A 133,964-nucleotide genomic window follows, 5' to 3' on the forward strand; every position below is an offset into this window, starting at 1 on the left:
AACCCATGCCCCCTGCATTGCAAGGTGGATTGTTTACCACTGATCCACCAGGACTTTCCTTACATTCCTTTTTTTTTTTTTTTTTAAAGTAAGTCCAGTTTATCAGCATTTTTTGAGACCTTTTTTGTGTCTGAAGAAATCATTGCACCTAATCCAAAGTCATAGATTTTCTTTTATAGTTTTTCCTAGAAGCTTTTTACATTTTCTTATGTTCAGATCTATGATTAAATTGTGTTATGTTACATAAGGGTTGAAGGTCCTTTTCCCATTGAATTAACTTGGCATGTGTCAAAAATCAACTAAGCATACAAGTGTGGGTCTACTTCTGGACTCCCTATTCTGTTTTATTGCTCTTATGTGACTAGTCCAGCATCAACTGCTTGGTTGATACCACTCTTGGTTACTGCAGTGTTCTTTGCACAAAGTTTTGAAATCAGGTTCAATCCCTGAGTCGGGAAGATCCCCTGGAGTAGGAAATGGCACCCCACTGCAGTATTCTTGCCTGGAAAATGCGATGGGCAGAGGAACCTGGTAGGCTGTCGTCCATGGGGGCCACAGAGTCAGACATGACTGAGCACATATACACGTATAAGTCCCATTACAAAATTGTTTTGGCTATTCTAGGTCCTTTGCATTTCCATACAAACTTTATCAATTTGTCACTGTCTATAAAAAAGCATGCTAGGGGATATTCTTTCCAATGCTTAGAAGTTTTCACTCATTTTCCTAGTGAGAGAAACTCACCACGACAGCCTGTGCAGCAGGCCAGCACCTTGTGAGCCCCACCTCACCACTGGCCCTTTCCTCAGTGACCATCAACCACACTCTTCCAGACTCTCCACTCCTTAGAGAAGTTTCCTCTATCACCTTTGTCTAAACCAGGCACTGGTTCCAATCGCCTCACTTCGTTCGCCTTTCCTTCAACGGCACTGAGTAGTTTCTAATGTATTTGGTTCCTGTGCTTATTTGTTTACTTGAAAGTAGGAACCCTAACTTCGTTTGTTTGTGATGCTCAGTGCAGTGCCTGGCATGGAAACAGCACTTGGTATTTATTGTGAACCCAAAAGTCTCCCCCAACTTTTTGACTCCCTGTATGAATTCCTCTCAGGCTTCCCAAGTGGCTCGGTGGTAAAGAATCTGCCTGCCAGTACAGGCAATGTGGGTTCGATCCCTGAGTCAGGAAGATCCCTGGAGAAGGGAATGGCAACCCACTCCAATATTCTTGCCTGGGAAATCCCATGGACAGAGGAACTTGGTGGGCTGCAGTCTATGGAGCTGCAAAGAGCCGGACGCGACTGAGCGACACACCGCGCAGTGCCTGGCGTGGAAACAGTACTCAGTATTTATTGGCTGAATGAATAAAGGCAGATACAGCTTTTCGAGTATTTTATTGGAGCAAAACAATGTATTTGCATGGGATGATTCTTAAGTCATCTCAAGTAGTTCCCCTTCAGCTCTTAACATACACTCTCAGAATGGATACACCTCCCCCAAAACCATTATTTATAGCTCAACCATCATCCAACAAATTAAAAACAAAACAAAAAAATCATTCAGCAAAGAAGGGAGACAGGGTGACATTTTAACACAATACTAAATCTTAAAAAAAGTAATTTATATATTTCCCTTCTCTTTCTCAGATTATATGAGCATTACAGGACTGGAGAAGGGTTATCACAGCACCTCTTGCAAATTCCAGTTTTTCAGGAATGAAAAATATATAGGCCAACAAAATAAAGAGCTCAGCTCCCCATAAGCTATGTCTCTATTCTTCATTTATCTTTCCCCCTTCTCTTAATGGTAGCTGCCTTTATCCAGAGAGGGATCATTAAGACTGCGTCTGCATGCTGGCTGACTTGGTGACCTCACTAGTCTCCTCTGAAGAACCACTGAGGATGCGTTTTACTGTTCCAACCCTTAACAACTGAGGGAACAAGACCTAATGCTAAGGGTGAAAACATTCCACCCTAGTCAGGGATATGTCCCACACTTCTTAGGAAGACCTGGGCCAAGCGACAAAGCTGTGCACAAGGAACTCCGGAACTGTGGTGGAAAGAGCAGACACTGAGTGGGCTCCAGGCTCCTCGTCTATGGGAGGATCCACTATCCATGCAGACAGCAACAAGGCAGGACGCCTGGCACAATATCAGGGTGCTGAACTAACTTTTACCTTTCATTCAACCTCCCCAAAACTGCTCCAGAAGAACAGAGCTTTGGGTATGCTTCATTAAAAACATAGTAACGGCAGTTTAAGATAACCACTGAATTCTTTACGGTCAGTTGAATAAACTCATCATACCACAAAGAATTTCAGTTTATAAGGCCATTTATCATGTGTACTCCATAGTAAACAAGACCTTGACCAAAGCTCCCCCAAGTCCTTCCCAAGAATGACTGGGAATGTGACAATTCCAGACTCAGCAGAGACTAGAAAAACATTTCCAATGAGGGCTTGGGCTAGCCCCTTCAGTCTCCTCCCTAGAAAAGGCTCTATCTATAGGAAAAGGTGCTTAGAAGTACTGGAAATGACTAAAGGGGCAATGACATTTTTACACATTAAGAGCAAAGGGATTATTGGCAAGTCCTGACAGTTCTTCTGTACGATAAGGCAGGAAGCCAGCTGTCTAACTTAGCTATCTGGGCACATGGCAACTGGCTAGGAGTCTGAACACCATGTTTCATGGAGGTAATGCTGAGGAGAGAATGGAAGATATTTTGATTAACTGGCTTCACGGATTAAGATGCCTACTGGGCACTGAGCTTCCATGTTAGGCCGGTAGCAGCGTATCAATCTACAGGCTGAGGGTGCACTGAAGCAGACAGCTGCTCAATGGCCAAGACGAATCTTGTGATTTTCATAACTCCTCCTTCATTACCCCTTGGGGCTACACTGATTTTACCTGTGTGAAGTGCTCAACAATTCTTGACGTTCCTGACAGTGGACAGAGGAAAAGAACTCTTTCGTCTTTTCTAACCACACACGTTAGAGCAAGTAGAGATTAAAACCTATTCTGGCTTACCTAGAATATCAAGAGACATCCTGGGAATGAGGTCACAGCAACTCTGTATTATTACACAAGAACCAGGAGGGACTTTCCTAGCAGTCCAGTGGGTAAGACTCCACGCTTCCACTGCAGGAGGCACGGGTCTGATCCCTGACTGTGGAACTAGACCTCTGCATGCCATGCAGAGTGGCCAAAAAAAGAGAAAACTGGGCAACAGTCAATTATATTCAACCTTCTGAAGGTGGTTTTGCCACAAATTCATACAAAAGAAGAACCCGAATTCTCTTTCTTCACATGACTAGCAGTTCTGTGCTGCTGCCTAACCCAGTATGACAAGTTGCCAGAGATCTTCATCAATTTGGAAAGGGAGGTGAGAGGGAATAAACACAGCTTTGGCTTCTGAAAAGGCACCAGGCAAACACACAGCCTTCAGAAGCTGTGTCCCTTACTTCTGTTCACCTTCAATGACTACATAAGGAAGAAGCCTGTTTGACCAACTGAAATACCCTATCACCAAAGTTTAAGACAGTGATGAAAAGACTAAAGGTGCCGAGTTCTTCAAACGAGCGAGCAGTACTCTGGGCTCCGGAGACCAGAATGTTTTTTAAAGGGAAAAAATGTTCCAAGGCAAAGTGAAAAGTTTGGTGCTCCGAAGACCTTAACCCTGAACCTTCCCTTTCAATATGTCCTTGTTCCAAAACACACACCATATTCTAGGCCAAAGCTTTTAATAAAGATGGGAGGAGAATCTGACACTGCCACTTGATCCATTCTTTGGATGTGATTTTGATGTCCCCTAGTTATACACTTCCTGGTTTCTGATGCGATCTGCACAAAACGGTCATATAAACCTGAAATGGATGAAGACAATGCTACATGAAAAGAGGGATGAGAAAAAGTAGTAAGGTTTAGTCACACCTCTATCAACTAACTCTGATGGATCAGCTTTGGTAGGAATGGTTAGCAGACACCTGTTTGAATCCCATCAGATTTCTGAAGCAGGCTGTGTTAAACCATGTACTAAACAACACTTATTTGTTTGGGGTTTGTTTCTACTCATTCCCAATGACTTCATTTATATACACTTGTATTTTCCCAAGTATGTGGTTAAATAATGGTGTCTGTGATATGACTGGACCCTAGATTTACATTACAGTTTCAGGAAGAGACAATCAGTGTGCATAATGTTTTGTCCTCTAGAAACTAGAGTGCTTGGTGAGATCACAGTTTTTTCACTTCAAAATAAACCTATAACTTAACTGCATTTATCCTGAAATAACTGCATAGCAAAGTGACATATATATATATTTAAATGCCCATATAACTGACATTTTAAGTTGCAGAGACTTCATGCAAGTCAAAATAAAAGACTGGCCATTAAGTTCATTGCTTAAAGTTTGTGACTTTTGCAAACTCTATACCAGCAAAAGCTCTCTGGTATTCTAATGGGGTTCTATGGTGAGGACCTAGATGTGCAAGGATTGTTAGTAATGTATTTTATTTTACATGACTAATTACTTAGTTTACCACAGTCTTTTTCACTCCAACTTGTACATGCTAAATGCAGTGTCTGCATCTCTACCTGGTTCATTTTTTTTTTTAAATTCTTTAAAAAAGTATAATAAAACCTCAGACTATTTCAAGGGCTTAAGGTTCTCAGATGCTGAGAGTGACCTAAGATAACTTAAGACATGAAAACAAAACTTCACCAGCAATAGCATCGTTTATGCCCTTCACTAAACGTGTCAGCACAAAATATCACATCTGATGACAAGATGTCTAGAGAGAACTGGGACTGAGAATTTTCTTTGCCGATAAAAGGAGTGATTTCAAAAATGTACAAAACTGCTTTCACACAAAGTTCTTCCATTCTGTTTCCACTCCTTCCCCTGTAATACTTGATGGCTACTAAAAGACAGCTGATCCTGGGTACAAAAAAGTCCAAAGTTCTCTTCACTTAAGCTTTGGTCAATGGAAAAACAAGTAAGAACTTTAACATGGTGATTTTCGGATTTGTTCTTTGGTCAAGCAGTATAAAGCTCACTGAAAGATGTTCCCTTGCCTGGTATGAAAACAGAGTCAAAAGAGGATCTCAGGTCAGCGAAAGTGTGTTCAGAATTTCTCAGGGAGAAACAAGGAGTAACGGAAGGAGACGGAGCCCCTGAGGCCCAGATGGCAGCTGAGAACTGCACTAGGCCACTGAGGACGAAAGAGCAACATCACTCAGAGAGTGCTGCTTACATAGACCATCCTCTAGAAAGGGTGAGCTAACAAACTCAGGGAACTGACAAAAGCTTTCAGAGCCCTCCGGGGGGTTCACCCACATTTTCCTTTATCAGTTTCAATCCTAATCCGGACCCAGACCCAGGCAGAGGCTGTCATAATTTTGAAAAGTAGAAAGCAGTAATAACCAACCCAGACATTCTGTGGATACAAGGAGCCACCACCTCTTTCCACACTGCCCCTGCCCTCTCGTGCTGGCAGGAGGAAGGATCACCGAGGGGCCACTCTGCACACAGAGCAGGGAGCTTGGGCATCAGCTTCAGCACCGAGGTCTGACCAGGGTGGTCTGTGGCTGCAATCTCCGTGTCTTAAAGAGGGAATGGGAGTGTCAGATTACAGCTTGGGAAACACCCAGCAACTGGACATAACCTTCAGAGGGTGACCATTATGGAGAAACCTTTGACGGTGAAGGAGAATTATCCTCTGGTGGCCAGAACAAAACGGACGAAGACCAAGCCTCAGAGGCTCCTGGCCAGAGAGAGTTCCAAGCGGAGGGGGGCAGTTTCGGCAACGTTAGTCTTGACTGCCTTTCTCACACGGCTAGACTTCAGTCACCTTTAAAACACTGGTGGATTGTGTCGTGACTGGCTCAGTTGGGAGTCCAAGGCTGGCAGCCTCTGAGACCTTGACTGGAGGTGAGTGGGAGGCACCTGCTCCCCAGGAAGGAGGGCCAGGGATGGCAGGAGCTCTGGCTGGGCGCAGGAGTGGGAGGGGCTGCGAGAGCGAAACAGCCTGCGTGGTCAGCGTGATTTCACAAGTAGAATAGTTATAAAATAAAACATTTTTTTTTAATAGACAAAAAAGCAAAGTTAGTCACCCTCTTTTTTTTTTCTAAAGGTGAAATGTAGCGAAGGAAGGATGTGCAGCAGTTTCTCACTATTTATAAAACGCCGCTGAGTGGAGGTGGCCGCCGTCAGTAGCTGAGGAAACGTCTTGCACGTGAGATGGCCACGGAAGTGTGGATCCTGCCGCTGGCTGAAAGAGGCCACACGCAGCTCCTGGGTGAGCGAGAGAGTTCCTGCAGCGGAGCACCAAAAAGGCTCAGTCTTCCGTTTCCTCATATGTCATCTCATCAAAGGGCCTGTCCAGGAGGGGCACTGACCGACGGCGGGAGTACTTCAGGTGCAGCAGGTCCCCAACTTCACCTATCTCCTTTAAAGCCTGGTACACAAGACACAGCAGGAGTTACTACACAAGACACAGCAGGAGTGAGTCAGAGCCAGGAGAAGGAGGCACATCTGCTGCTTTGCCTTTCTAAAAACAATCATGGCACGGTTATCCTGTGGTGGGACCGTGCCCAGTGCATTTACTCTGAGCAGACTAGAGTCTGGAAGTGGAAAGAGCTGGTTTTTGAGCAAGGACATCAGGCTGACCATGAAGAACAGGCTGTGAAGAGCAGGGATTCAGGATGAAGGGTATAATTAATCAACATATGACATGCTTGCTATAAGAAAAAGTGTGTACCCTGAATTGGCCAGGATGGCTACAACTTGTCACCTCTCCTTTTATCCTCCAGTACGTGTTCTTTCTGGTGTCACACTACCAGAAAAGCAGGAAGAAGCTGGCATTGGGATGCTTCCTAGATGAGAGACGAAGAAAGTCCCCAAATGCACTGCTGTGCAGACTCAGTAAGAAAAAAGAAAGAACAGAGTCAGCATTTAAACTCAAGTTTGATTTTACACCCCCAAATCCTAACATGGACAGACTATCTTGTCTTTCCATCAAAACTCTCAGTATAACTTTGTCTGTAAGGTTTGCTCTTTTATTTTTCAAAGATAATATGTTTCTTATAAAAATTAAAACACTAAGACAAGTGATGAAGTGAAAAACCTCTTCCTGATTGCTACACTAGTCTTACCTCATAACTCCTGGTTGAAGTATACATACATACAGCAAAGTACACAAATCATAGTTCACACAGTTAACTTTCCAAAAAGCAGCACACAGAGAGTCAGAATAGAGAATCACAATGTAAGAAAGGGATGGGTGACATATGTGATCAGAATGTCTCAGAGCAATCCAATGAAGACAGCCAAAATTCTGAAATCCTAGATTCTAAGGCTTTCTAATAAAAGCACCTGGCACAGGTCACAGACTGCATTTTCAGTTCCAGGCAGCTCTCCAGCACTGGCGTTCACTCCACAGGCATCTGGGGATGTGTCTAATAGGCTCGGCTTTGGTGAGAATGGCTCTATCTGGGACACCACCTCATTAGACTAAGAAAAGGTAGAAGCCTGGCTGCCTGACTGTGGCTCTCCAAATCTCCATCACATCACATAAATCATCAGTCCACTCAGGGTTATAATTACACGGGAGAATGTATACCATCTAGCTCAGAAAAGAAAATCAGTTGATTATTAGTTAATAGACACATTCAACTGTTCTTAAGTTTAGCCTTTAAGAAATCAGTGTTTGGGGAGGGGGACACTAATAAAAAGTATTGCATATTTACTCTAACATAAGAAAAATACTCTTCACTCCAAATGTGAAAAATATAAAAAGCAAGTAAAAGTCGGACTTCAATATGCTATCAGAACAGTGGTAAACCTTGAGGAGAGGTTTAATTAAAAGTTCCATATGGAAACAATTTAAGATTGAATTTTAGCTGTGAGAATCTCTTAAACCATTTATTCTCCCAACCTCTGATACAGGACTTACTAATTTAAAACAATACGTGACTTACTAAATCACAAAGTAAAGGATATTCAGAAGAACATGATATTGTTCATCAATTAAAAAAGAAAATGAGCAAGAAAGCCACTGCAGCCCAAAGGGATGTAGACTGATACTATAACAAATATCTCAGATGGACAGGTTTCACTGACATAAAAGAGAAAACTGTAACTACAAACTGCTGGCCATGTTGTGAGGTTACCTGGTTAGATTAGGAATAAGGAACCATTACAAGTATCACAGTTTGTTAACAAATAGTCTACACTGAACTTCTGGATGACAGGGTAAGATGAGTTCTTAGGGAAAAAACATGTTAATTATAGGGTTGAATATGGTCTTTAAATGAGAGAATATTCTAGAATAGCTGCACATCCCTGAGCTGACAATTTTGCTCTTCTCCTTTCTAAAAACAGTAGCTTTACTGAGATATAATTCATAAAATTCACCTCTTAGAAGTTCATAATTCACTGCTTCTGGGCATATTCAGAGTTGTACAACTTCCATCACAATCTAATTTTAAAACATTATCACTTCAAAAAATAAACTCCATACTCAAATCCTCATTCCTCCTTTCCCTAGGCCCTGACAACCACAGTCTATTTTCTGCCCGGGGATGTGCCTGGTTTAGACACTGTGTATGGATGGTCTTCTGCGTCTTCTTTCACTTGGCATGCTGTTTTCAAGGCTCAGCCATGTTGTAAGGGTATAACTTCATTCTCTGGCATGTGGTTATCCAGCTGTTCAGTACCATTAATTGAAGAGACTGTACCTTCTCCATTAACCAGTCCTGGGCTTCTGTGTTGAAAATCAATTAGCCATAGATGTCAGGGTTTATCTCTTGACTCTCGATTCTACTCCACTGGTCTAAAAGCCTATCTTTATGCTAGTACTCCACTGTTCCAATTACTGTAGCACTGCAGTAAGTTTTGCAATCGGCAAGTCTCCAACTTCTATTTTCCTTCTCAATATTGTTTTGCTGATCTGGGGCCTCCTATGGTTCCATACGAATTTAAGGATCAGCTTTCCTATTTCTGCAAAAATAGCCATTGTCATTTTGATAGGGATGGCAGTGGGTCTACAGATCTTGCTGAACTGACATTTTAATAAACTTAAATCTTCCAGTCCATGGATATGGGCTATCTTTACATTTACGTAAGTCTTCCTTCATTTCTTCCAGCAATGTTTGACAGCTTAATATGTAAGTCTTCCACCTCCCTGGTTAAATTTATTTCCAGGTATTTTATTCTTTTGAATGCTATCATAAATGAAACATTAATCTCCTTTTCATGTGTTCACTGCCAGTGTATAGAAATACACTAATTTTTGTGTTTTTTACTCGGCAACTTTGCTGAATATATTTATTAGCTATAGCAGGTTAGTTTTTTAGTGTGAATTATAGCACATTTCCTATATATAGAATCATGTCTCAGGGCCTATTAATAAATAAAACTTCATTTATATCTCATAATGTTCATGTTTACTTCCATAAAAAATCATTAAGACAAAATGACTTTAACAAACCTGCAGTTTCAAAAAAAAATACTTCATGCTTAAAAAACCTATATGGAAGGCAAAGTCAAATAATCCTTCAAGTGGATATTATGAGAAAAAGATCAGAACTGTCAACTGGTAAACACACTATTGGCAATAGAAATCTACCAAGATACCTGATTACAGCTAAGTTATTTCATGAATGTGTTTAGTTACCAGGAGTAAAAACTTTTAGAAGACATAGTGAATAACTTTAGTCATTGCTTTTAATGATAGTTATTTTTTAAAAGGTGTGTTGAAACTCTTAAATACCCAAGCAGGATGGAAGAGAAGCTGGTATCATTGGGTTAAAAAATAATCAAAGAAGAAATTCATCAGTAAAATTTTTGAGTAAAGGGAAAATCTATCGGAAAAATCTCAAAAGGTATAATAAAAATAAAGAAGAAGAAAAAGATACAATATCAATAAATTGAATCCAATTTAAGTGTCAGATGATTAGAATATACCATATTTGTAGATTTGCTATAAAGAAATAGGGACAAAAAAACCAAAATCTTTAGCAGTTAAGAAAATTAAAATGTCAATTAAGCCGTTTTTAAAAATTAGGCTTTTGAAAACATGCATTCATAATATTAAGGTTAGTAGCTCTCCAATGAATTAATATTCTGATATTTCTATCACCTAAATTTTTTTTCTATCAACCAATTTTATGCAAATATCATGTTCTAGAGCTCTATAAACTCCTAGAAAGTAGTATTTATTTAAAGTCTGAAATCCTTTTTTTTTTTAGAAGTCTGAAATCTTTGAGAGGCTGGAGACAGGACAGTGGAGCACAGGGACTTGAGTTTACCTTCTCTCTAAATCACAACCATCTGCTGAACAACCACTGACAAAAAAGACTGGAATCTATCATAAAAGAGACTACATCCAAAGACAAAGAAGGAGCCACAACAAGATGGCAGGAAGTGCACATTCACAATACACTCAAATCTCATACCCAATGGGTGGGCAACCCACTGACTGGAAAATAATTAACATTGCAGAGTTTCTCCTACAGGAAGGAGAGTTCTGAGCCCAGTGTCAGGCATCCCAGCTTGGGGTGGGGGGGGGTCTGGCAATGGGAGGAGCAGCATCTGGCTTTAAAGGCCACTGGGGCTTGATTACAGTCCTCCACAGGACTGGGGGAAACGGAAACTCCATTTTGGAAGATGCACGCAACGTCTTGTATGCACCAGGACCCTGGGGAAAAGCCGTGACATAGAAGCCTGGGCCAGACCTACATGCTGGTCTTGGAAGGGTCCCCAAGGGAAGGAAGGGGTGACTGTGGCTCACACTGGCGGTGGAGGTATGGGGGAATACTCATTAGGAGTCTGGAGACTGCTACTTTGACACCAAGACCCTGCCCCACCTCACAGCCTGTGCACCTAGTGTTTGGATGCGGCAGCCCAAACAGCCAACACTGCGGGAACGCAGGCCCACTCATCACCAGACAGGCTGCCTAAAGACTTCCTGAGCCCACAGCTGCCTCTAAACACTCCCCCTCATACGGCCCTGCCCACTAGAGGGACAAGACCCAGCTCTACCCTCCAGTGGGCAGGCACCAATCCCTCCCACCAGGAAGCCTGCACAAGCCACTACACCAGCCTCAGCCCCCAGGGGCCAGATAAGAGAAGGATGAGGAACTTCAACCCTGCAGCCTGCGTAATGGAGACTGCAAACACAGAAAGTTAAGACAAAATGAGATAGCAGAGGAATATATTCCAGACAAAGGATCAAGATAAAACCCCAGAAAACAAATCAGTGAGGTGGAGACAGGAATCTACCTGAAAAAGTATTCACAGTAACGATAATAAAGATGACCCAAGATCTCAGGGAAAAAAAAAAATGGAGGCACAGACCAAGAAGGTACAAGAAATGTGTAACAAAGAGCTAGAAAGAATAAACAGAGTTCAACAGCACAATAACTGAAATGAAAAATAGAAGGAATATTTTTATTATTAGTGATTCTACTAGCAGGAATCAACAGAATACATGAATAAGGACAAATAAGGGATTTGAAGATAATATGGTGGAAATCACTGGAGTGGAACAGAATGAGGAAAACAGAGTTAAAAGAAATGCAGACAGTTTTAGAGACCTTTAGGACAACATTAAACACACCAACATTCACATGACAGGAGTCCCAGAAGGAGAAGAGAGAGAGAGAAAAAGGCCTAAGAAAACATAGGGAGATAATAGCGGAAAACTTCCCTAACATAGGAAAGGAAACAGCCACCCAAGTCCAGGAAGTGCAGAGTCCCATACAGCAGAAACCCAAGCAGCAACACACCAAGACACATGTTAATCAAACAAACAAAAATCAAAGACAAAGATAAACTATTAAAAGCAGCAAGGGAAAAGGGAATCCCCGTAAGGTTACCAGTTGATTGTTCAAGCAGAAACTATGCAGGTCAAAAGGGAAAGGCATGATACATTTAAAGCGATGAGAGCAAAAATCCTACAACCAAGAGTACTCTACCCAGCGAGGCTCTCATTCAGATTTGATGGAGAAATCAAAAGCTTCACCAACAAGCAGAGGATGAGAGAATTCAGCACCACTAAACCAGCTTTACAACAATTATTAAAGGAACTTCTCTAGGCTGAAAAGTAAAGATTAGAAACAAGAGAAACACAATTAGAAACAAGAAAACTACAAATGGGAAAGCTCCTGGTAAAGGCAAACATACAGTTAACAAAACGGCAATAAGAACATACATATAGGTAATTACCTTAAACATAAATGGGTTAAATGCTTCAACCAAAAGACAGACTGGCTGAATGGATACAAAAACAAGGTCCATATATATGCTGCCTGTAAGAGACCCACTGCAGATGTGGAATACATATAGACTGAAAGCGAGGGGATAGAAAACGGTATCCATGTAAATGGAATTCAAAAGAAAGCTGAAGCAGTACTCGTGTCAGACAAAACAGACTTTAAAATAAAGACTGTTACTAGAGACAAAGAAGGATACTATATAATGATCAAGGGATCAAGCAAAGAAGACGATGTAACGATTTGACTGTGTGGATCACAACAAACTGTGGAAAATTCTTAAAGAGATGGGAATACCAGACCACCTGACCTGCCCCTTGAGAAATCTGTATGCAGGTCAGGAAGCAATAGTTAGTTCCAAGTCTGGAAAGGAGTACATCAAGCCTGTATATTGTCACCCTGCTTATTTAACTTATATGCAGAGTACATCATGAGAAATGCTGGGCTGAATGAAGGACAAAGTGGAGTCAAAATTGCTGGGAGAAGTATCAATAACCTCAGATATGCAGATGACACCACTTTAATGACAGAAAACAAAGAAGAACTAAAGAGCCTCTTGATGAAAGTGAAAGTGGAGAGTGAAACAGTTGGCTTAAAACTCAACATTCAGAAAACTAAGATCACAGCATCTGGCCCCATCACTTCATGGGAAATAGATGGGGAAACAATGGAAACAGTGACAGACTTCATTTTTTGGGGCTCCAAAATCACTGCAGATGGGTGACTTCAACCATGAAATTAAAAGACACTTCCTCCTTGGAAGAAAAGTTATGACCAACCTAGACAGCATATTTAAAAGCAGAGACACTGCCAACAAAGGTCCATCTAGTCAAAGCTGTGGTTTTTCCAGTAGCCATGTATGGATGTGAGAGTTGGACTATAAAGAAAGCTGAGTGCTGAAGAATTGATGCTTTTGAACTGTGGTGTTGGAGAAGACTCTTGAGAGTTCCTTGGACTGCAAGGAGATCCAACCAGTCCATCTTAAAGGAAATCAGTCCTGAATATTCATTGGCAGGACTGATGCTGAAGCTGAAAATCTAATACTTGAGCCACCTGATGCAAAGAAGTAGCTCACTGGAAAAGACTAATGCTGGGGAAGATTGAAGCAGGGAGGAGAAGGGGACGGCAGAGGATGAGATCGATGGATGGTATCATCAATTCAATGGACATGAGTTTGAGTAGACTCCTGGAGTTGGTGATGGACAGGAGGCCTGGTGTGCTGCAGTCCATGGAATCGCAGAGAGTCGGACACGACTGAGTGACTGAACTAAACTGAACTGAACTAAATGCACCCAACACAGGAACACCTTAATGCTTTAAAAAGTCTGAAGTCTTATGTGTGAGGTAATAAAATGCCAAGAGACGAGAACATATTAAGAGACCATAAATTTTTATAGTCAGTAATAATTATGGGTTCCTGTTGTATGCCTGGCACACAGAATGAAAAAAATAGACTTAGTTCCTGCTTAAGACTTACCTAATGGAAAAGACTGCCATTAAATAGCTACAGGTGTAAAGAATTTTCTAGACAAGAGTCTTAGGATTTCAGAAACATCTAGCAAGAAGGTTTGGGAAAACCCTTGAGCAAGTCTATGTGGAGATGTGACGAATGAGTAACAGTCAGCCAGACAAAGGGGAGAGAAGGGTCAAGAGATAAACTCCCACACACAGAAAAACAGGTGGGAAAGCTTATAAGAGAAAGCTAGAATAGAAAGAGAATAAAGAGTTGTAGAGACTATAATGAGGGAGAGAGTGAAACAAGATGAAGCCAGAAATTTCCCAAGAGCCCTGATCACACAGGATCTGGTGGGTGATGCTAACAGCTTTGCAATTTTTTGTTAACAGCCATGTATTAAACAGCACCGTGTGCTCCCTCCTCTACCAGTGACTATCTATCTCAGGTCATCAATGACCACGAGGACCAACAGATGATTGATTTCACCTGATACACAGGCCTTCTTAGTATAAGGTATATTTATATCAAAATGACGGAGAAGGCACTGGCGAACCACTCCAGTACTCTCGCCTGGAAAATCCCATGGACGGATGAGCCTGGAAGGCTGCAGTCCATGGGGTAGCTGCGAGCTGGACACGACTGAGTGACTTCACTTTCACGCACTGGAGAAGGAAATGGCAACCCACTCCAGTGTTCTTGCCTGGAGAATCCCAGGGACGGGGGAGCCTGGTGGGCTGCCGTCTATGGGGTTGCACAGAGTCAGACACAACTGAAGCGACTTAGCAGCAGCAGCAGCAGCTATCAAAGTGAAAGCGTCTACTTACAGTGTCAAGCATTTCTCTGGTATGAGCTGCAGACAGGCAAAATCTGGCTCTGGACTCAATGATGGGGGTAGCAGGAAATCCTACCACAACTACACCAATATTTCGCTTCAGCATCTCCCGTCCAAAGGCACTGCAAATGGAAAACAAGAAACCAGGAAGAATAATAAAGCACACAGTACAAAGGTCTTGCCGTACTGAGTGATTTAAATTCTTAAAGGCACCAGAGATTTCTATTAGGAATTTCTTCTAACTTCTGTGAAAGTTAAAACTGACAGTTTACAAAGACTCTATTCAATCCTAAAGTGGTCTTCTCCCAAATGGTTTCCTTCAGAAAGGTGAAAGGATAAGTGCTGGCAGAGACCAGTTTTAAATAAGGCTTGTCAAAGTAATTTGCAGTTGTAGCTTTAAGGTGTCCCTGACATGTAACAGTGGCTCAGAGGTTTCAAAATGAACTTGAGTTTAAGCCTGGTCCTTGAAATGTTAGGCTTGGCAGTATAAAAAAACTTTTAAGATTAAGGATGTGGAGGATCTGCTATAATATGGACGTTTTTCTGCTGGTAGAAAGACCAAGCATTAGCCTTCCAGACCATGCATTTTCTGGATCGATTTAGGTGCTGAGCTGCCACTGGCATTCAGGGTTTCCTTAGGTGTGTGTGAGGCCAGCTCATCCCGCCTTCAGATGACCACCCAGACCACCATACTCCCAGGTTTCCTGATTTAATTTCCCCTCCTATAATAGTTCTGGGCTCCCTTGGTGGCTCAGACGGTAAAGTGTCTGCCTGCAATGCGGGAGACCCAGGTTCGATTCCTGGAGAAGGAAATGGCAATCCACTCCAGCACTCTTGCCTGGAAAATCCCATGGACGGAGGAGCCTGACAGGCTACAGTCCATGGGGTCGCAAAGAGTTGGACACGATTGAGCGACTTCACTTTCACTTTCCTATAATAATCCACTTTAATAAACATTTGCTGAGTGCCAGGAGCTATGTGGGCACTGGACATTCAAAGGTGAAGAAAAAAAAACTTGCTCCTCTGATGAGTTCACTTAAACCTGAGAAATGATCCTTACTCAAATTTATATTTAAGACCTAGTCAAACTCACAACTCTGAAAAGATGTGCCTTTTTTTACTAAGCAGATGACTCCTTTATCCACTTCATATCGGCTTTTCAAATATATTTTGGTTTTGTTACACATCTGTGCTTCTCAAACACACCAAAAGCTATTTCAGGGCAAAGATTTCCATTATACATGCCTTGCACAAGCCAAAGGGGCTGGTGCACTGTGCACATCTGGTAACTGTGCAGTTACACGGCTGACCTCACGGCTCACTGCTCCCCTTGGGCACTGCAGTTCAGCCCACTCACCTCCTGCTAGTCTTCCACTGGCTAACTATAACTACGTTCCTATATTATGGCCTTTGGACAGAAGCTTCATTCTCCAAGTGGCTAACTTGCTCAGCTATGAGTTCCAGCTCGTATATCATCTTTCCTTCCCACTGAGGCTCACCCAGGGGTGACCATCCCATTTAATTCTGTAATCTGCCCACCCACAAGGCACTCTCTCTCACCCCCTATCCTACCCTGTTTTTTCCCATGGCACTTAAAACCTTTTAACATACATATTACAAATTTCCTTATTTATTCTGTTTGTCTGACTCATGCCCCAATAGAGCATAAACTCCACAAGGACAGGGATTTTTATTTCTGTGGTTTGTTAACTGATCTATCTTAAGCCCCTAGAAGAGTACATTTAACTCAAATGTTTGTTTAATGAATGTTAATGCATTTTACAAACTGGAATTCACTGTTTACTCTATGGCACATCCAGTAAATGAAGGTTAACATAATGTGACCAAGACAATTTTACCTAACAGAACATATAGCCCTGGTCTCACATCATGGGAGAGCTTGAGTCTAATAAGAGGCTCATCTGTCATTTGCAAAAAAGTAACCAATTTTGGAGACTTAATGGTTAAGAATCCACCTGCCAATACAGGGGACATGGGCTCGATCCCTGGTCCAGGAAGATCCCTCATGCAGCAGAGCAGGTAAGCCTGTGCAACCCAACTATGGAGCCTGAGCTCTGGAGCCTGCGAGCCAAAACCACGGGGTCTGTGTGCCACAACTGCTGAAGCCTGCATACTCTAGAACCCTTGCTCCGCAACAAGAGGACCCACTGCGGTGAAAAGCCCAAGGACCACAACCAGAGCGTAGTTCTGCTTGCTGCCACTAGAGAAAGCCCACGCACACAGCTAAAATTAAAAAAAAAAAAGGTACCCGATTTTGGCTGGCATGTAGAGCATCAGAGGCACCACTGGAGAATCTTCATTCCCATAGATGATGAAGCCCATGCTTTTCAGACGTCTCCTGAAATACCGGACGTTTTCGGCTAACTGCTGAATACACTCTTTGCCTGGAAAATCATGGGAGGGAAACAAAATAATTTTTGCACAATAAACTGTATGGAATATAAAAAGACACAAATGTATCTTGCTTTGGTAAATTCTGTCATGGTAAGTGCTGAGTGTAAATTTCACAGTAATGTACAAAACAAAGTTTATGAGTAGTATTTCCACTACTACCAGTGGCACACGAGCATCCTCCAGCATGGTCACTGACACCGCCTCATTTCACACCCTGCCACCCTGCACAGCGGGTAAGATACTTACCATCATTTCATTTATATAAATATTTATATAATATATGATATATAAATACATATATTTATATTAGGAGACTCACAAGGTTGTGACTGGCTCACAGTCATATAATAAGTAGCACAGCTGACTAGAATTAAGGTCTCTCAACTTCAATATTCATTCCAAAAACCTTGCTGCAAATGATTTTACACATAAGATCAGAGAGAGAGTCATTCAGAGTCCCACATTTTCTTCTTGAGTTTTGAGTTTGTATTACCATTTTCCTAAAACTCCTATCAAACAGCAGCAGCATACCCATGTAACGTAAAAATCATATTTTTAACCCTACTTTGTTCATCTTTCCTAAACACATATGGATTAAGGCATACATTTTTCTAAGTGCTAACTGACTAGATATTTGACCCGGTTTTGACTTTATGGGACGTCAATCTATGAACAGATGTCCCAGAACAATCGTTCTGTTATAGAGAGCAAGACACAAACTCAAAAGATCAGCTTGTAAGGGCTAAGAACTGTTCAACAGTTTTCAAAATCTACTCACAAATAACGAAGGTTGCAGTCATTTTTTCATATATATGAGAAATCCAGCAGATTCATATTTAAAAAAATATAATCATACAGCTCAAAGATAAATCAATCAACTGGAAATACAGATGATTAACAAATGTTCTTAGACTCAAAACAATAACATACCCATCACTGATGTGGAGACTACTCTAGGTAAGTTTGCTACAAATAACCCCAAATTAATACTCTTCATGTAAATAATTTTAAGTTGACCAGAGAAGCTAACACAACAAGCGTAGATTAGATTAGCGTGAACACTAAAGAACATCACTTAAGTTATGACATACATTTTACAAATATTAAAGCAGACATTAAAGTATGTTACATTTATGTTGATAACTGATGAGAGACATACTCTAATTTTCCCCCTAGAAATACCAACACATGCTTACTCTACATTTAGAATAAGAGACTTCCAGTTCCAGGTGTGATAAGAGTACCAGGAACTGGATTTACTGTACTGCTTGTAACTGGATTTACTGAACTGCTTGTAAACAGTTTCTGTTGTAAACAACAGAAAGCTAGACAGGGTATATTAAAGAATGGTTTTCAGACACTGGGCCACAGGCAGTGCACAACTGTCCTCCTGGAGAGAAAGGAAACCAGAAGCGAGTCTTGCAATTGCCTCCATAGCACCTAGAGACAGCTCCCAGGCTGCTCCGGAAGCGGGGACCTAGTCTTGTCCGCTGAAGACAACAGATTCTGAAGTTGGGGAGGCGAAGGTGGCTAGAATTTACGGGGCAGCACAAAAGGAGAGGAGGAAAGTGCACCTAGAGAGCTTTGGGGCCTGCAGAAGAGCCTTTGGCAAAGGGCTGACCTGCACACATAGGAGAAGAAACCATGAGAGGCTGGGGAGATCCACCAGAAGGCAGCAGATTAAGCAATTCCCAGCACTCCTACGGAGCTGGGAATAATTTCTATTTTCACTAACTGAAAAGGAAAGACCTTAGAATCACACCGGTAGTGGAGCTAAATTAGTCTTAGATTAAAAGCTGCTCTGGCCCACACAAACACTCCTTAACAGCAAGTCCTGAGAGGATCCAACTGATTCCAAGAACAAAGTCCAACATTATCACCTAAATGAATATAACAAAATGCAGTCCCTAATAATGTGAAATTCACAATGCCGTGTGTAGTAAAAGGATTTAGGCATTCAAAGAAACAGGACAATATGACCCAGCAACTAGGACAAAGGTCTATCAAGAGAAACAGACCAGGAATGACAGAGTATTAGCAGACAAGGATGAAAAATGCTATCATAAAAATGCTCCATCCATTCAGAAAAACAGAGAAGACATGATGAAGAGAGATAAAAATAACCAACACATACGAAAATGATGATGAGCTGCAGAGAATTATGTTAAATGAAATAAGCTAGACACAAACGATTACACTCTTATGAATCCAATTACAGGAAATTCTTAAAAAGACATAATTATAGTGATAGAACAGATTAGCGGTTGCCAGGGAATGGAGAGATGATCGACGGAAGAGGGGTATGAGGGGTCTTTTCAGGGGTGATGAAAATATTCTGTACTTTATGCTATGGTTACATGACCGCATACATTTGTTAAAACTCATGGAATTACACTTTAGTGAACTTCACTGTGTATAAATGGTATCTTATTAAAGGTTTCTCAAGAAACTGGCACATGCTAAATTCCATATACTTTAATTTTTCCTGTATTATTTTACAATGTGCTACCTTTCTCTTACCACAAATTACCTTCTGTTAGAAAAATTATCAAGGAAAAGAAGAAATGCCAAGAGATTTAGACCTCACCACTTCCACTTATTGCTATATCATTCTAAGCATGTTTTCTGTAATGAAAGGGAGTGGACCGTTCAGTCTCGCCATTCATTGCCATCTGTTCCCTGACAAGGAGAGTCCCAGAAGAAAATACATCTAAACTAACACTCACGTGCATAACTGGAAGATACTTGGAGTAGGCAGGTTCCTTAAAAAAGTAAAAATATAACTATCATATCATCCGACTATCCCACTCCTGGGAATCTGGAAAAAAGGAGAGACTAATTCGAAACAATATATGCACCCAATGTTCGTATCAGTACTATTTATAATAGCCAAGACACGGAAGCAATGTAAGTGTCCATCCACAGAAGACTGAATTAAGAAGATGTGGAATATATATATATGTACCCACACAATGGAATATCACTCAGCCACAAAAAGAATGAAATAATGCCATTTGTGGCAACAGGGATGGACCTAGAGAATATTATGCTTAGTGAAACAAGTCAGAAAGACACAAATATTATGTGATATCACTTATATGGGCATATATCTGGAAAAGATGAGAAGTCTAATTTGAAAAGACATGCACTCCAATATTTGTAAGTTCAGTTCAGTTCAGTCGCTCAGTCGTGTCCGACTCTTTGTGACCCCATGAATTGCAGCACACCAGGCCTCCCTGTCCATTACCAACTCCTGGAGGTCACTCAAACTCATGTCCATCGAGTCGGTGATGCCATCCAGCCATCTCATCCTCTGTCGTCCCCTTCTTCTCCTGCCCTCAATCCCTCCCGGCATCAGAGACTTTTCCAATGAGTCAACTCTTTGCATGAGATGGCCAAAGTACTGGAGTTTCAGCTTCAGCATCAGTCCTCCCAATGAACACCCGGGACTAATCTCCTTTAGGATGGACTGGTTGGATCTCCTTGCAGTCCAAGGGACTCTCAAGAGTCTTCTCCAACACCACAGTTCAAAAGCATCAACTCTTCGGCGCTCAGCTTTCTTCACAGTCCACTCTCACATCCATACATGACCACTGGAAAAACCATAGCCTTGACTAGATGGACCTTTGTTGGCAAAGTAATATTTCTGCTTTTGAATATGCTATCTAGGTTGATCATAACTTTCCTTCCAAGGAGTAAGCGTCTTTTAATTTCATGGCTGCAATCACCATCTGCAGTGATTTTGGAGCCCCCCAAAATTAAGTCTGATACTGTTTCCACTGATTCCCCATCTATTTCCCATGAAGTGATGGGTCAGATGCCATGATCTTTGTTTTCTGAATGTTGAGCTTTAAGCCAACTTTTTCACTCTCCTCTTTCACCTTCATCAAGAGGCTTTTAGTTCCTCTTCACTTTCTGCCATAAGGGTGGTGTCATCTGCATATCTGAGGTTATTGATATTTCTCCCGGCAATCTTGATTCCAGCTTGTGCTTCTTCCAGCCCAGCGTTTCTCATGATGTACTCTGTGTAAGTTAAATAAGCAGGGTGACAATATACAGCCTTGACGTACTCCTTTTCCTATTTGGAACCAGTCTGTTGTTCCATATCCAGTTCTAACTGTTGCTTCCTGACCTGCATATAGGTTTCTCAAGAGGCAGGTCAGGTGGTCTGCTATTCCCATCTTAGTCACGCCCAAATAAGGAAAGAAGTACTATAATTAGCAACTAACAGCTCAATCTTACTTTAGGAGGATATGGTAAAAATATGTACTACAGTTGACCATTAATAAGACAGGGATTAATCCACATATATTTATAGTCAAGACTCAGTAGCTGGAGGTGTCTCTGAATCCACAGATTCAACCAAGTAAGGACCATGTCATACTGTAGTATTTATTACGGAAAAATATCCACATATAAGTGGATCTGGCCAGTTCATATCTGTACTGCACACAGGTCAACTGTATTTATACTGTATACACAGCAAAATAGGCCCATAGATGTTAAACTATTTTCTCCAAGGCCTTTCATTCAATAGGAGGAAGATCAAGGTTTTCTGATTCCAGTTCAGTGCTTTTGCTTTCACACCACAGCCAGAAATTATGTCTGTTTCAACCTCTAAAGTGTTTATCCCTTTATTGGGTAACAATATCTGTATTTTGGGCTTCCCTGGTGGGTCAGCAGTAAGGAATCTGCCTGCAGTGCAGGAGATGCGGGTTTGATCCCTTGGTCAGGAAGATCCCCTGGAGAAGGGCTTGGCAACCCACTCCAGTATTCTTGCCTGAAGAATCCTGTGGATAGAGCAGCCTGGTGGGCTACAGTCCATAGGGCTTCAAAGAGTCGGACACGACTGAAGCGACTGAGCATGCATGCACACATGCACCCGTACCTTACTTTTTAAATGGCACTTACTAGCAAATGAATGGGACAGGGATGAATGGGTGAGGGAGCCTAAGAAGACGCAGGGCAAGGATGAGACAAGCAGAGAGTGGTTCTTCCAATAAACTCATCTGCAACAGCAAACTGCAATCATCAGTGGTGAGCAAAGAATAAAGACTGAGGGGAAGAATCAAGACCAGCACTGGAGAAAGAAGTGAACTAAATCAGAAATGGCGGTCACAGAGAAACCCAGAAATTAAGTGGTCTGTTTATTCAACAAAAACTACTAGGCAGAACCAAGAAGATGCCAATATTTGACTATTTTTGACCTTAAAAAGGCAATTTCTTCTGATTCAACCTAATATTTCAAAGATAAGATTAGGAAAAGCAGCCAGGTTACTTACAAATCAGTAAACTTTTGCAGTTATACATATTAGGAAAGTAGTTATCTCTTATGAGGTGATACTGAATTTTAAAGACAACACAGCTATCCATTTTGAATTAAACATCATATAAAATACCAGTTAATATTAATACAAGAAGCATGGTATTTAAGTTCAACCTCCAAGCTCACTTCTAAAGAGTTTTCTCACAGCAAAGCTATAGCAAGTATAGGGTCAAATGTGAATTTAAAAACAAAAAAGGTTAGCATTGCTAAAAAAAAAAAAACAAAAACTAACTCTTAAAAGGTCTTGATCTTTGCCTCAGAGAGAACACAGATGGTAATATAAGAAATCAGCATTCTTCTCTATTTTTCAAACATAAATCTTTACTTTTAAGGGTGACAAAAAGCATAAAGGCAATTTAGAGAGAACCCGTGTTCTGACTTTCTTGAACTTTACAAATGAACCTTACTGTGTTGGCTGTCCTTTTGGGCAATTTGTTAGAATGAAGCCATTTTTAGGATATTTTCAGTAAAAATCTACAGCTTGGCATGAAAGAGAGAGAGAGAGAAAATAAATATGTATGTGTAGTTAATACTGCAGAAAATATAGTAGATAATTGGTTATTTTTTACTCCTCAACTTCTTATAATACATTTTATGCTAAGGAGCGAAGTAAAATGAATATGATGGATCAGTGGGTTGTGACGGCATCATTAGATTTAATTCTTTAAAGGAAACTGAAAGCCTAAAAAGGGAGGAAGACGGACTAGAAGAAGCATCACAACTATCTATGTATTGACAACCACTATACATGGATAACCTTAAATCACTTTTACAAAACAGAGTCAGATTTAGAGTTACATTTATTAACTATTGCTAAACAGATTTTGCAGCTGTACAACTGCATTCCAGACATCCCTTCCTGACAGTTTATCAATCAGAACAGTGTTCTACGAGCTACAAATTTTCTGAAGTCTCAGGACTGGTTAAAAAGCAAACAAACAAAAAAGATAACCTCAATGTACAAAGTAAGGAATACAAAAGGGAGCAGACACTTTGTCTTCAATGGCCATTAGTGCTAACTACTCAGAACTTAGGCTTCAAAATATACAGCGAGTGTCTAAAACCTGCTTACAAGGCCTCCTGGTGGCTCAGATGGAAAAGAACCTGCCTACAATGCGGGAGGCCCAGGTTCGATCTCTGGAAGATCCTCTAGAAGAGGGAATGGCTACCCATTCCAGTATTCCTGCCTGGAGAAATCCCATGGACAGAGGAACCTAGCAGGCTACATACAGTCCATGGGGTCTCAAAGAGTTGGACACGACTGAGTGACTAGCACTTCACACTTTTTTTTCACTTCACACCTGCTTACACAGCAATACAACTTTCAATTTAGCTGATGAGCTTTTTAATATAACTTATAATCAACCAAAGAAGTTTGAGTCTGCAACTTCAAAAATAACATTTTCAGTAGTAACTGAAATCTTCCAAAATAAAGGACATCAGTGAGTGATGCTCAGAGTTGATCACATAAGTCACATTATACCCCATTAAACAGCTCCTAATCTTCTTAGATTTCCTAGTTATGCTGACATAATCTACCTTCCTGGGAAAAATAAAAGTTCTGCTATTCCTCAGACTCATACTTTCCAATTAATTATAATGGGTTGGAAGAATCCGAAATTGAAGAACTTCTTCCCCCTTCCCCACTTCTTCTTAAAGGTCATAAAGTCAAAGCAGATAAGGGTTTTCCCAGTTTAGGGTCCCCCAAACAGAACACATCAGAGAAGGCAATGGCACTCCACTCTAGTACTCTTGCCTGGAAAATCCCATGGACGGAGGAGCCTGGAAGGCTGCAGTCCATGGGGTTGCTGAGGGTTGGACACGACTGAGCGACTTCACTTTCACTTTTCACTTTCCTGCATTGGAGAAGGAAATGGCAACCCACTCCGGTGTTGTTGCCTGGAGAATCCCAGGGACGGGGGAGCCTGGTGGGCTGCCGTCTATGGGGTTGCACAGAGTTGGACACAACTGAAGTGACTTAGCAGCAAACAGAACATATAGCCCCAAGAATGGTTTCAGTTAGTTTTCAGCATTAGGAGTTATGGGACGTAAGCCAGGATAAAATATGAAGAAATACTACCTACCGCCTTCTAATCTATACTACCAAAACATTACATTATGGGTATTTCACATAATATCTCTTTAATATTTTTTGTCTAAGAATTGAACTTTACTATCTATCTTTCAGTTTACCATCTGTCCAAAGTCTTATTTTTGCTATTCAGAAGGTTACTTTTAAAAATACTTTACTTTGGTTGGACTATGTAATCCAGAGTGAAAAGGAACATGTTTCACTCCTGCACTTTTTCTCTTGAAAACCATTTTCTTTAAAATAAAATAAAAAAAAAAAAGGATAAACTCAGTCATCCTGAGTAAATTACTCTGCCTATGTTAAACATGTGTCTCCACTGATATCTAAAACTGGAGCTTATATCCTATAGACTTCTTAAACAAGTCTTTACAATATCAGGTAACTCAAATGCAGACTCTGTTTTCAAAGGTTATTTCCAAATCTTGGAAGCTTCTAGTACCAACTCCCTTTAAAGGAAAGAAACTGCATAACATAGCAAGCATAGTGCCAGGCTGAATAAATGCTTCCTCCCTTTCCCTTTGCCAGTTAAGTAATTTCTAATCAAGGAAAAATTATATTTAGCTTTGGTTATTATATGTCTAAATATTATAGTCAACTACTAACCAGCCTTACTTCCTGATGAGATACCACTTTGTAGTCTTCCGTAAGTGAATGGATGAATATATTGATTTATATTGATTTAAATAAACTTGGGGGCTTTCCTGGTAGTTCAGTGGTAAAGAACCCGCCTGTCAATGCAAGAGATATGGGTTCGATTCCTGGTCCGGTAAGATCCCACATGCTGTGGAGCAACCAAGCCGGTGAGCCACAACCACTGAACCTGTGATCCAGAGCGTGGGAACTGCAACTACTGAAGCCCGCATGCTCTAGAGCCCGTGCTCTGCAATGAGAGAAGCCACTGTGATGAGAAGCCCGCACACTGCAGCCAGAGAGCAGCCCCTGCTTGCTGCAGCTAGAGAAAAGCCACACAGCAACAAGACCCAGCACAGCCATAAATGTGCGCTTGGCTGCTCAGTCGTGTCCGACTCTGTGCGGCCCCACGGACTCCTCTGTCTGTGGGATTCTCCGGGCAACAGTGGAGTGGGTTGCCAGGTCCTCCTCCAGGGAACGTTCCCAACCCAGGGATCGAACCCAGGTCTCCTACATTGAAGGCAGATTCTTTACCATCTGAGCCACAAGGGAAGCCCTACAGCCATAAATAAATAAAATTATGAAAAAAAAATCAACTTAGCACTCTCTTTCACTAGCGGTGCAATATCTAAATCCAAGACCAGGACAACAGCTCCATCTCCCTCTCAGCTGGAAGTCCTCTGGGGCTATGCATAGGAGGCACTAGGTGTGTGTTAACTATTGCTGTCACATTAATTCCAAGAACTGTACATAGCTGGCTTGGCAGAAAAATCTCAAACGCAATCACAATGATACTTTCAAAAGAGACAAAGTAAGCCCAGGCCAAGAAAATGAATTCAAATTCCTTTTATGCTCAACACTTAAACCACAGCATCTTTCATACACCACACCAATAACTTCTGAGAGAAATAAGGTTTTCTCACCTCTTCCTTTCAGAAACAACTTTAAAAATTATTTTGCAGCTGAAAAAACTAAAGTAACATCCAGAGAGGTTATGTAAATCAAGTGGAAGAACCAGGATCTGAACTGATTCTTCTGGTTTCAGACTGTATTTTTAACCACTCACTGATCTACTCTAGTTTCTATATTAATAGGACTGACTGAAAGGAAATATTAGGAACAAAACACCTAGGAATAAACCTACGTAAGGAGGCAGAAGACCTGTACTCCAAGATGGTGATGAAAGAAATCGATGACAGATGGAAAGATATACCATGTTCTTGGATTGGAAAAATCAATGTTGTCAAAATGACTATACTATGTAGGAAGTCTACAGATTCAACCTATCAAACTACCAAAGGGCATTTTTTGCAGATATAGAACAAAATATCTTAAAATTTGTACAGAGACATAAAAGACCCCTGAACAGCTAAAGCAATCCTGAAAAAGAAAAATGGACCTGGAATCAGGCTCCTTGACTTCAAACTATATTATAAAGCTACAGTAATCAAAACAGTATGGTACTGGCACAAAGACAAACATCGATCAATGGAATAAGATGGAAAGACTAGAAATAGAGCCACACACCTATGGTCAATTGATCTGTAAAAAGGAGGCAAGAATATAGAATGGAGGAAAGACAATCTCTTCAATAAGTGGTGCTGGGAAAACTGAACAGCTCCATGTAAAAGCAATACTTTCTAACACTATACACAAAAATAAACTCAAAATGGGTTAAAGATCTAAATGTAAGCCTGGATATCGTAAAATTCTTAGAGGAAAACATAAACAGAACTCTCTCTGACATAAATCACAGCGGCATCTTTTTGGATCCATATCCTAGAGTAATGGAAATAAAAACAAAAATTAACAAATGAGACCTAATTAAACTTAAAAGCTTGTACACTTGAAACAGTATGTACAACTAAATCACTTTGCTGTGTACTTGAAACTAACACAACATTGTAAATCAACTATACTCCAAGATAATCTTTTTTTTTTTAAAGAAATATTAGGTAACAGGAATGTAAGAGGAGAACAGAGTAACCATGTTTAATTACAAGTTACTGCTGGTCCCTGCCAGCCCACACCCCGGAGACTCACTTGCCTCTTAGCGATCTGTCACTGACTCACACTGCCTCCAATACCCCAGCCCAGGGGGCCCATACCACATCACCTCGACTGTCTGGCTCTGCTCTCAGGAACAGACATGGTACCTAGAGATGTCCTCTCATCCTGCATGCTTTCCAATTTCCATCGTAAGATTTCTGTCATCCACCACCTTCCAAAGGGGGGCATCGTACAAAATTTTGGTCAACTATTGCCTGTGTTTCTCAATAAGACTGCTATTAGCATTGGGGGCATGATAATTCTTGGTTGTCAAGGCTGTCCAGTGCCTTGAAGAATATTCAGAACCACTGGTCTCCTGGCAATAAATGCCAATAGCACCTCTCCATAGGCCAGTCTATGACAATCAAAAATGCCCCTCAGTTCAGTTCAGTTCAGTCGCTCAGTCATGTCCAACTCTTTGTGACCTCATAGACTGCAGCACACCAGGCCGTCCTGTCCATCACCAACTCCTAGAGTTTACTCAAACTCATGTCCATCCAACCATTTCATCCTCTGTTGTCCCCTTCTCCTCTTGCCCTCAATCTTTCCCAGCATCAGGATCTTTTCTAGTGAGTCAGTTCTTCGCATCAGGTGGCCAAAGTATTGGAGTTTCAGCTTCAACATCAGTCCTTCCAATGAACATTCAGGACTGATTTCCTTGAGGATGGACTTCCTTATGTGTTGTTATTCATAAGCACCATCTGTATCCTAGCAGTACTCATCTGATTTTTGTTCTCGCCAAAATTACGGAGTAAATTCTAATAACCTTAGAATGAAACTGTCCACCCAAACTGCTAAAAAGGCAATCAATATCTTCATTTTCTTCCCTCCCTTAAATGACTCTCTCTGTTAACTGATTTTTAGATGGGTCAAACTAGTCAAACTCCTCTAATCTTTTGGTGCTATGCATATGCTATGCTAAAAATAACACTAATAAAATTATTATTTGTATATGTGTATGCTGCTGCTAAGTCGCTTCAGTCGTGGCCAACTCTGTGCGACCCCATAGATGGCAGCCTAGCAGGCTCCCCTGTCCCTGGGATTCTCCAGGCAAGAACGCTGGAGTGGGTTGCCATGTCCTTCTCCAATGCATGAAAGTGAAAAGTGAAAGTGAAGTTGCTCAGTCGTGTCCGACTCTTAGTGACCCCATGGACTACAGCCTACCAGGCTCCTCTGTCCATGGGATTTTTCAGGCAAGAGTACCGGAGTGGGTTGCCATTGCCTTCTCCAGTATATATGTACACTATTTGTATATATGTATATATGTGGTATTAAGTTGCTCAGTCGTGTCCGACTCTTTTAACCTCAAGGACTGTAGCCCATCAGGCTCCTCACTCTATGGGATTTCCCAGGCAAGAATACTGGACTGGGTTGCCATTTCCTCCTCCAGGGGATCTTCCTGACCCAGAACCCAGGGCTCCCGTACTGCAGGCAGACTCTTTACCATCTGAGCCACCAGGGAAGCATTATATGTATATGTGCTGCTGCTAAGTCGCTTCAGTCGTGTCCGACTCTGTGCGACCCCACAGACGGCAACCCACCGGGCTCCCCCATCCCTGGGATTCTCCAGGCAAGAACACTGGAGTGGGTTGCCATTTCCTTCTCCAATGCATAAAAGTGAAAAGTAAAAGTGAAGTCGCTCAGTCATGTCCGACTCTCAGCAACCCCATGCACTGTAGCCCACCACGCTCCTCCATCCATTGGATTTTCCAGGCCAAGAGTACTATATGTATGTCCATGTAAAAGAATGTAGACTATATGCCAAATAACTGACACTGGTTATTCCGGTTTATTTTATGTGATATATGTTTGAGTTTTTGAAAATGAGCAGGTATTGCTTCTATAAACAAAATGAGAATGAACGAGTAGGCAGATACATTTAAATGTAGTATTAAAGGGATTTCCCTGGCAGTCCAGTGGTTAGGACTCAGCATTTTCACTGCTGTGGGCCTGGGTTTAATCCGTTGTTGGGGAACTATTAATAAGATCCTGTAAGCCATGCAATGCAGTCCAAAAAAAAAAAAAAAGGTGGTATTAAAAATTCTACATTTAGGATCCTTAACAGACTGATCCCAAAATTCCATATACTTATGCAGCAAGAGGACTCAAACAAAACATATAGGAAAGAATTTCAAAATCAGAACTTAAATCAGAACAGGAAAACACATCTTATTTGTGCAAACAAACATGAGCTCCACAGTCAGAGCTTCCCCTGTTAGTCTCCTGCTTTCCTTAACGAGAATCACATAACAAAGTTCCCAGTTCGTTCCTGGCTGTTACTGATGATCTACTTTCTAGCAAATTGACGAGGACAGAAACATCATGCGTGGGGCCAACTGAAAGTCAATTAGTGAGCAGAAACTAAAATACAAAGGTAACTGAACCTTATGTTGTAAAACTGTCAACATTCCAAGGAAATCAGAGTTTAGAGTCCAAAGTTGGGTCTTCACTGCCAAGCCCAATATGGAGGGGGGAAAAGCTGACAAGCTTAGACAAGAGTTAATTCACTTATTTACTTCTCCTGAAGCTGAGGAACATTAAAGGCAAATTTTAGTATTAAGGAGAGAGAGAGGAGAATGGGTGGGTGGGATAAAATTTTTTAGTATTCAAAAAGAGTGGACTAATTAACTGAGGATACTGTGCTGGCTAATCTTATGTGTCACTCTGACTGGGCTCCATGGGCCTCAGATGTTTAATCAAACATTATTCTATGTCTATGAGGGTGTTTTGAATGAGAGTAACATTTAAGTTGGCTGACTGCCCTGTGTGTGTGGGCCACAATCAACTGAAAGCCTAAACAGGACAAAGTAAGACCTGCCAGCCTGCTGAGGTGGGATGTTATTATTTTTCCTGCCTTCATACCTGAACTGAAGTGCCAGCTCTTCCCAGATCTTGAGACTGACGGCATTTGGACTAAATCATCTGGGTCTCCAGCTTGCTTGCTGTAAACCTGCAGTCTTTCAGTCCCTGTAACTGAGCCAATTCTTCCTCTTTCTTTTCCTCTTTCCCTCTAACCTCCCTATAAAAATACTTCACAGGAAAAGCTCAGCAGATGTGTTATGATGACGACAGTGGCATGGATGTCTTAGAAAGCTTGGAATCTCTCCAAGAGACAACAATCTATTCATTTGACCAAGTTATTCCAGGTGCTGTGGGACTTAGATGATACTTAATAGAACATTTTCTTGAATAATGGCCATACTTTTACTTAGAAGTTAAAAATAACTTCTAACTGCTGTTAGAGCCACTTATCTTCTACTCTCTTTTCTACTACGCTCCACAAACAGCTGCAACCCCCAGTTCTACCATTTGAAGTACAAGCATAGAACTGGAAAGAATATTAACCCATATAATTACTGTACTTCACTTAAAAGGTTTTGGTTATAAGCAAGAGATAAGAACCACTTCTCATATCAAATATTAAAATTGACCAAGCACTTCTTTTACCCTTTGTGTGTGCTCAGTCATGTCCAATTCTTTGCAACCCCATGGACTGTAGCCCGCCGGGCGCCTCTGTCCATGGGATTTCCCAGGCAAGAATACTGGAGTGGGTTTCCATTTCCTCCTCCAGGGGATCTTCCCAACCCAGTGATCAAACCTGAGTCTCTTGTGTCTCTTACATTGGCAGGAAGATTCTTTAGCACTTTTAACCTTTGTCAACTGCAAAGACAAACAGCTCTCTAGGTCTCTGGGAATAGAGCACCTGTCACTGAAGAGGTGTGGCTCAGACAAAAACTGAATGGTAGACATTACTCAAAAATGCTCTCTATATATGCCCACAAAGAGCAGGGCTTGCTAAACAATTAAAAATTGAACAAGCAGAAGGTGTAGTGAAATCCCTCCAGTCTTGGTGCTGTGCTGTGGAGCAGAGACATGAGTCTGTAAACCCCGAAGTGAAGATCTGCCTACCCAAGGCCGCTGCTGTATGGAGACCCCTGGGGAAGCTACTGTTACCAGGTCTGACCAGGAGGCAAAACCTTCAACTGAGGATTTGACGGGTAAGAGCGAAGGAGAATATATTACACTCAAGGTCACTGGACAGGAGAGCAGTGAGATTCACTTCCAAGTGAAAATGATGACACATTTCAAGAAACTCAAAGAATCACACTGTCAAAGACAGGGAGCTCCCGTGAATTCATCCAGGTTTCTCTCTGAAGGTCAGGAAATTGCTGATAATCACACTCCAAAAGAACTGGGAATGGAGGAAGAAGATGTGATTAAAGTTTTTCAGGAACAAAGAGGGTCATTCAACAGTTTACATTCTTGTTTTTTTTCTTTTCCTTAATCCTTTAAAAAAAATAGCTCTTTTGTAACGTGGTGTTCAAAACAGAATTGAAAACTGGTACCTCATCTCTTTAAAAAACCTTATAACTTGGATTCTTGTGCCCATGATTCACTATTGTCTGCTTTCTTGTGCTGAACTTTGGTGATCCAACCTCAGCCCTCATCGTATCGCCCTTTGTTTTAAAAATAACATGGGTGCACAAAGAGGCCACCTTTTCCAGGACTGCATATTTGCATATGTGTGATAAATAAGATCCATTAATGTCAGTGGTTCTAATGACTTTCCAGTTCTTAGGCGTATGATCGCTTCACTCCTAGACTAGGATTTTCAGTGGGAGATGGAAGTTTTTCTGAGATCTGAACTATGAAAAGTGAGCTTTCCTTAGCTTGAAGCTAATTTTAAAATCTGAGGGTCAGGACCAAAAGAAGAGGAGTGTCAGGTTGGAGCCACGGTGACAGAGGCGGTGGGAACAATGATTAGCTCCAAATATGGCTTCACGGAAGAGCAAGCGTTTTAAGATGAAAGAAGAACGTTGTTAGAAGGTCCCAGAAAAGTTCTAGTTTTCATTATTAGTTAAAGTTATTCGCATAGACGTGATTACAACAGAACACTGTTCTTTTTGCTACTTTTTGGCCTGGGATAGTGGTTTTAAACCGACTCTGTCTGTATCAGCTTCATTAAAATAAACGAAATATTTGCTTAAAAAAAAAAACTGGAATAAGTAAAGGTAAAAATGGGGGAGGAAACTTTTCTATAAGTTGTAGCAAATATTTTGTACTTGTTAAAATTTTGGTATAGACTTCCCTGGTGGCTCAGACAGTAAAACGTCTGCCTATAATTGTTATAATTTTTGCTTAATTTATGAATCTTATAAATGCATAGATACTTAAGCTGATTTTCATGTCAACAGAAATATATTGATATTATTAAGGTTAAACCATGAAGGAACTTCTATTTTATTATAATATATATATATATTCACATTTAGATGACACCATAGTATGTGAATTGGGCAGAATAGGGATTCATTCTTAACCAGCTCATCAAGCTTTCTTTGTTGAAGAAGCAGTCTCTTCTTGACTCATCTTTCTTAATCACTAGTGATCACCCTTTGATCAGCTCTAAAGTGGGCGGGGGCAGGGAGGCAGCAGATAACACTTTCAACTCTCATCACAGCATTTTCTAGATCAATAAATGATGTACTTGTCACAAGTATCCACACAAGATGCCTCGTGAAAATTGGCATCTCATGGCCTCCTAGAAAGGAGAGCAAGAGGGACAAAAGAATGCCAGCAAAGATACAAGTCAACTGACCTTTAAGGTCATCAGTTCTTTAACTTCTACATGAACACCTGCAGAGATGTAGGTGAAAAATTAGCATCACTATATCTAAAAATATCTTAAAATACCAAAAGGGACTAGAGAAAGAAGGATGAAACATACTATTAAAAAATGTTACCTAAAACAAAAGTAAAAGAAATATTAGCCAAAAGGCAGGGCAGACTGATTTTAATAACACTTAAGCCCCAGTTAAAGGGCACCAGGAAATCTTCCCATTGGGCTCTTAAGAGACCAAGGGAATAGAAAAATAAATATAGTGAACAGTCTTGTAAAATGGATACTTATAAAGGACTTTCAGGAAGCAAGAATTCAGTAACTTTGGAACACTGAAGCAAAATGAGTTTACCATGCTCTAGACACATAGCCCCTGTTTTGCTACACTGTTGACAAACATCAAAGTGCTCAACCTGGGTGACTGTCAAATTAATGAACGTCAAAGCGGATGGCTTGGCTCTCCCTAGCCTAAGGATGCTGTTCTAAAGCAGGCCTTCAGCTCTTCAACTCCCTACAAGAGTGCATGTGTACATGTGAGTGCGCTCCGTCATGTCCGACTCTTTGCGATCACATGCATCTAAGTATTTGAATCTAATACCTGTTAACGACACTATTTCTATTTCTTTTCTCGGCAACTACAGGAGCTCTGTGAACACCAAGCACCATAGGTAAATTTCTTTGATGAGCATGGTTTATCACCCTCTTCCTGCTGCTGCTACTGCTGCTGCTGCTAAGTTGCTTCAGTCGTGTCCGACTCTGTGCGACCCCATGGACGGCAGCCCACCAGGCTCCCCCCGTCCCTGGGATTCTCCAGGCAAGAACACTGGAGTGGGTTGCCATGTCCTTCTCCAATGCATGAAAGTGAAAAGTTTAAGTGAAGTTACTCAGTCGTGTCTGACTCTTCGCGACCCCATGGACTGCAGCCTCCCAGGCTCCTCCGTCCATGGGATTTTCCAGGCAAGAGTACTGGAGTGGGGTGCCATTGCCTTCTCCGCACCCTCTCCCTAGCAGCAGCTTAATCCTTTAATCAGTTTCAATGCCCAAAACTAGGATTTCCTGAGGACTGCTGCAGGATGTGCAACAAGCAGCAGGGCCAAGGCTTTAAGTTGTTGATTCAATATAATCAAGAATTTAAAAGAACGGTTAGAAACAGAGGGCCCTAAACAAAGGGAAGAAAAGAGGCCAAGTGCCTCAGAAATTGAGGAACTGAGGTTTAAAGGGTGCCAGCCCATAACTAGGACAGAAAGGCTTAATTTGTCCAAAGACTGTCCCACTGTCCTCCTTTGGTACTGGAATTTATCATGGCTACTTTTAGAGAGAAATGAAGCAACGAGGAAATACGACTACTGTGGTCAAGCACCCATGGGCAGGTGAAGGGGGTTAACAAATAAAGCGAGGCTTGGAATTAAACTAGAGTTTCAGAGGCAGAAGGCAAGGCAATGAGCAAGTACTGAACATTTAGGGGAAAAAAAGAGTATATAGTGGGCAAGGCTTTTGTAGGTTAGGTACAAAAGAATTTGAGATTCTGAATTAATAGGCTATAAAAATATAAGTAGCATTAAAACAAAAAAAATTCCAGCCAGCCTGTAGAGGCCTGACCATAGGCCCCTGATCTCTTCGTTGTTTCTTCTCCCTCCCCTAACTGGTTCTAATTTCACCTTTGCTGCTGATTCATTCAGCAAGGACCATCAGTTCTTTGGAAGGAAGCATCAACACATTCAGTTCCAAACCCAGTGACGACAGACAACTTAGCATCAACATCAAACTCCTGTTTCACACACCAATATTTCTCTTATTTTTCTTTTTAAAAGAAAACAGATCAAATATCCTGTCCTCCAACTTCCTTTCCTTTCCCCAATCACCACCAATCAGTAGAGTTGCATTTGGTTCTCACTGATGTAAGCCAGCTCAAGAAAAAAGAAGAGAGAAAAAGACAACTCTCAGATTTCTTAGAAGTTAGTTCGCATTATTAACTTAGGTTTTCTTTAAAATGCATGGTCTTGTCCACCAAGACGCATGGTCTGGTGGAGTGGACTCGAATCCTTGTTTTTTTCAGTGTTCTCTCACTGTTTTAATTAATTAACTAATTTTTGGTTGTGCTGGGTCTTCGCTGCTGTGTGGCTTTTCTCCAGTTGCAGTGAGTGCGGGCTTCTCACTGCTGTGGCTTTTCTTATTGCAGAATAAGGGTCTTAGACAATCGGGTTTCAGTAGTTGTGGCTCACAGGCTCTAGAGCAAGGGCCCAGTAGCTGTGGTGCACGGGCTTAGCTGCCCCACGGCACATGGATCTCCCAGACCAGAGATCAGACCGGCGTCCTCTGTGTCAGCAGACAGACTCATCCCCTGTACCACCAGGGATGTCCTCGAATCCTCATTTTCAACAAACTCTACAGCAGTGGTGCCACACATTAGAATCCTTTGAGATGCTTTTAAATAAAAACTTATAAGAGCCTCACCCCCAGATATTCACTAGGTCTGCAAAGGGGCCGTGGTAATTAGTTATTACGCATTATTACTAATTACGACTACTGTGTGTGAGCAAGGTTAGAAACCACTATACTAAAAGTGACTTTGATGCAGGTGGTCCATGGACAAAGTCTGAAACAGCTGAAAAGAATACACTTTAATGAGGTCCTTCTTAAACTCATTCCACCGTCAAAGTAGATGGTAGGCAGATACAAGTATTTAGATCATTTATTTTTTCCTAAACCACCAGTGACAATTAAAAAAAAAAATCAATTCCTCTTTAAAAAGCTCTCAAATCTTAAGGAAAGCCTTAAGAAGAATATCTGGTTCTTAACTGAGAAGAGTCCATCTGTCTTGTCACTTATTTATACATATTAAGTATAATAGACTACAATAAAGTTGATGAAAATCTAGGATAAAGTCTCCTGGACAAAGCCCTCAAAAACAATTCTGGGAGGAAAAAAAGCAGTTCCAACCGTATTAAGGTTGAGAAAGTTATTCTTCTTCAACAAAGAAAACAGAAACTAGGCTATAAAGTTGCCAAATTATAAGTGATGAGAAGAAATGGTCATTCATCTCAGCTAAACAGTAACTGAACAAATCAAATCACGGAAAAATCTTTTAAATCAATTTTATTATGAAATAAATCTAAAGTAGTTCATCTACTTCAATCTTAAAAATAATAATAATATGACTCACAGTATTTTTTAATTAAGAGTTTAGTTCCCAGGCTTCCCTGGTGTCTCAGAGGTAAAGAATCTGCCTGCCAACGCAGAGGACATGGGTTCGATCCCTGATCCGGGAAGATCCCACGTGCCAAGAAGCAACGAAGCCTGTGCGCCACAACTATGGGGCCTGTGCTCCAGAGCCTGGGAACCACAACTGCTGAGCCCTCGTGCTCCAGAGCCCAAGCTCCACTAGAGAAGCCTCTGCAAGCAGCAGCCCATGCACCTCAAAGAAGAGTCGCCCCTGCTCACTGCAACTAGATAGAGCCCATGCAGCAATGAAGATCCAGTGTAGCCAAAAATAAAAAATAAATCAAGAAATAAAACTACTTAAAAAAAATTCAGTTCCCTTATATCATCTTGGCACATCTTCTCCAAAATAGTTCAAGGCTCTTTTCCTGTCCAAGGGGAAGGAAACCCCATCCTCAAACTCCTTATTTATGCTGTGCGTTAATAACAATATTCTACTAAATGAACAAGTCTACATTTGTTCAGAGATTAGCTTCCAGCCTGTTGCTGCCTGTGGACTTCTTAATAGCTAGCTTCAAACAAACTCTGATACAAGGAGACCACTTGTGTGGCAAGAAATTTTTATTAGTACTTGGATTTGGGAAAAAAGAAATGGGAGTGGAAGAAGAAATAGACAAACCATGCTACAGAAACTCCTGAGGATTCAGGATGGATTTCTGAAGCAGAGGGAGGTTAAAGGGGTTACTGATCCATGGGGAGGAAAGACATAGCAGGCTTTCATTTGTAGTGGTGACTATAACTAAACAGCGTTTTGTTTTTTTTTAATTTGCAGAACAGAAAAAAGAAAATTAAAAATACGTTACAAAATAGTAGTCTATTTTAATAAGATGCTAAATATCACTTAAGGAACTTCAGAAGCAGAAGTGGACGGAGTTCAGGAAAGCCATATTCTATTCAGATATTAAGAAAACCTGTCCTGTGTGTGAGCTCAAATTCCTCTACCTATAAAGTGGTTATGCTGCTTGCTAATTTCAGAAGGCTTAAGCCATGAATTAAAAATGTTTTTTGCAAGATAATAGCCTACTTTACAGAAGGAAAATCTTTCTTTGATTGCTGGTTATTTTTCTAAAGTAATATATTCCACAGGAAAAATCCACGTGGCTAGAAAGATTAGTAAGAAATAGAAAATCAGTAAGATCTGAATTTGCTTCGAATAAGCTGGACTTAAGGAAGTTCATGGATTTTCTTTGGTGGGGTGGTGAGGGAGGAGAAGGAAGGAGGAAAACGAAGAAAGGGGGAAGCTGAACTGAGAGGAGTTTATTTGCGGCTCTGAAACCAGTCCCCAGAATCCTACCCCTGCTGCTAGACTGTGAGCATCCCCAAAGGCGAGGACCATGCACTGTTTACTCTGCACCCGCAACAGCACAGCCACCACAGGGTACAGGGTAAATGCTTGAGAAACGTGTGATAGATGAAGAATTAAATATTTCTTAACATTATTCTAGGCAGTAAGTTACAAGTGAAAGGATCTAATCTAACTCTCAGTATTAGATACACTGCTAAACTGTACTGTGGCTAAGAATAAAAGCAGATATGTAATAATAAAGAAAAAAAAATGGAACTCAAGCACTCCTAGCCTCAGAAAGCACAGGAAATCAGAAAGAAAGGACCCAGGCTCAACCAAAGGAGAAGCCTGCCTGCCAAACATAACCAGTGGGTGTCGGAAGATCTCTTTATGACCACTCCCTCCCCCTCAAAGGCTGTTTTCTTTAACAGTCCTGCCCCCTCAGTGTGGGGGCCCAGGAAGGCTTTTTGAAAAAAAAAAAACCTTCTCAGCTCTAAGTTAGCTTTGGACAGTTCCTGGGATTCTCAACGTGATCGTTTAACACCTCATTAAGAAGTCTATTATAGGAATTAATCCAAATGAGCCGAACCCAATTTTAATTAAACCTCAATCTGCCCAATGGGCTCTCAGTTCCCCTCAATACTAAGAAGTACAAAACGTACAGTTTCTACAAAGAAAGTTACTTCTGTCATATTACAATCTATCAGTAAGATGCACCTAACCAGCTTATTTTGTTCCATAATTTTGCCATTCTAGCTTTAAAATTCAGCTATCCCTTGTGGCTCAGCTGGTAAAGAATCCGCCTGCAATGTGGGAGACCTGGGTTCGATCCCTGGGTTGGGAAGATTTCTTGGAGAAGGGAAAGGCTACCCACTCCGGTATTCTAGCCTGGAAAATTCCAGGGACTGTACAGTCCATGGGGTCGCAAAGAGTCGGACACGACTGAGCAACTTCACTTTCACACTTTCATACAACTTACTCTAAGAACCTATTCATCCATTTTCTAATATTTCTGGATCATGTGAGCATTCATTTGTTCAGCAAGTTTATCAAAAAGCTACTAGATTTCAGACACTAAGCTAGGTGCTATGCTTGTTATGGACTATGTCTTTGGACATCAAAACACACGAAAGCCCAGCTCTGGAAAATGGAAAAGCACAGTTTAGTTGCTTTGGCCAGACATTTTGCCTTGATTCATGAATAGATCTTACAGCTAAATTTCCATTACTGGATATGGATTAGTGATGTGTGAAGCAAAATCTAGAATTTCAAATGTCTTGTGCAATTTGTCAGAATTTCCTCTATTTTTTTCCTACTCATCAGCCTGTTCTAACTTCACATGTCCACTCAAGAGTACATGCGCAATTCCCAACCACTGGTACCTTACTGTGGTTCCTAAGGAACACGGCTCTCAGGATCTACTCATCATTCTAGCCATACAGATTGGAGAGGAAATGCGGAAAAAACTGGGAGAAAGAAAGGTATGCTCACAATGCAGGGTAGGGAAAGGATCTCAACTCGCCCTGCATGCTGCAGCTTTTCTGAAGGCTCTACACTCCTGTCACCAAAGAATAACATGTCTTTCCACAAGAAAGATGAAAACATTTATTAATAATCAACCACAGACTACTTGAGTGCATGTTTAAGCCTTACTTTCAACCTCAAGCAGGATTACTTCCATGGAAGTTATTAATGTACTCTGGAATCTAAAACAAAAAGGTTTTAATCATAAAAGTAACATATTCAATCTGGTAAAATAAAATTCATTCCTCCACCCAGTCACCTCCATTCCCACTCCCAGCAAGAAGCTGCAGGTTCTGCTTCAGGGTCTCCTCGTGGCTGGTGCAGAAATGCCAAATGGCATCCTTGCCCCTCTGCTGCTTTTTCTGTCAATCTTGGATGGTGTCTAGGTAAGGCATCTATCTGGACTCCTCCTTTCCATGTTTTGTCCACTAACCACCACTACTTTTTTGTAATATTACCAATTTAAAAATTCTCGTAGTGGCTAGTTATCTTCATAAACGTAAAGACTATCTTTTTGGGGAGGGCATACTACACAGCTTGTGAGATCTTAGTTCCCCCACCAGGGATGGAACCCGGGTCACAGGAGTGAAAGCGCCAATTCCTAAGTGCTGAACCACCAGGGAAACCCCTAAAGACTATTTCTTAATTTCAAAACATGTTATTTGTAAATTTAAGACAGTATCCACTGATTCCACTAAGTACAGTAAAAAGAAACCAATACATTTGTATGCTCCTCACCTTCCTTACCCTCTTTCTGTATCTCCTGCCTTCTGTTGGCTACTTTCATATTGTCAAGGTTCTTGATGCTTCTGATTTATAACTACAGCTAAACTTTCCATGCTTTACCTATAACCGAACCCCAAGATGAGAAACTAATTAAAAGCAGTAATGCTTCACTACACTTCTGTTAAACAAAAGAGGGTTTTCCAAGTGTCAGGCTAAGTGTTTTCTCTTTTTCGACCCCCAACAATTAGTTTTGATTTTATCTTAAGTTGAGAGAGAATAGTTTAACATTTCACAGCTCACAGTATTATCATTATGAAACAACTACTTCAGATCCACTAATTCTGGTTTGGAGGGAAAAAAAAAAAGAGAAATCATATTAAGCCAACACACAGTCAAAGAAGGAACAGAAGCACTGTGTGGACATACAGTGCTATAAATCCTACCATCTGACACAGGTCATATCTTCACTTGGAATGAAACAGAGGCTAAAGGAAAACTGAAGTGTTTAACGGCAAGCAAGTATTTACGTTTAGTCTAATCTGCTTTGGAGTTACCTATCTATAAGTCCTGTTTATAAGATACTTCTCCATCCTAATTTAATTCTTAATATTCTTCCAATGATTGCTAGTCTCTGTATCTGTATCATTAATGAGCTACAACACTGGCCAGTTACAATGGGATGAATGTTTCCTTCTCTGGCTCTGAAAACTAGCTTACAAATGGCTGCTTCTTGCTCAAGCTAACTGTATCATAAAAGCATGAAGATCGATCCCACTAAGAGAAAAGCAGTGACAGCATCACATCAAAGATTATATTAAAATATTAATTTCCCTAAGTCCTATAATTCTAAGAACAGTGGTCAGTATACATGAAGTTTCAATCCAAGAATAATCCTGTTTGAGTGAATTATTTATCTTATCCTCTACTTAGGTGTCTAGATTTCATAAGTTCTCAGAGTTTAAGAATACAAATAATGGGTGAAATCATAAGTCACTAAGTCTTATGTTGCCTGTCTTCAAGGCATCAGCGTAATAATCGTTTAACCATTCACCAAATATGTACTGCATGCCTACTATGTGCAAAAGGAGAAGAGGGCGGCAGAGGATGAGAAGGTTAGATAGCATCACTGACTCCATGGACCTGAATCTGAGCAAACTCCTGGAGACGGTGAAGGACAGGGTATGCTGGCACCCTGCAGTCCACGAGGTCACAAAGAGTGGACACGACTTAGCGACTAAACAACAACTATGTGCCAAACAAGGTGGCCCTAAACTCCCTGTTTTCATGGAATTTATATTCCACTTGGGGAAGATAGACAACAATTTAGAGAAAAATCAAGTCAAACAATTATTTACTCTAAGGTCTTAAAGTAGTTAGTATTTAAGATGCAAAGGAGGTGCAAGACATACATTCCTGTCCTTAAAGAACTAATAATCTAAAGAGGAAGATGACATATGCATAGAAAAACTACAGTAAAGAGTTAGTCAAATTTCATATGTATAGCTTTGGAATAACTCATATTTTCACACATTATACTATGAAATACTAAGCTATCAATCTATCTGCATCAACTGACCAACAAGCCTTTGGAGTTACTGCCCCAAAATACTGCCTATTAACTTAAAGTTCATTTTTGGTAAAGTCTCCATCTTTCTACAACAGCATTATTCTAATACCTTACTACATTTCATCCTTGTATTACCAAAAATGTTTGCTGAAGAGGAAAAACAGTGTGAATACTATTAAGATACAGAGGACTCGGAAACTTCATTCAAGACAAAGCCAAAAATCTTTAGACATGCTGAATGTGGCAACAATAAACTTCATATACTCATTGGAATTATGCTATTACAAGCATAGTTAGCTGTATGTTAAAGAGAAAAAAAATTGAGTAACATAAAATACTTGAGATATACAGTCAAAATTATAATGAAAGAGGGTGCAATATAGGGATAGGGAGTGGAAGGCACAAACTGTTGAGAAAGGTAGGCTCAGAATGTGTTGCACAACACAGGCAATGGAGCCAATATTTAGTAATAACCATAAATGGAAAGTAAAATTAAAACTGTATAAAAGATGTAAAAAAATTTAAATAAAAACCTTATTTACCTTTAAAAATTGCAATGCAAAAGCTTAGAGATTTCATTATACGTGTAGTATTTTAGGGCTGGGACACCAACAATGACATCTAGCAAGTAAGTCTATTGATTTATACACTTTGAAGAAAACACTGTTCAAACATTAAGCATTAGCTCTGTGAGACAATAAATGTGTGAAACTAAACTTGTGAAACACAGTTTTTGGGAGAAAAAACATGTATCAACACAGAGGCGTCATAAAAAAACAGCACTTTAGTTTGTTGTGAAAAACGAATAGCGTTGGGTGACAGGAGATCACCCAATTGTCAGAGGCACCAAACTGGTTTAAATAAGAGTACAAACAGGAAAAGATAAGGTTAAAAATCAAACTACAAAGGATCTCAAACATCCTATAACGAATTTGACTTCATTCTATAAGCAGCTAGGAGTTACTGAGCACTGTTATCCTCTGCTTCGGCATCTTTGGGCAGACGACAACAGAGCTTTTGTCAGGAAGATTAACAGGCGGTACAGGAGACTGGAGAGAAGGCAGGTACGGGCGGTGCAACTATTTAAGGAACAGGGAGTCAGGGCCTGCCAACAGTCACGTGGCAGAAGTGACAGGCAGAAGCAACAGACTCTGTCTCAGATATGGGGAAAGGCGGCTATGATTTCAGGCCTACAGAACTTGAAGACAGCGCTATACTGTATTTAGTTGAGAAGACGAAGAGGGGATACAATGAGAAAAAGCAGAGTAACTTCTTAATCACGAGGAAACACCAGATGAACCTGAATTGAGGCATATTCTGTATCATAACTGGCCTGTAATTGTTAAAAGTGTCAATGTCACGGAGGTCAAAGACGGAGGAACTGTGGCTGAAGGAGACCAGAGAGACGAGGCAACCCAGGGCAGCAGGCGGCCCTGGCCCCCACTCCACACCCTCGGGACGCCGGCCTGAGGAACAGACAGCAGCAGTGTGCCACTATCACTTACGGACACTAAGTGACAGTGTGCTCACATTGGTTAATTAAACAATATTCATGTGTTAGTGCAAGCTTCTTGCTTTGACTGGCTTATTATGGCCATGTAGGAAAACACCTTTGCAGGAAGTACACACGAAAGCACTTGGGATGATGGAGCATAAGATCAGCAATGATTCAGAAAAAAAAGCATTTTTGTGTGCTGTACTTCCAATTCTTATGTAAGTTTGTGACTGTTCTGTAAGAAAAAGATTTCAGAACATTATGCTGACAGACATTAACTCTGCCATGTGACCACAGGTCTACATCGTGAAATTGAGGGACAGACATTTTAAACTATTGTGACTTTTTTTTTCATAATTTTTAGTTCTCTTTCTCTGCTCCTGCTTCCTTTATACCAACTGGGAAAAGCAAGAACACCAAGGAAGATTAGAACGTTCCTATTTTCCCCTACAATTTCCATTTTTTCCCCAGAAGTTGTAGGAAGTTTCAAAAACAAAACAATATATACATTTAAAAATGAAAGACATAATGAAAGATGGTCTTTGTGTAGAAACAAGGGACCTGCAAATGAACAAGGGTCCTTACTGAGCCAAGAAAGAAAATAAATGCTTCAGTAGAGATGATGTATGCACCCCTGAAGCTGCTAAATCAGTCTCAAAAATGAAATTCTGCCACAAATTTGTGATCATATATAAAATGCTAACAATTCCAATAAGAGAGTAGCTTAGAGAAGAGATATGTAAATTCATGATCTTAAAACACACACACACACACACCTTTCGAGCAAAATGTTTTCAGAAAAGTGAATCTGGGTCTCAAAGTAAGGGTGTGATAGTGAGACTAGGACATACAGATGGGAGTACAAGTGGCCCAGGGCAAAAACACACCGAAAATGCTGTGTTAACTGCAGCTTACCTAGAGCCTCTAGCCCTACAATTCTCTGAATTATTTGAAACTGAAACAGGAGGAAAAAATAAATAAAAAAGGAAATCAAGATCCTGGTGACTCTTCTCTGTCTTCAGCCCCATCTACAATGGAATTCTGTTGGTTTAACATCCTCTTTGGTGAGGAAAAACTAGAGTGGCCCCACAAGAAGGACTGTTCACAGTGAAATAAGTTTACACAACAGAGAAATTAAAGGTGTGCAAGTATATAAAACTATTATGTCTTACAAAATGGAGAAAACAGTATGTCAAAAATGAGCTATTTCAAATAATGCTTAATACTTGTATGTTTGATGACAAAGTCAGAAAATTATATTAAGGACATGAAAAGAAAGCCAGCTTCTTATTCCTGCTGCTGCTAAGTCGCTTCAGTCGTGTCCGACTCTGTGCGACCCCACAGACAGCAGCCCACTAAGCTCCTCTGTCCCTGGGATTCTCCAAGCAAGAATACTGGAGTGGGTTGCCATTTCCTTCTCCAATTCCCTTAAACCAACATTAAATTCAGGACGAAGCACTGACATTACATTACCTTTGCCCCTCTTATTTCGAAACAGAAAGAGGTATTTGGGCTTCCCTGGCAGCTCAGCTGGTAAAGAATCTGCCTGCAACGTGGGAGACCTGGGTTCGATCCCTGGGTTGGAAAGATCCCCTGAAGAAGGGAAAGGCTACCCACTCCAGTACTCTGACCTGGAGAATTTCATGGACTGTACAGTCCATGGGGTCACAAAGAGGTGGACAGGACTAAGTGACTTTCACATTCACATGTGAGGTATTTACCATTATTCATTTGCAATATCAATATTATCATGTAACAGTCCCTTCTGTTCATATATGGATCACGTTTTGCTTCCCCAATTTCCGGTTCACTGCACTACTGAGACTCACTCAAAGAAAAGTATCAGTATAGCTCTTAAGCAAATCTGATCTCCAGACAAATTCCTTCAAAAGGTAAGCATGGATATATTATATTCTGTACTTTTCATGAAATCTGAAGGGGCTATAAAATTCCTAACCTCTGGGAAACAGGCCATAATTCTGTCTGTATTAAGCAGCCCACAGAAACTGTTCAAGAATTTGAGTCTGGTACTACACAAGGCAAGAGAACCAGTGTGCCTGTGTTTTCATATCAACATAAGACTCTACCTGTGACCCACCTTGCTCACCCCCCCTCATGCACTCCACCTATACGACTATGCTTCTGCCACAGTGGCCTCCACGTTACTGCTGAACACAGAGTCATCTACATCTCAGGACGTTCTTGCCCTGGATTTTCAGGGCTAAAGTTCCACCTCCTTCAAGGGCTCGATAAAATCTTACCTTCTCAATGACCACCCTATTCAAAACTGTAAATTGCGTCTCCAGAACCCAACACATACTTTCCTCCTTCTTTCCAGAGTACTTACCACTTTTTGGGAACTGTGTAATTTATTTCCCGTATTAGAACCCCACAAGACAGCAGTCAGGGGGTATTTTATTCTTTGATGAACCAGGAGTACCTAGAAAGAGCACCTACCACACACTGTGGGCACCCAAGTATTTGGTGAATGATTAATAAAACTTCCATTTCTCTATGACATGGTAATCTCTGGGATTAATACAACAGCCCACTATCCTCTACATCCCCAGTGACCCCCAAGTACACAGCTCATTCAAGCGATCTGCTTGGATGTCCACTGTCTACAGATTCTGATTTACAGAGTCTAATATTAATATGCAGTGAGATACTCAATGTTTGCAGAGTTCATGGGATTCAATGTTCTGAACAAATGAGATCAAGTTTCTCTCAAGGCAAGTGACTTCTATTATAAAATCACATCAGGTAATTAATTGCAGATACCTCTTTTTTAAAGGTTACCTTAAAGCAGTGAAAAGGCTACTGCCAGATTCCACCTTTTCTTCTTCAAGGACAATGAAAAGATGTGTTCAATAATGCCATAAAAGTATTACCCTAACCCACTCAAATCTAAAAAAAAAAAATCAGGCCAAACTTAAATAGGATGAGGTAGCAGGCTTTATAAGAAATGTATTTTTTACTGGGGCTTTCCTGGTGGCCCAGACATTAAGAATCTGCCGGTGATGCAGGAGATCTGAGTTCGATCCCTGGGTTGGGAAGATCCCCTGGAGAAGGGAATGGCTATCCACTCCAGTATTCTTGCCTGGAGAATTCCACAGACAGAGGGACCTGGAGAGCTACAGTCCATGGAGTGGCCACCCCCCCCAAAAAACTAACTACTTTTGGTTAGATTTTTATCATCCTATATTTTGAGAGAAACAATATAGCCAACAGAAGTCTGTCATACTAATTAGAAGTTTTAGGGACTGATTTTAAAATATATTATCTAAAAGCTGGTGGTGGCAAGTTTTAAAAAGGGCTATAAATTCTTCAACCTGCCTCCCATTTGAGGTGGAGTCTGGTCCCCTACGCCCTGCAATCTGGACTGGCCTTGGTGACGTGCTCTTAACAGAAGATCAGAGAACGTCATGGGGATTTCAGCACGTCCTTTGGGAATGCATGTTCTCTGCAGCATCCTATCTGGTCAACAGGCCATGAGGACTCACACCACATGGAGAGGATAGCTCAGCTGAGTCCAACCTTCAAGTCATGCCAGCCCAGGTGATGTGTGAAGGAACAAGTCTCCAGGTGTTCCCAGCCCCCAGGCATCAGTCTTCCAAGTTCAACCCAGACACTGTGGAGCAAAGACAAGCCATCCCTGACTGAACTCCTGACCCACAGAATCTGTGAGCATAGTTAAGATAGCTGCTGTGTCACACCACTAAGCTTAGAGGGTGGTTACAGAGGCAACAGATAAACTGGAAAACAAGTGCTAACCCAAAGCCTATATCTAACGATCACATTTTCTCTCTACCAACAGAGCCTAGATTTCGTCGTTTAGCATAGATGAGTCATTTGTCCAGAGGTCACGCATCACCTGGATCCATGTTCTAGGATCGGGCAAAGACAGAATCCAAGGTAACTTTGATAACTGTTAACATTTGTTTTTTAGTCACCTAAACCTATGTCAAATAACTAGATAAATAATACCTATGCATATACATATACGTGTCTGAGCACAGACACATACACTTACATATACAAGCATGTATATATACTCAGGTCAAAGCACACTATTTCCAGCAATACCTTATAAGAAAGAAAGAAGATAACACTGTAGTTCTATTAACAGGGAGCTTTTCACAAAGCTACATGCAGTGTTCACAACATTAGTGAATTACTTTCTTCCCCAAGGAATCCGTTTATGAAGCTGAAAATGATCAACACTTCCAAGAGCTAACAACAATGTATGTACCACAGATCAGAAAAAAAAATTAAGGTGAAATTCTAATTTAAGAAAACTGGCTCAAATCAATGAAAATGAGATGCACTACTTTCTTCCTGTTTTCTCAGTGCAAGCCAGATCAATCGTACCACGAAATATTATATAGCTGAAGAGTGGAGTTTATCAAGGCTGATAATGTTTTACAAAAGTAAAACTGATTTTAGAAGCATTAAAAAAGCAACAAGCAAATGTATGTTTCATACTCACAATGGAGATTCTTCTCAAAGTGAAAAAAGAAAAACCCCGCTTGCTCCCCTTTTACTATAGTATTTCTATAGTCAACGCTGCCCTCTAGTGATATAAAATAAAAGTCAAGTATCAGGAAGTGAACACTTGTTCACTTGAGGATGTTTTAAGTCAGGGCATCTAGTTTGGACTACAAAACCTATCAAAGACAGAATAAATAGATTCAGGATGACCTTTATTAATTATAATTATGTTAAAGTAGAAAATCATTTAAAAGGCATTAAATAAAGGACACTAATTCATGGAAACAGCAGCTTTTACATACTATGGAAATGAAACATCACTACCCAGTGAATTATTTACATCTTCACATGAAATTATGCAATTCAAGACTGTGAAGACTTATCACCTAAGACTTACCGAGAATACGTAGGACAGTGAGATTAAAGCCTCACCGTCTATAGACAAGGCAACTATAGCCTGGGGAACCAGTTGAGCCAGGCTACAGTGAGCCAGGCTAGCTGTCCTGGCATGTGCAGACACACTGAAAAGGGGCCACAGACACCAAGACCCGTCAGCTCTGCCCAGAAGTATCCCTGACTCCTCATTTGGGGAAAAAACTCAAGAAAAGAGAGCAGGTCTGGCGGCTGAGTACTGACTGAATCCAGGAAACTTTCCAGGGAAAGCAGGCCTTACCGAGGGTGGTGCCATCCTGCCCCATGATGCACTTCATGGCAGTGATGATCTGCTCCGCCACAGGCGGGGACAGCGATGCGGCGTACACCGCGCTGTGGGAATGCGTCCGCAGGTAGTCGATCAGCGCCTGGGGACGGCACAGAGGCAAGTCATTAGAGGCCGTGGGTGGGCGCACTGGCAACCTCTCTGCCTTCCACCCGGGTGAAGGAAGGCTCCTCCCCTCAGCAGTCCTGACTGGGGATGCCAGTCTGAGACACAAGGCCCACCAACACGGGCAGAGCACACTGTCAGCGACAACTGGGTTAGTAAAAAAGCAAGAGTTCCAGAAGAACATCTACCTGTGCTTCACTACGCTAAAGCCTCTGACTGTGTGGATCACAACAAAAGGATCCACATTTGTTCGAATGTGGAAAATTCTTAAAGCGGTGGGTCTACCATCTTACCTGCCTCCTGAGAAACCTGTGTGCAGGTCAAGAAGCAACAGCTAGAACTGGACATGGAACAACAGACTGGTTCTAAACTGGGAAAGGAGTACGTCAAGGCTGTATGTTGTCAACCTGCTTATTTAACTTATACGCAGAGTACATCATGTGAAATGCAGGGCTGGATGAAGCATAAGCTGGAATCAAGATTGCTGGGAGAAATATCAATAACTTCAGACATGCAGATGACACCACCCTTATGGCAGAAAGTGAAGAACTAAAGAGCCTCTTGATGAAAGTGAAAGAGAAGAGTGAAAAAGCTGGCTTAAAGCTCAACGTTCAGAAAACAAGGATCATGGCACCTGGTCCCATTATTTCACGGCAAACAGATGGGGAAAAAAATGGAAACAGTGGCAGACTTTATTTTCTTGGGCTCCAAAATCATTGCGGACAGTGACTGCAGCCATGAAATTAACAGGTGCTTGCTCCTTGGAAGAAAAGCTACGAAAAACATAGACAGCATATTAAAAAGCAGAGACATCACTTTGCCGACAAAGGTCAGTATAGTCAAAGCTATGGTTTTTCCAACAGTCATGTATGATTTGAGAGTTAGACTACAAAGGCGGCTGACTGTCAAAGAATTGATGCTTTCAAACTATAGTGCTGGAGAAGACTCCTGAGAGTCCCTTGGATACCGAGGAGATCAAACGAGTCCATCCTAAAGGAAATCGGTCCTGCATATTCATTGGAAGGACTGATGCTGAAGTTGAAACTTCAATATTTTGGCCACCTGATGTGTACAGACAACTCACTGGAAGAGACCCTGATGCTGGGAAAGATTGAGGGCAGGAGGAAAAGGGGGCAACAGAGGATGAGATGGGTGGATGTCATCACCGACTCAATGAACATGAGTTTGAGCATAAATTCTGGGAGATAGTGAAGGACCGGGAAGCCTGGCGTGCTGCAGACCATGGGGTTGCAAAGAGTTGGACATGAATGAGCGACTAAACAACAACATGCAACGTCCTCAGGCTTTGTTTTGTTTGTTACTTTGGCCATGGTGCACAGCTTGTGGGATCTTAGTTCCCCAACCAGGGACTGAACCCACATCCTCAGCAGTGAAAGCGTGGAGTCCTAACCACTGAACCACTAGGGAATTTCCTGTTTTGTTTTTTAAACATGCCACAACATGAAAGGATGAAAAATTAGTTTTAAAAAAGACCTCAAATTTAGAGAACATATCATTTAATATCATAAACAGATCTGCAATCCTCAGTTAAACAAGAAAGAAAGTGTTTGGATTGCTTTTAGATATACTTCTAAGTATTACAGGAAATATCATCTGCATCTTACCAAATGCCTGCAAAGCCCATCCTTACATTCCTGAGTAAGAGAAAGACAGTTCTCTAATATCAACTTTAAAGACATTAAACATCCTCCAGATACACAGAGATTTATAAATAAATCTGTTTTATTGATATACAATTGATATAAATGTGGCAGAAATTAAACAAATTTACTTTTTTTGTAAGAACATTAAAGCTATCTCATTGAATGAAAAAATAACTAAACAATACCTTGTCTGCCAGTAAGAAAAATTTCCAATCAATCAATTATATATCCCTATTCTCTGATGCCTTTTAACTTCACTAAGTCTTTAAATAAAATGTGCATACAAAGAAGCTTATGTTTCAGAACCAAACCAGGAAACACAAAATGCAACCAGGAAACAGTATAGTGTGTTACTTCGAAAATATAAAATATTGTACAAAACCCAATATAAAAAGGTAAATATATTGTATCTTGATGCTCTCCCAGAGCATTATTTATCTATCTTTTGGTGTAGCAACAAATCTTACCAAAAAGCAATCAATTCTCCAAAGTAAGCCTGGAGATAGCCTTTTCCTAATAACAAAAATTTAGGGCAAAAATCTATTGAACCTGACCAAAACCACTGAAAATGGGGTTTATCTAAAAGGAATCAATGATAAAGAGAAAGTCCCTGCTTTAAGATTCTCAGGGTCGAATTTTAAAGAGGAATTTAAGTACATTTAGAGTATCATGTACAAATACTTGACGTACATTGTTGTTTTCCTAATATTGTGTATAGATTTTTAAAATAACTGTTTTATTGATATACAATTCACATACTGTAGTATTCTCTTTTTCACAGTGTGTAATACACTGGAAACAGTGTCAGACTTTATTTTGGGGGGCTCCAAAATCACTGCAGATGGTGATTACAGCCATGAAATTAAAAGACGCTTACTCCATGGAAGAAAAGTTATGACCAACCTAGATAGCATATTCAAAAGCAGAGACATTACTTTGCTAACAAAGGTCCGTCTAGTCAAGGCTATGGTTTTTCCAGTGGTCATGTATGGATGTGAGAGTTGGACTGTGAAGAAGGCTGAGGGCCGAAGAATTGATGCTTTTGAACTGTGGTGTTGGAGAAGACTCTTGAGAGTCCCTTGGACTGCAAGGAGATCCAACCAATCCATTCTGAAGGAGATCAGTCCTGGGATTTCTTTGGAAGGACTGATACTAAAGCTGAAACTCCAGTACTTTGGCCACTTCATGCGAAGACCTGACTCATTGGAAAAGACTCTGATGCCGGGGGGGATTGGGGACAGGAGGAGAAGGGGATGACAGAGGATGAGATGGCTGGATGGCATCATTGACTCGATAGACGTGAGTCTGAGTGAACTCCGGGAGTTGGTGATGGACAGGGAGGCCTGGCATGCTCCGATTCACGGGGTCGCAAAGAGTTGGACACGACTGAACTGAACTGGACTGAATACAGTGGCTTTCAGTACATTCACAGAGCTGTCCAACTTTCATCACTATCTAATTTCAGAACATCTTCATTCCCTCAAAAAGAAACCTCATATCCATTAGTAGTCACTTTCCACTTCCCCTATCTCCTTTGCTGTGGCAACCACTAACCTATTTCTGCCTCTATGATTTGCCTATTCTGGATACATCATATAAAAGAAATACTGTAACTGGTGAGCTTTTTTTACTGACTTCTTTAACATAATGCTTTCAAGGTTATTTCCATGTTATAGCACGGGCATGTATTATTTGTTAAGCCCTTGCTACAAATGTGAGCCAGGCACACTTATCTCTGTTTTACAGATAAGGAAACTTAAACATTAAGTACTTTGCCCAAGGTCTCACAAAGTTAGGAAAATACTCAAACCCGAACCTAGGGTTCTGTCTCCGTGGCTCAACCATTCCCACCATGCTATACTGATTTCAAATACCTCGGAGTTCATTATGTAGTTTTTGGATTGGCAAAGACAATGCCTTGCAGTACACCAGAGCCAGCAAAGTAATTCTTTTCCTCCTGTCTTGATGCTCACTCAAGACGCATTTGAGTCCAAGGGTAGGGGAAGAAACTGGTCTACTGTCCCCACTGGCTCCCATGACATCCCTGCTATGTCTGAAATAGTGAACACCACTCAGACCCAGCAGAAGACTATGCCAATGGGCAGCACCCTGTGTGCTCTTTCGCACAAGAGGGTATTCTGTCCTCAGACCAGGATATAGTTTAGCACGAAACTCCAATAGGAAAACAACAGACAATGAGCAGAACCCGCCATGGTTTATCAGAGGCACTCAGAGGGGGCCGAAGTGTGAAGCCTGCTGGCACCAGGTGCCTGACCCACAAACAAATTTAGGGTGTCCACATCCAAGTTCAGGACTCTACCTCCCCAAAACTGAAATCTAGTAGCCAGTGCCTTAGTGTACCTTAACTGCTCGATTGTCAGGGCCCGTTTACCTTCTTGCCTCCGATGTATCCTCCAGAAGCACCAAAGCTTTTTGTGAATGTTCCCATCATGATGTCCACATCCTCAGGATCCAGGCCAAAGTAGTCCACCACGCCTCGTCCTGTAGGGCCCAGAGCCCCGATGCTGTGAGCTTCATCTAGATACAAGTACGCCTTGTACTTCTTCTTCAGGGCAATCACTTCAGGAAGGCGAACAATAGACCCCTCCATGCTGGCAAAACAGGGCAAAATACACACACACACTGAGACTCTTTAACTCTCAAAACCAGGAGGGGGCCACTTTATTATTATTCAGTTCATTGCTTTTTTACATGATCTGACAATGCTGCTTGTAGTTTTAAACTGGCAATGACAGACAATGCCATGGCTAGGCAGATATCCAGAGGAAAGGAGACTGGATCTTTTAAAACAAACACCAGAATACAAGTGACCATAATTCACCACAGAGGGACAGAGGTCACAGTAGATTCTTCTAAAGTTTGTAATTACAGGCAACATTTGACTTTGCATATATTGCATGTGTAATTAAAGTTACACAAAAGAATAAAAAACATTAGGAGGTGGGAGAATAATTACAAGGGCTGCAAACAGGTAAACAATATGAAATATTTCTTAAAATTAAGCGGCATGTAATTTGTTCTGACACATTAGAAAACATATTCTAATTCTTCTCCTTATGTGTAAACTCCCTATACAAACAGTGGAAAAATAATGGACCCAGAAAGAAAGGAGACTTGGAGATGATATATATAGCATGATGAAAAGAATAAAGATGCCCAGGCATTTTAACAAGTCAGAAACTCTGTCTCCTTAGTTTTCAGAGGGGTCTAGATTAGTGTCCCCTTCAACTTAAAACTTCTATGACTTCATGCAGCAAATCAGACATCAGAATAAATATAGCAGGATTACCTATATATTCCCTCCACAAGGATTAGAATTTTCTTCCAGGGCCTTCGTGTCCGAGGCTGACCATAAACAATGGCATCTTTCAACAGCTTCTCTAGGCTTTGCATATCTGTAGCACACAAAAAAGAATTTCAGCACAAAGTATCTTCCTCTTTTCTAACTTTATTCCTAAAATGCAAATATACATTTCTTATTTAGGAAGCATGCCTCAGATAGCAAAGGACATTAACGTAATTAGAATCAGACAGAAGAAAAATGGGGCAAAATAGGTAGGCTACTGATAACTTCAATTAAAATCTCATTTAAAATTTAACAAGTGTTCAAAGAGACCAGAAACTCAATTAAATGAGTGTGGTAAAGTTGACTTAGTTGGTTGGCATGCTTATGAAATGACCAATTTTTTTCATGAAATTTCAGTCATCTTTTTTAGTATTTAAACAATCAAATGTATATTTAATCTTAGTGAGCCATTCAGAAGTAAATGCATAAAGAAAGCTGAGTAAGAAAATGAGAATAAACTACTATAAACACATACACCTTCTAAACAGCACATATGGGAGAAAAACTTCTAAGTGCATACCCCATTTCCTTTCACCTAGGATATATGCAATAAAGGCTTGTTAAATAGTTTTATCTTGGTAGTGATTAAAAATAACACCAGTCTGGACAGGCATGAATCTATATGTTAAACAAGCCTGGCAATCAGTAGAGACTGTTCCATGTTTGACTTGACCAGCTATCTGTCTACAACCAAGTTCTTGGGGCTCTGCTGTTACGGCAATTACATGGCCTAGGAAACACTTGGGGCATACTGCCATTAAGAAGAATAACTTTCCTGTTCAAGATAAACACTTGGAAGACCACTGTTACTACCATTACAGACTTCATACTTAAAATTTATGTCCTGAAACAAGACCCTTAAGAGTCCTCCGCCCAAAAATGTATGCAATATGAAGTTTAGGGTATATTTATCAGGGGTGGGAGACACCCCCGTCATAAATCTGGTTTCTTACTGTTCATCACTGAAGGGAGGGGTTACAAAGTCACACGGATTTGCTCTCTTTATAAAATAATGGGTAGAAAAGAGAAGTAAGGTAATAAAAACACACACTGCAGACACAAATAAAATGGCCCAAAGTTGACTGTTTACACCTTCAGTTATGCATAACAAAGCAATCTTATCTGGTATCTAACCCAGAAAAAAGAGATGCTCCCACAAAGTAAAAAATCTGATCTGAAGCTGCAAGTCTTGCTACAGAGGGCAATGTGTGGCAATTAGCAGAAGACAAGTAAAAATGGACTCATTGTTTTAGCTTCCTCTGTTTATACAGAGAAAGGAAGAGAAAAATAAAACGTTGATTCAAAATTTTACATGAAAGAAAATATCTACGGAATTCTTGACCATATTATCTACTTGGGAAACAAAATTCAATACTTCTCATAGTATACTCTCCAAATCCCATGTAAATTAGAGATTTAGACAAAAAATATACCACAAAATGACCAGAAGAAAAGGTAAGAGAATAATTGAGAATGAGAAAGGCCATCACACAAAATCCAAACAAAAATCGTAAAACAGTAAGTGTGACAACATCAACCTTTCAGTAAGTCCACACAGCAAGACACTAAAAACAAAGTTAAAAATAAAAAATATTGCAACACAAAGGGCTCTTATAAGCAGTACAAAGAGAAACAGTTTGAAAAACATCAATTTACAAAGAAATACAAAGACAATAACTCTGTATAAAAAGTTGCTCAACACCTAATAATCAAATAAAAATTAATGTTATTGGACTTATTAGATTAGGAAAGAATTTAAATGATACATGTTGGCCTGTAAGTAGAAACAGTCACTGTTTTTGATTTCAGGTGTTGCTGAGTAAAAATCTGTACAGTGCTTGGAGGCAATCTGGAAAAGTATAGCAAATTTCTATCATTTTAACCATGTATTCTAAAGACTACTGGGAATTTACCCTAAGGCACTAATCAGACTAGTGAGGAAAATATGAGTGTAGGTGGAACTGCTTCTAGCAGAGAAACTCAGAAACAGCCTGGATGTTCAAACGGAAGGACGGACTGAATGAGAGCACAGCCTGCCACCTCGCTTTTACAGGAGGCCACGCACATGTACTGCAATAGTTCCCAATGTGTTTTAAGAAAACAACAAGTCATACAACAGTGCTTCATAAATCCCATTTACATAAAACAAAATACTGTATATATCATTCTCATTGTAAAGCATTTCAGACAAAGAGATGAAAGGAAGGTTATTACCATCTGTAAACCTTCCATCCAGAGGCACACATCTAGTATTTGAGTGTACCTTCTTTTAGACTTTTGTCTGACATTTGTCTAAAAGACTTCTGTCTTTTAGACCTTTTGGTAAAAAGGTCTTTTACCTTTTACACATTTTGGTAAAAGATGATATTAAACAGTTTGATCATATCTCTTTGCTACACAAGAACATTTGAACCTGGAAAGTTGTGCGTTTTTATTACAATTAATAATGCACTAAGATATTTCCATTTAGGGAGAAAGTCTTGGCTTAGTGCCACTTTTCTCTGCTTTTATGGCACTTGTTCATATCTGCATTTCAGTATTCGTCTGTTGTATTCTAACTGCTGGTTTGTCTACAGTCTCTTTAGCAACCAGTCAGAGATCCTGGAGATCAGGAAGCCTGCTTTACTTCGCTTCAATACCCACAATGTGATGGCAAGACAGGCATCTAGTATGAATGCATATTGAACAAGTGATTTATAAAAAAGGAAGATGAAAAATTCGAAGTCAGAAAAAGAACAATGTTTTACTTTGTACCAAAAGGCTTCCTTCAGCCTTTATTTTTATTCCAATGAGAAAGATAGTAACTTTTATTTTTTTTACTTTATTCTGATTCTAAATGGAAAGGAATGGGAATGACAGTTAACAACCAAGCTTCCACCTCTCAATACTGTCATGTGACTACAGCAGTCTTATATTTGAAACTCAAGGAGGAAACAACTGTGTTCCAAACCACCTAAATATGCAGGCCAAAAAAATGAAGGTCTTTTTTAAACTTCCACATTCACTCCAAAGCCCATCCATCTTCTTCAGCATCCAAAGATTAAGCACATGTTGTGCTTAGCTATGTAATAAAGTGGCAAACACGCTGCACCGCTGACATCACAGGACAGTTGCCTATATAACCAGACTTCCGACGCTGGGCCCCAGCCTCACAGGTCATCATCTTCATCCGGGAGAGCAGCTGTCTGAGCAACCTCTAAATTGTGCTTGTACTGTGCTGCCAAGGCTGGGTCCATGACCACCTCTGGCGGGGCAGGAGCAGGCATGGCGACAAACTCCAAGTTAGGGTCTCCAATCCGTTTTCTGGTAAGCCAGAGGAAGGGCTTTTCAAAGTTGTAGCTACTTTTGGCAGAAATGTCATAGTACTGAAGATTCTTCTTTCGGTGGAAGACAACTGACTTTGCCTTAACCTTTCTGTCCTTAATATCCACTTTGTTGCCACACAACACAACTGGGATGTTCTCACATACTCGTACCAGATCTCTATCCCAGTTAGGCACATTCTTGCAAGTAAATCTTGATGTTACGTCAAACATTATAATGGCACACTGAGCTTGTGTATAATAGCCATCTCTCAGTCCACTAAATTCCTCCTGACCGGCTGTATCCCATACATTGAACTTAATAGGTCCTCTGTTGGTATGGAACACAAGAGGATGGACCTCAACACCCAAGGTAGCTACATACTTCTCAAATTCACCAGTCAGATGACGCTTCACGAATGTAGTTTTTCCAGTACCACCATCACCACCCAAAACAAGTTTGAACTGAACTTGGGGTTCTCCTTGGGCAGCCATTGCGATGTTACTTCCAGAAGCGTCTCCACGCCTGTTTGACTCAGATAGCAACTTTTAGAACACAGGACCAGAACTTACATTTTAGGTATTGGTACTTCAGTTTCATTTACAGTTTCAACTGTTAATGTAACTAATTGTTACCACTGCCACTAATCCAAACAATCCTAAACCCTAAAGCCAAAGTAGATTTCACAGCAAACTCACTATTGTGTTTGAAGACTCGAATGGTTGCTCCTGAAAGTCTGGCTCCCAGAACCAGTGAAGCGTGGTTCAGTTCATCACTCAGAATCAGGCAACCCTGCAAAACCACCAGGAGAGGAAGATAAGAATCTGAGGGGAAAGGTTTAGGTAGACGAACTACAAAATGCTAAAACCATTAATAATTATATCTTACTAGGGAAAGTATGCACAATGGCAAAGGCATCAGTTTGCTCTAAGTCTTTGTTTATAATGCTGATATTATAAAATATTTATTAGCTTATTACATACTAAATATTACATAAATCATATTATTATTTATATGCTATAACTTTTTCCATCCTTTCACTTTTAGCCTGTGTCTTTAATTTACAAAAAAATTTTTATCTAACTTGACAATCCATCTTCTAATCAGAAATACAAACCGTTTATATTTAATGTGATGTTAATACAGTTGTGTTTAAATCTCCTCTCTTGCATATATATATATATATATATATATGTATGTATGTATGTATGTGTATGTGAGTGCCAAGTCACTTCAGTCATGTCTGACTCTTTGTGACCCTATAGACCATAACCTGCCAGACTCCTCTGTCCAGAGATTCCCCAGGCAAGAATACAGGAGTGGGTTGCCATGCCCTCCAACAGGGAATCTTCCCGACCCAGGGATGAAACCTGAGTCTCTTATGTCTCCCGCATTGGCAGGCAGGTTCTTTACCACTAGTGCCACCTGGGAAGCTCTATGCATGCACGCACGCACGCACACACACACAGAAGCTCTATGCGTGCACGCGCACACACACACACATATACTCACACCTTGCCCGTATATCTCTGAACAATGTGCATTACAGTAACAAGTATTAGGGACCTATATATTTTCATATTTTTCTACTAGAAAAAACAACCTGATTAATAATTTCTAAACTAAATATCTCTTCTTCCATTATTTTAGTCTTTTTTGACATTTTATTTATAAGAATTCCTTCAAAATGAAGAAAGAAACAGTCATCTAAAGGCAATACAGAAAAAAATCATGGGTTCCAGTAAAAAAGCTTCAACTGATTTAAGTTTCCAGGGGTTCCACTTATACAAAATTTTTCTGGCTTGCCTGGATGTTTTACAAAACAAAAGAAGATATACATGAGGGAGCTTTCATAAGTGACAGACGAAATCTTACTTTGCTAACAAGAGCAGGAATGTTCATGGAATTTGTTGCGAATCCCATGCCATATGCCATAGCAGCTTCCACTCCCAAGAAACTTGCCACAAGCTTCTCTAGTTCCTCATGCTTGTCCAGGTTTCCTGCGTAAAGAAGTTAATGAAAGTCAATGTCACTAAAGTTCAAATTTAAGAGTTACTCATGACTTTAGAAAAAGAAACCACAGCCTATGTTATAACCTTTTCAGACTGAAGTCTAATGAAGGAGTCAGTATCATGAAGAGTCAAGGCTCATAAAGATACGACAGCTGGATAAAGCCAGATGCAGCACCTGTGGTGGCATTTCTGTAAAGAGGGTTGCCAGCAGTGTCTCCCATTCCTATTCACACATGCTGGTTCCAGGGCTATGCCTTAGGAAGCCTGGCAGCACCTGCTTTTATACATTTGAAGTCAGCTGCCATGTAAAACAGTCTAGAAAGCCTTTGTAAAGAGAGATCATGTGGACAGGGAAGGGCACTTAGAGACTAAGGAGGAAGGGGCAGGGCTCACCCATCAGCTGAGGTGCCAGACATGCAGGTGACACTATCATGGATACGCTATCCTCAGTCATAATACCCCGGTGACCCCACATGGAGCTGCGATAAATGTCAAGTTCTTTCCAAATGACAGAATCACAAGCAAATAAATATACATTTCTGTTGTGAGCCACTAAGTTTTGGAAAGGTTTGTTATGTAGCAAAAGGTGAGTTGAAAAACACCTTCCCTAACTTGGTATTATGATTTTAAATCAGTGCTCAAATCCATAAGGACCGAACAACATTCATCAATGATACTGGCTACATGCAGAAGAGAAAAGATGCTGAGAAAGAAGACTGCTGAATTAGGATGCTATGTGTTTTTTAAAGCTTAAGCAAGTGAGTTATCCTCTCTGGGCCTCTGTTTCTTATCTGTTTAACACCAATAATAACATCTCCTCTATCTACCTCATGACATTGTTATAAAGATCAAGACAGACAAGATGTTCAAGCAATTCATACAGGGCCATAAAGATATAAGGTGTGGTTACTCTGTGTCATCACTGCATAAGGCTCCCTTAAGCACATCACTGGGGATCCCAAGGAAGAATGACCCAGAGGCACTTGCCATTCTCTAGACCCACGAGAAACCATAATGAATGACTGCTTTAACATACTAAGTTTTGGGGTGATCCACAGGAATAAATATCCAGAAAGTTGTCTTATAACTTTTATGGTTATCAGTTCTCTTGAGCAAGATGGAAAAATTAAGACTTCCTTTGAGCTTAAATCAACTAAATCTCTTTGTAGACACCTGTTCGCTTTTATGTTTTATAGACTTGTAATAATAATAAAAGAGTTAACATTTATTGAGGGTTTTAACAATAATAAAAGAGTTAACATTTATTGAGAGTTTACCATGGTATAAGCGCTTTACATGAATTAGCCTATTTAATTCTTGAAACAGCCCTATAAAGTAGGAATTATTATTAGCCCCAATTTACCAGTATGGAAGCAGATTAACCCTCATTTGCCCATGGCTCAGTATACCAGTAAAAAGTTCTCTCAATCACTACCATTTAACCAATAAAGTCAACATTAAAGCTATAAATGAAACAAATACCTAATGGAACTTTTCTAGAGATAGTCTGTATGTAAAACATAATGGAAAAGATAAAAATATCTCAAAACACACTGAAGCATTAAAATCATTCATCACTTTAGAAAAATAAAGCCTTCTTTACTTGATCTAAACTCCACAGCAAAGTATGTATTTGGATATTCATATTCTAGCTCTGTATCAGTATTTTCCCTCCTGAGACAAAAAGTTAAGAACATGAGCTGACCAAACTAATAGCCTACGCTTACCAATTTCCTGCCGAGTGCTGCACACTCCGACTCCATACTCCTCTAGGACTTTGGCAGCTGCCTCCTGACATGGTCCAGAGTTCCTCGCAAATCCGAGATAGTTGTAAGAACCCATGTTTATAACATCTTTAATTACATTCCCTGTGTACCTGTATTTTAACAGCATAAAAGTTCATGAAACTCAGGAGCAAGTCAAACACTTACATGTGATAATAAACTTACTGATAATACAAAAGGAAGCACCATCTGCAGGAATTAAGAGAGAATATGGTCTCCATGGAAAGCAGCTCAGCTCACCTACCAATTAGGAAGGTGGACATTAAAACAAAATATCAGTTTTCATTTATCAATAGGGATGTTTAAAAACTAACTACATCATGGGAATTCCCTGGTGGTCCAGTGATTAGGACTTGACGCTTTCACTGTTGCAGCCTGGGTTCAATTCCTGGCCAGGAAACTCTAAGACCCCACAAGCCATGCAGCATGACTCCGAAAAAATTTTTAATTAAAAAAAAAAAGAAAAAACTGACCATATTCAATGTTGGCCAGGACACTTTGGTAAGCTGTAAATAAGAGTATCTTTTCCTTTTGGAGGGCAGTTTGGCAGTACTTACGTATCAAAAGATACACTGGTTTTTGAAAGGTTCGTTTTTGAACGAACCTTTTGGCCAACTCAATACATATTTTTGACTGAGCAATTCCTACACACATATAAAAGGATATACGCTTAAGGATCCTTCAAGTCACTACACAATTCATCCCATGTCCCTTTCTCGGGTACATGGATCAGTGACATTCCACATGGTGGAAGCACAGTCAGCCCTGGGCCCCAGAATAAGGACATCACAGTTCAAAGGCTTTACCGGTCTAAGATGGTCATGAAGTATAGACAAAGAATAAACTGCTGCTGTCTTAACTCAGAGATCTGGGGTTTTTAAGATAGGATGAGGTGGCCCAGTGTGTTCTACGTTATATGTATCTATCTATATTGTAGACTACTAAGTAGCCATTACAAATAATGAGCTTGCTATGAATAGGCACAAGAAAGATGTTACTGATATGTTAGCAAGCAAAAAAGCAAGATGTAAAATACTTTCTATATTAAGATCCCATTCCTGTAAATCAAAATACTGCGTGCTGCTGCTGCTGCTAAGTCACTTCAGTTGTGTCTGACTCTGCATGACCCCATGGACAGCAGCCCACCAGGCTCCCCTGTCCCTGGGATTCTCCAGGCAAGAACACTGGAGTGGGCTGTCATTTCCTTCTCCAATGCATGAAAGTGAAAAGTGAAAGTGAAGTCGCTCAGCCGTGTCCAACTCTTCGTGACCCCATGGACTGCAGCCTCCCAGGCTCCTCCGTCCATGGGATTTTCCAGGCAAGTGTACGGGAGTGGGTTGCCATTGCCTTCTCCTGTAACTGCACAGTGACACACCAATTCAACTTACTGCTTTGGGGGAAGAACACCATTTAACGAGACATGAAGACAAAGCACAAACCCGACTGAGGGGACACACGCTGTGGACCACAGCACTGCTATGACCAAGTAATATACTACATACATATGCCACAGAAAATATCTGGAGGAATAACAGACAATCAGCTGATAACAAGGCTCACCTCTAGGAAGTGAGCATTTGTGGGGAGGTGGATTTGCAAAAGGACAGTGGTTAGTTCTCATAGGGGACCTTCACTTTATTTGTATTATCTTAAAAAAAAAAATGACCATACAACCATGAAATGCTTGTACAATATAAACAAAATTTTATGAGTATATAAAATTGTCTAATCTGTGTTCTGTGACAGCCTAGAGGGCTGGCATGGGTGGGAGATGGAGGGAGGTTCAAATGGGAGAGGACATATATATACACCTATGGCTGATTCATGTTGATGTATGGCAGAAACTAATTATCCTCCAATTAAAAAAAATTAGTTTTCTAAACAGTTCAATCCACTGGAGTAAAAACACTCCTTGAATCATCTGAGAAATCAAAATAACCATAAATAAATTCAGACACTTGACTCTACTAAACGGCCCAACAAAAAGGATAATTTTTCTTTGTGTGTGTTTTTTTCAGTAAGTCAAATTTTTTTTCAGTTATAATCCAACAGTGGCAGATGTCATAGAGAGATGCATTTAAAAAAAATCTCCAAAACAATGAACAAGCGAGACAGTTAATCATGTTGTATTGTACTCTCAATATTTCTACTCCTGCTTTGACAAAATACTCTAACTGCAATAGAAAATCTTCTGAGGTGAAGAAATCCTCTGAAATAATTCCCCAAGCAAGACTCACTTGAAGGACCAGTTGTAGTCGTGAGACTGTCTCTCCATGATGTCCACCCTGGCTCCAGGCACACTGCAGATGGGCCGGTTCCAGTTGTCTCGGATCCGCATGTAGAGATTCCTCGTGTAAAAGTTCTCGAAATCCTGGTACAAGGACACAAAGTCCTGCCAACGAATGGGGAGACGCCATATGTTTAACTGAGTTTCTCTGCACAACTTCTCTTTTCATATTATAAGAGCACTTTAGAAGGAGAGGTCAGTTATTCAGAATTAATGGATAAGGAAAACATTTGGGAAGGCTTCCATTCTTTCTGTTGTTTTAAAACAACTCAACCAGATAAAAATCACTTAGCTTTGACCGATGAGCTCTAAGAAAATGGTTGCAAGTAACTACATGACTGCATGAAAGTAGGGTCAAAGAATTTAACTTCGTAAAGCAGCCCTCATAAAAATAAAACTTGGTTGTACAATTCTGTCAATAAATGGTTTTCTTTCCTAATAACCTTAAAAACACTGCTCTCTGCTCCACCTCTGCCCCGATAATGTACTAGGGGAAATGCCATAAAATCCTATAATTCCAGTTTCAACCAAGAAAAATAATTCCAAAATTAAGATTCCATTCTTTGCATATTTTCAAGGATCAAAAGGAAATTAATCCAAAGAAATATAAATAAGAAAAACTAAAAGGTAGGTTATAGAAAGACACCTATCTTAGGTTTCTTTCCTTGGATGGGAGTCTTTAAAAAAATCTCAAAATGAATTTCCATGATCAAGACTTTAGACTTTAAAGATCTCCCTTACAAGTTATGCTACAATCTAAGTCTGTAAAAAATACAGTCACAGTGGAGCTTTAATTAAGGCATAATGTTCTCAGAACAGAGTGACCAGACCAGAGTGACCAGACCACATGCGGTCTACTTGAAGGCAACCGGTAAACAAAACAGAAGAAAATTGTACCAGAGTTTTACAACAGTCAGCAAGCTACTGAGCTTCTAGCCCTCAGATCTGGGCTTGGTGCCAACCCAAATTAATCTTTTAAATAAGCTAATCAAAAATATTAATAGTTTAAGCCTTATTCTGTAAAAGATTTTCACTGCTAAAGAAGGCTCTACATAAAACTTTAAAATTAACAACCTTCTAGGACATTGGACTCTAAAGTGCCTACTAAATAAGCCTCACAGTAGATAAAAATCCCCTTAAATAAAGCTAAAGCAGAGTCACAAAGTTCTCAGGAATCTGTGGTACACCTGATACCATCTCTCCTGCAATTGGTTCTAACATTTACATTTCCTTAAGAGAAAACATCCACAGATGCTCTGTCACAACTGGAAACTTACTACTCAAATATTCTGTGGACCAGAAAGTTTCCTGTTTTTTGTGTGCTGTGTGCTTAGTTGGTCAGTTGTGTCCGACTCTTTGCGACCTCGTGGACTACAGCCCACCAGGCTCCTCTGTCCTTGGGGATTCTCCAGGCAACAACTGGAGTGGGTTGCCATGCCCTTTTCCAGGGGATCTCCCCAACACAGGGATCGAACCCAGGTCTCCCGCACTGCAGGTGGATTCTTTACCGTCTGAGCCACCATGAAGCCCAAGAATACTGGAGTGGCTGCTGTGCTGTGCTTAGCCACTCAGTTGTGTCCGACTCTTTGTGACTCCATGGACTGTAGCCCACCAGGCTTTTCTGTCCATGGGGATTCTCCAGGCAAGAATAATGGAGTGGGTAGCCTTTCCTTTCTCCAGGGGATCTTCCCAACCCAGGGATCGAACCCAGGTCTCCTGCACTACAGACAGATTCTTTACCATCTGAGCCACCAAACTTTCTGACCCAGGAATCAAACCAAGGTCTCCTGCATTGCAGGCAGATTCTTAAAAATAAAAAAACATTTTCATTTTCACCAAGAACTCTACTGAACATATTCACCATTTTGTTCCACTACCTTCTGCTATTTTTCAGGCAACTTCGTAATTCCACCTTCCCTAAACTTTTTATCATTTTGAGCAAAGAACTGTTCCAAGTGCCTTTTACAGTCTTCCAGGGAGTTGAAATTTTTCCTACTAAGAGAATTTTGTAAAGTTCAAAATAAATGGAAATCCAAAGGCGCGACATCTGGTGAATACGGTAGATGAATCAGAACTTCCCAGCCAAGCTGTAACAGTTTTTGCCTGGTCATTAGAGAAACATGCAGTCTTGCAGTATCCTGATGGAAGATTGTACATTTTCTGTTGACTAATTCCAGATGCTTTTTGTCAAGTGCTTTCAGTTGCTCTAAGAGGAAGTAGTACTTCCTGGAATTAACTGGATGAAGACCAATGAAGCCTCTGGTGTTCATTTCCCTTGCCCCAGGATCTCTTTTGTTCCAACATTATTGTACAGTATCCACTTTTCATTGCCCATCACAGCTTGCTATAAAAATGGAACTTTCCATTATATTTCAGTAGAGAATCACACGTGGAAATACGGTCAAGAAGGTTTTTATTTACTTATGTGGAATCCAAACACCAAGTGACTAACATAACCAAGCAGGCGTAAGCTATTTCCAACGCTTTATCTGGATATTTTGAATATGTTAGCTATCTCCTGTGTGATATAATGTTGGTTGTTCTCAATTAATGTCTCAATTTGACACATTAGTTAATCAACTTCAACTGGTCTCCCCGATGGTAAAGCATCATCCCGCGAAAAATCTTCAGCATGAAACTTCACAAACCACTTTTGACAGATAAGTCACGGTACCTTCTCCAGACACCATACAAATATTTTTTTGTGTGTTTCAGCCGCTTCTGGAGAATCCCAGGGACGGGGGAGCCTGGTGGGCTGCCGTCTCTGGGGTTGCACAGAGTTGGACACGACTGAAGCGACTTAATAGCAGCAGCAGCAGTTGCTGCATTGTTACCTTTCTTGAAATAATAAAACATAGAATCTGCCTGCAATGCAAGAGACCCGGGTTTGATCCCTGTGTTGGGAAGATCCCTTTGAGAAGGGAATAACTACCTACTCCACTATTCTTGCCTGGAAAATTCCAAGGACAGAGAGGAGCCTGGTGGGCTACAGTCTAAGGGCTGCAAGTCAGACACAACTGAACAACTAACACTTCCACTTTCTTTTTTCAATACAGAGAAAATGTTTTTCTTTTCTCCTCCATCTTCAATATTTAAACAGCTACACAAAAATTCAACAATTTTGATAATTTTATTAAAATGCACACTGATATAACACCTGTCACAATACAATCTAACAAAATTTTTGAATGAAGTTAAAGACAACTAAGTACTACTAGAGCCAGGAAAAACCAAACCTTTTCTCCAGCCCAATAAATAAGAGCAACGTTAGGGGCAGAGGAGTAAAAGCTAAGCTTGTACTTCATCGGCAGTGTGAGAGACAGGCTATGATAAGCGATGGCTGTAAAGCTGCTGCTGCTGCTGCTGTCGCTTCAGTCATGTCCGACCCTGTGCGACCCCACAGACGGCAGCCCACCAGGCTCCTTGCTTGGGATTCTCCAAGCAAGAACACTGGAGTGGGTTGCCATTTCCTTCTCCAATGCATGAAAGTGAAAAATAAAAGTGAAGTCACTCAGTTGTGTCCGACTTGTAGCGACCCCAAGAACTGCAGCCTACCAGGTTCCTCCATCCATGGGATTTTCCAGGCAAGAGTACTGGAGTGGGATGCCATGGCCTTCTCTAGCTGCAAAGCTAGCCATTTCCCAAATGTCTCAAGACAAAACTCCAGGGAATTCCCTGGTGGTCCAGGAGTTAAAACTCAGAGTTTCACTGCTGTTGGGCCGGGGTTCAGTCTTTGGTTGGGGAACTAAGGTTCCATAAGCTGCACAATGAGGCTAAAAAATAAAGAAATAAAACTCCAGCATCTACTGTGTAAAAGGACTTTGGCCCCCATGACAAAGAAACTTTCTCTGAAAAGCCGAATAATGGGGCCATGTGGGGGTACATACATCCATATAGAAAAATGGCTGAACAAGCCTGTGCTTATTCTGCATTCAAACCAGTCTTTCAGCCACAGGAGGTAAGCGACACAGACAAGAATCCCTGAGGGAATGTTTTACTTGAACTGCAGAGGTCAAAAGCCAGGGGCCCACTTTCTGACAGCTAGTTTACTTCTCTCATGTAAAAATAGGTAAAATAGGTACTAATTATAGTGCAGGGAAGCAATTTTTTAAGAAGAATTAACATTTTTTATCACAACCTAAGTTGAACTTACCAACCATATTATATACAGCCATATTATACACCTTTACACATCTGTACTATGTCCAGATATATGCCCTTCCTTCTTTATCTTATTAGACTGAATCACATTGAAATCATTTTAGCAGTTCAAAAATGGTCAGATATTGGTATTTTCATGTGATTTGATGTATATTTATCATTTAAAACGCAACGAAAACAGGAAAACAAATTCACAAACTTAGGACAAAATACCTTAAACACAGTCCAAAGGCGCTATTCATACAGGAAGACTGACACACTCGCTTACTGTAAAAGAGCTTCTGTTCATTAAAAGACACACATAGAAAACCTATGGCTGATTCTCGTTGATGTTTGGTAGACACCAACACAATACTGTAAAGCAGTTATTCTTCCGTCAAAAACAAATAAGTTTTTTTAAAAAGATATACAGAGTGGCAAGACAAGTCACAAAATGGGCTTAGACAGTTGTAAAATGTCTTCTAGAAGACATAAAAATTTCCTATAAACTGCTAAGAAAAAAACAAAACAAAAGAGAAACCCAACAGATAAACAGGCCAAAGATTTTAATTGGCACTTCACAAAATAGAAACATCAAATGATCATTAAACATAGTGCAAAGGTGTTTAGCTTAATTGGGCAATTGAGAAATGCAAATTAAAACTACAATGAGGTACTAGACATAAATACACCAGGACTGGCAAAAAAAGTTAATTCTGACAATAGTAATTGTTGGTTAGGATGTGGAACAATGAGAACTTTCAAACACAGCTGGTAAGTACAAAAAATAGTACAATCACTCTGAAAAACAGTCTGTCACTATCTAGTAAAGTTGAAGGAATGCATATTCTATAACCCATGTACTCTAAGACTTGAGAAATTCACAGATACATGTTCAGGAAACATATATCAGAAAGCTGACAGCACCTTTATGAGTCATGACAAAAACTGGAAAAAAAAAAAAGCCTCAATGTCCACTGATACTAGAGTAGATAAATTTTAGCAGTTATACTCCTACACTGGGATTCTATACAGCAATGAGAACAAATGAAGCAGAAGTACACCATAAAACAGCTGAATCCTACGCTGAATACAAAAACTAAGGCACAAAAATATATACAATGCAAATCCATTTATAGAATGTTCAAAACTGGACTTAACTAAGTTTTATTGCTCATAGATACACATGCAGATGATAAAACCATAAAGAAAAGTCAGGACAATCGCTAGCCTAGGGGAGAGGGAAAAGGCAGGACTGAAAAGTGACACGTGGGGGTGTGGTTTCTGAGGTGACAGCAATGTGTTACCTCTAAGGTGGTAGTTTCATCACTGCTCACGTGTATAAGCACTCATGACAACCACATCCATGTTTTTATTAACCTTTCAAGACGTGTGTTGTACATATGTACATATTGGTTATATATAACCAATGAACAGATTAAAAAGTAAGTGAAGTGAAAGTGAAGTGGCTCAGTCGTGTCCGACTCTTTGCGACCCGTGGACTGTAGCCCACCAAGCTCCTCCACCCATGGGATTCTCCAGGCAAGAATACTGGAGAGGGTTGCCATTTCCTTCTCCAGGGGAATCTTCCCGACCCAGGGATCGAACCCAGTCTCCCACATTGCAGGCAGACACTTTAAACTGTGCACCACCAGGGAAGCCCGTAAATACAAGAATCCAAGTACTAACATCAAAGATTTCAAGGGAGGAAAGGAAGCCAGCTTGAAAGAAGAAGAGGGAGGAGGCAGGAGAGCGGGGGCGAAAGGGGTGGCCTTACAGACGTCTCCTGCCACCTACAGATACCCAGGCGTTAGGGGACTTTTCCCTGGGCCTCCAAAGAAGGGAAGACTGGAACTCGGCCCTACCAGAAATCAGACCAGACCAGAACCAGAATTCAAGGTCTCTGCCAAGAGGAGGTGATCAGTCTCCAATCCTCAGCTCAGGCCGAGGGCCCTTCAACCAGATTCCTACGTCCAGGACGCAGGAAAGTAAAGGAAAAAGTAAAGGAAAGACCATTTTCCAATAAATCTCAAACAAAAGTTTTACATGACAGAGTCTGTTGAACTGCCTGGCTCACAAGTGTGTTATCCAATTTGCTTTAACATCTGAGCACAAGAAAACCCACTGTGTCTGCTGGCACTAAGGCACGTAGCTATTTGGGAAACATCAGGGTGCTTCCAAACCTTCGGCCACTGAAACTGAAGGCTACACACCAGAAACCTTTTCTTTAAAAATGCTCTAGAGTTCCAGAAAAACATCTATTTCTGCTTTATTGACTATGCCAAAGCCTTTGACTATGTGGATCACAACAAACTGTGGAAAATTCTGAAAGAGATGGGAATACCACATCACCTGACCTGCCTCTTAAGAAACCTATATGCAGGTCAGGAAGCAACAGTTAGAACTGGACATGGAACAACAGACTGGTTCCAAATAGGAAAAGGAGTAGGTCAAGGCTGTATATTGTCACCCTACTTATTTCACTTATATGCAGAGTACATCATGAGAAATGCTGGGCTGGAAGAAGCACAAGCTGGAATCAAGATTGCCGGGAGATATATCAATAACCTCAGATATGCAGATGACACCACCCTTATGGCAGAAAATGAAGAGGACCTAAAAAGCCTCTTGATGAAGGTGAAAGAGGAGAGTAAAAAAGTTGGCTTAAAGCTCAACATTCAGAAAACGAAGATCATGGCATCTGGTCCCATCACTTCATGGGAAATAGATGGGGAAACAGTGTCAGACTTTAGTTTTGGGGACTCCAAAATCACTACAGATGGTGATTGCAGCCATGAAATTAAAAGATGCTTACTCCTTGGAAGGAAAGTTATGACCAACCTAGACAGCATATTCAAAAGCAGGGACATTGTTTTGCCAACAAAGGTCCGTCTAGTCAAGGCTACGGTTTTTCCAGTGGTCATGTATGGATGTGAGAGTTGGACTCTGAAGAAAGCTAAGCACCGAAGAATTGATGGCTTTTGAACTGTGATGTTGGAGAAGACTCTTGAGAGTCCCTTGGACTGCAAGGAGATCCAACCAGTCCGTTCTAAAGGAGATCAGTCCTGGGTGTTCACTGGAAGGACTGATACTAAAGCGGAAACTCCAGTACTTTGGCCACCTCATGCAAAGAGTTGACTCACTGGAAAAGACCCTGATGCTGGGAGGGATTGGGGGCTGGAGGAGAAGGGGACGACAGAGGATGAGATGGCTGGATGGCATCACCAACTCGATGGACATGAGTTTGGGTAAACTCTGGGAGTTGGTGATGCACAGGGAGGCCTGGCGTGCTGCGATTCATGGGGTCACAAAGAATCGGACACAACTGAGCAGCTGAACTGAACTGAACGCTGTTTACAGGTTACTACAGTACTGTTGAGACATCTCATGGTGATAAACAGGATGACTGACTGACTGACTGTGTGTGTGCTCAGTCATGTCTGACTCTTTGAGACTCCATGGACTACCCCGCCAGGCCCCCTGTCCACGGATTATCCAGACAAGAACACCGGAGTGAGTTTGCTATTTCCTTCTCCAGGGGATCTTCCCAGCCTAGGGATTGAATCCCTGCAGGTCCTGCATTAGCAAGTGGGTTCTTTACCACTGAGCCACCTAGGAAGCATGATAAAGAGGATACCGCATATCAAAGACAGGCTAATGATAAAAAGTCTTTAGTGGTCTAAATTTTTATTTTGGCAACACCTTTTCTAGAGAAGGAAATAACCTCATAAGGTATGTCCAGATATAGCTGAAACATGACAAGATTGTTCCAATACTTAAATTAAGAGATTTTGAAAATCCTATATAATTCCCACCTGAAGAAGTAACGAAAATGAAAAGCAATCCAAAAAAGAAGGAATATATGCATATGCATAGTTGGCTCACTTTGCTGTACAGCAGAAACTAACACAACGTCGTAAAAAGGAACTAAACTCCAATAAAAATTAATTTAAAAAAAAGCATTATGTGGCTAGGGGTACTATAAACTAACAATGTCATCTCTAACTCTACTGAATGAAGACAATCAGGTGAAATAACCTGAGAAAAGTTATTAAGCTGGTGACTTTAAAATGAATTGTGGTCAAGAGCTTTCCCTATTATTCATGTAAGTCATATTACTTACTGTGTGTTCTTCCATGCTTTTAATGTTATAGGAGGTCACTTCCTTGCTGTTTCTGTAACATCAGTGAAGGCATAAAACGAGATCTCAAGATTAGAGACATTTGTTTTCTCTAAATCTAAAAGTGGGTCATCTGTGTGTCTGCATCTGAATATGTATTCACACACACACAAACATAGGACTGTGAATACATCAATTCAAAGCCCAGAACTTTTCACTGTAATTATTACCACCACTCACACCTTAGCACTCACCTCTTAAACACTTAACTGAATGTGTAATATGATACATTAACATGTGCCAAGCAGTCTTTCAGGCATCAATTATACAGTGAACAAAAAGAAAGTAATACTCTTTGCCCTTGTGGAATTTATGCTTTAGTGGAAGAAACAGATACGAAAAAAGACACATGTATAAAATATAAAGTATGTCAGTAGTAAAAAGTGCTCATGAAAACAAGAATGAAACAGAAGCAGGATGTGAAATGCTGGCGTCATGCTGAAACTTAGCTAGGGTGGCCAGGGTACAATAAGGAAGAGAAAGCAAGGAAACCATTCACAAGACTACCTGGGGCAGAGCTTTCCTGGCAGGTGAACAGCAAGTGCAATGGCATCGAAGCAAGGGTATACTTACTTAGAGCCTTGACGGAAATGCAAAGAGACCAGTGTGCCTGGAGCAGAGGGGTGAGAGGCTAAGTAAGCAATAAATTATGCCTAGGTGATAAATTAACATTGATAAAGAAGGGGTGAAGTCTGAATTTCCTAATGGACCACAAAAGGCATATGCCAAAAAGAAGAACAGAGGATTAACTCCAAAGCCTAAGCAACTGGAAGAAGAGAACTGTTATTCAGGGAGATGGGGAAGACTGCTGGCTGATTAGAGAAGGGTATGTCCGCTCAGTTTTAGACACGCAGAGTTAGCGGGGCCTATGTGGAGATGCAAGTGGGCAGCTACCTACACAGTGTAAAGCCCAGTGAGGGAGACAGTGCTGGAGACACGTATTTAGACATTCTCGTCGTACAGAAAACCAAAACAGCGGATGAAATCACCAAGGGAGTGAGTGCAGATGAGAAGAGAAGAGGACTAAGCATGAAGCCTGTGCCACAACCTACACCAACATTGAGAAGCTGGGCAAATGACCAGGATGCAGGAGGAGAGGATGAGAGAAAACAGCCAGAAAGACAGGAGAAATAGGCCATCAGGTCCAGGAAACCAAGCGAGCAGAATGCTTCAGAAGGAGCGAGTGATCAGCTGGGTCAAACGCTGCTGAGAGGCCAAACAGGACGCAGACTGAGAAAAGACTATCAGATTCTGCAATACAGGAACTGTTTCAGTTGAAGTGGTAGGGGCAAAATCTGGACTGGAGAGGATTCAGTGGACAGCAGAAAGAAAGACATTGCTCCATCAAAGAACTCTGCTTTAAAAGAAGAAAGGAGGCATAAATGAGGACAAAGGATCGAGAGAAGGTTTTTTCCTGAGATGGGAGAAATAACCGTCTATGCTACTTGCAATGATGTGATACAGGACAAACTAAGGCGAAGCTGACTCGGGAATCCCAGAGGCCAGCACTGACTGCACAGTCATCAGGAGCAGAGGACTAGCCTGTGCTATCCGTGACCAGCTCTACTGGACAGCCTGGACAGCCACACACAGGTAGAGAAGATCGTTTTTTTACATTTTCAGTCATCTACTACCAAAGATGTCATGGCATTTTCCAAATGTTTTAATGAGAACCAACAAAACCAAAATATAGTTTGAAATCTAAAGAAACCTCAACATGGTTTCTTACACTGGGATCTAAGAGCTGTTGAGAGGGCTTACAGGTAGTCTCTGGAACCTATGAATTTTATTAATGTTTTTAAACTGTATCGTAATAAGCATTTTGAAATCGGTTTGCTGGTTTGACACCACAACGGTACTCAATTTAAACTTAGACTGACTGAGGATAGGGGATAGGACACTTGGTTTTTAAACTTCCCCATTCTGAGTTAATAGTAAAAAACAGTTCCAAACTGCTGAATGCAAAGAACAGCTAAATAAAGAAACAGAGACCTCAAGATTCAAAAGTCAAAAAACTTCCTAAAAAAGCTACATTGTTGCTATAAACAAAAAAGCCTAACAGGTGACAGGGAAACTCTTGTAAACCTAGCAACATCACTAGTGCAAAAGGGGAAAGTTGTAACATTCAATAAAACTCTTTAAAAAGGTTTATTCTGGATTTAGATTCCCAGTGAGAAATCCCTAGAAGAAATAAAAACAGACAACTGTTCTATACAATGAAATAAAGATTTAGCCAAAAAAAAGAAATGAATACACCATGGGGCTTCCCGGGTGGCTCAGACAGTAAAGAACCTAACTGTGATGCAGGAGACCCAGGTTCGATCCCTGGGTCGGGAAGATCCCCTGGAGAAGAGAATGACACCCCACTCCAGTACTCTCGCCTGGAGAACCCCATGGACAGAGAAGCCTGGCGGGCACCGTCCATGGGGTTGCAAAGAGTCAGACACAACAGAGCGACTAAGACTTTCACTTTTTTTTCACTTTTTATACATGAAGGAATTCCAAAAACATTCCAAGTGAAAGAAGCCAGACACAAAAAATTACACATTGTATCATCCCATTTATACGAAATGTCTAGAGATGGACAGTAGATTAGTGGCTCCTGAGCGTGGGGTGAGGGAGGAAGGGAGATTGTTATTGGATATGGGTTCCTTTTTCAGGAAATGAAAATGCTCTAAGATTAGCTTATGGTGCTGGCTGTACCTTTTCTGTAAATAGTAATAAAAATCATTCAACTGTATGTTTTACACAGGTGCCCTTCATGGTATATAAATTATATCTCAATAAAGCTGTTAAAAAAAAAAAAAGCAGGGGACTTCCTTGGAGGTTCGGTGGTAAAGTATCCACCTGCCAATGCAGGAGACACAGGTTTGATCCCTGATGAGGGAAGATCCCACATGCTGTGGGGCAACTGAGCCCATGCTCTGGAACCTGAGCTGCAGCTACTGAGCCTGCATGTCGCAGCTGCTAAAGCCCTAAAGCCCGTGCTCCCCAACAAGAAAAGCCACACGAGAGGCTCGAGCATCGCAACTACAGAGCAGCTCTCGCGGTAACGAAGACCCAGCACAGACAAAATTAAATGAATAAATAAGCATTAGAAGAAAACAAAGTGTTGGATAATGAACAAGGGCCTATTGTAGACCACAGGAACTCTGGCCCAATGTTATGTGGCAGCCTGGATGGGAGGGGAGTTTGGGGGAAAATGGATACAAGTATACGTATGGCTGAGTCCCTTCGCTGTCCACTTCAAACCATCACGACATTGTTAACTGGCGATGTGCTGTGCTTAGTCGCTCAGCTGTGGCCGATTCTTTGCAGCCCGCCAGGCTCCTCTGTCCCTGGGGATTCTCCAGACAAGAATGCTGGAGTGGGCTGCCACTTCTTTCTCCAGGTAACCTTCCTGATGCAGGGACTGAACCTGTGTCTCCAGCATTGCAGGCAGATTCTTTACCACTGAGCCAGCAGGGAAGCCCGTGTGGTAACTAACCACCATAATTTGCTCCTGACTTCTAGGTATTTCCTATTTAGATGTTGGAACATTTTTATTAACTCAAGCTTTTACTGTATCTATCACATACATGTTTCTGAACTACTAGCTTCACCTCACATAATAAAGAAATCAGACTGAGAAAAAAAAATTTTCATCCAAACCACCACCAGTAACAGAGAATCAAGCAGTAAAGAATTCCAACAATTTTATGCAAGTTATGTAAAACAGAACACACTTATGCAAAACTCACCTTTACTAGCAAGACTGTGTGGTTCATTTCTACCCAAAGCAACATAGAAAGAAGAACTAACATAAATAGTTTAAGCAGGCTCACTTTTGTAATGGAATGAGAGAAAAAATAAGGATGTGGTTACAAGCACCACTCACTCCGGGAAATAAGAAAGTAACAACGTTATATCTGCATTTTACGATCCTAAGCAAGCACTTTACCTCCCCTCTTTCGGGTGCAACAGTTTTAAAATGGCCTATCCCTCTCACTACATCTAATCCAGCATAAGAAAACACACATGATCTACCATAAAGCCAAAGAAGCTTTCCTTCCCTTCTAAAAGCTGAACTGTTACAAGAAAATGGCAGAATTCAGGTTTAGCTGCTAACGCCAACTACTATGAAAATCCTACTGAAATGGATTTGAATGACTGAGTACGGTCGTCCCGTGAACAAACTCTATAGGTAAATGTTCCCTCTGTTCTATATACTTCCTCCCGTTACTTCCTTCAAGAATTATTTCCTGATTCACTCTGTGCTACTCAGCTTACTTTTTTGTTCTACGTCTGCATACGATCCAAGTACTATTTACCTGCACGGTGCTTTGCAGAGCCCCACGATCTTGAAGTGTTTGTGCTTCCTCAACAGAATCAGATTTAAGAAGAAAATCTACGTGTTCCAATCCTTCTACACAAAGCAAAGTACACACACAGGCAGTCCCAATGCTTCCAAACAGGCAATTTACCCTCTGGAGACGTGAAACAAGTTCCGAAGACAACGTCCTCCTTCACAAAGGAGTTCAGATGCATCCCACGGGCTCGTCTGTTCTTCCACACACTGTGAGCGCGCGCACCAGCTGTGCACACTCTCCCGTCACTCCCCTGCTCAAAACTGCCTCGGACCCCTCCCTGCCTACCGAACATCCAAACACAGCTTCTCACACGTGCACTTCCTAGCTCTCCCAAACACCCCCCGAGCCTCTGCCTACACTTCTACCCCCTCAGCAGCAAATCTCTCTACACCACAATTGGCGCTCCCCCGACCCTAGCTGTACACATCAATCATTAGGTTGCCATAGGGTACAGACACTACGAGAGGTCCCTGTGGATAAAGATTTTCTAGTCTGAATATTCAGTGAATAAAACTTTAGTTCCCATCAGTCACCACCAGCACCACCAATTCAGTCTAATAAGGAAGATATTGGTTTGTACATTAGTTATCATGGTACTGTAACAAGACAGGAAGTAGATTGTAACCTAATAACCGATAGTGGGTAAACCAAACCTGAAGGGCGTGAAAAATCAGTACTGTGGATGCAACTTACCAGAAAGCCTATTTGGGATATACAGGGGTAGAGACGGGGGGAAAGAAGTGAATAAAAGAAATTTAATTTGCTCTAATTTTAATGATGAAAATTAGTCTGGCATTCAGAGTGAGTTCTAGAGTTCAGAAAGCAGGGTTTTGCCTGCGTTAGCTAGGGCAACAAGGAAGGGCAGCTTGTGGCTCTGGGGCTGGGGAGGGGACAGCACGGTTGACTGAGAGAAGAGGGCCTGGCTCCTCAGCTCTCCCAGTTTCAGGATCCCCAAGGTTTCGCCTCCTAGGAGCCGAGGACGCCCTTTCCTTCCCCGTGTTTCCTGGTGCCTTACTCCCCTTCCCGCGTCTTGCCATCCACTCCCAGTATCGCTGCCCCCTCTCAGCTCTGGTCTCACTGCTGCCACACCTGCCTCGCTCCTCCTGTGCCCCACGGAAGTGAGAGGTTCAGTGGGCCACAAGCGCCCAACTTCTGAATCCCTTCTCTGATCGAGCACATGCCCTGGCCTGGAGGGCCACCCTCTCCATACTTCACACGTGAGAACACTCAAGTTTGCTTTTTGCAACATCGGACATTATTTCACTCTGATTCTATTTACTTATTTTTTCAATGGAAAAAGGAAAAAAAAAATTTATTATGGGAAAAAGAAAATCTTTAATAATTTTAAATAATTAAATCGAAAAACTTTAAAAATGCCCATAACGAAAGTTTTGGTTTGGCAAAGAACATACTGTTGTTCCTCAGCACAAGACAATTTAGGCTTTGTTTGTTTGTATTTTACTGGAGTATAGTTGATTTACAACAATTTTTTAAAGAGTAGATAATACATGTATATTATACTTAACTACAGAGGCACAAAGGACTATGCAGAGAAAAGTGAAGTGAGGGGAAAGAGGGTCTCCTTCCCAAGACAATCATCACATCTCTGTTTACCATGGCTAAAACAAGACTTCTCTCCATGGAAACAGAGGGGCTAAAACAAGACTGCTTGCCATGGAAACAGAGGGGCTCAGCCACACTCTGCTTCAGGGTTTGCATTTTTGGGGGGTAGAGGCAACCTGTGAACAAGACAGGCGTATACAACATGTCTATAACAAAACACAACATGCGTTCTGAAGAACACAGTCTTTCCTGAAGACTGGCGACACAACTTGGACACCATGTGGTGCTGTGAACAGAAAGGGCATGGCTTCTGGCTCTTCAAAGGCCCACCTCCACAAGCCAGTTCTGACATCACTCATCTCGGGAAACATCACTTAACCTGTGAACTGCAGCTTTCCTGGCCATGAAGTAAGCATAGATGTTTCATTCTTTGATTTCTCTGTGTCTTCACCTTTGTCCTCACTTTCCTTGTGGAATGTTTTCATTTAACTGCATCTAGGTTATTACCATTTTTAAACTTTAATGAACACCCAAATGCCTAGAGAAAAAAACGAGTGAAAACAGCAAGATAACAGGCTTTCGTTTTCAGAACTGAAGACTGACGATTACCTTTTGTTCCTCTCTTTCGGTCGCATGGTGACACTTTTCAATTCTCCAATGCCTCAAGAAATCTCGAAGGTATCCAAAGAGAGTGAGGACACCGTACCCCACATAAGTAAGCACAGCAACCAGCATTGGTGTTTCTTCAAAACCTTCATTAAAGGGTCTTTTATACAGTCCTCCATTTTGTGTAACATGATGTACCTAAAAGGGAAGTTAAAAATGTTTATTTCAGTCATGGTAAGAAAAAGATTACTACTTAAAATCTGAGTCTGGATGTGTAACCTTCAGAATTCTCTAAGTAATTGTCAAAAAAAAAAAAAAAAAATCCAAACATCCATTAAGTTCTAAGCAGGGCATAAATCTTTTCAATGGAAATAAATTTCAAGTTATATATACTTCAGATGAACAGCAAGAGAAACAAAGGAAGAAGGACTGTCTAAGAAAAACGCTTAACACTGATTTCTATCGTTTTATTTTACGAAAGAGATCCTAAAATGGTATAGTTGGAGAATGCATAATTTCCTTTGTTCTAATGAAGAAAACAGAAATGGACAAAGAGAAAGCCTGTTCTGAAAACAGCATATTAGCTTACAAATAATCAAAAGTAAGTTCAGTTTTAGAATAAAATAAAACATTCATAAATGTTTTACTAGCTTATATTCTTAAAGTCATCAAGCCACAGCATTTCAAATAATTATCACCATGAGGCCCTATGAAAACGCATAGTTTATACTGGCCTTTGTTGTTAGTGCTAATACAAATAAATTATGTGCAGAGTAAAATGCTTACATAAGAGTGATCCAGCAGTCTATAAAGCAAAAAGAAAGTGAAATCTAACACAAGGGGAAAAACTGTGAGCGTGATCAGTAACAGTCCTGAAATCATTCTGTTCTCCTTCATCCTGACCTAGTGACTCTTTCCAAACACTCTAAGATTATGCCTAGCTTCCTTTTTTAGGGATATCCAAAATTTAACACGAAAACAACAAGGTACTATACTTTTGATCCCATAGGTGAAAACTTTTTACTCTCTGCTCAATTTTAATGGAAATGTTGCTTTAGAGTAAATTTCCACTGAAGTAGTTTGTATGTACTTTTAATCTTAACTCTGAAACAACCAACTGCTGTGAGGATGGTCAATCACAATTTCAGTTCAGTTCAGTTGCTCAGTTGTGTCCGACTCTTTGCGACCCCAGGGACTGCAGCACGCCAGGCTTCCCTCTCCATCACAATTTATAATCACAGTTTACCAGGAATATATATTTTCAATTTTCATATATTTTCAATTTCAACTGTACTCGAGTTAAGAAGAATTCCAAAGGAATAGAAGACTCTTTCCTGGCCTCTCAGGCAACCTGATCCAAGGACTAAATATATTTTAGATTTCTGTATCCTGGGAATGTTAGCTTGAGAAAGCTACTAGAATGCTGCAAGTCAGAACAGTTTGGGAAGAAATTACTGTATTTGATGGAGGAAAGACATTTGCATAGGCAAGATACATGGAATCTGTTGGTACTAATTCAATTTGATGCCTAAAGAACTTCTGAAAACTATTCATAAAACTGACTTAGGTCTTTATCAATCTCTTCCCCAGAGATGGAAGTCTGTGTTAACATCTAGTGCATAGTAAACTTTTAGCAGGAGCAAAGCTGTAATGTGTCTAGAACAAAATAGTTAAAAATAAGTCAATATTTGAAGATTAAAAAATTGTTTAAAAGTAATAACATGTAAGCAAGCAATTAAGCTGGACAAAGCAAAATCAAGATCACTTAAAACACAAGAAAAATAACATCCTGATCCTTAAAAAAAAAAAAAAAAAACTATAAAAATACTCTGCCATAAGAACACTGTGTTTGAATACCAGTACCTAACTCACCTTTTAACTCTGAAATTGTTTAAACTGTTTTTTCTCAATAGAACATACAAATAAAAAGGCAATTTTCAGAGCTCCTATGTCTCTAACAAATGTGTGGAGATACATATGCCAGGAATGCTGTGGGTGGATCTCTTTAAAAAAGATATTTGCCTTTATTTTCAGACACACCCAAACCAGCAAGACCATGTAAATTTACACAGTTGACTGAACTGAGCAGGAAGTAGGACGTTTAATCCTTAGTTTGCTTTGAAATACTGTGTGATTCTCTCATAGCTTCATTTAATAAAATTAAATGCATTTTAATGCATTTAACTGAGATTCAACTGTGAAACAACTTCTATAATGTGGCCTCAGTCAAAGCACATGTCTGTGAGTCACTCAGTTGTGCCCAAGTCTTTGTGACCCCAAGGACTGTAGCCTGCCAGGCTCCTCTGTCCATGGGATTCTCCAGGCAAGATTATTAAGTCAAGAATACTGGAGTGGGTCGCCAGTTCCTTGTCCAGGGGATCTTCCCAACCCAGGGATCCAACCCAGGTCTTCCACATTGCAGGCAGATTTCTTTACCATCTGAATGCTAAATCTGAACCCTGATGTGATTCAAATAAAAATAATGGTGTTATCACCCTATATGTATATAATATTCCATAAGGGAAAGCACCAGATTTCTGTTCACTGTACAACTAGCACTCAGGATAGGATTTATTACGTGCTAACAACATTCAGAAAACTAAGATCATGGCATCTGGTCCCATCACTTCATGGGAAATAGATGGGGAAACAGTGGAAACAGTGGCTGACTTTATTTTTTGAGGCTCCAAAATCACTGCAGATGGTGACTGCAGCCATGAAATTAAAAGACACTTGCTCCTTGGAAGAAAAGTTATGACCAATCTAGACAGCATACTAAAAAGCAGAGACGTTATTTTGCCAACAAAGGTTCATCTAGTCATAGCTATGGCTCTTCCAATGGTCATGAATGGATGTGAGAGTTGGACTATAAAGAAAGCTGAGCGCCGAAGCACTGATGCTTTAGAATTGTGGTGTTGGAGAAGACTCTTGAGAGTCCCTTGGACTAGAAGGAGATCTAACCAGTCCATCCTAAAGGAAATCAACTCTGAATATTCATTGGACAGACTGACACTGAGGCTGAAACGCCAATACTTTGGCTACCTGATGCAAAGAACTGACTCATTTGAAAAGACCCTGATGCTGGGAAAGATTGAAGGTGGGAGGAGAAGAGGACAACAGAGGATGAGATGGTTGGATGGCATCACCGACTCAATGGACATGAGTCTGAGTAAACTCTGGGAGTTTGTGATGGACAGGGAGGCCTGACATACTGCAGTCCATGGGGTCACAAAGAGTCGGACATGACTGAGCGACTGAATTGAACTGAACAAACAGTAAGTACTCAATAATGTTTCCTTCTGGGAATTCCCTGGCGGTCCAGTGGTTAGGACTCTTGTGTTTTCACTGCCATGGGTATGGATTCAATTCCTGGTTGGGAAACTAAGATCCCACAAGCCAAGGGGGAAGTGGCCTTTTATTACCATTTGTATTACAGAAAGTTGGCACCTTGTAGGAGCTCAACAAATATCTGTAAATGAAAATGCACAATTATGCTCTTTGCTCTGTACGGGGATTGCCCAATTAATGTTATGACATCCCTAGAACTCAGATCTGACACTTTCTAGTCTCAACTGAACTGGAGATCAAGTTCACTCTAAATAAACACAGGCTATAAGCCCTTATAGGGTTATTTCATATTCTGGATTCACCACGCAAGAGGGCTCCTAAGAGACCTTTCAATCGTTGTAACTTGATAATTATATTGACAACAAGGCAATAAATAAATTAGCATTTTACTCCCTCCAGGTTAAAAAATTTTACACTGAGCAGATCAGAGTGTGACGCTGTTAGTACTCATCATCAAGGGAAATTTAAGAATGCCAGTGGATAGCAAGATACATTTGCTTGAATGGTAATATTTTTTTCCTACAATAAAAAAAGCAAATAAAAAATTTTTAAGTCAAGACCTTAAGTACACACCATAAAACATGATGAAGCCTCTTGATGAAAGTGAAAGAGAAGAGTGAAAACATCAAGCTTCTTGATGAAAGTGAAAGAGGAGAGTGAAAAAGTTGGTGTAAAACGCAACATTCAGAAAACTAAGATCATGGCATCTGGTCATCACTTCATGGTAAACAGATGGGGAAACAATGGGAACAGTGACAGACTTTATCTTCTTGGGCTCCAAAATCACTGCAGTGAAATTAAAAGACACTTGCTCCTTGGAAGAAAAGCTATGACCAACCTAGACAGCATATTAAAAAGCAGAGATACTACTTTGACAACAAAAGTCCATCTAGTCAAGGCTATGTTTTTTCCAGTAGTCGTGTACGGATGAGAGAGTTGGACTATAAAGAAAACTAAGCACCGAAAAATTGATGCTTTTGAACTGTGGTGTTGGAGAAAACTCTTGAGAGTCCCTTGGACTGCAAGGAGATCCAACCAGTCCATCCTAAAGGAAATCAGTCCTGAATATTCTTTAGAAAGACTATGCTGAAGCTGAAATTCCAGTACTTTGGCCATCTGATGCGGAGAACTGACTCATTTGAAAAGACCCTAATGCTTGATTGAAAGACTGAAGGTAGAAGGAGAGGGGATGACAGAGGATGAGATGGCTGGATGGCATCACCAACTCGACATGAGTCTGAGTAAACTCTGGGAGTTGGTGATGGACAGGGAAGCCTGGCGTGCTGCAGTCCATGGGGTCGCAGTGTCAGACACGCCTGAGGGACTGAACTGAAAAAACATAACTTTTAGAACAGAGGTGCCTGGTGGGCTACAGTCTGTGGGATCACAAAGAGCTGGATGTGACTGACTGACTGAGCACACTCAAGAGGGCCTTGGGCAGGATGAGTGCTTGCGTCTCTGCCCCCATTCAGATGTTAAAAGCCTAAGCCTTTCTGTGGGAAGGTGTCTGAAGGCGGGGCCTTTGGGGGATAAATCTGTTTAGGTCCCAAAGGTGGGGCCCTTTTGATGTGACTGTGTTCAGTTGCTTTCAACTCTTTGTGACCCCATGGACTGTAGCCCACCAGGCTCCTCTGTCCACGGGGTTTTCCAGGCAAGAATACTGGAGCAGGTTGCCATTTCCTCCTCCAGGGGATCTTTCCAGACCAGGGAACTAACCCGAGACTCTTGGGTCTCCTGCACTGGCAGGTGGGTTCTTTACCACTGTGCCACCTGGGAGGCCCTTGATGTGACTGTTGTTGTTTAGTCACTGAGTCATGTCTGACTCTTTAGCAACCCCATGGACTTTAGCTTGCTAGGCTCCTGTCCATGGGATTTCTCAGTAATCCCAAGAATACTGGAGTGGGTTGCCATTTCCTTCTCCAGGGGATCTTCCCAACCCAAGGATCAAACCTGCATCTTCTGCGTTGGCAGGCAGATATTTTACCACCAGGGAAGTCCATCTGATCTTAGAAGAAGAGCAGGCAGAGATCGCCACTGAGGAAAGGCCATGTGAGCAAGTGTTCAGTGCATATTCTAAAAACAAAGACATCTTCTTATCTAACTGCAGGACAATTATCAAAATCAGGAAATTGTTAGAATACTAATATGGACTTTATTTAGATTTTGCTAATTGTCCTAGGAGTGTCTTTTGTAGCAAAAGAAAGATTTGGATAATGTATTGCATTCTCTCTTTCCTTTCAGAAAAGAAAAAAAAAAGGTGGGGGGGGGGTTTGGGGGGGTGGCTTCATTGTAAAATAACTAGAAGGAATAAGCCTGAGCAGAGGTTTCAAGAATCCCATAAAAGCAAACAAAGCAACTATGCAATGAAGCAATAATGAGGAAGTAATTATTGGAAAATGGAACCGTACGTTTGTGATATAAACACAAAATCACAGCAGCATGATTTCTTTTAAAGCAAACACACACGTTCCCACTCAGCGTGACAGCAGGATCACAGGACCTGCCTTATCACCACAGAACGTGTCCACCTGGAGGAGAGCTTGGGACGGACATTACTTTAAAAACTAAAGTTCAATATGAACCACCCATTATGCCTCAGCTATCAAAGGACTGTTCTGTCTTTTTTTTTTCAAATGAACCCCATTCATTTCCAGCGATATGCTGTGTTGTTCCTTAAAAATCAGTTCTGCTGAAATGGTCTTTTCTTGGAATTTTCCTGCAATGTACTAGCCTCTCTCTACTGCCTACCACACATACTAGAGAAAATAGTTTGGAGCTTTACGCCCATCACACAAGCTATGCGACACTCTGAACGTGTTATTTCCAGAAGTGTCCTCATTTTCAAAAGCAGGGAGTCCACATTTTTTTTTCTTGCAATCAGGATAAATTCCTGATTTCTTGTTGATTAGTATCTCAGACGGAATGGACTAAGAAATGCTTCCAGAGCCAGCTGTATTTTCACATGACCATATTCCTCCTGCAAACTCCAAGTCTGTACACTCTGCATGATTTCCGACTGCGGCTCCCTGTGTGCTCTGGGCAGTGGCGCTCTGCAAGGGAGTTTCTATCGTCACCCACTACCCGCATCTCTGTAGCACTCCTGTCTCCAGATAAGCATCGAGGTATGACGGATGAACGTCACAGGAGATGGTGTGCCAGGGCGGGTCTGCGCAAATCTCACATCTTCCCTGAGGTCTCTCCTGCCTCTAGTGTGTTCTGGGCCTGTAGTAACGCAGTGCTCGCCAGCCTGGCTTTGTAGTGGCCGCAAACTGGAAAGGCCACCAGAGTCACATCGGTCTCCCTTTTCTGGGAATACTCCTTCACACCAGGGGTGGGCGCCTGGTGGTCACACCTGTGCAGTAGGACCCGATTTCCTGGCTCCCAACTGGCTGGCACATGGGTAGGCAACTCTGCCAAAATGAACCCAGTTAACTCTGTCACGCGAGGATTTAAAATTTCATTGGTGAAGGAGTCTGAAGGGCACTGGACCGCCAACATCCTGGGGAAAAGGTCCACAACCAGCTGCAGGGAGTAACTCCCAAGCACTGTGTTATTTCCTGTCATTCCACCTTTTCTGAATGGTTCATCAATGCCTCCCCACCCCCTCCTTTCACTTTTGCTTCTATACTCATCATCCTGACAATAAGTCGCCTTTTTGTCCAGTGAGAGTCAGTTGCTATCAACTGAAAGAAATTTACCAGACACAGATTCTGTGTTAAAAATACTTTAGAACTTTTTTCCTGCACTTACTAGTTTTTTGTATGTTGGCACAGCCTGAAAACTTTTAGGGCTTTAGTAAATTTTAAAAACTGGCTCCCCACATTATCAATTCTGTACATTTGGAATACTGCTTACAATCTTACCTAGGATAAGGGATACCTGGCTTAATATTGTCTAAGTACTTACTTCTCTATATTAAGGGACATCAGGTTCTAACTGCCTGCTGTAAGTAACCTCTCCCCACATTCTCATTAATACGCATGACGATAGACCCCCAAAAAAGGGGGGAAAGTCAGAACTAGCATTTTTTTAAAGGGCAACAAATCAAAATTCAGATACTATTTGCCTGCTAAGTTTGTCTAAACTTCCCATCTTTGCAGCCAAAGATGGAGAAGCTCTATACAGTCAGCAAAAACAAGACCGGGAGCTGACTGTGGCTCAGATCATGAACTGCTTATTGTCAAATTCAGACTTAAATTGAAGAAGGTAGGGAAAACCACTAGACCATTCAGGTATGACCTAAATCAAATCCCTTATGATTATACAGTGGAAGTGAGAAATAGATTTAAGGGACTAGATCTGACAGACAGAGTGCGTGATGAACTATGGACTGAGGTTCATGACACTGTACAGGAGACAGGGATCAAGATCATCCCCATGGAAAAGAAATGCAAAAAAGCAAAATGGCTGTCTGGGGAGGCCTTACAAATAGCTGTGAAAAGAAGAGAAGCGAAAAGCAAAGGAGAAAAGGAAAGATATAAGCATCTGAATGGAGAGTTCCAAAGAATAGCAAGGAGAGATAAGAAAGCCTTCCTCAGCAATCAATACAAAGAAATAGAGGAAAACAACAGAATGGGAAAGACTAGAGATCTCTTCAAGAAAATCAGAGATACCAAGGGAACATTTCATGCAAAGATGGGCTTGATAAAGGACAGAAATGGTATGGACCTAACAGAAGCAGAAGATATTAAGAAGAGGTGGCAAGAATACATAGAACTGTACAAAAAAGATCTTCACGACCAAGATAATCATGATGGTGTGATCACTCACCTAGAGCCAGACATCCTGGAATGTGAAGTCAAGTGGGCCTTAGAAAGCATCACTACAAACAAAGCTAGTGGAGGTGATGGAACTCCAGCTGAGTTCTTTCAAATCCTGAAAGATGATGCTGTGAAAGTGCTGCACTCAATATGCCAGCAAATTTGGAAAACTCAGCAGTGGCCACAGGACTGGAAAAGGTCAGTTTTCATTCCAATCCCAAAGAAAGGCAATGCCAAAGAATGCTCAAACTACCACACACTTGCACTCATCTCACATACTAGTAAAGTAATGCTCAAAATTCACCAAGCCAGGCTTCAGCAATATGTGAACCGCGAACTTCTAGATGTTTAAGCTGGTTTTAGAAAAGGCAGAGGACCCAGAGATCAAATTGCCAACATCCGCTGGATCATCAAAAAAGCAAGAGAGTTCCTGAAAAACATCTATTTCTGCTTTATAGACTATGCCAAAGCCTTTGACTGTGTGGATCACAACAAACTGTGGAAAATTCTGAAAGAGTTTTGAATACCAGACCACCTGACCTGCCTCTTGAGAAACCTATATACAGGTAAGGAAGCAACAGTTAGAACTGGACATGGAACAACAGACTGGTTCCAAATAGGAAAAGGAGTACGTCAAGGCTGTATATTGTCACCCTGCTTATTTAACTTATATGCAGAGTACATCATGAGAAACGCTGGGCTGGAAGAAGCACAAGCTGGAATCAAGATTGCTGGAAGAAATATCAATAACCTCAGATATGCAGATGACACCACCCTTATGGCAGAAAGTGAAGAGGAACTAAAAAGCCTCTTGAGGAAAAGGAAAGAGGAGAGTAAAAAAGTTGGCTTAAAGCTCAACATTCAGAAAACAAAGATCATGGCATCTGGTCCGATCACTTCATGGGAAATAGATGGGGAAACAGTGGAAACAGTGTCAGACTTTATTTTTGGGGGCTCCAAAATCACTGCAGATGGTGATTGCAGCCATGAAATTAAAAGATGCTTACTCCTTGGAAGGAAAGTTATGACCAACCTAGATAGCATATTAAAAAGCAGAGACATTACTTTGCCAACAAAGGTCAGTCTAGTCAAGGCTATGGTTTTTCCAATGGTCATGTATGGATGTGAGAGTTGGACTGTGAAGAAAGCTGAGCACCGAAGAATTGATGGCTTTTGAATTGTGGTGTTGGAGAAGACTCTTGAGAGTCCCTTGGACTGCAAGGAGATCCAACCAGTCCGTTCTAAAGAGATCAGTCCTGGGTGTTCTTTGGAAGGAATGATGCTAAAGCTGAAACTCCAGTACCTTGGCCACCTCATGCAAAGAGCTGACTCATTGGAGAAGACTTTGATGCTGGGAGGGATTGGGGGCAGGAGGAAAAGGGGACGACAGGGGATGAGATGGCCGGATGGCATCACTGACTCGATGGACATGAGTTTGAGTGAACTCCGGGAGTTGGTGATGGACAGGGAGGCCTGGCGTGCTGCAATTCATGGGGTCACAAAGAGTCAGACACAACTGAGCGACTGAACTGAACTGCTTCAGGGAACATGCTCATCACCATTAAATAAGACTAATTTTCCACAGCAGAAAAATCACAAAACAAAGGGCAAGTAATAGGTTATTTAATACAAGATTTCAAGGAAACTGGAAGTGGAGCCTGGGAGCCTTGACGTTAGCAATGAAGTCAAGCCTGGATCTGGAGCTGGGTGAGATCAAGTCGGGCTCACTGGTTGGATAACCTGGCAGCCCCAGCCCAACTACTCAGGGTTATCATCCAGCTATGGTGGGCAACCAGGACCCACAGCCACCCCTTCGCCCCATGGAGCCGACAATGGCCCAGTACCAGGCTCCCTGCCGACCCCTCCCCCACCTTCCCCAAGAGCACCTCCAGCCTCAACAGCACAGGCTGGCTGTGGCCAGACAGCCTACAGCCAGTTTGGCCAAGAAGATGCACAGAATGGGCCAAGCTCCACTGTCCAGATGCATAGGTGCCTACCACGCCAGTCAGCTGGCTTCAGCCCTCTGGCCCTCCCTCCCCCGACAAAGGCACAGGTGACTGCTCACCTGGCGGGAATGCAGACAGGCAAGGCTGTGGCCCTCCCAGTGTGAGGCTAGGCTATGGCCCACCAACATCACTGCCCCTCAGCGTCAGGACAGCTCCCTAACCCTGGTCTGTACGGCTCCTACCCTTAGGGCCACTCTGGGGCCCAGCCTCCCCGGTGATCTGCCCCACCGTGGGCCTCTAGCTCCACACTCCGAGCTGGGCAGAGTCTTGGGGGAGGGGACAGCCAGAGCCAGCCCAGTCATGTGTCCTCCTCCCCTCTTCAAGCTCTGCCCCCAGCATCCAAACGACTGGCCCCCAGGACCACAACCACCCATGCACTCTTCCCAGAAGCTAGGCTACCAGCTGCAACGAAACGGTTCCTGTGGACCAGCCAGGGGCCTCGGGCCAATCATGGAAGTCCCTACCCAGGAGCAGCCACTTTCGTAAGGCAGCCAGGGCTTCCCAACCACTGCCTCCTAAGTGCCTGGACCCTGATGCCATCCCAAGCCCTACTGAGGTTACTGAGGATGACAGGAACAATCAGGGTTCAGCGCCACCTGTTACTGGAGTACGGGGCCAGGTGCTACCCTTAGTCACCACCAACCTCCTGGTGAATGACCAAGGGAACGCAACACCCGAAACATCCGATGCACAACCTACACTATCCCGTGCCCGTCTGACATGGGGAAGGCTCAGGTGCCCCGGAAGCTGTCATCAGGCCGCTGGCAAGGCTGCCCCCAGAGGAGGCTTCACTGTGTATCACTGACCATGGGGAACTGGGCCCTTTGCGCTGCAATCACTGTAAACCACGTGTGTGCCCCTTCATGCAGTTCCTTGAGGGAGGGAAAAGCTTCCAGTGCTGCTTTTGCAGCTGTATCAATGATGTTCCCCAGCCCATCCCAGTGTTCTCAACATCCTGCTCATACCAGCAAATGAGTAGGTGCTTATGATGGTCTTGAGCTATCCCTGGGCTCTTACAAATTCTTGGCCACTGTGGATCACTGCAAGAACAGCAAGTTCCCCAGGACTCTTGTCTTCATCTCCATGACTGGCCTCTCCTATAACGGCACCAGGAGTGGCCTTGTTAGGCTCCTCTGTGAGCAGCTCAAGGTGCTGTTAGACGTTCTGCCTAGGGAGGGAGGGCTTTGTCACCTGTACTAAGGTGCTCCACCTGTACCATGCAGAGAGCTCACTGGCCCAACTACAGATGACGGTTGTATCTGATGTGGGTAACATGCTGGATGGCTTCCTGGTCAATGTCAATGAGTTTGGGCAGTTATCACCAGCTTATTGGATCAGATTCCAGAAAAATCTGCAGACACGAGGGAGACAAGGAACAGTATTTGCTCCAGTTATCCAGGCCAGGATGGAGGCTCTGAAGGCTGTGGAGTGTCCAGGGAAGCTGTTTCTGTTCCACACCTGCCTGCTCACTGCAGAGGCTCCAGGGAGACTGAATAACTGAGATGACAGGAAGCTGATCAGCGTAGACAAGAGGACTCTGTTTCAGCCTCAGGCAGGTGCCTATCAGGTCCTGGCCAAAGAATGTGTGGTCCAAGGCTATGGTGTAGACCTCGCCCTCTTCCGGAGCCTGTGTGTGGATATGGCGATGCTCTCTGCAGTGCCCCAGTTCACCGGTGGCTCTCTGTAACACACCTGCCTTCAGGTGGAGCATGACCAGCCACGGTTCCTTAGCAACCAGAGTCAGGATCTACAGAAGGTCACTGGCTTTGGTGCTGTGCTGCGGGTCCAGACAAGCACTAATGTCCGTGCCACAGATCTCTCTGGGGCTTTCTACACGAGTGACACAACAGATGTGGGGCTGGATGGGGACAAGAAGGTGACTGGGGGGTTAAGCGTAACGTTTGGCTCAACGAGGGGAGTGGAGCCTTGCAGTGTGCTCTGCTCTACCCCGGCTGCGCAGGGCAGCCACGGCTCTGCATCCACAGCCTGGGGCGGGGGGGGCGGGATTCCGAACAGCCCTGTGAAGATTCTTCCTGATGCTCTCATCACTCGGTGTGCCCAGATGTTGGCCTGTTACAGAAAGAACTGTGCGAGCTCCTCCTCCGTAGCACAACTGATCCTTTCCGAGGGCATGAAGCTGCTCCCAGTATACCTGAACTCTGTGTTGAAGAGTGATGTCCTGGAGCTGAGATCACTACTGATGACCATGCTTAAGTCCGACAGCTGGTTACCTCCACGGACGTGGCTGAGACCAATGTCTTCTCCTATCCTCAGCTCCTACTGTTGACAAAGTCTCCCGTTGAGAATACCACTAAACCAGTAGTTGGAGCATCTAGAGTGTCTAAGCAACAGGGGTATGTATTTGCTGGAGAATGAGCTCAACTTCTTCCCTGGTGGGAGCGACTGTCCAGCAGGGTGTTGTCCAGAGCTTCTTCCACATCACCTCCTTCAGTCAGACCACCAGGGGTCGGATGTTCTGCCGGTTTTGGATAATCTGCTGTCCAAGAAGGCGCGAGGCCTCACTGATGGTCTGAGGGCACAGAGATGAAGCTTACCGTGGTGAAATGAGAGGACAAGCTGGAGATGTAGTGCAATACCTCCCGGTGAAAGACGAGAGCCTTGAGTGGGGGAGGATCCCATGGGGACCTTGTCTGTCAACAGGCACAAGCAGGTCTGGACAGCGACGGGGCTAGAGCACACGGGTGAACAGCACGGCGTCCAGGCCAGCCTCCAGAGGGTACCCAGCACAGCAGAGAAACTGGGACAGCTCCACAGCTGGCGAGTCACGCAAGCTGACCTTAAAGGAACGTAAGGGACACCTTCTCTCTGGGCTCAAGTACCCGACCACTCTGTCACGCCCTGCTGTTGGAAGGGGCCCTTATCCCTTTGCATTACCCTCCTGTTCCTGCTAATCCTGTTGTGAGGAATGCAGTTTCTCAGCTCACTGTATGTGATTTGGTGTTCGGGGCTTTGGAGCCACCCAGATCCTTGCAATATTACATGTCCCTTTGGACCAGCCTCTAAGAAGAGAAGGGCAGGTGAGGAGAGTAGGGATCCCAGGGAGAAGGGCTGCTAATTCAGCCGTGTTTCATCAACAACTTGCTATGCTCGGGATAAACACACACACGTGCACAAGAGCAGGGTATAAACCACAGACAGCGGAGAGAAAAGCAGTCAGTCTTTAGGGTCTAGAAGTCAACAGCCAACTCACTCACTGAGGGGCTGATTAGCTTTCTAGCTCTGCTTCTGTGGCTCGTTCTTTCTCCTGCAGTGACTGGTGATCCCTTGGGGGAGAGAGGCGCATTATCAGACGCGAATGGGCCTGGGAACAGAGCTGCAAAGTGTCCTGAGACCCGGGAGAGGTATCAGCCTCCTTTCCAGCTGCAGAGGCCCCAACACTGGACGCTTCTGCAGGGAGCCTAGTCACCAACTTGCAACACCTCATGGAGCCAGCCCACATCTCACTCTGAGCTCCCACTGGAAACACTGCTCTCCAAGCTGGAGGCTGACGAGAAAGCAGAGGTGGCTAGCCTTCCTGCCAGGACACACTTTCTCCCCAGGCCTCAGTACTGACAGAGTGCCTGACGGTTATCTTCCAGCCAGACCTGGCTGGGGCAGGACAAGGGCTAGGCTTGACAGTGACCAGGTTTGCCTGCTCCCAGCCTGGGATACTCCTGCTCTGGACCTCCCATTTCTCTTCATTAGTTTATTTTTCAATGCATCTTCAATTTGTAAAGAAATAAAATTAAGTAGGGAATTCCCTGGTGGTCCAAGGGCCGCAGAGCAGCTAAAAAAATAAAATTAAAAAAAAAAAAAAGATTTTAAGAAAACTGATCGTTTAAAGGAAAAAAAAAAAAAAGACACTCCAGTTAGAGCTTTTCCTCCTACCATACTGTGGAAGAAACAGCTAAGTGGCCCCCTGTATACATTCTCTTTAAATCCCCTTTAGCGATAGACGCTCTTCAGTTTTCTCTGGGTACAAGGCTACCCAGCTACATACCACATTCCCCAATCTCTCTTGCAGCAAAAGACAGCCGTGTGAGGAATTCAGGCCAACAGGAAGTGAACAGAAATGATGGGTATACCAGGGCTGGAGTACGTCCTTTAAAACAGCAAGTGCTGCTTTCCCTCCACTTTTCCACCTCTCTGCCTGTGGCCTAGAATGTGGTGTGGTTGAAGATGTTAACTGAAGACAGCATCCTCAAAGACTGCAAGACAACAAAGAAGATTAGATCTCACACCCTACCTACTCAGGACTACCTATCTCCCGATTTTACAAAGAGATTGTCTCTACCTTATTTATTTAAACGTCACACTTAGAGCAACAAAAACAAAAAAATTAAAAACAACACTGAGACTTTTGCTTCCAAGTTGGAGTTAATAGGTAGAGCCAAGCCATCACTTTCACAGAAAACCTAGATGAAACTATACAGATTACTCAAAACAAGAAGTAGTTTTAAAGATAATGAGAAACTGTTTTCCATGCAAAAAGGACAAGGTGAACTAAGATTCCAGAGAGGGAAGAGCCTTTCCTTAGTGAGCTAAAATCACTGGTCATTTTCTCTCCTCACGGTATTCATAGAATCTGATCATGGGCAGATTGGCTTGCCATGGGCAGAAGAGCTCTACCAAGAAAGAGAAAAACCAACAGAGTTTATAAGAGCTATATAGGTTGGTGTGAAGAGTCCTGGTTATGTGGCCAGTTTTCTGCACAGGACATTTTTCAAGTACTGGAGAAGCTAGGGAGATGACTAGAAAGGTAATGTGAAGTCAACCATAATCTTACGCTTAGGAGGTAAGGTCATACTAGAGGGAGGAGCCTGCAACAAACACACAATGGATCCCATCCTTGAGACACGGTACTCACTAGAGTGAACTGAATCCACCTAAAAACTCTGCCCAGCCCACCAAACTCAAGACCTGGTTAGACGGAGGTGCTCAGGCCCTTCCCATATCTCTAAGAGAGCAAACAGCAAAAGGCAAAAAAAAACTGACTTTAGTCTCTGCCGGTCTTTTATGCATAACATCCAGCAACCAATCAAAACCCCCACTTTCCCAGGAGGCTGGGAGAGAACAGGAGTATGATTGAAAGAGAGAAGGCACAGTACAGAGTAGCTTTATGTTTCAGTACTGCTGGTCTTGGGATATGTGTTTCCCTGGTGGCCCAGTGGTAAAGATTCTGCCTGCTAATGTGGGAGATGTGGGCTGGGAAGGTCTCCTGAAAAAGAAAATGGCAACTCACTCCAGGACTCTCGCCTGGGAAATCCCATGGACAGAAGTGTCTGGAGGGCTAGAGTCCATAGGGTTGCCAAAGAGTAGGACACAACTTAGCGACTAAACCACCACAGCAACACAGTCTTGGGGTGTCTCTCACACCCCAACCTCCCCCTCTAATTTCACATCCCCAGAAGTAGAGAATCCTCCTGTTTAATTTTTTTTAACATTTCTAAAACTGCAAAAATAATTTTTGGACATCAGACTCTTCTATAGGAAGCCAGAGCCCCCTTTCTACCAACGAGCTCAAAAATCATCATGATCATCTCATTCTTTTCACTCATTCAGCAAATATTTCATTTCTATTTATATGTAAAGATTTATACCCTGTATTTGGAGAAGGCAATGGCACCCCACTCCAGTACTCTTGCCTGGAAAATCCCATGGATGGAGGAGCCTGGTGGGCTGCAGTCCATGGGGTCTCGAAGAGTTGGACACGACTGAGCGACTTCACTTTCACTTTTCACTTACTTGCACTGGAGAAGGCAATGGCAACCCACTCCAGTGTTCTTGCCTGGAGAATCCCAGGGACGGGGGAGCCTGGTGGGCTGCCGTCTATGGGGTCGCACAGAGTCGGACACGACTGAAGGGACTTAGCAACAGCAATACCCTGTATTTGACAATGCAAGTGAAAGGTAGGCCTTTTTCAAGTCCTCAAGAATTCTTCAATTTTTAGAGAAAAAGAAGACAAAGATCATCATGATTTTTGAGATAAAAGAGAATAAAGAAGCTTTTTTAAAGGACACTATCTAAAGGGGTTTACATATGAATATGGAGAAGGCAATGGCACCCCACTCCAGTACTCTTGCCTAGAAAATCCCATGGATGGAGGAGCCTGGTGGGCTGCAGTCCATGGGGTCTCGAAGAGTTGGACACGACTGAGCGACTTCACTTTCACTTTTCACTTTCACGCATTGGAGAAGGCAACGGCAACCCACTCCAGTGTTCTTGCCTGGAGAATCCCAGGGACCGGGGGAGCCTGGTGGGCTGCCGTCTATGGGGTCGCAAAGAGCCGGACACGACTGAAGCAACTTAGCAGTAGCAGCAGTATGCAGAATGAAAACTGCACACAAAGTGAGGAGCATTTTGAGTACAAGTATTTCTTAAGTTGTCTCACTTTTCCTCTTCACGTGACTAACGACAAAACCAAGGAAGATTTAAGCAATCTGTCCAGTCACAGGAAAGCTGGATTGAAAGTCAAGATGAGAATGCAAGTTTCTACATTTTCCACCTACTGCCATTTCTTAGTCATAGTGCCTGGTGGCCCAGATGGTAAAGAATCTGCCTGCAATGCAGGAGACCCAGGTCCAAACCGTGGGCTGGAAAGATTCCCCTTGAGAAGGAAATGGCCACCCACTCACTCCAGTATTCTTGCCTGGAGAATTCCATGGGCAGAGGAGCCTGGTGAGCGAAAGTCCATGGGATCCCAAAGAGTTGGCCACAACTGAGCGACTAACTCTTTCACTTTCAGTCATATTCCTGAGATATTCTATGAATCAATTTTACTTTTAATTATTTCATAGATAATATAACTTAATCTGATTGTTTAAAAATTATCAGTGGCTTAAAATGAGACTTTCACTTTAAACTCAACCTTTGTGCTCATTTTTTGCTATTCATATAATTAGCTATTTTTGCTATTCATATTATCAGCTATACATGAATTGAGACAGAGGCTGAGTTTCATTTCCCCTACTAAGAAAATGTCTGTTTCTAGGAAACCAGAACTAACATTAATTAACTTAGCTATCTTGAAAATAACCTGCTTCCTTTTCCTACGTACAAACCACGCCTGTACAAGAGGCAATAAAGATATCACCCTTTAGTGTGTACAGCAGAGGTCTCTAACGGGTACTTCTATCACAATCATGTGTCCGTTTTAACACTGGTTTGTCTTTTTCGGCCATGCTGCGTGGTGGGATTGAACCCAGGCCATGACAGTGAAGATGCCAAGTCCTAAGCACTGGATCACCAGGGAACTTCCTTGGGTTGTCTTTTTATTGTTGAGTTAGAAGAGTGCTTTATACATCCTAGACAACAGGCCTCTTATCTGCTATATGATTTGATTTTCAAATACTTTCTCCCATTCTATGGATTCTCATTTCACTTTCTTCATGGTCTCCTTTGAAATACAGTTCTCAATGTTGATCCAGGACAATTGATTTTTTTTTCCCTTTGGTTGCTGATACTTTTGGAGTCATGGACAAAAAAATAAACCATGGCCTGATCAAAGTCTACAAAGGTTTATCCCTATGTTTTTTCCTAAGGATTTTGTAGTTGTAACTCTTACATTTAGGTCTTTGATCTTTTGCATGTGCCAGTTGACCCCACAACACTTTTTAAAAAGGTCATTCTCTCTCCCGTTGAATTATCTACTCTTGTAGAAAAATCAGTTGACCACAAATGTAAGGGTTTTAGTTCTGCCCCAATCTGAGACCCCTGCATTGGCAGTGCAGTCTTAGCTACTGGAATATCAGGGAAGTCCCTACAGTAAGTTTTAAAATTGGAAAGGGTGAGTCCTCCAACTTTGTTCTTCTTTTTCAAGACTTTGTCTATTCTGGGTCCTTTATGTTTTCATATGAATTTTAGGACTAGATTTAACTATTACCAAAAAATCCAGCTGATATTTTGATAGGAGTTGCACTGAATTTGTCAGAGAAGGCAACGGCACCCCACTCCAGTACTCTTGCCTGGAAAATCCCATGGACAGAGGAGCCTGGTGGGCTGTAGTCCACGGGGTCGCTAAGAGTCAGTCATGACTGAGTGACTTCACTTTCACTCTTCACTTTCATGCACTGGAGAAGGAAATGGCAACCCACTCCAGTGTTCTTGCCTGGAGAATCCCAGGGATGGGGGAGCCTGGTGGGCTGCCGTCTATGGGGTCACACAGAGTTGGACACGACTGAAGCGACTTAGCAGCAGCAGCAGCACTGAATTTGCAGACCAATCTTAAGTCTTTCAATCCCTTAACGTTTGGATGTCTTTGCACTTATTGAGACCTTTGATTTATTTCAGAATGCTTTTGTAGTTTTCAGTATCCAAGTCCTACAATTTTTCTGTTGCATTTTTCCTAAACATTTAATTCTGTTTGATGCTGTGTGCAAAAGCTGTCCTTTACTGGCTTTACGGAAACGAATGCAAACTGGCTGCCCTTCCAGTTTGTGCTCACCACAAAGGCAGAGGGGAGGGCACAGGCCCAGAACATGTCAGAGGTGGAACAGAGCTCAGAAGAAAATGCAGAACTCGGGGCAGACCTGCACTGGCACACAGGTCTCCTGCAACATCCACCTGTCGTACCTTGGTGCTTATCTAAGAGGCAGGAAAGTGCTGCAGAGAAGTGCTGCAGGGCGGTGAGAGACAATGATGCCTCCTGTGCAGAGCATCCCTGCCCAGAGCACACCAGGTGTGGCGGACGGAAACCAGGCCGCTGTGTGCACTTGGAGGCCTGCATTTCTGAATTATCAATGGGAATATGGTAACACCAAAATGTAGATTTATTTTACGGCTGGCTTTGGAAGCACTTCTTAGTCCATTCCATATGAGGTAACTTCACAAAAAATCAGGAACTTATCCTGATGGCAAGGAAAAAAATGTGGATTCCCTTCTTTCCTAAATGTGCCTGCCAAAAGAAAGAGGACACTTCTGGAAATATATGTTCAGAGTGAGGCACAGCTTGTGTGATGGGAGTAAAGCTCCAAACTATTTTTTCTAGTATGTGTGGTAGGCAGTAGTGAGAGGCTAGCTCATTTCAGGAAAAATCCAAAGAAAGATTAGCCTCTATAACCAACTCTCAAGAGATGAAATCTATTGTCATTCCTAATACCCAAAGTCCTCAAAAACTAATTTAAGTTGTGAATTGTCAAATCCAGTGACATGACAGATGAAGACAAACCTGAATACAATCTGGTCTTGTTAACTTACTACCTGGGCCAGTTATTTAAATAGTCTGGAATTCAGTCTTACTTGTAAAATGGAGATAATATTCACTTACCCAAGCTCTTGTGAAGATCAGATAGGTAAAAAAGCTGGGAGAGGCTCTGACCACAGTAAATGGTACCTATTACTATCACTTTAAATTTTTTTTTAATTTACTTTTGGCTGTGCTGGGTCTTTGCTGCCGCACGGGCTCTTCTCTAGGCGTGGCAAGCGGGGCTCCTGGTCACTGCGGCGCGCTTGTCGCAGAGCGCTGGCTCTACAGCCCGCAGGCTTCCGCAGCTGTGGCTCCCGGGCTCTAGAGCACGGGCTCAGCAGCAGCTGTGGCGCATGGAAGCTTAGTTGCTTCTCAACATGTGGGATCTTCCCGGACCAGGGATCAAACCTGTGTCTCCTGCATCGGCAGGCGGACTCTGCAACGGTGAGCCACCAGGGAAGCCCCCTTATGGCTATTATTATCCCTTACCCCTCCTTACTGAAACACCTTCCATTTCCTTGGGCTTTCTCACACCACTTCCCAATACTTCTCTTCTTTCCCAGTCAACCTTCTTCAACAGTGGTGCGTGTGTGCACGTGTATCTTCTCCCAAGAACACTAGGATTCCCCAATATTACATCCTTTGTGCCTCCTCTGCTTGCTTAATGCCCTTTTTATCTACTTTACCAACTTCCATGGCTTCAGCCACCACCCCTTCATTCCTTCAACTAAGATCTCCTTAGCTCCTATCACCAGGCACAATTCAAACAGTAAAATTCAGATGTTTGCTGAAGGGGCTTACTTATTAAGCTGAAAGAGGCTTATTATTTAGAATAATTCAAAACCACCACACTGGACTGGTCAGTACTTTATCTGTAGTTTCTAAAGTTTTCCAAATCATAAAAATTGTTGAATATTTTCCCCAACCTCGACGTGTAGAGGAACACCGGATCACATGCATAGTCTCAGTATAACTGCATACTTATTACTCTACTTAGAAATATCAGAAAACAGCAGACTAATTTACAACAGATCACATTCGAAAATGAGCCCCCAACACAGGGTCCCAGCCCTTTAGGGTCTTATAGTACACATGTATTATTTCTACAGTCAGAAGGAAAAACTATTTTAAAACAAAAGGAAAAATCGCCACTTTAATCTTCATAATGGGTCTTGAAGGTAGTCTTGAAGACAACAAACGTTATGATAAATTTTCTGAGCTTGAATCAGGCAATAGCAAAGGGTTTACTTGCTTAATTCACATTAAGTCACAAATTATAAATTATATTATAGAAGTCTTCTTAGAAGCAATTCAGAAGGCAACTGGCTTTTGAGGCCACAAACCATGTATTTAATCAAGTAAGGCACACCCACTCAGAATGCAAACACAGCCTCTACCCATCCCTCTCAATTGCCTATTCTGCCAATAAACACTGCTTCTTTCTTTCAAAAATGGAATCTAATTGAATCTCAACCAATTAACTACTTGTCAGAACACTATGAAGTTTCTAGGCCACCTAGGCCAACCTTAAAAAATGGGCAAGCCTGCCTGCCCTGAATACACAAGTTCTAAGATACTATATTAAGAATACAGTGGGGTGAGGGGTGGGGGGGCGAGGGAGAAGAATACAGTGATTTATATGTTAAATACTGGTCTCATTTCCCAAGAATTTTTATTAACGAGAATTCCTGAGTTCCTCAAATGACTCTGGGATCTTTCAGATCCAACTAGTAAGACTTGAAATGTTCTTCCTCTTGGAACAAAAAGCACTTGAAACATCTAATCCCATGAGTTGTAAACAGTTACAACATTATTTCTGCAAAGCTTTGATGTCTTCTGATGTCTCATCAGGCCCTGTGAAACCTAAGCAGGTATGTTTACCATTCTAGCTACTCCTCCAGTTCCTGTGTCATGACCCAGCTTCTTTTCCCAGGTACTGTTTCCTCTCAGTGGAAACAAAAGCTAGCAGCTACTTAGTAAACCACCTTTCATTAGTTATTCATTTGCCTTCTGCGAAGTAGCAAAGCCAGTACTTTGTTCTTTCTACTTTATCTTATTACTGAAATAAGAACATAACTTGTGTGCCAATTCCTTACGATCAAATCTTATTTACTGGGGTAGCTAGAAGGCTGTCATTCTTCTAATTATCTCATAAAACTATTCCTAAAGGACTGGTGATGGACAGGGAGGCCTAGCATGCTGCAGTTCATGCAGTCACAAAGAGTCGGACACGACTGAGCTACTGAACTGATACTGAATGGGAAAAAACCTTACATTCAAACTCTCTCAAAGGCACATCATTTTTGTCTTCTATATTGTTAACTAATTTAGGAAAGTTAAATGTGTAAACAAATCTCAAAAGTTCTTCAAAGAAATGGAAGACAGAAAAAATGTAATGTTAACAAGGAGCTTTAAAAGTAGAAACCAACAGTACTATATTTCAGGTGCAACCAAAATATGGCATTTATTTAACCAAATGTTAAATCCACAGTAATAAACTCTTGGTAATTAAGATCGCTGAATACTCCAAATTGCTGCTAAGAAAATTTCCTGCAAAACCTCTAGAGGTCTTTAAAAATAGGATAGAATCACCTATCAAGATTAGTTTTAATCATATAGTTTTAATAAAGTCCTACAAATAGATAAAGGGACTGAATTACATAAACCCCTAAGGTTCCTTCCAGCTCTTAATTCTGCCAAAGCTTTCAATTCTAACTCTTTCAAAGCTTCCCTAATGCTAACTGCCACCTTTTACCTCAAAAATCTTGACTCTCTTCTCTCACTCCCTCTGAATGGCAGAGAAGAAAAATTACCGCTTCTCTTCCTTGTGAAAACTCTATCTACCATCGTCATTAAAAAACAGTAATGTCTACACGTTTAAGGATGGCTATTGTACAGGAAAAAACCCTGATTTTCCTGTGATCTCTCTCCTTAATTCTCACACTGCCATACCACTAACACTTCTGACCACATGTGTGTGCGGGGGGCGGGGGGGACCAGTGGGGAGGGGGGCTGCTACATACCACCAAGCAATACTGTGACACAGATGGGTGTCCTTCAATTTTTTTCCTTTTTTAAAAAAACAAGAATATCGCTAATTTACAATGCTGTTAGTTTCAAGTGTAGGAGTCCTACAATTTAACTCGCTTCTACACTGCCAGGAGACAACATCAGATCCCACAGGGAAGAGTTTGGTCCCACAAGCCTGCCCTGCTCCACCCCCAACTTCTCATGCTAGGATCAAGTCCAGGCTATCACCTGTGCTTCTGACCACTCATAGGCTCTGGGGACCCCTTCCTGGTGTCTGGTTAATTTACTAGAGCAGCTTACAGATCCCAGGAAGACTCTTTCCTTACTGTTCAGCAGTGTGTTATAAAAGGAGATGATAACAATGCTGGCAAGGAATGTGGGGAGGGGCACAAAGCTTCCAGGTGCGCTGCTGTCCCAGCCCCTCCATGTGGTCAGCAACCCAGCAGCTCTCTGAACCCAGTCCTCTCTGGACTTTTATGCAGGCATCATCACGCAGGCATGATTGATCATTAACTCCATTTCCAGCCTCTCTCCCCTATCTGGAGAACTGGGGGTGGGGCTGAGAATTCCAAGCTTCTTTTCTTGTTTTATTATTTCTGGCTGCATCGGGTCTTAAGTCGTGGCAGTGGCGTTCGGACCCCGTCGCAGCGCCGGGACTCAGACACTCCGTTGCATGTAGCATCTTAGTTCCCCGACTAGGGACGGAACCCGTGTCCCGTGCATTACAAGGCAGACGCTTAACCACTGGACCACCAGGGAAGTCCCAAATCCCAAGCTTCTAATCATGACTTGGTCTTTTTGGTGAGCGGGGCTCCCATTCAGGAGCCGAATGAGAGTCAGCACATTAGAACAAAAGATGTTTCTATTATCCAGGAAATGTGAAACTGAGTCAGAAACTGGAGGTCAAAGACCAAATATTAGAACAAAAGATGCTCCCAGGATTTTTATCACTTAGGAAATTACACAGGAGTGGGTGTGGATATATACATATTTTTCTCCTATAAATCTCACAGCTATTGTAAAAGAAAAAAAAAAAAAAAACAGAAAATAACAAGTGTTGGTGAGCATGTGGAGAAACTAGAACCCTTGTGTGCTATTGATGGAAAGGTAAAGTGGTACAGCCACTGTGTCAAACAGCATGTTTCCTCCAAAAAATTAAACATACCATATGATCCAACAATTTCACGTCTACATATATACCTGAAAGAACTGCAAGCACGGTTTAAGAGTTATTGGCTGACAGTGGCATTATTCACAACTGAAACTTGGAGGCAACCTGAGTGTACGCTGACAGATGTACGGCTATGCAAAACGCGGTATATATACACACAACCGAATATTATTTGGGCTTTAAAAAGGAACAAAATTCTGATACATGCTACAACATACGTGAATCATGAGGATGCTATGCTAAAAAAAAAAAAAGTCAGTCACCAAAAGACAAAAAAGCGGAACGTGGAAGGGCAGTTACCAGGGACTGGAAGGGGGAGAGAATGTGGAGATACTGTTCAATGGCTACAGAGTTTCAGATTTACATGATGAAAAGAGTTATGGAGCTGGATGGTGTGGATGGCTGCATGACACTGTGAATGTATTTAAGTCCACTGAAGTGGACACTTACAAATGGTTAAGATGGTAAATTTTATGATATGTGTATTTTACCACAGTAAAAAAAAAAATTGGAAAACAGAACACAAAACCAAACAATAATATCTGATTGTTTCATATTGCCCTTTCTACCACAGCATCTATTGATATTTACTCAAACTCTAAACCCAAATCCAACGAAGAGGCCAGCATACACATTCACCCCTTCAAACACAGAAACGTAGACTCCTGAGAGCGTAGAGGGATCTTAGAAGTTTCTAACTTCTCTTCTGTTCGTTAAAAGACAAAGGGGGGACGTCCCTGAGGGTCCAGTGGTTTAGAGTCCATGCTTCCAATGCAGGGGGCTCAGGTCGATTCCTGGTCAGGGAACTAAGATTCCACATGACTCGGGGCATGGCCAAAACACAAAAAAGTGGAATATGTGAGCAAATGAACTTATATCTCAGATTTAAAAACCACATTACATTCTCTTTTTAGTAAAAGCAAGACACAAGTCTGTGTACTTAACACCTTAGATGTATTTTTATGGCATAATTTGCCATATTTCCCCCAGAAACTGGGGGAAAATACACAGAGCAATAGCGTGCTCTGGTGCACCACAGCACATCCCTTCAGTTAAAACAAACACAACTCTGCTGCTGCTGCTGCTAAGTCGCTTCAGTCCGACTCTGTGCGACCCCATCGACGGCAGCCTACCAGGCTCCTCCGTCCATGGGATTTTCCAGGCAAGAGTACTGGAGTGGGGTGCCATTGCCTTCTCCAACTCTAAAAAATATTTTAAAGATATTCTTGCTCTCATGAAATTTCTTTTGCTTAAGAAAAGAGAAAGTGGGAAAAACAACATCCCACAGCCAAGTCCTCCTATTAGTATAAAAGTTAATACCTAAAGTCTTTGTCTTAAAAAAAAAAAAAAAAACCCTCATGAGAAATTGTTTTCTAGAAGGGATAGTGTGGCCCCTAATATTCTTTGGGCACTCCACCAAACCATTCTTCCAAATGCCACCTGTGTGTTTTGAGTGAAATTTTTCACTAAGATATATTAGAAAGAGTCAAGTTTTCCAATTATATAGATTTTTAAATTTCATTTCAGCAGCTTAATATTTCTTCAGTGTATCAGTCAGCAATCTCTGAAGAAATGTCATGCCCACCAGTGCTAAAGAATTCAGGATTATGGGACAGAGAAATCTTATTTACTATGAATACTAACTCCGAACACAAGTATGTTAAGCGAAAAGAGCACTTAAACACAAAGCACCTCTAACGTGTGAACACCTTTCTCTTGATTTCCTCCTCACTCTTAAATATCATAATGCACCCTGCAATGTATTTTGCGATTTCCACCATTAGGTTTCCCTGTTACAGTCTCTACCACAACAATTTTAACTTATTAGCCATTGCTAGGAAAACAACTTTTTCAATGTGCTTATAATGAGCTGATTCTTATCACTTCCTGTCTCACACAATTATTTCTTCAAAAATGGAAACAAAAATTTTTGAGTCTGTGTATTATGTTGTCTTATGCCTTAAAACTTCAGGGGAGGCCAAGACTCTTTTAAGTATTTCCCCTCTAACTGTTACAGACTTAACATCTCAAGAAGACCCGGAGAAACACCTATTTTCTGTTTCACGCCAGATAGTATCAGACCTATCTACTGTATTTACTGACTGGGGGAGAAGGCTGGCACATATGTATGGTAATACCAAATTACATTACAACAGTCACACTTCCTGCTATGGGGAACAGACTATTTCCGAAAAAAAAAAAAAAGATTTCCTTAATTTCTTAATGAGATTTATCAGTATTAAAGTCAACTGCAAATATCACAACACTCTTCCGCCAACACTGACCTTTCATCTTTTTAACCAGCTTCAAAAACACATTTCAGAATACCTGTCAGTCCACAGAACTGGAAAGTTGACAGTCACTACTGCTCTGAATTCAGAACTTTTCAAAATATTTCAGAAATGCCAGGGCTTGGTTGGTGACTCAGCCTTGGTGAATTAGTAGACAGACTCATTGCAAGTTGTGCGTTTGGCCTCAGTCTCGTCTGAGTCTTTGCGACCCCATGGACTGTTAGCCCTCCTGGCTCCTCTGTCCAAGAGACTATCTTGGCAAGAATATTGGCGTTGGTTGCCATTTCCTTCTCCAGGGGATCTTCCCAACCCAGGGATGGACCCCGTGTCTCCTGCATTGGCAGGTGGATTCTTTACTGCTGACCCACCTGGACTTCCCTCATCACAAGTCATCACCAGGCTAAAAAATTCCCGTGCGTGATAGCACTCCTGCAAGGGGTCAAAAGGACCACCTGATTCAACCTGGAGCCCGGGATGGTGCGGGGGGCGGGGGTGGGGGTGGAGATTCTCACCGAGGACCAAGACCATCGTGCTTTTAGGACCAAGACCAAAGTGCTATTAAGCCTCTGGACTGGGTTCACTGCCAGGTTTGTGGTCCAAAGTCTTGCTTTGCAGAAAGGGGTAAGAAATAGATTGGGTGCGTTTCCAACTGGTACCACCTCGTAACTTTTCTTTGCCTCCTGAGGATTCTAAATGTGGTTTTCCCTGGAGGGCTTCAGAGCTTGTAGGAGGAAGCAAAACCACCTGAAAGGGCTAGGGGAGGGAGCCTCCGGAGGGGGAAAAAAACAAAAAACAAAAAACAAAAAAACCAAGAGCCCACGAGTGGACCCTCCCGGGCTCCGAGGGGCAGGGGGGCACTCCCTGCCTCCCCAAGGCGGCAGCACCCACTTCTGGCGGGATCGGGTAGCAGAAGCAGAGCCAGACCTCCCGGGTGGGGTGGGGTGAGGTGGGGGAAAGACCTCAGGCGCAGAGAGATAGGGGAGCCCCAGCGGCCGCCCTTGAGCCTCCCGGCCGCGGGAAGGCCGGGTCAGCGCCAGGACGCGGCCGCCGGCACCCCTGAGCCCCGCGGCCGGTCACTGCGACCTCCCCGCCGCCTCTCCTCATGGGCGCCGGCTCGCGGGCACCGAGCCCCCCGGTCCCCGGCCGCCCGGTCCCTCCGTACCTGGCCGGCAGCGGCTGCGGCGGCCGCGGCGCTGCTCCTCACGTATCCGTTCCGCACCTCCCCGTTCGCCACACAGCTGTTCGCCCGCACCGGGCGACGGGAGCAGCAGCAGCCTCCGGGATCCGGCCGCATCGTCCCGGCGGCACCCAGGCGGCCACAGGCAGACGCTCTCTGTAGGCGGCGGCCGAGGGAGCTGCGGCCCCGAAGTCCCGCTCCGCGCCCCTCCCGCCTCCCCGAAACCGGAAATGGCTGCACGCCGCCGCCGCTTCCCTGCGGGGCCGTCACGCGGGGGCGGGGCCCGCTCCCGCCGAAGCCTGCGGCGCGCCCAAGGCGGGGCCCCGGGGAGCCCGAGACCCGGCGGGGGGGAGCGCGCAGGAGTGGCGTGCGCCTAAGGGGGCCGCTGGCCAATCAGGAGCGGGGGAGGAGGCGGACCCTCTCTCCTCCTGGCCAATCACGGGCTAGAACGACGCGGTTCCGCGGGTGTGTCGGGAGGGTTTGTTAGAGGGGGACAGCTTGGACCTGGGAGCTGGGTCTCTAGAGCGGGTTCCCGGTTCTCTTGGACTGGTGGCGCCTTCCTTGCCTTTGTCTCAGGGAAAGTGCTCGGTTTGATTCCCAGCCTTCTATTTAATTAGCTAATTCTCAGGATACCTTTTTTTAATTTTTTTAACATTCCCTCACCATTCTTCAGTGCTCATCGTAAGTAACACAGTTTAAGTAATTCACATCTCTTTGCCCTTCACATCTGTTCAGTTTCAGGGTTTTCTGTACAGTTTCTTTTATACAGAGAGTCAAGAAACTTGGTCTTGTTCCAGGTCTGCCAGTAACCAGAAGCTAAACCTGAGTATTTAACCACGTTGGGAGCCAAATTCTTTCAAATGGAGTGAATACTTCCTGCTTGATAGACTCATTGCAAGAATTCTATTAATGAGCCATTTTGCACCTATCACAATACTCGTACTAGAAGCATTTTATATATATTTATATACATTATTTTTCACCTATTTTTATCTATATCCCCATAGTTATTAGAGAAGAAATAGTGGGTTAGTCACTAAATCGTGTCGGACTCTTGAGACCCCATGGACTGTAGCCTACCAGACCCCTCTGTCCATGGGATTTTCCAGGCAAGCATACTGGAGTGGCTTGCTATTTCCTGCTCCAGGGGATCTTCCTGACCCTGGGATCGAACCCAGGTCTCCTGCACTGCAAGCAGGTTCTTTACCTACTGAGCTACCAGGGAGGTCAATACATGTATGATGCTAAAAAAAGTTTATGGTTTCCCTCTCACATTCTACAAGAGAGAAGATGTACATACCTGAAGTAAACAAAAACGAAAGGCTGACCAAAGGCTGGAGTGATTAAGCAAGAGGAGTTCTGATGAGGAAGGCTGGTTGGCTGTGACAAGTCTAGACTTTCTGCATAGGAAGTTTTCAGGGCAGGAATCTGATTGAAAGCAGGGGTAAGGGATTTGATTGGGGCTTAGACAGTGGGCTGAATGAACTTGGAGAAGGCTTGGGAGGAAGATGTGGAGTGAGCTTGATCTTTTTTTCTTTTTTAATGAACACTGGGGTGCACATATCTTTTGTTTGTTTAGATATATAACCATGAGTGGAGTTGCTGGGTCATATGGTGGTTCTTCTTTATGGTCCAACTCTCACATCCGTACATAACTACTGGAAAAACCATACCTTTGACTATACGGACACTTGTGAGCAAAGTTAGACCATAAAGACAACTGAGCGCCGAAGAATTGATACTTTAAAATTGTGGTGCTGGGAAAGACTCTTGAGACTCCCTTGGACAGCAAGGAGATCAAACTAGTCAATCCTGAAGCAAACCAACCCTGAATAGTCATTGGAAGGACTGATGCTGAAGCTAAAGCTCCAACACTCTGGCCCCCTGATGCGACGAGCTGACTCACTGGAAAAGACCCTGATGCTGGGAAGGATTGAAGACAGGAAGAGAAAGGGTGACAGAGAATGAGGTTATTGGATGGCATCACCAACTCAATGGACATGAGTTTGAGCAAATTCCAGGAGATAGTGAAGGACAAGGAAGCCTGGCATGCTACAGTCCATGGGATTGCAAAGTCAGATATGACTTAGCCACTGAACAACATGGTAGTTCTATTTTTTAATTTTTATTTTTGGCTGTTCTGGGTCTTCATTGCCTCCTTGGGCTTTTTCTATTTGTGGTGAACGGGGGCTACTCTCTAGTTACAGTGCCTGGGCTTCTGGCTTCCCTGTTAGCTCAGCTGATAAAGAATCTGCCTGCAATGCAGGAGACCCCAGTTCAGTTCCTGGGTTGGGTATATCTGCGGGAGAAGGGATAGACTACCCACTCCAGTATTCTTGGGCTTCCCTTTTGGCTGAGGGGGTAAAGATTCCGCCTGCAATGCAGGAGACCTGGGTTCGATCCCTGGGTTGGGAAGATCCCCTGGAGAAGGGAAAGGCTGCCTACTTCCATATTCTGGCCTGGAAAATTCCATGGACTGTATAGTCCATGGGGTCCCAAAGAGTTGGACACGACTGAGCGACTTTCACTTCACCTCACTTCTCTTGTTGCAGAGCACAGGCTCTAGGGCATGCAGGCTCATCATTTGTAGCCTATGGGCTCAGTTGCCCCAAGGCATGTGGAATCCTCCCAGTTGTTGTTGTTCAGTGACTAAGTCATGTCCAGCTCTTGGCAACCCCATGGATTACAGTGTGATAGTCTTCCCTGTCCTTCACTCTCTCCTGAAGTTTTCTCAAATTCATATCCATTGAATCAGTGATGCCGTCCAACCGTCCCATCCTCTGTCACCCCCTTCTCCTGCTCTCAATCTTTCCCAGAATGAGGGTCTTTTCCAGCGAGTAGACTCTTTGCATCAGGTGGCTAGAGTGTGGGAGCGTCTTCCCAGACCAGGGATCAAAGCTGTGTCGTCCACATTGGCAGGTGAGCTACTAACCACTGGACCACCAGAGGAGTCAAGGGAGCTTGATCTTGAAAGATGAGTAGAATTTGGAGAGCTGCAAATGAGGAGTAAGCAGTAGGTATTCCCAGAAGAGGGACCCTTCAGAAGCTCAGGTATAGAGGTTGCAAACAGCAAAGCCTTGAACAGGAGAGTAAGGGTTAAGGAACCTGGCCAGCTTAGGGAATCCTGCTAGTCAGTCCCACCCTCTGGAAGGTAAGACACCAGGTCCTTGTCTTGTTCTGCCACTTACTCACCATGTGTGCACATCATCACCAAGTCACGCAACATCAGCCTTTGTTTGCTCACCCATCTCCCAAAGCTGATACCCATACAGCTTATTTCACAAAGTTTTTTTGAGCATACATGATTTTGTCATTACTGTTGTTGTTTACTCACTAAGTCTTGTCTCACCCTTTGTGACCCCATGGGCCCATGCGACCCCTAGAGCCCACCAGGCCTCTCTGTCCGTAGGCTCCCCCAGGCAAGAATACTGGAGTGTATTGCCATTGCTTTCTCCAGGGGATGTTCCCCACCCAGGGATCGAACCCCGTATTCTCCTCAGTCTCCTGTATTGGCAGGCAGCTTCTTCACCACTGAGCCACCAGGGAAGCATGAAATAATACATAAAGGATCGAATGAGCATGCCCACCATTGCTAAATCACAAAAAGCATGCCTCAGAAGGTAGTAGGAAACACCCCAAGGCTCTATGCAAACAGCAAAACCACCCCTTCCAGAGGCTTAACCAGCCTTATCATCACTTTATTGAGTTCATATACAAAGTTCTGTGCAAGGCGCCAACCAGGCTTACAACTCTTTTATCCTCCAAGATTGCTCAGATCTCTTCTGCTGTGAAATCTTTCTTGAACTCCAACCTCCTAGCAAAATTGGTCACTTTCTTCCCTGTGAACTTTATACACACCTCTGTAAATATATGACACATTGCTTTGGGATTCTTTGACAGGGTGGTTACCCAATGATTGAACCAAGAGCCCTGTAGTCAGACAGGACTGGAGACCCATCTCCAGCACCTAGAAGTTTTGTGACTTTGGCAAAGCCGCACAACTTCTCTGTGACTCAGTTCCTTCATCTGCAAATTGGGACATATCTCATAGAGTTGTTGTGAGAATTAAATAAGAAAAGCATTTAGTTAGAGTTTCATTAGTTTCTAGCACTACTACACAACTTATTTGAAATTAATCTGTTGCTACTGGACTCCTAGTCCTTTTCTTAAGATCCTATCCGGAGGCTGACTTCCAGGCATGAGCAAACCAGTCAAGGTTTATGTATATTATACTAGGATGTGATGATTAAATCTTCTTTGCAATTTTCTTGCTTTATGGTCCAACTAAAATCCATTACATTAGACTTTGGTGTTTTTTTTTTTTATCTAGAAGAAAATAAATTTGTTTAAAGGTGTCAAGATGATCACCCGAAACTACTGAATATAAATATTACTAAATCTAACAAAAAATACAACAGGAAATCCACTTCCATTGACTCTGAAGCTACTGTGTTTGCTTTCAATCTGTATTTGCCTGTATTTCTGAGAATCAGAAAAATCTAAAAACTGCCGTGGCACATCATGACTCATTTATATGCTTGCATGCAGCAGTGAGGAACTAGAAGTACTAGTCCTGACACTGTGATGTATTAAACTGCCCCAGCAAAACAGACCAGCTGAATTGTTCAATTAGTTTTTCACCTTGGATCCAGTTCACCAGTGGTCATGTAGCCAGAGCCTAGGAAAACATTTCCCTGTAGATGGATGTTCAAGGTAATAGGATATTTTTCAAAAAATTTAAATACATTTCCATTAAAATTGTCTTCCAAAAATTTTTAGATATTTTATTAATTTTTACTTTGACAACATATTTTGGAGTATAATATAAAAAAGAAAAAAGAAAAGGATTTAGTACTTGGGCCTGTCATGTAAATAAGTGCTGGTGACAATTAGTTCATTAGAATAAATGAACAATTTGTTAAATGAATGAATGATTGACTGAAGACATTTACACCCAAACTAGACAGAGAGCAGGCTCCTTGAATTCAGGTATTTGTCTAATTTATCTTTGTGTGCTAAGCACCTACCACAGTACCTGAAACACAGTAAATGTCCAATAAATGGTTTATCAATGAATAAATGGATGAATGAGTGAAAACCTGGTCCTTCCTCCAAGGAGCCTTATATCAGATGGGGACTATAAATTAAGGTTGTTTTGACTACAGATGAGGGGCCCTCCCCCGTGGCTCAGAGGTAAAGAATTTACCTGCAATGCAGAAGACAAGGACAGGGGATGTGGGTTTGATCCCTGGGTCCAATACCTCAGTCGGGAAGATCCCCTGGAGAAGGAAATGGCAACTCACTCCAGTATTTTTGCCTAGGAAATCTCATGGACAGAGGAGCCTGGTGGGGCTACAGTCCATGGGGTGGCAAAAGAATCGACACAACTGAGCAACTAAACAACAAAGCCAATGTTAGAAAACTTAATCAAGAAGGTATGGACCTAACAGAAGCAGAAGATATTAAGAAGAGGTGGCAAGAATACACAGAAGAACTGTACAGAAGAGATCTTAATGACTCAGATAACCACGATGGTGTGATCACTTGCCCAGAGTCAGACATCCTGGAGTGTGAAGTCAAGTGGGCCTTAGGAAGCATCACTACAAGCAAAGCTAGTGGAGGTGATGGAATTCCCGCTGAGCTATTTCAAATCCTAAAAGATGATGCTGTGAAAGTGCTGCACTCAATATGCCAGCAAATTTGGAAAACTCAGCAGTGGCCACAGGACTGGAAAAGGTCAGTTTTCATTCCAATCCCAAAGAAAGGCAATGCCAAAGAATGCTCAAACTACTGCATAATTGCACTCGTTTCACACGCTAGCAAAGTAATGCTCAAAATTCTTCAAGCGAGGCTTCAACAGTATGTGAACTGAGAACTTCCAGATGTTCAAGATGGATTTAGAAAAGGCAGAGGAATCAGAGATCAAATTACCAACATCCATTGGATCATATAAAAAGCAAGAGAATTCCAGTAAAACATCTACTTCTGCTTCATCGACCACACTAAAGCCTTTGACTGTGTGGAACACAACAAACTGTGGAAAATTCTTCAAGAGATGGGAACACCAGACCACCTTACCTGCCTTCTGAGAAATCTGTATGCAGGTCAAGAAGCAATAGTTAGAACCAGACATGGAACAATGGACTGGTTCCAAACTGGGAAAGGAGTATGTCAAGGCTGTATATTATCACCCTGCTTACTTAATTTATATGCAGAATAAGTAAAGTCGCTCAGTCATGTCCAACTCTTTGCGACCCCATGGACTGTAGCCTACCAGGCTCCTCTGTCCATGGGATTTTCCAGGCAAGAAAACTGCAGTGGGTTGCCATTTCCTTCTCCAGGGGATCTTCCTGACCCAGGGATTGAACCCAGGTCTCCCGCATTGTAGACAGATGCTTAACCATCTGAGCCACCAGGGAAGTCCCTTATATGCAGAGTACATCATGCAAAATGCTGGGCTGGATGAAGCACAAGCTGGATTTAAGATTGCTGGGAGAAATATCAATAACCTCAGATATGCAGATGACACCATCCTTATGGCAGAAAGCAAAGAGGGACTAAAAGCCTCTTGATGAAGGTGAAAGAGGAGAGTGAAAAACCTGGCTCAAAACTCAACATTCAAAAAACTAAGATCATGGCATCTCTTCCCATCACTTCATGGCAAATAGATGGGGAAACAAATGAAACAGTGGCAGACTTTATTTTCTTGGGCTCCAAAATCACTGCAGATGGTGACTGAAGCCATGAAATTAAAAGACGCTTGCTCCTTGGAAAAAAGGCTACAGCAAACCTTGACAGTGTATTAAAAAACAGAGACATTACCAACAAAGGTCCATATAGTCAAAGGTATTGTTTTTTCCAGTAGTCATGTATGAATGTGAAAGTTGGACCATAAAGAAGGCTGAGTTGGACCATAAAGAAGGACAAAGAACTGATGCTTTTGTTGGAGAAGTTTCTTGAGAGTACCCTGGACTGCAAGGACATCAAACCAGTCAATCCTAAAGGAAATCAATCCTGAATATTCATTAGAAGGATTGATGCTGAAGCTGAGCTCCAATACTTTGGCCACCTGATGCGAAGAGCTGACTCATTAGAAAAGACCCTGATGCTGGGAAAGATTGAAGGCAGGAGGAGAAGGGGACAACAGAGGATGAGATGGTTGGATGGCATCACCTGTTGGGGTCCTTTATATGGGTAGATTTGAACATTTTGATAAACTTCTTATACTTTGGTTTGAGAAATTTCTGCAGTTTGGTAAGAGATTTTTTTGTATAGGCCAGGATTTGGGCCATAAGTGTAATAATACACTGGAAATAATAGTAATACCAGATCCAGTGTCAAGGAAACCAGAAAATCTTTTACCATTAATTTCATAAAGTTCCAGCTTTAGCATCATTCCTTCCAAAGAAATCCCAGGGCTGATCACCTTCAGAATGGACTGGTTGGATCTCCTTGCAGTCCAAGGAACTCTCAAGAGTCTTCTCCAACACCACAGTTCAAAAGCATCAATTCTTCGGTGCTCAGCTTTCTTCACAGTCCAACTCTCACATCCATACATGCCCACTGGAAAAACCATAGCCTTGACTAGACGGACCTTTGTTGGCAAAGTAATGTCTCTGCTTTTGAATATGCTATCTAGGTTGGTCATAACTTTTCTTCCAAGGAATAAACATCTTTTAATTTCATGGCTGCAGTCACCATCTACGGTAGCGAGGGCGAATTCTTGGAGGTTTTTTATTAGCTTTCTTAGGGCAGTCGCTTTTTAAACGGTTTTTATCTCCACATGTAAAGCATCCTTCATTTCCCTTTTTAAAGGTAGTAGCCATTGTTTCAGCTAGCATTTGTATCTTTTGAGTTTCTGATCGTAGATTGTGACAAGCCTTTAAATAATCAATAATAGTCCCAGTTTCATGAATTGTAGTCATAGCTCTCTGACATTTCTGATTTGCATTTTCATAAGCAAGTAATTTCTCTAGCTGTTTCTTGGTTTCTTCTCTGATTATAGTATTGGAAATAGCAGTTTCTAATCTAGCTAAAAAATTAGTATAACTTTCATTAGGTTTTAACAAAGGAGAGACTTTTGCAGTTGTGCCTGTTAGCAGAGGAGGAGCATTTGGAGCAGCCGGGGCAGGGCTAGTAAGAAAATTTTGAAATATTTTGTGTTGTTCTAATTGGGCCCTTTTGTAAAGTTTTACCATCTAATTCATATTCATGCAATAAGTGTTTTGTCTGTTGTTGAATATCGTGAGGGCTAGAAATCAATTGGAATATTTTTTCCTTGCTTGGCGGCTCATTCAACATTTTCTTTGACCCGGTGCCAAATTTCTAAATCAAAACTGCATTTATCAGGGAACCAAGGATTACATTTAACCACTGTTTGAAAGCAAGCCTCTATTCATTGGCGCGAAACCAAAAGTCTCTGAGCTTTAAACAAATGGTGAAGTAAAGTAGAGAAATGATGGGGCTTTCCAGCTGTTTGACCCATGTCTTAGTACTTACCGACCTCAATAGGTCCTGACCTCAATAGGTCCCGAGTCCCTCCGACCAAAATGCACGTGTACCAGAGTCCCTGTTCTGGGGCGCCACTTGTTGGGGTCCTTTAATGGACGGGGACCTGGTGGTCCAGAGGCGGCAATAAGAAAGTGAAAGAGAGAGGTTGATACTCCCTGGTTTACCAAGATGGGTCTCTGTGCTCCAAACAATCAGCCGAAGAGAGAGAGAGAGAAAGAAAGAAAGACACGGGGAGCCAAGCTCTGATGGAGCAAAGGTGTTTTAATGATTTCTCTGTGAGTATATAAAGGCTGTGGTACAAGAAGTTTCTTTCGACAGTGATGAAGATCAGAAAACCAAATGTACAGCAACTGTTACCAAGGGAACAAGGGATTAATAATGGTCACAAGATCAGAAGACAATCCATATCTCAAGAAAGGGGATTGAGACTAAGCAGTTTTGTCATAAAGAGAATGTTTACTAAAGGAGATTCAACCCTGTGTCACATAATGACCTCAGTTCCTGGGAGCAGCGTGCTGTTCCACTTAAAAAGTAACAAAGGAGTTGTGAGAAACAGCACGTAGGAATCCTCCTGTTAAACATTCCCTGATAATCACCGACTCAATGGACACGAGTTTGAGCAAGCTCTGGGAAATGGTGAAGGACAGGGAAGCCTGGCGTGCTGCAGTCCATGGGATCATAAATGGTCGGACACCACTGAGCGACTGGACAACAACAATCAAGAAGTGTATATTTATTAGATCTCTCCTCAAGATAGGTCAGTGTTGGGACCCAGAAAAAAATCCCAAACCTTAGCAACAGAAAACTATAGCCCTTTCCCCTAGAACCTCACTTCTGAGGCTTAACTGTAGTCACTTACAACTTTCACATTCCCTAGGTTATGTTTATAAACTCTTAGGAGACAGAACGCTGATTGGCCCAGCATAAAATATCTAATGCTTGAGCAATCAGTGATGGCCAAAGCCCAAGTTCAAGCTGTTGGAGGTGAGGAATCAGTTACAGAGAAGAAGGATTCACTGCAGGGAAAGAACAACCCTATCATTATCCACTACAAGGAATGAGAATGAAAAGGACAAATAACAATTGTTTGGAGGAGGCTTCCAGGAAAGCATATTAAAAGGGCCATGCAGCATTGAAGCATGTATACTATCATGTAAGAATCGAATCGCCAGTCTACGTCCGACGCAGGATACAGCATGCTTGGGGCTGGTGCACGGTGATGACCCAGAGAGATGTTATAGGGAGGGAGGTGGGAAGGGGTTTCATGTTTGGGAATGCATGTACACCCGTGGTGGATTCATGTCAATGTATGGCAAAACCAATACAGTATTGTAAAGTAAAATAAAGTAAAAATAAAAATTAAAAAAACAAAAAACAAACAAAAAAAAACAATATTTTAAAATAAAAAAAAATAAAATAAAAATAAAAGGGCCATGCAGGACTGTAGCCTAGGAAGAGAAATAAACTAAGAGAAACTAGGCTATATCATTGGAGGAGCAGCTGGCCTGCACTGTCAAAGAGGTGTCTCCTTTGCATGCAACACAAGTTAATGCTGCCTGACTTGCACTGTGGAAATAGTGAGAGACTTTATTTTGGGGGGCTCCAAAATCACTGCAGATGTTGACTGCAACCATGAAATTAAAAGATGCTTGCTCCTTGGAAGAAAAGTTATGACCAGCCTAGACAGCATATTAAAAGCAGAGACATTACTTTGCTAACAAAGGGTCCGTCTACTCAAGGTTATGGTTTTTCCAGTAGTCATGCATGGATATAAGAGTTGGACTATGAAGAAAGCTGAGCGCTGAAGAATTGATGCTTTTGAACTGTGGCATTGGAGAAGACTCTTGAGAGTCCCTTGGACTGTAAGGAGATCCAACCACTCCAACCTAAGGGAAATCAGTCCTGGGTGTTCATTGGAAGGACTGATGTTGAAGCTAAAACTCCAATACTTTGGCCACCTGATGCGAAGAGCTGACTCATTTGAATAGACCCTGATGCTGGGAAAGATTGAAGGCAGGTGGAGAAGGGGACAACAGAAGATGAGATGGTTGGATGGCATCACTGACTCAACGGACATGAGTTTGAATAAACTCTGGCAGTTGGTGATGGACAGGGAGGCCTGGCGTGCTGCAGTCCATGGGGTCTCAAAGAGTTGGACGTGACTAAGAGACTAAACTGAATGGAACTGAACTGACTTGCACAGGTGGAAATTCACTGGAAGGTTATCTGCAGCTTAGAGACCTGGCTGAAGACTGGGGGTCCAGGCTTCGAAAAACTCAGGAGCCAGAGAGCTAGGCAGCATGGGCCTTAGCAAGGGTTTGTGACAGAAGCTGATGAGCACACCACCACTGAAATAAATGAGCTCTAATGAGCTCTTCCATCCTTGAGTCACTTACCTGAGTCAGTCATGGGAGAGAGTATCTGACTGGCTGAGTCTGGGTCACATTGGTCCACGGGGGTGGTGGCACCCAACCAACCAAAAAATGTATGTGAGGTCAGAAAGACTCAAACAACTGAGCAACTGAGCACCCACGCTACAAGGCATTTGCAGTCAGAACTCGGAAACGAGACATGAGATTTCGGGGAGCAGGCAGCTGCAGCCTGTCTCTCAGTGGTAGAACTCTGCCTTGTGTTTCCTCTGTTCTAGAAGCACTTCTCTGCCAGTGTCTCCTCTGTCCTACTCAACCGCCACACCTGCACTGCCCCCTGCACTTCCCAAGGGCACTCGGGATGCTGATTATTCTGATCATCTGTGGCTCTGCTTCAGGACGTGGACTTTTGCTTCTGGCTCCAGGAAGGAGGGGTGGTGCTGCAGATAACAATTATGATGATGGTGGTGGTATGTCTCAAGACTCTGCCTTGTGAGTTTTGAAACTGAGTTCAAGTTCGATTAAGCATAGAGGAGGTTTGGCTCACATAACCAAAAAGATAAGAGGTAGAGTAGATCCGACTGGATCTGTTGTGATCAAGAACCTTCTCCATCTCTGGTTTAGTGTCTCTCTGAGTTGGCTTCTTTCCCAGATAGGGGGGCCACCATGCGATGGTAAAAATGGCACACGGCTGGCTGGCAAGCTTGCCTTCCACCAGCTTTAAAATCTCACCTGAGAGAGAATGCCTCTTTTTCTGGGTCTCAGTGAGATTCCTAGCGAAGCTTCCACTGGCCCAGCTCAGGTCACGTGTCTCAGGCGGATGGCGAGTTGATTGGTCAGGCATGAATCTTGTGCCCACCCACTCCTCCAATTCTGAGCCACAGAATCTAAGAATAAGAGACCAATAGTTTTCCAAATGGAAGAGACGGGTGCTCTTAGCAGAAAAAGGGGTGTTAGGCATGCATAAGCAACAGATGTCCCTTATACTGCTCATGTTAAATATAATGATAAGAAGCAAAAGGCAGGAACGCTTAGGAGACTCTCAACACTTTTAGACAATGTTATAAGACATATGGGTTCTAGATACTCTCTCTTCATCAAATCTAACCTTCAAAATTTACCCCAAATTTATGTTTGATTAAAATGAGTGTCATATTTATCAAATTGTCATCTCAAAGCAGTTAATAAATGTTTGTAGTTGTATAAGAAAAATAGAAATACCAACTCTATAGACAGAATTTACTCTTTAAGAGAGCATTCATTGTGACAAAGGATTCATAGGTGACCATACCAGCTCTGAATGCTATGTATTGTTGATTTTATTTTATTTTTTAAGTATTTATGTATTTGGCTACATCCGGTCTTAGTTGGCATGTAGGGTCTAGTTCCCTGACCAGGGATTGAACCCAGGCCCCCTGCATTGGGAGTGCGGAGTCTTAGCCACTGGACCACCATATTGTTGATTTTAAATGACATAAATTGAATTGTACTCTATGTAAATCATACCTCAATTTAAAAAATAGTTAAAAGAAAAATGACACAAATTAGAAGAGTCATTCATCCCTAGGCTATGTGGCATGTATATTCTATGGGGCAATGATGTTTACATATTTAAACAGAATTTGTTTACGGTGAGGCAGCTATTTCTTTTCCACTTGTATATAGAACTCTTCAAAGATTTTGCTGTCTTCCCCATCACTCTCTTTATGCTCACTTGACAATGCTACATATTCTTACACAAAATAACTTCCTTTAAAATGGCTTTTGGGGGGGCTTCCTTGCGCCACAACTAAATAACACCCTTATTTTCACCGAAGATATTGGCGGATTCTTCACCATCGAAGCCAGTTGCAGTCAATACATCCTATCTCATGCAGACTTACATACCACATTTATTGTGAGTCTCAAGGAAGCCAAGGGCAGCTGCTCTCCAAAGTCAGGAAGCAGGAAGAAGAAAGCCGTCACGTCCTTAGGGAGTTACTCTTCCAGCCTCATCTCTCCTTCTTTCTGAGAATCTGTGTCCTTTCTTCTTTACAGACCAGTTTTCACTGATTCGACATTCAGGTGGCAAAGCCCTCCCTGCCTGCGTCTCCAGCATCTAAGAGATCAGCTCAGGTTGCAATTAGCATCTTCAGCTCAATTCCAAAGTCTAGAAGAAAGAACGGGCTTGGCCTAGTTGTTAGTCCCGTACTTTCTGGTCCAGTTAACACCATGGAGATGAAGATCCCGCTCAAGTGCTTAAACTCTAACATGGCTGCTGAGGGTACGCCCAGAAATCTAATTCTCTCTCTGTGTGTGAAATCCTCAGAGAAGGGACAGGCATGGGCTAAAAGCTACCCCAAAGAGTCTATCTTATTGGGTCAGGAAGAGAGGAAGGGAGATTAAAAAGCAGGTTAAGTCTGTCAGGGAGTGGGTGGGAAGGGGCCACTCTGCCTGAGAGAGATGAACAGATTCCAAGAGCAGGTGAAAAGCAGAGAGGTAACAGCCATCCCAGAGGGTTCTGAAAATTCCTCAGAAGTCAAAATTCGATCTTGTAAGGGCTTTTCTTCAGTCAAGAGTGGGGAAGAGAGGTGAGTGAAGAAATAAGAAGGGCAGAAAGGACTGGCCCTGGAGAAGAACCAGCGTTGTCCTTGAGAAAACCAAGAGGGTGGGGTTGGGCGTCTCTTCTAACCCCCCAGCCCCGCCCCTCGCCACAAGACTGGAGGTTTTTCTATGACAGCCCACAGGGAACTTGTGTTTGCCTGCGTTCCCTAGCAATCGCAGGCCGCCTCGTTTCTCTGCAGAGAAGGTCACAGGAGCAGATTGGGGTCAGCCTTGATTCGGTTTCCTTGCGGAGATTGCAACACTGCGGGGAGGTCCGAGGGTCTCCGGGCTCCCACGTGTCCTGAACTGATATAAACGGCAGCGGTGGGGGCTGCGCCTGCGAGTGGGGCGGGGGGGCATTTCCGAGAAGGAGGGCGAGGGAGGGGGCGCGCGGGGGAGAAGGGTGTGTGACGCCCAAGCTCTTTGCCCTCCCCCTGCGCGCTGGGAAAGGACCAGAGGCGGAAGGGATGCGCTGGCCAGGGAGACTGAAGCCTGTGTTTGGCAAAAGCACCGGAAGGAAATCGGGGAGGCAAGATAGCAGGGGGTTTGGAGTGACAGTGGGGACGGTTCCGGGAACCCAGAAGCCAGGGTGACTAACTGCCCCTCCCTGTTTCTCCGCATTCCTACGTGGTCGGTCCCCACCGCACTTAGCTCCCTTCCCCCGCTCCCCCACTCCTATTTCATCATTCGGCTCCTCCTTAAGAAGTCAGAACACCAGTGTGCTCTGCACATAGGGGGCGACCCACACATATTTCCTTAATGAGTGTATGGAACTCTGTGCCTAGAACAAATATATAAACAGGTCATAAACAAACATGCGTGCGTGCTAAGTCGCTTCGGTCGTGTTCGACTGTGCGACGCTCCGCTCCGCAGCCCGCCAGGCTCCTCCGTCCATGATGAACAAACATACTGATCGTCTAATAAGGGAGTTCTCAGGGAGGAAAGTGAACTTTTATGCCAAATTCACTTTACTCTTTGAAATCTGCATTTGTTTTGTGCAGGTAAAGAATGAGGAAGTAGGAAAAAGATTTGGAACCACTAGATCATTTGGTAATTTCCCAGATTAATTCCAGGGGAACTTTCTGTTGAAATGAGATATTTTTACCTGGATGCCTAAACAAACAAACAAAAAGGTTGAAAACAGTAACAGCAAAACCAACAGCTGCTCTCCTGCCCCATCCTCAGTGAAGAACTGGTTTTAATAAACATGCATCTACTGCTACTCTGGAGTTACTGATAAAGAACTGAAGTCCAGATGGATGTGAACTAAAATTATTGTGGTAATCCTTTCACAATATATGTAAGTCAAATCATTCTGCTGTCCACCTTAAACTTAAAAAGTATTGAAGGCCAGTTCTATCTCATAAAACTGAAAAATAAATTTAGTGCAAAAAAAAAACAAAACTGAGGCTCAGAGAGGCTAAGTGACTTACCCAGTGTCACACAGCAAAGAAGGAAAGAAGAGGGCCACAACTAAAGAGGCACAGGAATTTGAGTAGAAAATTCCATCCAACTTCCAGGCCATCAGAAAGCTATGGCCTACAGGCCAAATTCTGCCTTCTATCTGTTTTTTGTACAGCTTGAGAGCAGATAATATTTTTTATTTTTAGGTAGCTAAAGAAAGATAACTTCTTTGATAGTGATCAAAAGAAAAATAATATTTTTTGACAGGTAAAAATTATATGAAATTCAACTGTCAGTGTCTATAAACATAGTTTGATGGGTACACAGCCATGTCCATTCACTTACAGCTGCATTCACACTAAAGAGGTGGAACTGAGTAATTAGCACATAAACTGTAAGTGGTCTGCAAACCCTGGAATATTTACTATCTGTCTCTTTACAGAAAAAGCTTGCTGACTCCAGGTTGGGAATTCTCAGCAGTTCCTTAGGTTTTCAATGACTTTGGAAGTCTCAGATTCTGGGAGGATCTGAGATGTGAGGGAATGAGAGATGAAGGGAAAGAGGACTGCAGATGTTGTGGTTCTTTGGTTAAAGGCCCAGAAACTTAGGGCAAGTTCAGGGCCAGTTGTAGGCAGGACAAGAAAAAAGACAGGGCCAGTGTAAAGTGCTCTGCAGTAATTAGAAAATCAGGACCAACCAGACTTTCTGAGACTCTCCCATAATGTGTTCTGGATCCTGAATATAAATAAGGGATTATAAACAAGGGATTATAAACAAGTTCTTAGGATGCTACACAAGAGGCTCCCCATGCTATTAGGAGACTGACTATACATCGCAAATTCCAAGAAGACTCTGGCAATTATGTCCGGCGATGTCAGCTTCTCACCAAACCCTGTCCCTCCTCCTGCTATATTAGCTAACACTTACTGAACATGTCCTGCGTGTCAGGCATTATGCTCAGCCCCCTTTCAAGCATTATATCCTTCGTGAGCTAGACTTCAGCTATGTATTTTTATCACCATTTTGCAGGTGAGGAAATTGAGCCTTAGTGAGACTAAGGTGACACTCTGGTGACTAAACCAGGAAGCGGGTGGGGTCAGGATTCAGACTCAGGCCAGTCCGATTTGATAATGTCTTAAAAAAATTTTTTTTTAATTTCTTTTTGGCTGTCCTGGGTCTTCGTTGCTTTGTGCAGGCTCTTCTCCAGCTATGGTGAGTGGGAGGTACTCTCTATTTGTGGTGTGTGGGTCCTCATTGTGGTGGCCTCTCTCGTGGAGCACGGGCTCCAGGGTTTCAAGGATTTTATGAAGCACATGCGCCTTGTAGTTGTGGCTCCTGGGCTCAGTTGCTCAAGCAACTCAGTTGCACAAGCCCAGTTGCTCTGTGGTGTCTTCCCCACCCAGGTGCATCTCCTGCATTGGCAGGCAGGTTCTTTACCACTGAGCCACCAGGGAAGCCCCGTAATATCTTTCTTAAGCGGCGCACTGTGTTGTCAGTGAAGGGAGCTGAATATGTCTGAGTCCATGCAACGTCTTTGAGCAGGATGGGAGTGAGTCATTCAGGGTTTGGCCAGGAGAAAGGAAACCACGGTGAGTCCTCGAGACAAAGGGAGTTCAATGCAGACAGCTGGCAATAGAAAAGCTGAGAAGCCTGAAGGAGAACAGTGAGACAGCTCAGAAATGAGCAATGCCAGGCAGCTACCAGTGCTCCTCCGCTGGAAGAGGGTCTTCATCTGTTCAAGATGCTCTAATAAAAGACCATGGACTGGGTGGTTCACACAACAGAGCTTTATTTCTCTGAGTTCTAGAGGCTAGGAAGTCCAAGATCAAGGTGCCAGCAAGGTAGGGTTCACTCTGAGGTCGCTTCTCTAGGCCGCTACCATCTCACTGTGCTGTGCGTGAGGGGGCAGAGAAAGGGGGGAGGAAAACAGAGAGAGAGCGAGCTCTCTGGTGTGTCTCCTTAGAAGGACCAGGCCCCTGATGCCCATGTTTAACCGTAATCACCTTGTAAAGGACGTATCTCCAAGTACAGCTACAGTGAGGTCTAGGGCTTCAACATAAGGATTTGGCAGTGGGCGGTGGGGGCGGGTGGACACAGCCATTCAGTCGATAATGAAGAAGGGAGACAGTGCTATGGAGCTCAGGGCCCGGATCAATTAGTTTTAGTCAGAACTCTGGAGGGCCTGTCCAGTAAGAGCTAGAGGCACCAAAGGCACGCAGCAGCTGCTAAAGATGCATCAAGGCAATGAGAAAAGTAGAAAATACTCTGGCCTTTCCGTTTCTCCCGCTTCCTTATTTCTTGTCTTCCGTTGGCCAGGCCCAACAGGAAGCTAGCTGGCTCAAGAAGTGCAGTCTACAGGAGTTAGTTCTGCTTTGACACGGAGCAAGGAGAAGAGGTAAATAGATCCAGAACAAAGGGTTTCATGGAAATTTCCTGCTCTGCACTTTACACACATCGCTTAGATTGTCATTATTCAGAGCTGAGGTGAATCGCCTACCAAGAACTAACAATGAATTAAAGTATAAATTCAACATACATATGATGAAAACACTTCACTCAGTCATGTCCAGCTCTTTGCGATCCCATGGACTGTAGCCTGCCAGGCTCCTCTGTCCATGGGGATTCTCCAGGCAAGAATACTGGAGTGAGTTGCCATGCCCTCCTGCAGGGGTCTTCCCAACCTAGGGATCAAACCCAGGTCTCCCGCATTTCATGCAGATTCTTTATCATCTAAGCCATCAGGGAAGCCCAAGAATATTGGAGTGGGTAGCCTATCCTTTCTCCAGGGGATCTTCCTGACCCAGGATTGGAACCAGGGTCTCCTTCCTTGCAGGTGGATTCTTTACCAGCTGAGCTACCAGGGAAGCCAAAGGTGCCAAAGACATTTACATATATATATAATATTTATATATTAAAGACATATATGATAGTTATATAAACATTTATATACATACATTATATATATATATGTGTGTGTGTGTGTGTGTGTGTGTAATATATGGGCTTCCCAGGTGCCACTAATGGTAAAGAACCCACCTGCCAATGCAGAAGGCATAAGAGACATGGCTTGGATATCTGGGTCAGGAAGATTTCCTGAAGGAGGGCACACGAAACCATTCCAGTATTCTTGCCTGGAGATTCCTATGGATAGGTGAGTCTGGCGGGCTATAGTCCGCAGGGTCCCAAAGAGTCAGACACAACTGAAGTGACTTAGCATGCATGCACACATAATATGTACACACACACAGAGTATGACCTTATTTGTGTATGTCTTATGGTAATTAACACTACAACTGCTGTAATAAACCACCCCAAAGAGGCCACAGCCTGATAGAATAGCAGTCTCATGTGGGTTAGAGGTTCTTCCAAGTGGCTCGCCTTTCAGGAATGACTCATGATGGGATCCTCCTCTCACATGATGGTACGCTTTTAGAGTCCTTCATTCCCGTGCAAACATCAAGAGCCATCCACCTGAGAGAAAGACTGCAGAAGAGTTGGTACGCCCCTTTAGGGGATCCTTCTGGAGGTGGTGTTCCTCCCTTCTGCCTACCTTCCACTGGCCAGAGCTCAGTCATAGAGTTCCAACTTAACTGCAAGTTAGGCTGAGAAATGAGGTCTTTCTGCAGGCCCAGGAAGAAGAAAAGGACTTGATGAGCTACTGTGTTTAAAAAAAAAAAAAAAAAAGCAAACATATGCTTGTACATGCGTGGAAATGTTTCTGAAGGATATACATAAGCAGGACCAGCAATATGATTTGGGAGCCCAGTGCAAAATGAAAATGCTAGGCCCTTGCTCAAAACTGATTAAGAATTTCAGATGGTAATGGCAGAGCATTAAACCAAGTTCAGAATACTGAGCATGGAGGTCTGGGTGACTACGGGGATAGTATACCCTGGAAGCTGGCCCTGATAAGACACTCCTAACAGGATTACTTCTGTAGAGTGGTACTGGGGACTAGGGCGGGAGGGAGAATTTACTTATTGTTTGCTACTCTAGCATTTTTTTTTCCAGGTACCTGTATTACAGCAATACTTTGAAAATATTTCACTCATAATGGATTTGAATTGAGACATACACAGCCACCTCAAGAGGCAGAATGCCTTCTAAGTTAGCAGAACCTGACACAATAGGCTGATTAAAGCCATCGGCCTCTCTCAAGGAAGAATATGTCTGTTGGAAAGGGGTTTGTTCTGCAACGGGTGCTTAAAAGGGGAGTTGCAAAAAAGCAAACGTTGACAGTTTCCTATCTAAGCTTTGTCCTGGGAGGGTGATTTGTGTGTATCTGGTATATATAGCTGTAATTTTATGTATCATTATATGGAGCATCTGATGAGTATGTAGTTACTTTATGAGTTTAAACTTATGGTATTTACTTCTCAATCAATGAGAAAATATAAATCATTTTGATACATAGGAAAAAAATAGACAACTTCGCAACCTATTGTGTTATCAGAGTTAGTAGTTTTGCTTCGTTTGCCCATGTCTTGGTCAGGATAGGTTAGAGTATGCTACCGTAACAAACAATCCTGATATCTCAATGGCATGTGACAAAGGTTTATTTCTCATTCAGGCTCTTTATCCAGCAGGGAGTAGGCTCTGTTCCATGTTGCCTTCACCCCAGAGCCTGGCTCTCCTCATTGTGGTCCAGAGAAGAAAGGACAATGATAAGCAACTGCTAGCTATAGAGGTGATACAGATCACTTCCACTCAAATTTTATTGCCCCAAACCACAAGGGCAAGCCTGATGTCAACAAGGCAAGGAAAACACAATCTTATCCAAGGGAGGAACAGTGAATACTCTTAGACAACAATACAGTCTACCATCGCAAGACGCTATAGAAGCTGGATTCATTAGAAAAAGTAAAAGCTCAACTGACAACTTCAAGGATTATAATCAAATGAATCCCCAAGCGTGAGGTAAAAATGAGAAAGTTTATTTCAAAGATGAATCACTAGGCACTAAGCTTATTCTTATCATAAGTATAAAAGTCAGATTAGAAGCACCCATCTTAGAACAAATATTAAACTCTTTATATTATGTTATCACCGTCTGGTACATTACGCATTCACTTTTTATTGCCCAACTGACTTTTACCCTGTGATAAGAGCAAGTCTCTAGGAGATACGCCTGACCTTTGCTCTGCATTCAATTGAGTGCAGAGGGCATGTTCTCCTTGGGTGTATACGCTGGATGATTTCCCATGAGCAGCCATGCCCATTTATCATCAGGTTAGTTGCTTCTTCGTTGTTGAACATTGCTGTTGAATATGCAGGAGCTCTCTGGATATTGAGCGTTAATCCCTTATCAGGAATTTGCGAATATTTTCTCCCATTCTATGGGTTGCCTTTTCATCCGTGGATAGTGTCTTTGGAGGGGCTTCCCAGTGGTAAAGAATCCACTTGCCAATGTAGGAGGCACACGAGACATGGGTTCAATCCCTGGCTTGGGAAGATCCCCGGGAATAGGAAATGGCAACCGGTTCCAGTGTTCTTGCCTGGAAAATTCCATGGAGAGAGGAACGTGGTGGGCTACAGTCCATGGGGTCGCAATGAGTTGGACACAACTGAGCGAGTGAGCACACACATACACACACACACACACACACACGAGAACTTCAGTCAGTGTCCCGTTTACAAGGTGTTCAAGACTATTCATAGACGTGCCAGGAAAAGCCATCCCAAGGACTGCTGCAAAGTCTAGCTGTGCTAGTTACCAGGCTGTGGTATCCAAAAAAAAGAAATAGATGGGATTTGAAAATCAAATACCCAAAAAGGTCAGGCGATAACTTAGTTGACGAAAATGATGACAAAGAACACTTGACCTTCAAACTTATTGTCAGCAGGCTGTGGGGAAGGAAGGCGACTGATAAAGGGAAGAATCTGAGCTTCTAGAAAAAACAGGTGCTGCTCAGCTCCAACCAGTGGCTTCTCCACAGGGAAGGAAAAAGCAAACCTTTTCTTTCAAAGTTTCAAATTAAATTTATGTGTGAAACCTGCTAATTTTAAATCTCACTAATTCAAACTTTTGAACAACTGTGTGAGTCAATCAAAACACTTTTGGAGGCCCTGCTTGGAGCTATCAATCTGTCATCTCTGAGATAGGAAACCAGGATAGAGATTTGAAGGAGGGAGGAGAAATCTGGAGGGAAGTCAAGGAGGAGTCCCAGAAGACGGAATGAGGAATGGAGCAGAGCGGGAGGAGGAAAGGGATGTGGACTGTTCCTGGAGGGAGAGCCCGCTCATTCGCTCAGTTGTGTCTGACTCATTGTGACTCCATGGACTGTAGCCTTCCAGGCTCCTTTCTCCATGGGATTCTCCAGGCAAGAATACTGGAGTGGGTTGAGGGAGAGCCTGCTCAGTTACCATACCGTCCTCCAGGGGATCTTCCCAATCCAGGGTTCAAACCCACCTCTCCTGCTTTGGCAGGGAGTTTCTTCACCACTGAGCCACCTGGGAAGCCCTAGAGGGAGAGACACATGGAAAAAAGACAGATGTTGAGATGGAATATTTAGAAAGTTTCATGATGTGTAAACTCTTCGCTCTTCTTTTCATAAAATCTCTGGTGGCTCAGATGGTAAAGTGTCTGCCTACAATGTGGGAGACCCTGGTTCAAACCCTGGATTCCCTGGAGAAGGAAATAGCAACCCACTCTAGTACTCTTGCCTGGAAAATCCCATTGACGGAGGAGCCTGGTAGGCTGTAGTCTACTACTACCACTACTAAGTCGCTTCAGTCGTGTCCGACTCTGTGCGACCCCATAGATGGCAGCCCACGAGGCTCCCCCGTCCCTGGGATTCTCCAGGCAAGAACACTGGAGTGGGTTGCCATTTCCTTCTCCAATGCAGGAAAGTGAAAAGTGAAAGTGAAGTCGCTCAGTCGTGTCCAACCCTCAGCGACCCCATGGACTGCAGCCTTCCAGGCTCCTCTGTCCATGGGATTTTCCAGGTGTAGTCTATGGGGCCGCAAAGAGTCAGACACGACTGAACGACTTCACTTTCTTTTTTCGTTTCAGGAAAATGGACCTTCTGCATTGGTGATTTTGGAGTCAGATCTGTGCTTTCTTTGTACAGTGGTTCCTCGGTTCCAGGACCCTTGTGCGTACCTAAATCCGAGGATGCTCAAGTCCTCCATGGACGATGGCTACCGCAGTGGATGCTCCGTATGTGGGATGCAGACCCTGTACATCACTGTGTTGAGATCGGCTCCGAAGAGGCCCGTTACATTTGAGCTGTGTTCTAGTGTCCACACAACGCTCTCTTGTTCTGAGTCAGGATTGCAATCTGGTTTCCCAGAAGGGAAGGAGAGGCCAGGTGGGTGGGAAATTCAGAGCTTGGGCCTCAGGAGCATGAAGAACTGGGTTTGAACCGTGGATCCACTACTTATTTGCTATAAACATTTCTGAACCCCCTTGCAAAGTGGGGATAAAAATAGTACCCACTGTACAGTGTTGTTCAGTCAGTTCAGCCGCTCAGTCGTGTCCGGCTCTTTGCGACCCCATGGACGGCAGCACGCCAGGCCTCCCTGTCCATCACCAACTCCCAGAGCTTGTTCAAACTCATGTCTGTTGAGTGGGTGATGCTGTATAGTGTTGTAGAGAGACTAATTTAAGAAGATGAAGATAAAATGCTCAGCGCAGTACCTAGCACGCAGTAGGCACTCAACAGAGTAAATGGAACTGTTATCGTGACCATTTTTCTATTTTTGTTTTCATTTGTAATCATAAGCTCACAGGGAGAGAAACTGCTGGTCAGCAAATGCAAGTAGCCTATCAATCCGTTCACAGGGTCTACTTCTTACTAGAAAATGATTAAACTGCTTTTCTGGTCTTGTGCTTCAGTCTCTTGGGCTTTGGTGATGTGAGTCAGCCACTGGAGCGTGAGTCCTGCTTCACAGTCTGGCATTTTTCTGTTTATGGAGAAATTTGCCTCCTGCCCTGGAGGGGGAGGACTATTCCCACGGCCTGTGAGCTCCTCTGGACAGGAACTGGGTACGAAAGCTGTGCCATCCTAGGCTGAGTTCTAAAGAAAAGAGAGCAAAGTATCCCGGAGAGCAGAGTTTCATTACTGTGAAGGGAAATACCACATCAATGGGCTCCCTTAGTTTTGGTGATATGAGTAAGTAGGAGCTTGGCTCTGAAGAAATCGTGCAAGAAAGCCTCCCTATCTATGGCTTTAGTAAAGGTCATGTTATACACAGACCTTTTATGATTAATTTGTATAAGGATCTCAGGACTTCTGGAACCAAAGGTTCCCTCTTCTTAACCCTTCCCGATGGAAGCTGGAAAATTCTGTTTGGGTGAATCTGGATGGTTCTTGACCTGGATCTTATAGCAGCAGTATCACTTCAACCCAGGACTGCTGGAATGAAATTTCCATGAGGAAAGTCTTCATTTAAAACTCAGATTAATATGGAATCACACACACACATCTGGAATGCTAGAAACTAAACTGAAAACAGTGATTATCTTGTTCTGGTGGAATGGCTGACAACTTTCACTTTCTACCATAAACATGTGTGTGCTTGTATTTTTCACCAGACTGTATTACTTTCATAATCAGGAAGAATTTTTAAACAAAATCCTGTATTTTCATTTTGAAGGAAAAAAAGGAAGACATGGTAACAACCTAGTAACTTGAGTACTTCGGGTGGACAAAAAAGTGTTTCTTTAGTGCTTGTTAGCTAAATTAGAGGACAGAGAGCAGAGAATGCCGTTGGGAGGAAGAAGGGGTCAGGTGGGGGGGAGGAGACACAGGCTTGTCCTGCCAGGGAACAGGGGACAGTGGGGGCTGTGGACAGCCCTCCTGTGGCAGCAGCTGGCTGGGTCAGCACAAACCCTTATGGTCCTGGCTGACTTGGGTTTATTAATTTAGAAATGGGAATTAAGAATCAGTTGTTTTGGCAACCACCTCAAAGTTACACCCTGTTTCTTATTCTTAGTTAATCTTTAGACTGCAAACTATGCCCATGGGTGTGCCCTTCCTTATTAACAATGTGTGACTGGCTCTGAGTCCGGAACAAGATGGGAGATTCAGTCAGAATCAAGATTCAGAGAACTAGAGGACCTGAGAAAAAGCATGGGAGGCAAAGCCAACCCTTCCTGTCTGCCATTGGTTCAGAAACTAGGTTGAGGCCTCTCCAGGCAGGAGTCACAGGGGCCCTCAAGTCCCATGTACAAGCCACGCTCAGAGGAGGCGGCTTGGAGCTCAAGAAAGCATGGTGGCTGTTGGTGTGTCCATGGGAATATGCCTCTCACGTGCTGTTCGTGTGTCCATGGGCATATGATTAACCCTGCGCCTGTCAGTTTCCTGGTCTGTAAAATGGGGATGCTCGTAGCTCCTGGCTTTGGAGTTCTAGTGAGGATTCAATGACATAATGTCACTAGAGGCCTCAGTGCTGGGACTGGCATTACGCCTCAGTCCGCGTTAGCTGCTGTTCTGTAGAAAAGCACTCAAAGAGACCCTCTGAGAGGTCGAGACTTCTCCCCCAGGGGAGCCACAGAGAAGCTAAGTGAGTCTTTGGGGGGAGGAAGAGTCTGATGAGCTGAGGTGGACCGTTTGCTGCCAGCAAAAGAAGAGAGGCTCGAAAGCACTTGGTGAGTGGGGAAGAGAGAGCCCTGTGGCCTGACCGAAGCGCAGGGGTGCGCGCCAGCGGGGGGCGGCGGGGGGCAGCCGACCTTGGGAAGGACCTCGTCCACTGGACAGAGGCGTGGGCATTGCTTTTCCCTTGAAGACCGATATGGGGGCCGTGGAGCTTGAGAAATTGTGCCTTGTTTTTGAGGTGTCTAAGCCAAGCACCTCAGGATCAGATAGCATTTTTGGAAAGCAGGTTCTGGAAGGCGCGTCCATTCACAAGAGTGGCCAGGAGCCTCTCGCTGTTGTCCCTGGACTGGTCACTAGAGGGAGGCCTGGGCTCAGAAGTGCCATCTCACTGCTGCTTGTTGACACTATCTGCTGGTCCCTGGCTGCAAAGGGGTGCCTCTGAGGGAGCGAAACCTCGACCCACATCTGCCCTCGGCTGAGACAGGCGTGCTAGATGATAGACAAGGGCACTGGCAAGCTAGGAAGGAAAGGAACGCCCCTGGTGTGCTGTGGACACCTTGACCTGCGCGCGCCTAACAACTGGCCTCTCGTCAGCCGCGGCCCCCACCCCCTGGCCCATCCTCCTCTTCTTGTCCCTTCCTCACCTCCACACCATGCGTAAAGCACACCCCAGTCTGCATGACCAAGCTTCGTCCACACCCCAGCAAGTAGCCCGTGGGCCGGGGGTGCAGCCGTGGGTGGGAAAATGACCCCGAGGATGAGAACTGCAAGGCACAGGGAGGAGGCTTGGGCCATTTGGGAAGAGCATTTGGGGGCCTTGGGTGCTCAGAGCACAGTCTAGAAGGGAGACCAGTACTCTGGCTAGGCCCCTCTGCAGGGCCTGTGGACGAGTCGCCTTGAGGGGAGGGACATGGTCAAAGGAGGGAGTCAAAGAAGTGTCCGGTTTCACCCAGATACTCAGCGAAGGGTCTTGTGTTATTCCTCTTTCCACGTGATATCCAGCTCGAAGCCCACGAGCTAGCGGGCGATAAAAGCTGTTTGATTGGGGAATTCCCTGGCGGTCCAGCGGTGAAGACTCTGCACTTCCAGTGCCGGGGACACAGGTTTGACCCCTGGTTAGGGAACAAGGATCCCACTTGCCACCAGGCAGGCTCAGCCAAAAACAAAAAGCTGCTTGAACAAATGGCGTCTCCTTCTCCAGCTCTTGCCTGGCTTCTTACGTGAGACAGCAGAGTCGCTTTTCCTCTGTCGAGGACTCTGTGGTTTTAAGAATGATCCCTGAGTTCTTTGACACTCCTCTGGAGAGATGTAGCTGAATTCCCCTTCTGGGCTGGACTCCCTTCTAAAGAATACAGAGAAAAGTGACGGCGTTTGACTTTGGAAGCTAGGTTATAAAGGCCCGGTGCCGTCCTCCCCTTTGTCAGTTAGATCACTGCCCTGGAGGAGCCCTCCTGTGTCAGGGGCCCCGCAGGCAGCCCTGCGGAGAGGCCGCAGAGGGAGGAGCTGAGGCCTCTGACCAGCAGCCACGCTGCAAGCTGATGCTCTGGCTCTGAACAGGCTTCAGACCACAGCAGCCTGACCTGCAGCCTCATGACCGTTCCACTAGGCCGCCCCTGGGAAACATAACACACTTGTCATTTTAAGTTACAAAGTCTGTGGGGAGTTTGTTATGCCGCAGCGGATAACCACGACAGACTTCAAGTGGCTCCCAAATGTTAGCATTCTTATTTCCACCTGAGTTTTGCATAAGTCAAGGCATAAAACAAAAGTAAGTATGGAAGGTGAAATAGTACCTTTATTGGCGGTCAGAGACCATTCTTTAGCCAATGGAGTTTGCTAATACCGAGCCCCAGAATTTAAGCAGACCTACCCACTCGGTCCCAACACTGACTGGAGACAGACCTCCTGCCCTTTAAGGGTAAAAGCAAGGACGCCCCTGGCTGTCCAGTGGTTAAGACTTGGCACTCCCAACGCAGGGGCCACAGGTTCAATCCCTGGTTGGGGAACTGAGATCCTACAAGTCTCAAAAAAACCAAAAAAAAACAGAATACATAAATAAGCAAAAATAAACCCTCTTCCCTCCTACCTCAGTTCATGTAATAAAAGTCTTTATTGTTCTGAAATACATAAGTAAAATGCCTACTCCTTAAAAAAAAAAAAAGAGTAAAAGCAAGAAGGTGGGGAGAACAGTTACCCAAGAGAAACAAGATGTGGGCTGAGTCAAGGGTGCCCAGGCACTCTTTCCAAAGTTAACAGCAAGTCACTGGAGCAGTGGGGCAGAGAGAGTTCCATAAGTTCCACTAGTTAAGCTTCCTTCTCTGGAAGGAAATGTCAGGAGTGAGGAAGACGTTCCCTTCCCCACAGCCTTCCCTTCCACCTGTCTGTGGTCCTATCCCAGGCGTGTGGCCTGGGACCTCTTTCTTCCCTGTGGGTTTGGCACCCCAGGTGACATCTCATCACTGGCATCTTTCTAATAGTCTCAGTTCTTTTTCTGCTTCTTCCTGTTGTGTCCCGGGAACTTGATGCTTTGCACCATGCTCTGCACATAACAAGACATGTTGGGAATCGTGATGCTTCAGACTTACCATGTTAAAACAGAGGTGTTCTATTTTCTCTTTAGTTCACCCTCTTTTTCTTTGCCTTTGTGGGCACTGTTTTATTAAATCGTCAATGCCAGTGGACCAAACCGTCTTTGCAGGAATATTGTGTAAGTGTGAAATCATCACTCGTTTTTTTTCTTTTCACAAAGACCTCATCAAGGAGAATCATTACATTTTATGGGTGGAAATGTGGTTCTGAAAATTACTTAATGATCAGCAAGCAGTGGCAGAGATCCAGAAGAGAACAGACAATCCCCGTCATCCATTTTGATAGCTCAGTGATAATATGCACATCTATTTCACATTTGCAGCTATTTCCAAGTCTGATGACATTTTATTTCTTATCACTGGGAATCTGGTGAAATAGCTATAGTTTCTTTCCTCGCTCTTTCTCTAAATGTATTTACCTATTCCTTGTGAAAGGACGTTTAGTCTGTTTCTGGTTGTTCCCTGCCTCAAATAGCATTGCTGTGAACATCCTTGTGCTTCCAGGTCTCCCTGCCCTGATCCATCCTGTCCTCTGCTGCCTGAGTTAAGGGAGGGGCAGAAACAGAAGCTTAGCAGGCGCTTAGGGGTCTCTGGATAAGTACCTGCAAGGTTTTGGCCTAACTCCTTTCCTCTTTAGAAAATAAAGAAGCATTAGCGCACCAGACGCCACTATTCCTCTCTTTCCTATGCTCTTGGGCATCATTAAAGGGTTAGAGATTTACAAAGGGTTGGAGATGGCATAAAGGAGATTTATAAAGGAAGACAGATGTGTGTTAGGAAGGCCGGAAAGCATATGGACCCCAGCAGGCTTTCGCGTGGACCTGTCACAGGGTCTCTGCACTCATCTGGCCCTCTAAATTCCCTGGAGGGCTCCGTGCCGTCTGGGGGTGCTTTTGCAGCCCACACGATTGGCCGAGGTACTGCACGAAAGGGTATGGGCGTGGGTGTCTATGACGGGGAGGCAGGCTCAGGAATGGGTTTCGCTTCTGCAGAGGGATTTCTGCCAGAGGTATGTGTATGTGCATCGCGGGGGCTGCTGACAGGGAGCTGTATGTGCCTGAGTGTGGATGTGACCAAACTCAGGGATATGTTGCTGTTAAATGAAGCGAGGCATTGCCATGGCAACACAGCTCTCTGCTCCCAGCCAGATGCCAAGCCCTTAAATTATATTTTTCTGTCTGAAAGCGCCTCAGTTGCCTCTGCTCTCCCAAGCAATGGGGCTGTGGGGGCAACGGATGACTCACCCCCATCTCCAACCTTTCAACAAAGCCCAAGAGGCAACAAGCAGCAGGGATGTCAAGGGGGCAACTGATGAACTTTGTCTGGGGGAGTCCTGAGAGTGTACCCTCTGGTGAAGGGCTTGGACAAAGCCATGGGCAGGTTCCCTTTTCTTATCTCCTGGTCTAGTGATCTGGGGTTAACCTTCTCCAGCACTTCATTCTAGAAGGGAATGTGTATGATGCCTGTCGGTAGAGATGCCAATCATTTCTTCCACTAATCATTTCCTTTCCTTCCACCCATTATTTTTCCTTTGATTTCTTTAAAAAAGATATATATATATATATAATTAATTAATTAGTCAATCTCTGACTGTGCTGGCTTTTTGGCGTGCACAAGCTTTCTCTAGTTGCCGTGCTCGGGCTTCCCATGGCAGCGGTTTCTCTTCTTGCAGAGCAAGGGCTCTGGGACTCATGGGCTTAGTAGTTGTGGCCTATGGGCTTGGTTGCTCCTCAGCCTGTGGAATCCTAGCTCCTGACCAGGGGTCGAACCCGTGTCCCCTGCATTACAAGGCACTTAAACCACTGGGCCACCAGGGAAGTCCTGTAGCCTTCCTTTGATTCTGATGAGGAAAGTGTCCCTGCATCTCTGGCCACTGCTGACCAGACCGGGGAACACGAGGGACTGGAAGAATACCAAGCAGATTTTCTTCCAGCAGTTTGGATCCGGGTTAATTACCTATTTGTACCCAAAATGGAAGGCTGAAGGGGCAACTTCAGGGGCAGCTTTGTATAAGGAAAATCAGAAAAGGGTCTGCCGTCCCAGGAAGCAGACACAGGCAAGGACTAGGGAGGAAGAAGGAGGGAGGAAGTATGGGAGCTGCTGTGGTCCGGGGGACTTTCTGGCCTCTAGTTCTCAGGGAAGGCAATGGCAACCCACTCCAGTACTCGTGCCTGGAAAATCCCATGGACAGATGAGCCTGGTAGGCTGCAGTCCATGGGGTTGCTAAGAGTCCGACACGACTGCAGCGACTTAGCAGCAGCAGCAGGTCTCAGGGAGGCTCTGCATTTCCTGCCCTCGGGTGCTTTTTGTAATTTGATAGGCTTGTGTCTTACAGCAGGACGGTTCATCATTAAAGCAGGAGGAGCACTTGGATAGGGTTAGGCTGATGACACCGGAAGTGCCTTTGCTAGCCACATTCCTGCTCAGGATAAGCAGTAAATCCCTCACAAAAGGCTGCCTGGGAAATTTTTCTGCCATCATTCAATAGTATTTTATTGAGCAGCTATGCACAAGCAACGGGCTTCCCAGGTGGTGCTTGGTTCAGTTCAGTCGCTCAGTTGTGTATGACTCTTTGCGACCCCATGGACTGCAGCATGCCAGGCCTCCCTGTCCATCACCAACTTCCAGAGTTTACTCAAACTCATGTCCATTGAGTCGGTGATGCCATCCAACCATCTCATTCTCTGCTGCCGCCTTCAATCTTTCTCAGCATAAGGGTCTTTTCCAGTGAGTCAGTTCTTCACATCAGGTGGCCAAAGTATTAGAGTTTCAGCTTCTGCATCAGTCCTTCCAATGAATATTCAGGACTGATTTCCTTTAGGATGAACTTGTTGGATCTCCTTGCAGTACAAGGGACTCTCAAGAGTCTTTAGAGACTTGGGTTTGATCCCTGTGTGGGGAAGATCCCCTGGAGGAGGGCATGGCAACCCA

General features: G+C 42.8%; 2 protein-coding genes across 2 annotated transcripts; both read right to left on the reverse strand.

Moving 5' to 3' along the window:
• Positions 1–1,319: 1,319 nt before the first annotated feature.
• On the reverse strand, positions 1,320–104,212 carry SPTLC2 (serine palmitoyltransferase long chain base subunit 2). The gene is made up of 12 exons (XM_052646780.1): positions 104,025–104,212; positions 77,076–77,270; positions 62,185–62,339; positions 59,891–60,039; positions 58,027–58,151; positions 56,850–56,943; positions 52,792–52,897; positions 51,874–52,093; positions 47,668–47,794; positions 16,825–16,960; positions 14,548–14,677; positions 1,320–6,449 (listed from the first exon to the last, which is right to left on the reverse strand). The coding sequence occupies exons 1-12, from the start codon at positions 104,154–104,156 to the stop codon at positions 6,330–6,332; spliced, it is 1,689 nt and encodes a 562-aa protein (XP_052502740.1). The 5' UTR covers positions 104,157–104,212; the 3' UTR covers positions 1,320–6,329.
• Positions 55,998–56,645, reverse strand: LOC128054180 (GTP-binding nuclear protein Ran-like). The gene has a single exon (XM_052646787.1). The coding sequence runs from the start codon at positions 56,643–56,645 to the stop codon at positions 55,998–56,000; it is 648 nt and encodes a 215-aa protein (XP_052502747.1).
• Positions 104,213–133,964: the final 29,752 nt, after the last annotated feature.

The sequence above is a fragment of the Budorcas taxicolor genome, chromosome 10 (genome assembly GCF_023091745.1).
Source record: "Budorcas taxicolor isolate Tak-1 chromosome 10, Takin1.1, whole genome shotgun sequence".
In the NCBI taxonomy this organism is placed as follows: domain Eukaryota; kingdom Metazoa; phylum Chordata; class Mammalia; order Artiodactyla; family Bovidae; genus Budorcas; species Budorcas taxicolor.

What these genes read in the sequence shown, in the direction of transcription:
- LOC128054180 (XM_052646787.1), bottom strand. Translation starts at nt 56,645, where the DNA reads ATGGCTGCCCAAGGAGAACCCCAAGTTCAGTTCAAACTTGTTTTGGGT.
- SPTLC2 (XM_052646780.1), bottom strand. Translation starts at nt 104,156, where the DNA reads ATGCGGCCGGATCCCGGAGGCTGCTGCTGCTCCCGTCGCCCGGTGCGG. An exon ending in TTCCTGCTCTTGTTAGCAAA is followed by an intron (nt 56,944 to 58,026) that starts GTAAGATTTCGT and finishes GTGGTTTTGCAG; the next exon opens with GGTTGCCTGATTCTGAGTGA. An exon ending in GATACATCGGAGGCAAGAAG is followed by an intron (nt 47,795 to 51,873) that starts GTAAACGGGCCC and finishes TGCCGTCCCCAG; the next exon opens with GCGCTGATCGACTACCTGCG.